Source organism: Phoenix dactylifera, chromosome 1 (assembly GCF_051530095.1).
Source record: "Phoenix dactylifera cultivar Ajwa chromosome 1, Ajwa_hap1_PhDact_Kaust_v1.1, whole genome shotgun sequence".
Lineage (NCBI taxonomy): Eukaryota > Viridiplantae > Streptophyta > Magnoliopsida > Arecales > Arecaceae > Phoenix > Phoenix dactylifera.
The window spans coordinates 49,808,028-49,935,914 of record NC_143190.1 but is presented as its reverse complement, the minus strand read 5'-3'; the positions used below and the strand labels follow the sequence as shown (position 1 = coordinate 49,935,914).

Sequence of the window (127,887 nt, the reverse complement as noted above, 5' to 3'; positions counted from 1 at the left end):
CCATAAGATGGGTACAATAGAAAAAGATGGAAGAGAAAGTGATATATAGTCTAATCTATTTGTCGGTAGAATGTTGAGAGAGAGAGAGAGATGATGGAATATTTTTTTTACACAAAAATGGATAATTTATATAATTTTAATATGAATACATACAATAAAATTAAAATATAATATATTTCGAAGCGCACTAAACAACTCCTTCTTTCCAACCTAAAAAATGTTTTCTGAATAGTTAGCCGTATATGAAGCTACCCAGTCGGCAGTCCGATTAATCTTTTTATAGACATGCTTAGTCTGAAAGACCACCTTATTATTAATATATATTTTTTAATAATAAAAATGGTTTAATGCAATTGCGTATGTAAAAAAGAGATAGAAGAAGCGTCTACCAACACATGATACATGACAAGTGAAGGAAAACCTTTAGTCTAGAGATTGGATTCAGAAAGAGAACATGCCAAGTTTGCAAGCTTGCCAGCGACCTCATTGCTTTATCTGCAGAAGTGAGAGAAAGGGAAACATCTTGAGCGCAATGACCTTGTCCATTGATCCAGCTGATTACTATCGATGAATCTCCTTTGAAAACTAGGTTAGAGATGAGGAGGGAGGAGACGGCCGCATGAACACCTTACCAAGCAGCATGAAGTTCTGATTTTTTTAAATTTCTGCTCATGAATTTTATTATAGCATTTTTCTCCTTTCAGCTTAGCAAAAACGTACTTATCTGGGCCTTTGAGACCAAATATATGGCACTTAAAACTGTTTTTATTTCTGTGAAGAAGCATGAATACCTTTCATAGGAAGTTAAGGACCATCCTTGACCTAACATGATCTTCGTATCTCCCAAGCCAAATGTATCCCATCTTAGTTCTTCAGCTAATTTTTGTTTGGAATAGATTAGTGTTGGGTTGGGCTGGGCTAGGCCATTATAATTGTATCTAATTAGATTGAATAGGAATTTTAAGAAATAGAAGGTCTAGAACATTTTTGATAGATCAAACTATTAGGCTAAGCCCTTAACCATTTACTAGCTGATGCTGCACTTAAAACTATTTTACAGTCTAGCAGAGTTAAAATACATAATCACATGAAATATCTAAGTAAATATCAATTGTTTAATTATTTATTTTCAAATTAGGTTTCAGAATTGAATTAGAGCCAGCTAGGTTTAGGATCAATGCTAACCGAGTCTAGCTCAAGGTTGAGTGGGATTTTGGAATCTAAACCTAACTCTATATGATGAATAGGCTGGGTGGGTACAATCTATGATGAACCCTACCCAAGTTGCACCCCAAGGTAGAGGGGACCCCAAATGTTAATGTTTCGTCCAATAAAAATGGTTGGATATTTGAAGACTTCTAATTGGAGACAACACGAGCAATTGAAAAAATTGGAACTATTTTATTTTTTTCCAAAAAATCTATAAGAGTGATATCAACCATCCTTCAATTAAAAAAATATGCACACGCATTCTACTGTAGAGCAAAATTTTCATCTTCAGCGAGATGATAATTCATATTGAAATTGATATATAAATTATTATGCCTTTTTGTTTTGGCCAATTCAAATCAACACAACCCAACACAAAAACGAGGACAAAATGAAAATATAAATCTGATTTTATTAATACTTTTTTTAAGATCATAATTAGTTTATTAGATAGTTAAATATCAAGATAATTTTTAAAACAGTAGTGAATAATTTTTCATTGTTATTGATTGATGTCTGATAGTCTTGACGATGGCTGTTAGGTTGGTAACTTTTGCTGAGATACATATAAGAATATATATATAAAATGACTTGAACCAATTACAAAAAAAAAAAAAAAAACACACGCCTGAACCTAATGTGGCTCCAAGCCTGCCATTTCCCCAATATCACATGCCGGCTCTCACTTTAATGGCCGGGCCTTTTCAAATCTAATACTTCTCGTCTTCAACGCTAAGTCCCTCCCCTACCTCGCGTTTCCCGGACAAATTTCAATCCTTAAATATCAAGTAGCACACCACGTGGCGATTCCCCACCCTTTTAAATGTACTCCAGTTCTCGTCACCTTTGCTCCGCAATCAAACAGTTTTAGTTACAAAGAATTAATACTTTTAAAAGTTTTGATGATGTATATATATGTGTGACAGATTTAAGATTAGGAAATGCTTCTTCTCCCTTTTTATACAAGAATGCATCTCCTTGCCATTAAAAATATATTTTTTCATAAAAACTTAATTATTTCACTAACTTTTTACCTCACAATTAGTAACCACAGCTGCCTTTTTTTTTTTTTTTTTTGTCAACCTGATCCTTCCATAAAACTACCAAATAAATTGAATTCCATTTCTTTCTATGGTTCTATTTATAGATTAGACTATTTAATTCGACTACTAAATAGATTGAATTCTCTGCGACTTCCTTTTTCTCTTTTTCCTCCAACATACATTCCACTTCCTTGCTTAATTGGTTACTAATATTTTTCATATATACAAGATTTTTATTCCAATATCCTGTTTGTATTAGAATCTCTCGCCCCGTTAACACCATGCATGTAAAACCTCACCTCTTCTTGTTTTGGTAATATACATCAATAGATACTTAAGATATCACTTACATGGCATTGTATGTAGATGAGATTTTCAACATCTTATTTTAATATATAAAAAATAATTATTAAATATTAAATCTATTATCTCATAATTGTCACTATTTTTGAGTTAAATGAATCCTTTAACACTTTGAAATCCTGGTTTTAATAATGTACTAGCATCAATTGTGATCTCAAAATAACTAAATTCTTTCTATAAACTTCATATACATATGTATATATGTTCTTTGCTCATTAGCTTAGCCAATTGGGTTCCCTATTGATTTGCAATAGTTAAAAGTTGGTGTCATTGTATTTTCAGAAAAAAATACTATTTATCTTGTTATATCTAAACCGATAGTATTTAAAAATAAAATAATTATAATCTATCTTTCTTTTCTTTATTTTTCAAGAGGGAGAAAGGGAGGAAACTCATCAAAAGCAGGCAAGAACTAAGACAAATAAACTATTGATATCACAACAATATTTACTTCAATCACTAACGTGCTATGAAAGAATGAAAATCAAATAACATATTACTTTTGCATTTGAGGATGAGAATTGAACTTAAAAAACAAAAACAAAAAAACCTCACTCAAATAGATATAAGAAATAACAATAATAGCTAATATTTTTTATATATAATATCAGAGTAGACCACCAAAATTGTTATAATATAATAAGGTAACTATTTTGGAATTGTTATAATATAATATGGAGGATTTGTTCTTCATTACACTACCATCATGTATCATACCAAGCTCACATGAAATGCAATTTTTTCTTTTTTCTCGGCACCGTGGTTGGGCCCCACCGCCCCGGCATTGCCCTGGCAAATGGCTAATAAACCCAGAAAGGGGCAGGTCCATCTAAATTTAGGTAGAGGACCGCCAAACGGACACATATCGGCACTCACAGGGGATAATGACCGTCCATTTGATGTAATCAGCAGAAAGTGGATATATCCTAGGTGGGAAACTATTTGGTTATGTGATCCTGGTACAAAAAAGACGTGGACGGACGTGGAGAAAAAGCAAGCCATGATACGCGTAGCGCTCGGTTTGTCTGCTGCATGTTGTAAGTATCTATTAATTGCGAGCCCTTCCATGATCCCATGCAGCTGGACCTTGATTTTTTTTTTTTTTTTTTGCTTAAGCAAAAAAGAAAGAGGAAGCATCCGGTCTCCGCATTTAATCGACGCCCGCAAATTTCAAACCTAAGCCACTCCAGTAAAATCAAAACTCCGTTCCCACTGTGCTACGACCTCAGTGGTGATCTTGGTTTTCCCTATGCCTTCTTTCTAGGCATTTTGATTTGCATTTTTTTTTTTATAAATATGAGTGCATGCGATTAACATGAAAAATTAAAGCATGCATGCAAGCAATGGATGCACCGCATGCGATAAAACCATCCTCACATCATAACTCTAACTCAAACTAGGCAATCTAACCACTAAGAATCCAAATTTTAGATGGAAATCTAAGATTTAGACATTTTCGTTGAATTTATACATTGCATGTGATAAAACCATACCAAGAATTAGAATTAAACTTCTAGATGGAAATTTAAGATTTGCAATTTTTTGTTGAATTTATGCATTACACTCGATAAAAAAATCATTGCATCAAATCCAACCAACTTGTTTCAAATTGTGATAAAATTTCCCATGGCAAGCTGCAACATAATAGATTGGGAGGTAGATGGTTTTGTATCCAATATATCAACACAATATATATACACCTGATTTAATTGCATTATGTACGCATTTCTCTCTCCTTTTTTTCCTTAAAAAATACAGTTTAAATGCTTTGATTCATTTTTCAGCCAAGATCTCGTCAATCAAGTGAGCAAAGTCCAATTGGCTAGATCAAGCTAGACAAGTCACGCATGCCGATACCGAACCCAATAAACTTGGCGTTATTGATCAATGCAGCGTAGTAGCTTCATCGATTCATCTTGAATTGCAGCAAACATGCATCACTTGGCATTGAAGTGATGCCGTACTGATTCACATAGGATAGAAATATGATGCATGTTTGGCATCCCTGGCAAGTGATCCACTCCCCAAATGTATGTCGTACAACAACTATCCTGGTCCACACATCAAATGGTCCCTGAGAAGTCAGAAAGCATCAGAGATTGATGGTGAAGTCCCTTAGAGACAGCCTCATGATAGCTGTAGCCGACGAATCAAAGGCCATGAAGACAAACCAAAAGGAGATATCTCAAGTGCATGGCTTTCCCACCAGCAAACAACCCCGGGTCAGCCCACAAAGACTTCTCTTCTTGTAGCTGCCGTTGGCTTCGTACGACTTGAGGTTGGCCCCTGCGATAAGCCCGAGCTGTCACGAGAATTTCGGCTCGAGTGCTGTGGACGTGGGTGGCATGTGACCACGCTTTCTTCTCTCTCCTTCCACTAGGTTGTGGACCATTAAGAAGTAATTGCTTTCCCAGGGAGCTTCATTACAAAATTATGATATATAACCATCTATGACCTATCCTATAATATAATTCCATCGGGTGGGAAGAGAATTTGATTAAAGAAAATAGTAGAGGAGAGGGAAAAGCAAGGAGTTTTCCTCCCGTGCAAGGCATTGCTTCACCATTCATCCTTCGTGGTAGGGGAAAAGGGGAAGAAAGGAGATTGAAGCATCTGACCGAGGTGAAGCTTCTTCGTAAGAATATGGGAATATTAGAGGTGCAGATGGGCGCCATTTCTACTTTGGAACATTCGAATCATGATGAGAGGCGATATCGTGTTTTAGGCCGGGTATGTTTATAAAGAAGTTTGGGCTGCCTCGTATACGGCTTATCACTCCAGAAGTGTATTATGGGTTGAGAAAAAAAAACCATCTAAAGCATCCTATGTTGTTTTTTTTAGAAAACTATCTGCAGAATATGTTTTCTCATAGCATTCAATAACTATACGGGGAGGATAACATGGTAGGGCCCATTGATTTGGACTAACATTCAATACCAACTTCTTGCAATATTAAAGCTATGATCAACAGAAAAGGTTAAGTTTGACTTGGTAGATTAATTGAACTCGTACTCCTAATCCAAACCCACTACCTTATAGAGAGGAAATTTCTAATGAGATGACAATTTGATAATATTGAACACCCAGCGAATGATCTACACCAACGCACACTTTCAATTAACTAAGCTCTGTTCTAAATTTCTTTTGTTCAGACGGATGGCTTGTGTCTTAATGCAAATGGGAAAAAATGCATTGACTTTTTAATCCACATACAACTATAATTCAATTGGCTTGTATATTACAAAAGTATGAATTAAATTATAAAATAAAAGATGACATGTTTGAAGCAATCCAAGAGGCAGAACTAGAATCATGCGTCCAAATGAAACTATAAATCATGTATGATTTTAAGATGAAGCAAATCGGCATATGGCTTTGTAAATGAAAATGAATACATTTTAATATGCATTCATTTCCTGCAAGCCAGCTCTGTAGATCACGATTCATGTCATAATCACAAATTCTGCATCAAAAGCAAAGCACTGAAAATTCATCAAAAAATCAGAAATAGTACGGATTACAAAGAATTAGAGGAAAAATTATAAAACTAAAAAAATGCGAACTTGATAAAAAGATAAGTAATTTTACTTACAAATAAGTATGGGAGAAGTAAAAATAATCAATAATAGTAAAAAAAACATCATCGGTAGTAATAATACACGATATCATTAATTTCTAACACATATGTATTTTTTAAAATTAGTCATGAGTAATTCATAAATAAATCATAAAATTTATGTAACATTCTTTGATTCATTTATGGAGAGTTATTCGAAGATTCGTTCGGTCAAGAAAAGGAATCAAGAATAATTTTAAAAAAATCAATAATTTGGAGAACATTGTAAGTATGAAGTGTATGCCTTGATTTTGAGCACGAAACAACATATAGAATTGTTCATCGCTTGTCTCTTATAGAGGGCTTTTAGTTATAAGAATGTCTTTGGTGCATTTCGATCACAATGGTTTTCCAAGCATACCATATATTGTACATGGTCAACTAGATCGATGACATAGGTGAATTTCATTTTATGGTGTAATTATCATCAATACTACTCCACACCAACCAACCATACATGCTGCGGGTTAGCTACATGCATGTGATTATTACTATTCCAATCATACCCAGAATAGCTGCATATCTAAATGTAAGAAAGCCTCACTAAAAAATAGAACATATTTTATATGATTTATTTCCACTCAGCAATCTCATTAGAAAATTTGTTTGAAGTATTCAATTTAAGTATTTAGATTAAACAATGACATTGATTTGTAGATAATACAACGAATTCTGGCAATTGGTATAGCTACCTGTTTTGTTTCTTTTATCCCAAAGCCCACCGTAATTAGTATTATTATTATTTTTTGCAACTCTCTGATCGTGACCCATAGATTCGGATGTAATTTCTTGCATTGCCACCGCAGACCTGAAGAAATCAACGAGCGGAAACAGCTACTGCAAGGGTATATTGGTCTTTTCATGAAGATTAGAACAGTGACATAGACCGGGAACAGAAGGAGGCAACGGCAAATGGACATGTGACAGCCGGCAAGCTAGATTTGGAGTTTAGTCTTCTGGTCTGGGCTGACATCATCCCTACCACTCCGATCATCCCTCCTATTTATCTTTTCTCTCCTCCTCCCACTAATCCCGTAGTTAATGATTTCCTCTATTTTCTAACCCACCTTTAAATGCTAAAGCGGTATCTCTTCTCTTGCTTACCCTTTACTGCTCTCTCTCTCTCTCTCTCTCTCTCCCCCAGCTCTGGGAAGCCTCCCTCCCTCCCTCCTTCCTTCCTCTCTCTCTCTCTCTCTCTCTCATGGTTTTCATGGTTTTTCTCCCTCTCTCATCAACTCAGAGGGGAAAGGACTCGCCAACCATTTCACCAAACCATCCCTTTCTCTCCCTCCAAACTCTCATAGATTGAAAAAGATTTTTTTTTTTTTCTTATTCTGTCTGTCCTTCTTGGTGCTGAACTGGTGCTTTCTTCGCTATCTTTCCTTTGGGTTTTCTCTTCCTTTTTTTTTTGGTTTTTTATTGATTAGTTTTCTTAGAGACCCTCAGCTGGGCATTTCTCTGCTTTGAAACCACTCTAACTGCGTTTCCTTGGTTGGGGTCCTGTGTTTTGTTGGGGTTTGTTCTATTTGAGGTTCCATGCATTAAGGTTCTGTTTGTGGGAAGAAGCTACTTTGCTTGGTGGAGGGGAGATCATCAGGTTCAAATCACCAAAAGAGGTATTTTTTCCTTGCAAAATTTGTTCTTTTACCCTGTGGGTATACTTATGTTTCAAATGCTATGGTTTCTTCCATGGTGCATCTCAAATGTTGTTATGAAATACACCTTTTTCATTCTCCGGAAATGATGATAGATTCGAGAGAGACGGCGTGGGGAGATTTGCCTCTTTATTTCCCCTTTCGCTTCTTCTCGTCTGTGGGTGTCCAGTATGTTGTCATCAATTTGGGATTTTTAGAAATTATTGCCATACAATGCTAGTACTGTTATTAAATATTTCGGAATCATTGAAATATATGGTAGTAAGTGCCTTCCTTTTGCACATTAAAGATGTCACGCAAACTTTGTGCATTTCATGTTTCTGAACAATTGTCGCTATGAAGTTAAAAGATATGCAGAAATACGGTGTTTCGGTTATTCTTGAAGGGCAAATTGGCAAGTTCGGCATGCATCGAGATCCATGGCAACATATGTTTGGTTTTACAAAAGGAACTAAATTTTAGTTTTTTATTATCAGAGAAGCATTGTCTTAGCACTTTCACAGAATAAGATTTCTGGGTGGGGCATGAAGCCTTTCTAAATTAATTAACATTCATACTGTAATTTAGTTGTTTATTGATCCATTGATGTCAACATTTTGCAAAGCTGCTGCAAATCTGATATTTAGAATCCAATGCCTCATACCATTCCCCTTTTCAAGCCCAGAGGAGAAAATGTCAACCAGTGATTCTCTGAATGCTGATTTGTCGAAGAAGACCCCAGTTTTTGGCCTGAGAGTGTGGGTCCTGATAGGCGCGGGCGTGGGTTTGTTGATAGTGCTGATTCTCCTTGTCCTATCCATATGGGTGACATCTCGGAAGAAGGCAAGGAGGACCATTGCTAAGTTCCCAGTCTCACAAATTCCTAATATCTCCAAGGAAATAACAGTAGACAGAGTTGATGGTCGTAGTCTTGCTCAGAGCTTCCATGAACGCGAAGGGCCTATATATTCCTTAAATGACAAGTTCAGTGATAAAGATTCAGGAAAGACATTGGCACACTTAACTATGGGCAAATTAAGTGATGCTGATAACATGAGTCAGTGCAGCTCAGCTTACCATAATGACAGGGCTGGGAGTTCATATTCTGGAGAGGAAGGCAACTCAGGACCCACCAGAAAAAACTATTCTTCGTATGGACTTGTATCAGCATCTCCTTTAGTTGGTCTGCCTGAATTCTCACATCTGGGATGGGGTCACTGGTTTACTCTAAGGGATCTTGAGTATGCAACAAATCGGTTTTCAAAGGAGAATGTCCTTGGGGAGGGTGGATATGGAGTTGTTTACAAGGGGCGCCTGATAAATGGGACTGAGGTTGCCGTCAAGAAGCTTCTCAACAATCTGTAAGTATTGTTCTGGCCAATGTATATAAGTTTCTAACCCATTCAGCTTCAAAATTTAGGTAACATTTTTTTTTTCTTGGCGGTCACCATTTAATGGCAAAATTTCTGTTTGGGTCTTGTAGGGGGCAAGCAGAGAAGGAATTTAGAGTGGAAGTGGAAGCTATTGGCCATGTTCGACATAAGAACCTGGTGCGGCTGTTGGGATATTGCGTAGAAGGAATCCATAGGTGAATCTTTGTTTTGATCAATTCATTCATTTTATTTTGTTCAATGTCGCATTTTTAGTGGATGAAAGCGTGAAAGAATTCATTAGCATTTTAGATCCTTTACGAGGATTTCTTACGTGTAAGAATTCATTAGCATTTTAGATCCTTTTCTAGGATTTCTTACATAATATAAGATGCCAAAGGATGAAGCAGGAGGGCTACCATGACTCATATTCTAACGATATAAATCTGCAAAATTCTCTGACCAGTAATTCATTGTTATCAATAGAAATTCTGTCGATAAATGGTACCTGTGTGAGCCTAATGCTGTGATACCACAGGTCAGCAAATTTTTTTGGCAAAATCAGCTGAAACAATAACATAAACCTAATTTCCAATGCAGCAGCACAGAAGGAAACTAGTGAAGGTACTGGTTTTGATTCCAGGCAGCATTGAACTCTGAGCATTTGTATGCATAGAGACTGGGTTAGTTTTACTGATTAGGCTCATAATATGAATTTTACCAAAATAGTCTGCTGAGAGAACCCTTGTGAAGAAATCATCTGTACTTAGTTTCATTATGTTTCTTATTTCAGAATAAGATGCTTCACTGTCATCTAATAATAGACTCCTCTAAACCTCTAGACACAGTGAAAAGATTTTAATAAATTTGGCAAATGAGAACCCTAAAGGAATTAGCCAACCCCTTACTAATATTCTAATTTAAGACTTATATTGCTACTAAAGAAGTTTCCATGGCTCTAACATAGAGAAATAGTGCACAGTCATTAAATTTAGATTCCACACTTAGGAATTTTATGAGCGTAAAAAAGCATTATCAAAAAAGAATTGTTTTTTCGCTCCTGCAGCTCTGCACACAATAGTTGATATCAAAAGCGGATTTAGAAATGCGAAATCTAGCACAAGAAAATAAGTTTTTGATCAAATCTGCTACTTCCTAAGAAAATTGCCAGATGATCCTTATAACTCGATTGGTTGAATTTCTTGGAAACTCTAGTTTTCCAGATTAAATAATGTACTTCAAACATTATTTGCGGAAGATATACATAAGAGAGTAATAAGAAAACCTGATGATAATAGACTTTTCCATTCACTACCAATTGTTTAAGCAACCTCACAGGCTGGTGAAACCCAATTGTACTCGAACAATATGGTCATTCTCATACGGAATCAGTTATTCCAACCACATTTGTTCAAATGCTTTGGCACATTATTGTGCTTTTTTCCTCCAACAAAATTTAATTTTCTCATTCAATTTCTACTTATTGCATCTTCAGTTGCGTGATTAATGGTCCATCCCCAGTTGTTGACAATCAGGAAAAAGGTTGATCGCTAGTACTTTTATGAACTAATTTTTGGTACCATCCTCACAGAGCTCTCCGTGCAAATTGAATAATGTATTGTAGGATGCTTGTTTATGAGTATGTGAACAATGGAAACTTAGAGCAGTGGCTTCATGGAGCTTTGCGTCAATGTGGTGTTCTTAGTTGGGAGAATCGCATGAAGGTTATCCTAGGCACGGCAAAGGCGTAAGTTTTGACACCCTAATACAATTCATCCATTTTGTTTTTCCTGGTTTTCTGATTCATTATGACGAACTTAAAATTCAACTTTCTTTTTAGTGTTAGTAATTTGTGATTGATTGTTTACTAAATTGAATAACTAAATGGCCTTCAGACTTGCTTATCTGCATGAAGCAATAGAACCAAAAGTTGTGCACCGAGATATAAAATCGAGCAATATTTTAATTGATGATGAATTCAATGGCAAGCTTTCTGATTTTGGATTGGCTAAGCTCTTGGGTTCAGGCAAGAGCCACATCACAACTAGAGTAATGGGAACATTTGGGTATGCCTACATGTTTGTCTCTGCTATATTTCATGTTCTGTTAATAGAATCTGAGAGAATTTATTTGTGGATGTGCCTGTACTTCGCCTTTTGCCTTTCCAGGTATGTGGCACCTGAGTATGCAAATACTGGATTACTAAATGAGAAGAGTGACGTCTACAGTTTTGGAGTGCTCCTGTTGGAAGCTGTGACAGGAAGGGATCCTGTAGATTATGGTCGGCCTGCAAATGAGGTACGGTTTGCCAACTCAAGCTACAACTGACAACTAGCATTCCTAATGAGAACTTCATTTCACATCTATTTCTTTGTTGGCATTAACATTCTGAGCTTCAATTGTTCATAACATTCGGCAACCAGTTGTACATCTACCAGCAAAATTATGTCTAACTTCTAAGATCAAGTGATGACTCAGATTATGGATTTCTTGGTTTTGGTTTTGGCCTTAGCTAGGTTTGCTTAAGGTGCTTTAGCTGTTTTAAGAAGTGGTATCAATACACCTTTGTGACCAGGTCAATCTTGTGGAGTGGCTTAAAATGATGGTAGGAAATAGGAGAGCCGACGAAGTAGTGGATCCCACCCTGGAGGTGAAGCCATCTACACGGGCTCTTAAACGAACTCTTCTGGTAGCACTGAGATGTGTCGATCCTGATGCCGATAAAAGGCCAAAGATGGGCCAGGTCGTTCGAATGCTCGAAGCAGAGGAAGTCCCGCACCGCGAGGTTGTACTGTCTTTTAGGAATCCCTTTTCCTTCTACCATCTCCTGAATGATTTATACCTTCAAGGTAACTATACTGAGACTCGTTTTATTTTTCACAAAAGGATCGGAGACACCGGAGGAGCCACATGGGTAGCATGGAGATCGAGTCCCTTAAGGAGAGCGCAAATTCTTCCGATATGGAAAACAATGTAGGACCATCAGAGAGTGGGACATGGGGGAGGTCTCAAGCATAAAAGTTGGACGGACATACGGTGGAGATCAGGCACCAGCATTCGCTGTTTGCTGACAAGATTGAAAAGCTTTCATCGACTGCTATCCAGAGGCCACTGGCTGCAAGAAGAAGGTGATATTTGGAGGTAAAACGAGGACTTAACCGTTTGTAGGTTCTTGGGTTATGTTACTGTTTCTGCTACCAGCACCAGGGGAGACCCGAGGAGCAAACTCATCCTCTGGGAGTTTTCGTTGTACAGATTCCTGTGTTCGGCTAAGAACCCTCGGTTAGTTTATACAATTTATCTGTTCTTATTTATTCCCTCTTCCCTCTGCTCTGTCCTTGATGACTGCTGGAAGAATGATCATTTATTAATACCTTACTTTGCCTTTTTAAACTCATGAGGTTTTCTTTATTGGCATGGAAATGGTGCCTTGCTCCATGGTGTCTCTTTCTCTTTTCAGCCCTGTCTCTTCTTCCATGTTTTAGTTTCAAGGTTTCTTTTTTCAGTTTTGTTTAGATAAAAGTTTGTTCGAAAAGATCGGTGGCGTCTGTATCTGCTAACTAATTAATTATTAGGGCGAGAAAGGAGAGATGGTTAGGCATCAACTATTAACTAAGTTTTTAAAACAATTAACCTTTCTGGAATGTTGTACAAAAAGGCCTCAGCATAAAATAAAAATAAAGAAGGTAGAACAGTTTGTCGGCAAAGCTTTAGGTCTTTAAGATAGCTATCAAGATGCATGAGTATGAATTTCTGAGTGACCGCGTGATGTAACATATAAATGCTGAGAAACTGTTCTAAATGAATTCCATAAAATCTGAAGACAGGTTAATCTGGCATTAACTACTCCATGCATGAAGGGCTGGGCTAGTGTTTGGGTCTTGTAGTCGAGTGCTGTTTGCCATAAGAAGTTTGCATCAGCAAGTTCTAGTTTCTTTTATTTCATTCAAGTTAGATGTTTAATCTTAAACCTCCAAACATCTTTTGAGTCATTTTGCAAACTCTTGATTGTAGCTGAAAATAATTTTAGATCAAGATTGGTCCAATGTCTGAAAAGGCATGGATGCTATTTATTTATTTGTTCATTCGTTCGTTCGCTCCTTTGTTTATTTGTTGCTTGGAGTTCTAATATGCATCTAGCATGTCAATTAATAATGCAACAGAGATGTACTTTCATGAATCAAAATGGGAAGCAAGAATTCTTGCATGGGAAATTATTTTATTCACCAAATGTTCCTCCCTTAAACTTCTATTAAACTTAAGTCGATATAAAACATTTAATGAGATATAACTCGATATGTAGTTTATTTGATTTTCTGCAGATATCTTAAACAAAGTGTATTTTTAACCATAAGTATTGACATCTATAATTCCAAATATATGTAACATGAAAATTTTATTTATAATTTATAGTAACTTTGAAAAATACATGGCAATAAGTTAATAAAGGTCTAGTTGATTTTGATGGTAATTGTATATTTGTTGGGATATAATTTGAATATTGATAGTTGAAATTATTAAAACAAGATAAAAATGTTCTCACGTGCAAGGCTTTAGAGCTCAAGTTTTGGTCTTTGAGATCTTCACATTATATTTACTAGAGATTTATATCTTTCAATACTCACTTTCTTGTTCACAAGTGAGGATTAGCGTTGGCGTATAAGAAAAAACCTGCTGCTGATATTATTAGTTCGTTGTGCGATGCCTGTGCAGGTGCTTGCCCTTGGCTTGCAGCACTGCCATCATTGCTTGATGGTGTTGCTTCCACCCATTCCCTAAAGGTGTTAGAATTTTTCTTTCTTTGCAGCAAAAAGGTGGATAAAGGTGTATAGATTAGATAATAACCAATGGACATTAGCATGAGTGCAAGCAAATGTCCCAAGTCCCATTAAGATGTTGCTTGATTGTTACACCTAACCTGCTTTCAACGTGAAGGTAGCAGTCCTAGATGCTTCGAACTAATAATATTTCATCTTTATAGTTATGAAGCATTCTTCTGCTATGATGATTTTATAGCATCGAAGTGAGGCTTCTTTATCTCATGATGTATGCTATTTACAAATGATTCAGTTGAATGATGATCAAGATAACTAATATGTCGATTTCTCAGCAGAAAAGTCTTAGGCAAGAAAAAGTTTTATCATCTTAGCTTACAATGTTGGATGACTGATGGCATCTAAACGTTTCATCTTATCTTCTCTCTCTCTCTCTCTCTCTCTCTCTCTCTCTCGGAGGAAAGCTGGCTGCTTTTCTTGCGAATCCTTCTTCAAGGCGTTTTCTTTTTTGGTAGGTAGACTCTTGGTCGCCTGCCCATTTGGAGTACTGACCCTTGGAACCTTGGTCTTGGCAGGCCGCTCAAATAACAATCCAAGTTGGCACTCTTCTCTCCTTTTACTTTGTAAAAAAAAAAAAAAACATTCTTACTTACATGGCCTAGTATAGAAGTGGTGATAACTCACCCTCAAGCAACCCTACTGCAAATAAAAAAAAAAAAAGCTCACCTTTGAGCAATAGCAAGGATCTTGGATTGCTGGAAGAGCACTGTAAAAGGATAACACGCATGTGAAAACAAATAGATAGATACCTTCTCTCAGCATCCAAACAAAAACCAAACGTAGCCTTTTCTAACTCAACCACGGATGCGATAAAAAGAGAGAGAGAGAGAGAGAGAGAGAGAGAGAGAGAGGGGGAGGGACAAGCTTGCTCAGAAGACCTTGTTTTATGCCAAGAGAAGCCAGCCCAGCTAGCTGCTGAAAAGCTAGCAAACGAATGCTTTGCACTGTATCCATCCATGTGGGTGATAGGAGAGCAAAAGCTCGGAGTCATCACGACGGCAGTGTCGACGCCTCCAAAGTCTTCTGCCAGCACGCTTCTCCAGGCCGGCTCTGCTTCTGCTTGCAAAAATGAGCTCACATGAGACTTTTTTGCTATACTCTCTCTCTCTCTCTCTAGCTGAAATGGTCTTCGCTTTGCGCTCTGAGCCAACGGCCTTTCCACCCTGGCTCCCACGTTTGGGCCTTCGGAGGCCATTATTATTATGACGTGCGAAAGAGATGGAGCTCGAGAGGGTGCAAGAAAAATATTAAATAAAAAAATGATCGACTGAAACAGCTTCTGCTGGAAGCTGTTGGTGTTACTATTTGGCTTCCAGCATTCCATGTGATGTGCATTCCTTTTTCTTGGCGTAAGCCTGTGGAAGGAAGCCCTTTCATCATTCCATGAGCTAGGAGAAGAGGATCTAATGCCCCTATAAAATGAGAAAAAAAAAGGGCAATAGTTAGAGCACATGCCTTATAGTTTAAATTTGGTGGTGAGTGGTTGTTGCTCGAAACAGGAGTCCGTGTGAGCTTGTTAGTTGGTACCCTATGTTTTTATGGAACAAACGCGATCATATGGAACAAATCCATGGCTCCAGGACAGTCTTGTTTTCGTTTGGAATAAACATGATTATATAAAGACAAGTCTTCATCAAAAAGTTCATCCGGTGTTGTTAAGGATCTTGCGAGAATCGCAAGTAATTCGGGGCTTGGATTTACCATATCCAGGGACGTCAAAAACAGTGGTGTTTTCTTTCTTTCCTCATGTCTCTCTGGTTTTTTAGTCATTTACTTATGAGAAATGATAAGCTAACATCATTGTGTGTCTCAGAACTAGGTACTAAATTATAATTATGATTTTTGTAGTTATGTGCTGGCATGCAATATCTACAAGCCTTCTTCAAATGTTGCTCAGGCTAATGACATGTGAAATTAAATGCTCACAAGCAGCAGGCGAATACATCCACGAACTATAATCCAATGAAATTTTACAGTGCTGTCGATTGAGGTAATAGAAGAACAGTATACATGAAGCAACCATCTAATAGATTCCTGCCTCCGGCCAATCAGATTTCCAATCCCAACAATGGAGCTTTATTTATTTATTATTATTATTATTATTATTTTGTACATGAGATAGAGACTTTTCGATGGCTGTCGCATAAACAGAGTTAGGGAAGGTACCAGCGATGCTGTTGAGCAACTCCGATGTCATGAGAGCTTGCATTGAGGGGTAGTCACCCGTATTTAGCTTATGACGTCGAACACTTGAAGCTTATTCTCGTGTTACTTCTTCACGTACTCGGTGGGCCGTCTTGCAACAACCACATCGTCGAGGCCAAGCCTCGGCAACAGGGTATGTTACTGGAGTGATGTCCTCAGCTATGGGGAAAAAATTAGGAGGGAAAACTCGGGGATATGAGATACAAAGAAATGCTTATTTTGGACATTTCAGTAACCTTAGATACCGTATGGCATCACTATCATTTTTTTATTATTTTAAAAAACAAATAAAAATTTTATTATATTTTATTTTTAAATTTTAAAGAGTTAATGTTTTGATCTAGTTAATTATTTTTAAAAATATGAACATGATGATAATATCTAAAATGATAGGAGCAGTGGCAAGATAATAAAGGTTGTAATAAATGACGAAAAAGATGCTAGCAATGTAACAAAGATGATATTGGTGGTGAGGGCATTCATGATATAATGACAATAATGATGGTAATGATGGTGCGAGATGTGGTAGAGTTAGAGGCAATTATGACAATGATAGTTGTGGCGGTGGAGATCGAGACGATGCAAATGGGGATGATGGTGGCAGTGGCGGCAACAATGATAACGATTTACTACAAAGATGATGATAAAAGATATATATATATATTTTATTTTTAAAAATAGTTAAAATAAAATCTTCTACTTTCAATTTTTCTATTATAAGTAGTGAAAATAATTTTAAAATAAAAAATAAAAATCATTGCACCAATCATATTTTTTTGTCTTAATTTCAGCAATCTTCTTTTTTTAAATATAAGTAAAAAAATAAAGATGATGCAGATGGACTCCTAATTTATGAGCTGACTCTTTTGTATATATCAAAACAGTTATACACCACAGTCCATGGTGCGAAGCCAATTACAACCATGAGACCTTTACATCAATAGTTGCAGTTCAGCAAAGAAAATTAGAAGACCAATCAACATTGCACCTCTGTCCTTCCCATATTTACCAGTCGACTAGGTATGATCATATGATATTAATTGCCATGATTCAATGCAAAAGAGAGAACGTATCAAGCACCACCGGCTGATCAACCAAGGGATATTTGTTCGCGACAATTTGTTCAAAGGCGAGAGATAATACCCAGGCTGGTAGCTAAACGCGGAGCCTCGCACGGTCCATGCCTCTCAGCCTGAAATGGGCTTAAAGCTAGAAAACCTCTCGTATGTCCTAGCTGCAAAACCAGGCCCCGCCTTCTTATCCCATGGCCCACAGCATCCATCAGTGTTGAGCCCAATCCACTGAGTTGGGGGGGTAATGCCCAAAAGAATGTAAGTGGGGAGAATGGGTGGTGGAAGACACAGTATTTAGATCATAATGGGTACATTATGGAGTGCCATTGAATTGCTCCCATAAAAGACTGGTATATCTAAGTTCAAATAAAAGGTATTCGGAGCTTATAGAGTAGATGCAGGAGCTGACCCAGGCGTCCACTCCAAATCTTCCACTCACGATCTCCGCTGCATCTAGTTTGGAGAATCCAGCCAAAAAAGAAAAGGCCAACCAAGGCGTCTACTCCAAATCTCCTACCTACAATCTTAGCCACACCTAATTTGGAGAATCCAGCTAAAGCAGGTGTTGAGTCTAGCATATCATCTACTCCCGCATGTCGTTGTGATCTCCTTCCCCAGCTGCAACAGCTTCTGTTACCCAACCAACCGGGTTAACAACTTCTGTTTTTCCATGTTTATCTGAACCGTTTTGTATCACTTATATATTGGTACTGTAGATGACAACGGGAATACAATCGAATATCTTTTCCCTCTCTGAAACATCCTATTCTCTCTTTGAAACTCTTTTCCCTTTGTCTCTTCTTAACCTGGGTTCAAGTCTTTTACCTGGTATCAGAGCTACTATAGACAAACATCAAGATGTCGATCTCTAGGCAATTGTCTTCCCAATTCTCTCCTGATAATATTGTCTCTACCTATCCTATCTTTACGGCGATACCTCAAATGCTCACGGTAAAACTCACCCGTGACAACTTTCTTCTCTGGAAGGCTCAACTGGTCCCATATTTCCGGGGTCAGGATATGTGTTTGGTATTCTTGATGGATCTATCAGAGTTCATCTCCTTGGCTGCTGTCTTCTTCAACTAATGAAGTGGAGAGTACACGAGTGCCCAATCCCGCTTATCATCAGTGGGTTAAACAGGATCATCTCATCCTCAGCACCCTCATGTCTTCTCTTTCTGAGGGTATCCTGGCTCAGATCATTGGCTATACCACTTCCCATGAAGTCTGGCAAGCTTTGGAGAAGTGCTTTGCCTCACATTCCCGTGCACGGGTGGTGTAGTTACGCACTCAATTGGCAAGTCTGAAGAAAGGTAACCTCTCCATCGCTGAGTACTTTCTAAAGTTAAAGAAGCTCTCCGATGAACTTGCCTCTGCCGGCCATTCCTTAAGTAGTGATGATATCCAAAGCTACTTGCTCGCCAGTCTTGGATCCGATTATGATCCTTTTGTTACATTGGTTACTACTCGGCTTGATCCTCTTTCTCTTGAGGAACTTTACTGTCATCTCCTCACCCATGAGTCACGTCTTACACACAACAATCAGCCTTCCTCTCTCGCTGACATTACTGACCCTTCGGCGAATGTGGCCACCCGAAATTCTTCCCCTCTGTTTCGTAGTCATGGATGAGGTAACCGTGACACTACCTCCTCCTATCGTTTTCGGGGGCGCGGCAGCAATCGTGGACATGGTGGTCGCTATCCACAGACCTCCTGTGGGTACCAAGGGTCTCATCCCCCTCCTCCTCCTGTTTGTCAAATATGTAATAAAACATGACATAGTGCCTTGCAATGTTATCGTCGTTTTGATCCTTCCTTGCAAGACACATCTAGCACTCCTAGTAATTTTTAGCAATCAGCCCATGCCATGGTGGCTGCTTCTAATGTCTCTCATCCCCATGACTGGCATCCGGACACTGGTGCAACCCATCATCTAACTGCGGACGTCAACAATCTTACACTTCAGAACGAGGAGTACTCCGGCAATGATCATATTCAAGTCGGCAATGGTGCAGGTTTGCATATCTCACGTGTTGGCTCTTCCACAATTTCCACCTCCCGAACCTCTTTTCTTCTTGACCAACTTCTCTTAGTCCCTGATATTCAAAAGAACCTTTTATCTGTTCAGCGATTTGCTCGTGATAATCATGTTTACTTTGAATTTCATGCTTCCCATTTCGTGATTAAGGATTATTGGGGGAACACCCTGCATCGCGGCCCTCTACGTGATGGTCTCTACTGCCTCTTTCTTCCATCCCGTCGTGCCCCGAAATTGGCATTCACTGGTGTCTGCATCTCCATCTATGGCTGGCATCGCCAACTCGGTCATCCTACCTACCCCATCGTTCGTCAGGTCCTCTCCAAATTTCCCCTTCTAGTGTCTCCGGCCAAACCACCTCTTGTATGCAATGAATGTCAGATGGCCAAGAGCCATTGTTTATCCTTTAAGAAATCAATAAACCACTTCTTGGAACCTTTAGATCTCATCTTCAGTGATGTTTGGGGCCCCTCTTCTACCCGTCTACGAATGGCTCTCGTTACTATGTGAGCTTTGTTGATGACTGCACTAAGTTTATCTGGATTTTTCCTCTAAAACTTCGATCTGAAGTTGAACAGGTTTTTTATCATTTTCAATCGCTTGTTGAGCGCCAGTTCGCTAAAAAAATAAAATCTCTTCAGACCGATTGGGGTGGTGAATACAGGCGCTTACACCAGTATTTTGCTTCTTGTGGCGTCTCTCATCGTCTTACTTGCCCTCACTCCCATCATCAAATGGGATCTGTTGAGTGTTGCCATCGCCAGATTGTTGAAATGGGCTTATCTCTCTTGGCTCATGCCTCTTTACCCATGCACTTCTGGGAGGATGCCTTTCTTACTGCTGTTTCTATCATTAATCGCCTTTCAACCCCTGTCTTGAACAACCGATCTCCTCATGAACTACTGCTATGTAAACCACCGGACTATTCCTTCTTTCATGTCTTTGATTGTGCCTACTGGCCCTACCTCCGACCTTATAAGCGTCGTAAGCTAGCATTCCGTTCCACACCCTGCTTATTCCTAGGTTACAGTCCTCTACATCATGGTTACAAATGTGTTGATCTTCACACTGGACGTACTTATGTTTCTCGTCATGTTATTTTCGATGAGTCTTCCTTTCCTTTTGCTTCATTTAGGCCTTCTTCCGTGTCTGCTACGTCCTCTTCCCATGTCCCACTCCCATCTTAACTTCATCTTCCCTTGCCCCCAACCTCACAGGACATGCAACCTGCTCCGCCAACTATGCATGATGATCTCTCCTACACTCCTTCTCCTACGTTGCGTTCTTTGCCTCCAGAAGCAGCTCCAACAGTCTCTGTGGGTAGCGTGCCACACGTTTCTTCCTCTCTGCCTCCTACCACCAGCTCTTCTGCTTCGTTAGGTTCCGTGCCTCCATCTATCTCCATGCCTCCTTCGGCAACGGCTGGCACACATGGGATGATCACTAGGGCGAAGAATAATGTGTTTCAGCCTTGTCTTCCAATGGATGGCACTGTTCGTTATCCCTTGCCGAAAGCTCTCCTGACTTCTCTCGCTCTCCGTGAACCATCATGTTATTCTGACGCGGCTAAACATCCTCAATGGCGGGAGGCGATGAATTGTGAGTTTGATGCCCTCCTTCCGAATGGAACTTGGTCATTAGTGCCTCCCCAACCTCATCACAATGTGGTCGGCTGTAAATGGGTATTCAAGCTTAAACGCAGGGCTGATGGTGGCATTGACAGATGTAAGGCGTGCCTGGTTGCCAAGGGCTATCACCAACTCGAAGGCATTGATTTATATGAGACGTTTAGTCCGGTAGTTAAGCCCTCCATGATTCGCTTGGTTCTCTCCATTGCTATCAGCTTCAACTGGACCATTCGCCAAATTGATATTCAGAATGCTTTTCTTCATGGCACCCTGGATGAGGAGGTTTATATGGCACAACCCCTGGGTTTCATTCATCCTCAATTCCCTCGTCATGTTTGTCGCTTGCACAAATCTCTGTATGGTCTCAAACAGGCACCTCGTGCCTGGTTCTCTCGATTAAGTGACTGTCTCCTTGCCCTTGGCTTCATTGCCTCACAAGCCGATTCCTCCCTCTTCATTCTTCGAAAAGCTACCGGGCTCCTGTATGTTCTGATCTATGTTGATGATATTCTTATCACTGACTCCGACCAAGTTCTGGTTTCGTCGCTTATCTCTACTCTTCACAAGGATTTTGCTGTCAAGGATCTCGGCTCTCTCATCTACTTTCTCGGCATTGAAGTCATTCGCACTAGCAATGGTCTTCTTCTCTCTCAGCGCAAATACATTGCCAATCTCCTTCGCAAGAGTCACATGGATCTTGCCAAGCCCTGCTTATCTCTAATGGCGTCCACCTGCTCTCTTTCGGCTTCTGATGGCAATCCCTTTGATGATCCCTTTTTGTACCGCAGCATTGTTGGAAGACTCCAATATCTTTCACTTACACGGCCTAACATAGCTTACTCGGTCCATTCCATGTGCCGGTTTATGCATCGTCCCTTACTCATTGGCAGGTTGTCAAGCGCATCCTTCGGTACTTAAAATCCTCCATCTCATGTGGTCTTCTCATTTCCCCATCTTTTTCGACTCGCCTGCAAGCCTTTACCGATGCTGACTGGGCCGGCAACAAGGATGACCGTCGCTTTCTTAGTGCCTACTGTATCTATTTTGGCCCTAACCTGATTTCCTGGAGCTGTAAGAAGCAACCAACTGTGGCTAGGAGTTCTACTGAAGCTGAGTATAAGGCTCTTGCGAATGGCACTGCCGAGCTCCAATGGCTTCGTTATCTCCTTTCTGAGTTAGGCTTTGACAAGCTTCTTCCTCCACTGCTCTGGTGTGACAACATTGGTGCCACCTACCTCTCTTCCAATCCGGTTTACCACGCTCGCACCAGACACATCGAGTTGGATTTTCACTTTGTTCGTGAAAAGGTTGCTCAGCGTCACCTCCTTGTGCGCTTTATCTCCAGCAAAGATCAGATCGTGGATGCTCTTACCAAGCCCCTTTCGATAACACGATTCACTTTCCCGCATTCCAAACTCAACGTTAGATCGCTACCGTTGAGTTTGCGGGGGCGTGTTGAGTCTAGCGTATCATCTACTCCCGCACGTTGTTGTGATCTCCTTCCCCAGCTGCAACAGCCTCTGTTACCCAACCAACCGGGTTAACAACTTCTGTTTTCCCATGTTTATCTGAACCGTTTTGTATCACTTATATATTGGTACTGTAGATGACAACGGGAATACAATCGAATATCTTTTCCCTCTCTGAAACGTCCTATTCTCTCTCTGAAACTCGTCTCTTCTCAACCTGGGTTCAAGTCTTTACAGCAGGAAAGGCCAACCAATGCATCCACTCCAAATCTCCTACTCGCGATCTCAGCCGCACCTTGTTTGGAGAATCCAACCAAAGAACGAAAAGCCAACTAACCCATTGAATCTTTTCAACATCTTTTTTAAAATTATTGATATAAAATTTTGCTTCAGCCAACCTATTGAATCTTTTCAACATCTTTTTTAGAATTATTTGCTCTAAAATTTTGCTTCAGTCAACCCATTGAATCTTTTTAGCGTTTTTAGAATTATTTTTTTAAATTTTTGGTTTATTTTTCTTGTCTTTCTACTTATGTGTGGCTCGCCCTTATTATATAAAGGCCCCACTTCCTTGTATTGGATTCATCAAAGTTTTGAGTAATAAAATTGCTCCACAAATTTTCTTTTAATGTGATCACAAGAAAACAATATGCTTGCTGTTTCTCTTCCATCCTTCATCGAAGGCGGTGTGCTCGACTTGACCCGCTTTCCAGTGTCAGGAACCTATTAGCTTTCCGCTGTTTGAACATGGTGGTGACTAATGGGCCATAGCTGGGTCTTTCATCTTTGGTCCAAGATGACAAGTGAAATCCTCCTTTCTTTTTTTCTTTTTTCGTTCTATTTGGTGAACCAGATTTATTAAACTAATCTTGAGTAAATACATCGGCAGGCATAAAAAATCCTCCTCTTAAAGAGGTGGTCCGAATCGTGCGGTGTTCGGCCGCACGGCGGCGGCGGCATTTCATTGGCAGTGCCATCACTTCAGTCGCCGACACTCGCATGCGCATGAATGCCTGACACGGCCGGCATAGCGGCGCATCGAAGCGGCAATGGGTTTACACCAAGCAACCTAGACTCAAATTCCAAATCATCGCACTCATGCGACCGCCCCTAGAATTTCTTGGGGTACATCCATAACCTTCCAACTATCTATTTGATAAAAATTAGTAGACGCACACGTGGATCCCAAGCCCCTAGAGGCTTGACCTCGAGGGAAGAAAATCTGAGACACCCAATCACAGCCAGAAACGCACCCAAAGTTTCTCAAGCTGTCGTGGCTGATAGCTTGCCAGCTGTTCTGACCATTAACCCCAACCTCAAAGCCCATCGACCAAGGCTATAATCAACAAAAGATCAATAATCCCATCAACCAGCCAATCAAATGAAAGAATTAGATTTTCTTGGATGCGGACTCCACCCGCCCCTCGTCTTTTAAATCCGCTTTAACCCAACCCCCTTCGCTCAGAGCACCAAACCACCATTTCCATTGGGATCGCCATCGCCCCTCCCATCTCGAAGGCATTATCTCTATCTAGTCCTTCCCAATGGCTGCCACCATGGCCCTCTCCTCCCCCTCCCTCGCCGGGAAGGCGGTGAAGCTCGCTCCCTCGACCTCTCCCATCCTCGGCAATGGCAGGGTCACCATGCGGAAGACCGTCACCAAGTCCGGCAGAACGTGGTACGTACGGCCCGGACCGCGTCAAGTACCTCGGCCCCTTCTCTGGTGAGCCCCGTCCTACCTGACAGGCGAATTCCCCGGCGACTATGGGTGGGACACCGCCGGTCTCTTGGCTGACCCCGAGACCTTCGCCAAGAACCGCGAGCTCGAGGTGATCCACTGCAGGTGGGCCATGCTCGGTGCCCTCGGGTGCGTCTTCCCGGAGCTGCTGGCCCGCAACGGGGTCAAGTTCGGCGAGGCTGTCTGGTTCAAGGCCGGAGCTCAGATCTTCAGCGAGGGCGGTCTGGACTACTTGGGCAACCCGAGCTTGATCCATGCTCAGAGCATTCTCGCCATCTGGGCCTGCCAAGTTGTACTGATGGGTGCCGTCGAGGGGTACCGCATCGCCGGCGGGCCGCTCGGCGAGGTCACCGACCCTCTGTACCCCGGCGGGAGCTTCGACCCCTTGGGCCTTGCCGATGACCCGGAGGCGTTCGCCGAGCTTAAAGTGAAGGAGATCAAGAACGGCAGGCTGGCCATGTTCTCCATGTTCGGTTTCTTTGTCCAGGCTATTGTGACCGGCAAGGGCCCGTTGGAGAACCTGGCTGACCACCTTGCGGATCCTGTTAACAACAATGCTTGGGCCTATGCCACTAACTTCGTGCCCGGAAAGTGAGCCTCGCAACATTGGGTGCTTGGCATTGGCAACAGAGAATTAAGGGAGGAGAAATTCTTCATCTGTTATGGTTTTTGTTTGGAACTGAAATTGTTGGTTTCATGTCCATTAATCCTGTGCAATAATATTGTTCTCGCTCTTGAGAGCCACGTACGTCTTCTGTTCCTTTTTTTTTTTGGGTCTCCAAAGAGCTGCAATCTAATAACAGGAATTCTGCACCCAAGTCTTGAAATTTCCTGCGCACGGAGACAAGCAACTGTCGTTTTGTCTGTATTTTGCTATCGATCTCGTACTTGGGTTACATCCTCTTATTTACAAAGTACATGTATATATTTAAATGACATATTACTGTATAATTATTTACAACATGTTTAAATCAAGCAAGAAGACTTGAGTTACATTCCTGAAATGCATGGATCTCCTCATGTGACGTATCAACAAATTGCTCTTATATATTCATGGTTATGATATGCTGGATCACTAGTACCACTGCAGGTGGGCAATGCTCGGAGCCCGTGGGTTCATCTTCTTCTTTAAATGTAATAACACAGGGCATCATCGAAAAAACTAGCCGAAAAATATTTTTTGAATTTTTTAGTCCTGTATAAGTACTCAAGATCTATCCAATGTATAGTTGATATAGCATCGACACACACCGCATGGTCCTCATATAAAATAAATTATATAACCCATGATTCAAACCAATGACTCTAATTTTGATGTGAGGACTATGCAAGTGTGCATTCAGTTTTACATCAGTTACGCACTAGATAGATTGTGAGTACTTATAAAAGTATAAGATGTCCTAATAATACCTTTCGACCAACTTCTTTTGGCGAGGTTTTAGATCATCACAAATGGTATAAGAGTGGACTCGGTCCATAGCTTATGAGAATTTACAGACATTGCAGTATGAGTCCATAGAGACTAACCACGAGCTGATCATAGTATTTGTAATTGGATTCGAATGAATTTAGATTCTTAGTTTGGTGAGGACACCGAAGCTTAAAAAGAGGAAGTATATGAAAACCATGTGGATGCATGTTTAGTCCTATATTGACTATATACTAGATAGATCTTTGATACTCATAGAAGACTAAGAAAACCAAATTATATATTTCAGTTAATCTTTTTAGATGAAGCCCTAGGCCGTTTCGCTAAGCTTTTGGCCTACAGTGGGGTCAAGTTTTGCGAGGCAATGCGGTCCAAGGCCGGAGCTCAGATCTTCAGGGAGGACCGAACTACTAGGGCAGCCCAAGCTTGATTCGCGCCTAGAGCATTCTGGCCATACGGACCTGCCAAGTCATTATGATGTGCGCTGCCGAGGGGTATCGCGACCTAGAGGCCTTTGCCGAGCTAAATGTGAAAAAGATCAAGAACAGTAGGCTAGCCATGCTCTCCATGTTGGCCACCGTGACTGTCGGAGAGACCACCTTGCTGAAACGAGAAGCCTGGGTCTATGCTACCAACTTTGTCTCGGGCGGCGAGTGAGAAACGGAGAGATTTCCTTTACCTGCGGATAAGCACCAAGGAATTGATACTGTCGTTGGCTGTGTAATATGGTGAATCGTGCACCAGTACCGTCTTCAATAATGTTTAGCTCTTCCTATTTTCTTGGCATAAACCATGAGTTTAGCACCGGCACAGTAACATTTGCAAGCTGTCGGAGAGACTCTGTAAATGACCCATAACATCATACCTCTCCTGCAAAAGCACCCATGATATATATCTATGTCTAGCAAATTAAAGTGAAGCAATGATTAAATTACAATATCCCGGTCCCAAGGAAAATAAACAAGACATCTACACATACCATTACAATAACAGTAGCTCAAGCTTTGCACCTTTATTTTGCCCTTACTTAAACTTACCACAAGACGAGTGGCAGATGCTTAGACAAAAAGGGTTTATGTGATCAAAATAAAAACTACCGAATCCCACCTGATAGAGACAGCACGTTCACTGAGAATAATGACAGACACGAATATTTCTGTAAGCATTGTAGAATGGAATCTTGCATGTAGAATTCTACATTTCAACTTCAGTAATTCTTCAATTAAATAAGCATGCCAGCAACCATCAAGAAATACCTATGCTATTAAGTCAGATGCCCAGATCCCTCCCTCTTTCCAACAACTGATATAGTTTCAGTTCTACCGTTGCACCACTAACTAATCAGATGACATTTCTAATGCTTCAGAAATTCTCCCATTTACCTCTTCTGATATTTAAAAGGTGCAGGCAATGTAGTCAAACTATTACCAGCAAGTACATACACGCTCAGCATAATACACGCTCAGCATAATATTTTAATTGCCTAACTGTAAGTGATCCTGAACCAGAATAAAAAAATGAGAAAGTAAAATTGTAATCCTCGATCATGTTAACTTGTGCTTGTTATTCATCAAAGCACTTTGTATTACAAATCAAGAATGCGTAAAAACTGAAGAAAAGATTTTGCTTTTGTAAAGGTTGAAGGCATGTCACCCGTTGTAAAAGGCTGGGCAACAAAAGTTTACAAGAGCAGGAGTGAGAGAAAGCTACATCTACGTCAGAACTAGACCAAGAAAATTCCTTTTTGAGTTCCAAGAGAGTGGAATTCTCACGTATTTTCTGCTCCTCTAGCATGGACGAAATAATGGTGACCTCTTCTACAACAGCGACATCTATTCCATGCATCATCATGAGCAAAAGGCTCACGTATAATTCTGTTAACCATCAGTAAAGTTTGTATTTTGAATCACTGGCAGACTTCTATGTCAAAGCCATTAATCAGAAACCAAAAGCTGCAGCGTGTCACATAAGGTACTCCAACAGTATGAATGTGTCTCCAAGGTGGATTCTGTACGATATAGACTAAAATGAATGAATGAACTTATGCGCGAGCTGCTGCTGCCCTTGCTCTAGCTACAGACTTCACATATAGTTCCTCATACTGTGCAGCTGATGAATCCCAGCTGAAATCCATTCTCATGTCATTCTGAACAAGTTGTTGCCAGCCATCAGGATTTTTCATGTAGTAACTGAATGCCCGTTCCAGGGCACTGCTTAGGCCCTACAAACATGTGCGGTAGTTAATTCAGAAAATGACCAGCAAAACTTTGGCTGATAACAAAATTTTTCAAAGAAGTAAACAGATAAAATTTATGCAATCCTAACAAAGTATGAATTTGTGAACAAATCATGGTAGCTCCTGGCATAATGGGCCAAGCAATGGTGCCTACCTGCTCATCTGGTGTCACAAATGTAAAGCCATTTCGATATTGTACCGGAATTGTATCATCGTCAACATCAAAAACACTGCAAGAAACAGTTGATAGAGAGAGAACCAATGAATTAGTTAAACATTACATTGTAAAATTTACATAAAAATGCTAAATTGACTGCCCACCTATCAGTCAGTCCACCTGTTTTCCTTACAATTGGCACAGCACCATATCTCATAGCTATCATCTGTACACATCAGAGAACTTAAAATTTTAACATCTAATAATAAAAGAACAGTACCCATCTATATATAATAAATTTTGTAGTTTCCACTTGTTCATTAATTTCCTCAAAAATGTATCCATCTTTTTGGTAGTTAAAGATGCATCCATTAATCCACAACAAAAGACTCGTAATATGAATGATTATATGGAATAGCATTCTTCCATGTACAGAAGAATATTTCTACCTTCATACAATGACACTGATGCCATGACTGCATAAATTAATTGTAGTGGTGATGCTTAAATGATTTACATAGTTCAAGTGAATGAGAAGAGAATAAAACCTGAGTAAGGCCACAAGGCTCGAACATTGATGGAATTACAAACATGTCAGATGCTGCAAAGATTGCGTGTGAAAGAGCATTGTCATATTTCAATAGCAACCGAACATGAGGGTGGGTCTGGAAATGGTTTGCAATACCCTCAAACTCCCCCTGCAAAGTACATTCAACTGATCAGATTAATGCTTGCAATGATGCTCTTTTGAAGTGCAAAAAATTTCACTTAAATAACTCGTACCACCAGAAAGTATTGTTGATAAATAGCTGGATATAAATAAAACTAGCATGATATACTCAGATACTCAGAAGTATCTTTTGTTAGCCGGGAATCTACTTTGCAGTATACAAGATATAACTAATCAGGTAAACAAAGAAACAGGTTAATTTATCTGCTCATGTGAACTTCTCGGAAATTGAACTTGCGGGATGGATGCATTGATTTCTACATATATAAATTAGCCTCACTACAAACACATTGGCTCTCAAGATGAGAAAGGGTCTCCCCCAAAGTTCACCATCTCAGTATCAAACCCCATACAGGTACCATTCTATTATCATGTCGGTACGTGGTTCGGCATGATACAGCCTGGTGTACTGAGTGTCGGTATAATACAACATACTGGTTCGGTACTAAATATGGTATGGGGGACACACACACACACACACACACACACAGACACACTGGTCCCCTGCAAAAAAAAGAGGCATAAATGAGTTGGCTCACAGTTGAAGCAATTCATACATGCTAGAGTATCAAAAACTTTAGTCCTTCAAAAAATCTATTAATTTGGAAATAAACAATTTAGTTACAGAAAATGATAAGCAAACTCTTTTTCCTTCAAGCCCTTAAATATCTTAAAATATGTTATGCCTAAAAATGTTTTTAAAAAGTATAAGCATAATTTGCTTCCCAACTATTTGCTATTTAATATCTGGGATCTTCATAAATGTGCATGAATTGCTAAGAGTGATGCAAAACAGCATATACAGATGCTAATAGTGATGCAAAATAAGCATGTACAATGAGCTATACTTGATTTCCAATCCATGGGTGAACTTGCCTAATCACCATTATATTGTATACATGATACCCTGCCTAAGAGCATTTTGTAGGTATCAAAGGATATGAATTGCAGTAGATAAATTATTTATCATGACAAGCAGTTGTTAACTAGACTAAATTGCCAGCACCACATTGTATATATGTAAGATTTATCTATGTTTTAACAATATCCACACAGTCTGCTGTTAAGATTTGTATTGGCATTTATCAAAATGTCATGATTCAAGGAGTTTATTCCGTTTATTCCAAACACTGCAACCTTAATTAGGGGTCAATTTTAGTTAGGGGTGTAACTGGGAGGAGCTTAACCTGGGTCTGGTCGAGTTTGATTTGAAATTAATTCTGAGCTCGGAATTTGAGATCAACTTGATTTTTTTACTGCAATTTCTAGCTCAATTCAAACTTAATTTTGAGCTGAACCGAACATGATCCTAATCCATCAGCTTGAAAATCCTAAATCAAGTCAGAAAGCAGTCCAAGTTTGAACCAAGCTCAGTTTCAAGATCAAACTCAAGCTTCATTTCAGGATAGCATCAAATCTGAATTAACATTTAAAGGATTCAAAAATTAAATAAATATTCAAGCTTGAAATGACCCTAATAAAATGGATCATTGCGTATATGATCCAGTGGGGCATTTTGCTGAACCACTGGTGGCATGCAATTGCGTGCGAATGGTGATTTGGGGGCCTGCACATGATATGTATACCCTGCGTATTGCAGTTGTCCATAAGATGTTTGCACCCTGCGATCATCGTGCATTTGTGGGTGGCAAGCTAATCAAGCCAAGCTTGATCGAGCTGGATAGTTTTGGCTCAGCTTGAAATTAATTTCAAGTCTAGATTGCTGGTTCAACTTGGCTCATTTGGCTTCAAACTGTGCCTTTTTCATGCCGAGCTCAAGCTGTTCAGATCATTTACCCCACCCCTACTTTTAATTAATAATACTATCAGCAGAGAGGCTGTTTCTGTGTTCTGAACCCATGACCTCTAGGTCATTCTGGACCAAGCTTATAGTGGCACCAAGGCTCACCCTCTTAGCAATATCCAAATTAAGGACATAAAATCTGTATAGATTGACAATAAGGAACTTATACTGTTTCTATCTCTTAATGCTAACACTCATAAAAAAGAAAATGACAGCAAAAGAAGACAGATGATAAAAAAGAGAAAAATGAGAATTAGAAAAATCAGCATGAAAACTTAGAAGAAATAGTTCCATCAAAATCATAATAAAACATCATCTTTCCTACACATTTTGCTTAGTTGACCCACTTAATAAAGCAAGCAACAATCTTGGATTTAACCGTAAAAAGCTACACAATTTTTTTATCCAATACCTGTTTTCAACTTTTCACTCCTATAAGAAATAAAAGACAAGGAAAAACTATTTTTGGAATATGGTATTTTATCCAGGCCCGTACTTGAATTGTAAACCAAAGATGCATGCAGATTGATTGTCATATCTATGTATGCATATCTTAACTTAAATTTTGTGGCCTTAAATGTTTTCTTATGAAATGCATTTGCTTTGCTAGCTGGACTTGTCTACATATAAAATGATAGCAATTTTAATATGGTTTTGTATTTGTCATGCTTCTTTCTGATTCTTCCTGAGTTTCCTTTTATTTTATGCTTACCTTTTGCTGGTTCTAATTCCTTTTAAATTTTTCTACTGCAGCTTGACACTTAAAATTGGTTTATGGCATACCACAAAAAGTGCAACACCTTGGTTCAAAGTTTCTGGTTGCAAAGAATGAGAACATAATGCATCATTAGCTAGTAGGAGAAATTACTGAATATATACACTCATACAATCATGTTAGGGACACTACGAAAGTTAGGACATGCTTAGAGAAGATTTCTCATAATTACTTTTCTCCTTGGTTTTTTCTCAATCCATGCTTATCTCCATTCCTTTTCTTTCTTCTTCCTTCTAGAAACCACTCATTTTTATTATAGTCATTTGTCATTTCTTCTTGTGTCTTACTAAAAAATTCTTGCATCCCTTATTAAAAAATGTTATCATTAATATTGCATGCATACCCTTTAAAAAGTTAAAGTGCAATATATATTGACAGACACACCACACACAATTCTAGTAATTTACAAGGTCTATGCAGTATAAACGCAAGATTGCCGAACCGGTACCGGATACCATACCGGTCGGTGCCTGGACTGATTCAGTACCGGTTCAGATCGAACCGAATCAGTTGGCCCGGTTTGGCAATTCTTGGTTCCTATTTTTAAATTTTTTGAGAGTTTTCTCTCTTTTCAAACTTTTTCTATAAATTTAAGTATAATTTGATTTTTTTTTCACGTTTTCTTGATTTTTTTTGATATTTCTATGATCCCGATTTAATCTAGATGATGCATCTTATTTCTTTAAAATAATACAAATCATAAAATAAACAACATAAAATATCTTCAAATCAAGATACAATCAATTATATACTTTTAAAGCACTCTCAAATATCTAAAATCGGATCGAGTCGCCACTCGTAGATATCCGGATCATCAGCATAATAAGAAGGCAGATCAACTCGCCCCTCTAATCAAACGGCATTTTAGTCTTATATGCTCAACCCATGAGAAACACGTGCTAGTTTATAAGTACTCTCGGATCTCTCGTTGAAGCTCTGGCTCTGAGAGATGTTCTCTGGCTGATAATACGGCTGTGGAGGGGCCCATCTAAATATACCAGCAACAAAATCCGACCTGTAAGATGCTCCAAGCTGCGTAGGATAGTAGCCATCGGAAGATGTCTCAAACACACCATATCCATATCCGTATCTGTATGGATCATAGATTGCCTGTGGCTACAGATAATAGGATCCAGTATACGACTAAAAATCTGATACATCTATGGATCCTACACCACGTGCGAGGTCTTCTGCAGCTGCATCGTGTCCTCTTGAATGATCTCGAAGAGCCCGTCTCCTATATGCAATCGTATCCTTGTGGGCTCTACCAGATCGTATACCATGATTTCTATCCTATGTAGCATGTATAAACTGGGACTCATCGGTGTATCGAAAACCAACCTCCGACTGTGTCTCATAAGCAGTGGTCTCCTGTCCTCCACTCCTTCCATGGCTAGCAGATCCATGACCACCAGAACCGTTATTACTGCTGCTCCTAAACTCTTCCTCGACACTCTCCATTGGGGCCTTTTGTTTTTCTTTTTTGGTTTGCCGAGCAGCTGTCTTCTTACCCTTCATGCCCCTCTCTGCCTAGCTATATCGCCCTCTTGACCGAGTCGACCGCGTACCGTAGCATCCTCATCTGAGCATCTTTCGATCATCTCTCTGAGAGAATGTCTCGAATGAGAAAAAAGTAGGTGACTTACTTCCTCGTGGCTACGGTTGATCAGTTGTGGAAAAGCGTGGAATATTGCTCTCAGCCCATTGCTCTGCATCAACTCTAGCCTTGCTGGCTACGAAGCTGATCAGTCGTAAAGGTGTTCCTAGCTCGTCAAGCTCCAGCTTCTGCTTCTGGCCTACAAGCTAGCCAATTATAGGATCATCGTCATCATCGACAAAAGCCTTATAAATCGGATCTGCATATTTGAGCTCTATTTCCTCCTGAATGCACTTTAGCCTCAACCACAGATTGTAGTGAAAATATACAAGGTTGTTGAGGCACTTCTGTGTCAAACAATTCCTCTACTTGCTGTAGATGAGGGCAAAGGTGGACTAGTTGCGCTCACAACCACTTAAGAAGACCGTCTAGGAGAAGATCTGGATAGCTATCCGCTTAAAATTTTTCACGGACAGCCCAAAATGAATCCCCATTTAGCTGCACAAATATTGAAGAAAAATAGATATTAGTACCATATTAGTAACCATCTAACGCCAGATGAATGTCCTGATGTGTAACATACCTGGATTCATAGTTATCTTACTCACGACAGTTGCTCGCTATCCAAAGCTATGGCTGCCCTCTCTAAATAATTTGGTCCGTAAAAAAGAACCATATTGTACTATGTTAATAATAGAAGATACCGGTATACTTACATATGACACTAAAGTTAAGTTATCTCTTTTAGACATAGGGCCGCGACTTCTAGATCAAACACCATCTTGTAAATGACATTACGTAGAGCCGCCAAAAGTTTATCATCCATACCAATTTCAGGTACATTGTATTGAAACCAGAGGTTTAGATACTATGTTGCACATAGAGGAGACCGCCTTAGTAAAATTATACAAGTACAAGAGCAGTCTAATTTTCAATATTTTTGCTTACCTACTAGATGCAGTTTCTGTCTATTTGGTAGTCCCACCGCCGCTCAATGATGTCAATGTACCGAGCATGGGCTGGATCTGCCTCTATGATCTCAGCCTTTGCCCTCTCCATCATGTAATACAGAAAGCTCATCTGGGGGTACCTCTCGCTATCCATGGCTCGCAGCACTTCATATAATGGTTTGATAGCCTTCACTATCGCAGTAGCCCGCTACCAGAATGTCTGCCTCGTCACCAAGTCTTCAATCCTGCTTCCTTCGATGTCGTGCTGGGCATATCTACTTTTCTGCCATTCGGTACTGACAAACATCTGACGTAGGGCTGCTTTCTTCTTGAGAAGATTATCAAGTGCAACGTAGTTAAATTGTTCGTTTGGAAATTTTCCGAAAAGCTAATTATAGGTTCTTCTCTCCATCGGAACAATAGGGCCGTTATGCTTATTACTAAACTTGTAGCAAACCGTATGACTCCTGATCTCAAAATCTCTTTCCCTGCAAACCTCATCAGTGAAAGAACCCATATATGGTTATAAATATACCTGGTGATGCTTTGGGTTGTCTTCACGTATGTTGCACCCTACGAATCTTCGTAATGTCCATCAACATGAGGTCGATACAATGTGCAGCACATGGGGTCTAGAAAATATATGGCTGCCACTCCATCAAGATTCTTCGGCGGCCTTATATTGTAATCCATTATCAGTGACAACCTGCACGACATTCTCCTCTCCTACCTGATCAATCACCTCCTCCATAAGTTTGAGAATGTATGTGGAGTCGTGCACCTAATCCGAAGCATCAACCAACTTGTGGAAGAAAGTCTTTGTATCACAGTATATCAGAAAATTGATGCTCCTTCTGGTAGGACCGGTCTAACCATCACACATCACTATCAGTCTATATGTGAGCTACTTGTTTTTGTATGAGGCAATTCATTTCTCTAGCTTCTTATTATTGTCAAGAAGCTTACCGTAGATGTCTTTCAGGCCTGAAGGATCTACACCGGGACCGGCAACCTGTATAACAGAAATGGCATATCTATAATACGTATTATCTGCTATATTCACTAAGATGTGGCTGAAGTGGAACCAAGATCCAATAGCTCGCCACATATTCTTCTTATTTTTCTTCAGCATTCAGTCAAACCTCTACTGCTTCGATTCTCTATTGAGAGGCATGCGGATCTAAATCATGAATTGCCGCTCTTGGTGGAATTTCTTTGGATGACTTCTTTCGGCTACCATAAGCACCCAGAATAGAGTCAATCCGGCCACTGCCTCTGCTGACGCCCTCCATGATTGAGGAGGTCCTCTGCAACTCTGGATCTGGCCTACTTCTCGCGGAACCAAAGCCCGACTCGTAGAATGAAGGCCCAAATCGAGCCTTATGCCTGGCTACCTCCTCCTGCTGCCACTAATCATCCAGGCTCGCCTGCATGGAAGCCTCCTCGTCATCTGAAGAGGAGGCCTCCTCTGACTCTCTGGAGTGATAAAAAGGTAGCTTTACCGCTCAGTGTTCCACCTCCTCCTTCCTGGCAACCCTTTCCTTCGCTTCTTTGAAATCAGCAAGATTCTTCCTCATTAGCAGCTGAACCTGCATTGGGCATCTAGAGCACGTAGCTACTTCGCCAAAATTACCAGCTAAGTGCTGTTTCAATCTGGTTATCTCTTCTCTCTTGAACTACTGGTGGCACCCAGTTGCACTACCACTAATGCCCGCCCTCCAGCATTTGCCCATGCTTCCAACCAATATCACGCTCTTGAGAGTTTTTTTTTTCTTGATGGCTCCATTCCTACACCGAATCGATCAAGTATGCTAGTTTATCAATTATTTAAATTATAAAAATATTAATACGAGGACGATATAAAAAAATCAAGCCCACCAAAAAATTTGGCACGATCTTCTCTTATTTTGCAATTTTTGAGCTATTTTTTTAAAAAATCCTAAAAAAAAGAAGATAGGAGAAAGAAAGCACACCTTAATTAGCCTTGGCTCTTCCTTTTGATAGCCTAAATCAATATTATTTGTGGATCTTTTTGGAAAGAGAAGAACACTCTTCGGCCTAAATCAATTTTCTGGATAGCCTGAATTAATTTTGGGAAGGCTTTTAGCCATCCCTTGCAATGTTGTTTGGCTTTTATAGCCGAATGGGCAGGCTAAAAAGCCACAGCGGGCACTGTGGCAATAATTGCCACAACGCCTGTTGTGGCTATTTTGGCAGCAGCACGTGCATGCTAGGCAAATTTAACCGGACTCGATGCAAACCGGTCAATTTAACCGGACTCCGTGCGAACCGATCGGTTCGCACCGAGTCCTGGCTGAACGTCCGGTTTCGTCCGGTTTGCTCTTGTACCGGCCGGTTTTATATACCCGAACCGACTCAGTCAGAGACTAGGTTCTTGCGTATTCGCCCATAGTATTAGGTAATATCATCCAAATATAAAGTAATATAATAATAATATGTCAAAAAATAGCACACCTACACTGGCATGAAATTCCAGATATGCCCCTCAAAATTTTCAAAAAATATATAAAAGGAAGGGAAAAAAAATTAACACCAAGTTAAGCTCCTTTTCGACCTTTGCCAAACTAAGCTTAGAATGCATATGTATTACAACAAGACAATAAAATTATAGCATAACCATAATCATCCAGTCTCTTCCTAACTATTTGAGGTCAACTTTATGGATCCTTATTCAAAATTTGGATCCATCTCACAATTATCGACATATTTTGACAACAATCAACCTGAAATCAAGCCTCCACCTTCTCATCCAGGCATGTATTTTAGACTTTTGGAAGGGAATACATGCACTTTCAACCTTTTTGAGAGTAAATATTCAAACGATGGATTTTGAGAGGCACATATCTAAAAAATCCCATAAATCCATAGAAACTTTCTTGCACTAGATCAATTGGCCGTATATAAAATTGCATAATTCACGCGGCTTACAATATTAATTATGATACATGGTATTGAAATAATATACAATCTTATGACTAGATGAATCTGTTCAAAGTTATATACGTTATCTAGATCCATATGTTCAAGCACAGGATTATGATCGATGATTCTTCATTCAGAATTTTTATTTCCATATTCTGGAATCATGTGGTGAAGTAAATAAATTTCCAAAATAATCAAGGAAGAATACTTGCATTGAATTCTGTTCTTTGGTTAACAGGACACAATTTATGATTTATGTAAGCAAGATGAAGCATAAACAAGTAAATAAGAGATTTGTTGATTAACAAATCACATTATCGGCATGTCATGAAACAGTCACCGTGGATATTATGTAGTTGCATCAGGTGCTAGGGCAAACTACAAGTAGAGCCCTCTTTATTCAAAAAGGATTGAAATACTGTTCTATGTGAAAAATGACAAACACTTATTATCTTTCATGACAAAGAGAGTTTTACTTGAATGTGTGGCACTGGACTTGAACCTAGAAGCACAAACTGTCCTCCTAACTCCAATGTTTGGTACATTGCATGCCTGATAAGATATACACCCTTCTGAGGTACCAGTCGTGTAATGCAACCAATCTGTTACATGAAGTATTAAGGAACTTTACTTTCTCTTAGATAGACAACAAAAAATATAAGCAAATATGTACGTTGCTTGAAATAAAGGGAATAATTGATGCAAATCAAATTAAAGAAGTGATCCATAAGTAATCGAATTACAAGACTTTATAGTGAATATAATACAGAATGGTATCTGGAAGAAAATGTGCAATGGGAGTCTAATCCTGCATTAGTTACTCCTCAAAAGGTAAAACCACAATCATGGTTGTTCAGGTTGAATTTTAATACGATCAATCAGGAATGTGGTCAAATTGATCAACAGTCAGAAATTTTTCGAAATTATATTTTTGTTAAAAAAAATAAAGTATCAGATAATCCTGCAACATAGTTATATTTGTTAGGTCTGACTACTTGCCAACTGACCATTTAGGTTTCATGGTGGCCCCCCTCTAACCCAAAATTTCCTTCACCATGCACCCAACACCATTTCAGAGGGTTGACATTACTTTGAGAGCCAGTTATCAATATTTCAAATTTCATTCCGCTGGTCATTAAACCAACCCACTAAATATAGGATTTCCCTTATTCCTCAAGGTTAAGATTGAATAGTACAAAATAACAGAATCATTTCGCATTCAAAATTGTTTTGTTTGCAATTTATTAATATACGCAGATCATAGACTCAATTTAGTTTGGAAAATGCACGCATTTTATTCCATCTAGACAAGCACAATAAACAGCTCTCCATAAACTTCAGTTATTTAAAATTTTGGAATAGCTTGGCTATTGGTATTCCATGAAGAAGAGCATTTCAGGAAAGATAAGATTGAATGAATAGTACAAGTACATATTTAAACCATATATAATTGAAGACATGAGATACCAAGTAGTTATGCGAAGCAGTTGCACCTCAATGGCAGTAAGATAAAAAGCACAGCCTAGAATAAGATATTCTATAAGTGGACTTCACTTGTACATAATGCTTCTGATTCTTTGGGTTTGCTGGTTCAAACCATCTGCTCTCATAAGGAATGGAAGTTTTATAGTGGCGGACCATTTGAAGGTGAGAAGGATATGACAGATGCTTGCGGAAAGGATAAGGAGATCTGCAATGATATTTCTAAAACCATGAAGAGATGGTGTGAATGAACAAGCAAGAGAAAAGCTCCGTTACTAGAGATGCATTTGCCAGAGTTCATTAGGGGTTCAACTTCTAGCAATGTAGGAGAGACTGGTGACGGTATTGAGAATTATGGTGACTTTGCAGCCTCAGAATCTTCAGAATGTGTTGGTTGTTCAAGTGTTTTACAACCATCAGTAGCCATGCTATGTATGTAAAAGTTAATGATCAAGGTGTATTTGGAGCAAGGTTCGCGGTACCAAGCGTACCGACGTACCGGTCGGCTTCGGTAACAGTACGATACCGGTGCCGAACCGATACTGTCCCGATAGGGCACATTCGGCCTGGTTTCGACCCCATCGTCTTTTTTTTTCTTCTTTGGAGTTCTTTCACTTTTGGATTTTTTTTGGTGTTTTTATGTTTAGATTTAAGGTTAAAACTACATGATGCAACTTATTACTTCCAAATGATTCAAATAATGAGATGAAGAACATAAAATATCTTCAAATTAAGATACATTCAATTACATACATTCAAAGCACTCTCGGATATCTAAAATCGGATCGAGTGGCGATGCTTCTCGTCAATATTTGGATCATCAGCATAATATAGAGGCAGATCAACCCATCCCTCTAACCAAGCGACATTGTAGTCTTGTATGCTCAATCCTCGAGGAATGCGCGTCGGGTCATAAGAACTCTCGGATCTCTCGCTGAAGCTCTGGCTCTGAGAGGTGTCTTGATAAGGGGCCCATCCGAATATGCCGGCACCAAAATCCGACCCGTAAGACCCTCCGGGCTGCGCAGGGTAGTAGCCACCGGAAGATGACTCCGATGCACCATATCCATAGGCTGGCTGAGGCCGCGGATAATAGGAAGACTCAGAACTTGATACGGATTCGACTCCACATGGGAGGTCATCTGCAGCTGCATCCTGGCCTCCTGAACGACCTCGAGGAGCTCTTCTTCGATATGCAATGGTATCCGACCGGCCTATATCAGACGGCCTACCATGGTCCGTATCTTGTGTAGCATGTGTAAACTGAGACTCACCGGTGTATCGAAAACCTCCCTCCGACTGTGTCTCATAAGTAGTACCATACTGTCCTCCACTCCCTCCATGGCTAGTAGATCCATCACCACCATCATCGCTGCTGGTCCAAGTCTCCTCCTCGACACTCTCCATTGGGGCCCTTTTCTTTTCTTTTCTCGTTTGCTGGGATTGACGCCCTCCTAATCGAGTCGACTGGATACTAGAGCGTCCTCGTCCTCGCATGAGAGGATCATCTCTCTGAACGGAAGCATCGTACCAGTCATGCGGTGACTGGCTCCCCTCTAGCCACGTCCTATCAGCTGTAGGAGTGCGTGGAATGTTGCGCTCAGCCCATTGCTGTGGATCGACCATAGCCTCAGTAGCTATGATACTGGCTGGTCGTCGAGGCGATCCTGGCTCATCAAGCTCGGGCTCCTGCTGCTGGGCCGCAAGCCAGTCGAGTATAGGATTATCATCATCTGTAAAAGTCCTATAGATGGGATATGCATACTTGAGCTCCACTTCCTCCTAAATGCATTTTAGCCTCAATTGCAGATTATAGTGCACATAAACTAGGTCGTTGAGGCGCTTTTGTGTCAAACGGTTCCTCTGTTTGTTATGGATGAGGGCGAAGGTGAACCAGTTGCACTCACAGCCATCCGAGGAGACCGTTTGGGAGAGGATCCGGATAGCTATCCGCTTAAGATTTTTTGTGGATCCGCCAAAATGAATCCACCATTCAGCTGCAAAAATATTGAAGATAATTACATTTTACATATATGATGGCCTCATAGTTGAAGATAATTTAGATGCAAAAATGTCTTGCAGATTTGTATTGTACCAGGATTCATAGTTGTCTTGCTCACGACAGCTGGTCACTGTCCAAAGTTGTGGCTGCCCTCTCTAAATAATTTGGTCTATGAAAAGAAGCTTATTGTAGTATGTCAATAATATAAGATCCGATATATTTACATATGTTACTAAATCATAGTTACATCTTTTATACATGACGCGGCGATTTCTGGATCAGGCTCCATCTTATAAATAACATTACGCAGAGCATGAAGAAGTTCATCATCCATACCAATTCCACTCTCGTACTGAAACCGGGGATTCAGGTAGTATGCTGCACATAGATGACACCATCTTAGTATAATTATACAAATATATCAATCAGTATAATTATCAATATTATCGCTTACCTGCTAGATGTAATTCCCTACCCATTTGGGCTCCCCACCGCCGCTCAATGATGTCGATGTACTCCTGGGCATAGGCTACATCTGCCTCCATGATCTGAGCCTTTGCCTTCTCCATCATGTGATACAAAAAGCCCATCAGGAGGTACCTCTCGCTATCCACGACCTGCAGCACTTCGTATAATGGTTTGATAGCCTTGACTATCGCATTGGCCCGCTACCAGAATGACTGCATGCTTACCAAGTCTTTCATCCTGCTTCCTTCAGTGCCGGCCTGGGCATATTTACTTTCCTGCCACTCGGGAGTGACAAACATCTAACGTAGGGCTCCTTTCTTCTCGATAAGGCTATCAAGTGCAATGTAATTCGTAGCAAACCGTGTGACTCCTGGTCTAAGAATTTCTCCCCCTGCATACTTTCTCATTAATGAAAGAACCCAAATATAGCTATAAATATACCTGGTGATGCGTTGGGCTATCTCCACCGTATGTTGCACCCTACGGATCTTTCTAATGTCCATCAGGATGAGGTCTATGCAATGTGCAGCACATGGGGTCCAGAAAATTTATGGTCGCCGCTCTATCAAGACCTGCCCAGCCAACTTATATTGCGGCCCGTTATCAGTGACGATCTGCACGATATTCTTCTCTCCAATCTAATCAATCACCTTCTCCATAAGTCTGAGGATGTATGAGACGTTGTGCACCTTATCCGAAGCATCAACTGACTTGTAGAAGAAGGTCTTCGTATCACAGTATGTCAAAAAGTTGATGATGGCCCGCTTTGTCGGACTGGTCCAACCATCACACATCAGAGTGAGCCCATATGTGGGCCACTTGCTCTTATATGAGCCAATCCAATTCTGTAGCTCCTCCTTATTGTTGTCAAGAAGCTCACCATAGATGTTCTTTGGGCCTGGAGGATCGACACCGGGACCGGCAGACTTTATGGCAGAAATGGCAGACTTGTAGTATGTATTGTCTGTAGGGCTGGAAGTGGGCCGGGCCGGGCCGGGCCAAACCCCTACCCAAGCCCGGCCCGAAATTTTTTCCGGGCTTCGGGTCGGGCCGGGCCCCGAATAATTTTAAAGGAATGAGGCCCGAGCCCGGCCCGAGCCCGTTTGGGCCAGCCCGTTTGGGCCAGCCCTTTTGTGCCAGCCCGGCCCGATCCCGAGCCGGGCCCAGTTTACAGGAACAATAACATCAGAATTTGAAGATCAATATTCACATTCCCATAAAAAGATTCAAATGCTGATAGTCTTTATACTAGTTTTCCAAGCCACGACATTAATATAGTAAAATAAAAATTAATCTAATCCATGACAAAAATTTAATGAAACCTCTGCATATTAAACTATAACAAACGATGGAAGTGCAGAACAAACAATGCTCAGTGATGGCACTAATGAAGAGGAAACCATGAATGGAGAAGTTGAAGATGCCAGTTCCTTGTCCAAAGTCCACCTTTCTGATTCTAATGATGGATCCACTGGAAGGGAAAATGATGCTGCAGAGGTTGATCACAACCAAGCAATAGATTATCAAGGAAAGGAGAAACGCTTGGTCGAATGGTCGCTCTGTTTTTTTTTAAATACCCTTCCATCAATAGATTATCAAGGAGAAGGATCGTTGATTCCTATCAAGACTCAAGAGAGAATAGAACAAGGTAAAGCACCAAGAGAGAATAGATTATCCAAAAAACCCTAACCTGAGAGCCGACTAGAGCCGATGCAGCTCAAGTGACGATCAATTTTGGCGGTGAGGGGGTGGAGCCTGGAGGAGAAGGGAGATGAGGGCGACGATCCGAGACGATTGGCACTCGGCGAGTCGGCGACGACGACGATCAGCGCCACAGAGGAAGGAGGAGAACAGCAAAATCGGAAGTAGGGAGCCTAACCTGAGAGCTGACGACAACGAGCCGACGACGACGACGAGCGGAGAAACCCTAGCACAGTAGCACTCGAAAACCACCGCCGACGAGCCTCCCCCGCTTTCGTCTCGCCTCTGCACTCGACGAGCCGATGACGACGAGCCGACGACGACAACGATGACGAGCCTCCACCGAACCGTAGACGACGACGACGATGACGACGGTCTCCTCCGGGCTGGCCCTCTGCAAATCCCCAAATCGGCAACGGCAAATAGGCAAATCGCGATTCGGCAAGGGCTATTGCCTATTTACCGCTTCTGAAATTCGGGCTTGGTTCGGGCTGGCACTGGGCTCGGGCTTGGTCCGGGCCCGGGCCGGGCCAATGGGAAACCCGAGCCCGGCCCGATAAAAATTTGGGTTTAAGTTTCCAGCCCGAGCCCGGCCCGATAAAAATTTGGGTTTAATTTTCTAGCCCATAGCCCGGCCCGCGGGCGGCCCGACCCGATGGGCTTCGGGCCGGCCCGAGCCCACTTCCAGCCCTAATTGTCTGCAACATTCGCTGGAATGTGGCTGAAGTGGAACCAGGATCCAATAGCTCGCCACATATCCTTCTTCTTCTCCTTCTCCTTCTTCCACATTGTGTCTACCTTTTGCTGCTTCGAATCTCTCCTGAGGAAGGCATGCGGATCTACATCATGGATTGACGCACCTGGTGGAATCCCTCCGGAAGACTTCTTTCGGCCACCAAAACCATCCAGGATAGATGCAATCCGGCTACGTCCTCTGCCCTCGCCCTTCCTGACTGAGGTTGTCCTTTGAAACTCTGGATCTTAAGAAAAAATGAAGAAAAAGAATTCTGCATAATTTAATTATTTGTAACTGAAAAGGGAAGATTTTTTTCTCAACTTGTTGAAATTATGCATATGTCTCTGAATGTCATATTTGCTCTGAACTTCATTACAAAATTCTTATAATTGCTTTGAATCTTATTACAAAATTCTTTTAGGCTCAATGGTTTTGTCATCATCAAAAAGGGGAGATTGTCAACCTTAAAGGATGAATTTTGATGATTACAAAATACTTGAGTTAATGTTGTGTACTAATGATGTTAGTTTAATTGTGAAGTTTTATAAGTCAAGAAAAATCAAAAGAAATGAAGCATTACAAAATCCTTATCCTTAACACTTCATAAACACTTTATTGGATATGTTCTAAAAGGAAAATGACCTTAATCCAATCCATGAAGATCAAAGATAAAGTCTAAAGAATTCTGTTTGAGACACTTGAGTTGACCCCTGAACAAAAGGACAAGTTTGAGTTGACTGGCATGTTTTCTTCAAGTAGCACAGTCAATGAGACGACCCCCGCAAGACGTGAGTCGACCCTTGTATAGTTCAAATTAAACAGAGGACTTTTATCGCCTGAGACAAGATTTAAAGAGTCGACCCTTGCTCCTAATGAGTCGACTCCCGACATTGAAGAGTCGACCCTTAAGTTTGAAGAGTCAACCCCAGTGTGAAGAGTAGACCCTTGTTACAAATGAGTCGACCCCCAACATTGAAGATTCGACCCTTATGTTTGAAGAGTCGACCCCAGCTCAGTCTCAACATTGGCTAGAAAAACTATTGGATGAGTCGACCCTTGTGTTTGAAGAGGTGACTCTTGAAGAAGATGAGTCGATCCTTAAGTTTAAAGAGTCGACCCTTTGAAGTTACAACAGCAAGAGCAATCTCAATATTTTGAAGCGCCAGCCTAGGATAAACATGAGTCGACCCCTGAACTGCATAAGTCGACCCCTGTATAGCTGGGACCACAACAGAAACCTTGTAACAACTTTTATCTTTTTTTTATTACAAAAAAGATTCCTATCAGAACGGCAAGAAAGGAATTTGAATACCTTTGAAGAACTGGTCTATAAATTCAAGAAAACCTCAGAAAGGAAAGGAACCCAAGAAGTGAGAGAAACATTCAATCAAGAAAAAAAGTTTCCACAAGAAGTAAAAAAGAGGAGAAAGAAAAAGTTCATCATCCTCACCGGCATTCTTCAGAAACTTGCTTCTGTGAGGAAATCAGTAAAAGCTTCTCATCCATTGCGTTAAGAAGAGTTGGTGCTCAGCATTGGGATTCTCATCAACAGCCAACCACTTCATCTTCTTCAACATTGCTTCTATTGATTCATTCTATATTTTTTTTGAACTTTAGTTTTCTGGTTATAGCAATTATTTATTTGGATTACTTGTTGCTGTAACAGTTTCATTACCAGAACTTATAAAGGTACTTCCAAGCCTTAATTGAAAGTTGCTGAATCGGAAAAATTCAGCAAGGGTAAAATTTTTGGTTGGTTTATCTGAAAACCAACTGGGTTGTTTGTGAGCCCGAAAAACAAACTGTGTAAAGGTTTTTGGTTGGTTGCCTGGAAAAACCGAATTTTTTGCGAGCCCGGAAAAATAAATGGTGATAGGTTTTCGGTTGGTTGCCTGAGAAAACCTACTGGGTTTCTGACTGTGCGCCCAGAAAACAATCAGACTGTAATCTGCTGGATTATAGTGAAGTCTCAAGCTTGGCTTGAGGAGTGGATGTAGATGCTGGGAGTGCACCGAACCACTATAAATTCTTGTGTTTGTGTGTGGCTTGTCTCTCTTTCTCAACCGCATTCTTCTAACTGTTTTCCTCACCTTATTTACTACTTTATTTGTGCTGGTTTAATTCCGCTGCTAGATCTCTGAGTTTGCAAAAGTATTTCAGTGAATCATTCATTTCGTTAAATTTTTAAAGACCCAATTCACCCCCCCCCCTCTTGGGCTGCACCTCTGGGCAACAAAAGGAGCATGAGCTACAAAGGTAAGTCAAGAGCTTTGGCTGAAAGGCTTGATTTACAAGAGCTTAACTGCTTAAGTCCCCATGTCATGCCTGTCTTGCTCCCCGAAGAAAGATACGACCTAGAGAATGTATATGGACAGCTGCACCATCAACAAGATCACAAGGAAGTACCGACTTCCTATCCCTTGGTTGAATGATATGTTAGACCAACTTGTAGAACTTAAATCTTCTTCAAGATTGTCCTTTGCTCAGGCTATCACCAAATTTGAACCCGCTCAAACGATATACAAAATCACATTTAAGAAGCGACATGGGCTTTACAAGTGGCTGGTCATACCATTGGATATCTTCAATGCCCCAAGCACATTCACAAACCAGCTACTTCAACCTTTTATTGGTAGAATTGTGGTTGTGTATTTTGATAATATACTTGTAAACAACCACAAGTCTTGCAAGCATATTGAGCACCTGAGGTAGGTGCTTGGAAATTGGAACCTTGCACCAAGCGAAGCTATATATGAACTTCAAGAAGTTTTCGTGGATCATGCCCAAATTGATCTTTTTGGATATGTTGTATTCGAAGATAGCATCCACATTGACAAGGTCAAAGCCATTAAAGAATGGGCAACTGCTCGAAACATCACGATGTTCGAAGCTTCCATGATGTTGCATCATTTTATCCAGGCTTCATCAAGAACTTTATCATCATCGCCCCTCTCACTGATTGCAAAAAGCAAAAGTTCATCTGGATGCCAAATGCTGAAAAGAGCTTACACAATTTGGAGTTGTTAAAAATGCAAGCAGCCATCTTGGCACTACCTGACTTTAACAAAGGGTTGGGGTGGTGTGATGCATCCAAAATTTGCATTAGCATAGCTCTCTCTCAAGAAGGCCGACCAATGGCCTACTTTAGTGAAAAGCTGAATGGAAGCTGCCATAGCTAGCTACTCTACCTATATGCAGAGTTTTATGTTATTGCACGGACCATGTAAAATAAGTTGTACCCTCCAACAACATAATTTCTTGCTTTTTTTATCACAATCACCACCTTAATAGGCCGATATGGAAGATGGGTTGTATTTCTCCAGTAGTTCAACTTTGTGATCAAGCACAAGACGCGATGAATCGAAGAGAAAACATACTTAGTCACTGGCATATTATATTTGCCAACAATTGACCTACTAAAAGACCTGTGCAAGGACGTTGTAGATTTTGGAGCTATCTAGTCTTCCTTTGAGTGTGGAGGTACTCCTAACTTCTCTCTTACTGATAATTTTCTCTTCTTCAGAACTTGACTTTGCATCCTAACTTTGGTTTATGAGAGAGAAGATTGTCCAAGAAATACACTTTGAAGGACTGGGAGGTCATTTTGGATAAGACAAAACCTATGGTCCTGGTAGAATGAAAGTATTATTGGCCCCGATTATGGCGTGAAGTGATCCAGTTTGTCATGAGATGCTAAAGGTCATACACTGAACAAGTATCTTTATACCACCTTTGCCCATCCCTACAACTACATGGATTGAAGTGCAAATAAATTCCATTCTTGGCTTGCCTAGAACATAGCGTGGATTTGACTCCATATTTGTAATGGATGATAGGTTTACGAAGATGGCTCCATTGTCTGTTGGAAGGATGATAGATGCTTCACATGTGATAGATCTATACTTTAAAGAGATGGTTTCGATTGCATGGAGTTTCCAAGACTATCACTTCACATTGTGACATCAAATTTATCAGCCACTTCTGAAGGACGTTGTAGCAAAAATTGAGGACAAAATTGCAGCTTAGCAGTGCCTACTAACCTGAAATAGATGCCAAATCAAGGTGGCCAGTAGAGCCTTAGGAATTTACTCATATGCCTTCTGCAAGAGAAGCTGGTAGTTTCGAACTTTCCTCTTCCTCAAACCAAGTTTTCCTACAATAGCTCATACAATTGTTCAAGATTGTGTACAGGAGGACACTAAACAACATGCTCGACCTAGTGCCACCATCAAACACCCAGCTAATTAGATATAATGCAGAAAACTTGGTGGACCACATAAAAAATATTTACGACCAAGTTTGGAAGCAGCTAGAGTAGAGGTGCAAATGGGTCGGGTCAGATCGAGTCATGAGTGACCCCGATCCAATCCAGTTTCTTGTTCGGATTCTAATTTTAGACCTAGACCCAATCCAATAGAAGATTGGGTCAGGTTAGGTTGGGTCCACTGCTACAATATTTGACCAATGAATCATTCGGGTCGGGTCGGTTCCATGTATAACCCAAACCCAACCCAAAAAAATTCGGGTCCGGTTTGGATCCGGTTCGGGTCCGGGTTGGGTCATGCTATAATTCATAATAAAGAAACATATTTCACTACTTTAAGGTTGAACTTTTTATCTGAAATTTTTCTTTACCAAGATAAGCAAGTTTAAACACATTTTAGAATATACATCATTGTTCCTTTCCTCCAGAAGGAGCTTGTGGGTATGGAAATCTCTCTGCCAATTTTCCAGCGTATTGCTCAGTACAAGGCAGGCATTGTCCCTATTCAATACAAATGGTAAACACTTCCATCAGAAACTCAACCATCTTATAACTCCGATTATATTATTCCTTTTAATTTCTGGTGGAATAAAACAGGTGGGGGGTTATACTGCACCCTTGGCTCCAAAAAAACATTACAACCAAAAGCTCTGTAAAGTCATCCATATTCCTTATAGCTCTGGCTTCTTGCCTCCAATCTGTAGAAACTCCCACTTCCAACAGGATCCGTTTCCTAAATATTTTAAACTCAATAACACAAAGTTCTGACTCCTTTTGCCTAGAAGCTGTGTTCCCTCTGTTCTTCTTTATCTGCCTTTTTTCCTCTAACCTCTTTTGATATCAGCTTGAATTAAATGCACAAAGATATTTCTCAATATTTTCCTGCATCACCGGGACCCCTAAAACAACTCCTAGTGAACCTTTCTCATCCCAGTAGCACCATCATCCAACAACTTAAGAGAACATTCAAAAGCAGAGACTTCAAATGAAACATTATAATTTTCTTTCTTTCAAAAGAGAACCTTTATTAAAACAGAATCCCCTCTCCCTTACCCTCAAACAAAAAACCTTTATTTCATTATAAGCAAACACACTCTATACAACTCACAAACAACTTTCTATCTCTTTGCCTGGGATCTGAAATATTATAGTTCTGAAATGAATTGCAACCTTTTTTCCTTGCAGGGTACCCTATGTGAAGAAGGGGGGAATCAAGTTCACCATCAATGGCCACTCCTACTTCAACCTAGTGTTGATCACCAACGTAGGTGGCGCTGGGAAAGGAAGGGTTTTGTACTTTTGCTAAGGCTCCAAATGGTCCTTAGGGGAGATCGAGAGAGAGCGATTAGGAAAGCCGAATGACTGAAGCAGTGAAGATTGAATAAGCAATTGGGTCACGAGCCTCACAGAGTCGGAGCGATGAAGTCGTAGTCTCACAGTCACTACACCCCCTATAGCCTGAGACCAGAGAGTCTCAAAATGGATAATCCCCTGCGGCCTACGGGCCCCAAATGGATAATCCAGATTCGGGTCAGGTCAAATCGGGTCGTTGGGTAAACGATCCAAAATTGACCCAAAAAACAACGGGCGGGTCGGTTGAGATTCAGTCAACCCATACCTAAACCGAAAAATGGAATGGGTCCAATTTGAGACCCCGACCTGGCCCCACGAGTTCTTAAAAACGGATCAAATCGGGTCTAAATAGGTCAGGTCGAGTCGGATCACAGGTCAAGCCAACCCATTTGCAGCCTTATAGAGGAGTCTAATGCCAGATACAAAGGAGCTGCAAATGCACATCATAGGCACAAAGTTTTCAAAGAGGGGACTGTGATGGTCTACCTATGCAAGGAGACATTTTCAATTGGAATCTACGGCAAGCTAAAACAACGGAAGATTGGCCCTTCCAAAATTTTATGGAAGATCAACAATAATGTCTTTCATGTGGAGCTTCCCAAGGGGTATGATATATCTGCTATTTTTAATATTGCAGATCTTTTTGACTTCTATGGAGATGATATTGAGAAGCCAGATCCAGCTCAACTACCAGCAAATACCCCAAAAGATCCAATTGAGCAGATACTCAAGGAACAATCTATCACCACTCAGACCACATCCTATACTTGGTCAAATGGAAGGACAAGCCCGCAATCAAAGATTCTTGGATGTCAGACTGAGTTGATGAATCTCTCACCTGCTTTGTTGGAGAAATATAGAACTTTTAACTCGAGTGCGAGTTCTCTCCAAGCTGGGGGAATACTGCACATGTCATGGACTTGGCTGACACATACTTGAATAGTTGAATCAATGTGTGTTGAATCTGACCAAAAGAGCAAGGGGATTCAACACTAGATTCAGACCTAAGTCACTTCTAGAAAGTTGCTAAAGTTTGAAAAGTAATCTTGGAGATATAATTAAGGCAGCTATCAATAAAATCTAAGCAGATATGTAATGAATTGATATCAAGATCAGTCAGAAATCTTATCCAATCAAGAGGCATAGTATGGAAAATATTTTTTTTATTCCCACAACCACTATCCATATTTGCACCAAATCGATTCCTTATACATTATGAAAATATTCTTTTCTTCCTTATTTTTTGAACTTCTTCACTTTTTCATTAAGAAACAAATGCGGATACATTTATGGGTAGGTTAGAGGGACGCTACAACTATAAGGGCCTGCTTGAATAATCTTGCAGGATTGGGTTGGATTTCCTGTTAAATTCATGGATCGAGCAACCCATTTGGGCTGGCCTGTATCTATTCAACACCCACAGCCCGAATCAGTGGGAGGTGAAAAAGCCTTCGCAGGTCTTTTTTTTCTTCCTGTGATTTCCAACATGTTCTCTCCTCTTGGCCGTTGATCCTCTACCTTCTCCTCCCTTCTTCCCTTTTGCACTACATTCCCTCTCTCTCTCTGATTCTTAAAGGATGTTCCTAAATAAATACCAAACAGGCCTAAGTAGAGGTGCCTGGCCATTATAAACTATAAAAGGCATCTTGAATGAAATTTTTAGTTCTCTTCTCCATTGTTTCGTGAGTTTAAGAATTCTATATTGCTTCCTCTTTATCGTTACTTTATTGTTAGATCTTATTCCTCAAGCAGAAAGATCACTGTGTGCATGAGGAAGGCACTTACAAAAAAGACCTCTAGAGTTAGAAAGAATGACCAGGAAAGATAAAATATAAATCATGGTGCTACGTGGCCCAGCTAATTGAGTGTATTCATCATAAATGAACATGCTGTTTGCTAATTTCTTTCAGAAAAGAAAATCTGGATCATTTATAATTGGATGCATGTTACTGAAAAAAAAAAAGAAACAATCCACTAGGTGCAAAGGTTGAGATTCAAAGCTTGGCCAGTTTACAGCTCATAGAAGAAGACAAAATAGAGTAAGACGAAAGGGACACATGACAAATTTAACAAGTCTAAAGAAAGATCATGGCCAGGTCAGAGATGTTACAGGTCAAATAGAAATAAGACATCACGTAAAAGAGGAATCTGTGATAGCAGGAAAATTTAAATGGTCGATGTTATAAAGCGCTCGTGTTCTAACCGTTGACTAATCAGTGCATCTCTGCAAATAACCAACTAGAATAGAGCAATCATGATTCGTATACTGGCAAAGAAAAGGTGAAAAAAAAGGTTTTAAGGAATATTTGCAGATCTGATATCATTATATGGAGTGAGAGTTCCTCGTGGTTAGGTAAGGATAGGGTAGATATGAGATGCAAAATGCAACTAAAGTGGCACCAAAATTATGTGACTTAAAATTCTATAATGGATTGAAGATACTTGAGAATCTTTGCACGGGAGCAGTGGTGACAGTAAGACTGAAGTGTCTTGTAATGGCAGAAGCTAAGCATGCAAGCTTTGAGGCCCACAACAATGGCCACTATGGAGGCATGTGAGGCAGTGAAAGAAGCTGCAGGCATCGGTGAAGTATTGATAAGCCAGAAGCAATAGAATAGGCTGCAGCGAACTTTACAAAATTTTCAAATGATGAAATTACTTAGAATCTCAAAGAATATAGCAGAGCATGCTTCCAAAGCATAGGATGTATTATCCATATGGCAAATAATTATCATACATTATCAGACATTAAATACTAGCATAGAAGTCTAGTTGCTGCAAAATTATATAAATTATCCCCAAAAAATGTATAACCATGTTCTTGATGGTCATGATTAAATATGGCTAATTTTGTAAGGTAGTTATGACATATCATGATAGTAAAGAAGTTACCAGTGGCTGAAAGGCATCTGAAGTAGATAACTTGAGATACTTTCTTATAGCATCTTTATTATTTGCTTTCCCATGAAGATCATCAGCATTGTACTGCACGCTGAGAAAACCATCTGTAGAAGGATTCCATGCATCTGTATCAATTCCATTGAGAATTCCCACAAATTTCTTAGAGTGGAATTTTAATGTTTCATGGAGACCCCGTCCACCCTGTAAACAAGAAGAAAGCTTGATCATAGAAGAAAGATTAGATGAACAAACCTTATGCAGAAAACTTTTCACAAATAAATGCTCCAATGCTAAATAGACTTTTAAAAGACCCTAACCAGAGGACATCAACAAATATATATTACAATTAACAAAGAAGACCTCCTTCCCTCAAGAGTCATGTATGATTGCAAATGGGGAAAAATGATACATCTAATAATATGCAATAGATTAAAGATGAGAATTCCAAGTACTACACAAGGTGTTAACATAAGGCATATAGCAAACTGACACCGCCTGTATCGGACCGGTCCGGTACAGCAGTAGAAAACAGTTCCGACCCCCCCGGAATCGAGCAGTACGGAGGGCATACCAGTGCGAACCAGACCGGTTCGCACTGGTACAAGTTCAGAGTGGCACCGCTTTGTACCGGTGCGAACCAAACCAGTTTTCACCGGTATTTTGGGTAAATGGCAAATGCCACTCTGTGGCATTTTTTTTAAGGCCACGGAGTGGCAGCCACTATGTGGTGTTTTTTTAAGGCCACAGAGTGGCATTAAATGCCACTTTATGGCGTTTTTTTAATCCACAGAGTGGCATTAAGCGTGCATTGTTGCCGGTTCGACCAGTACCGAACCGGTCCAGTAAGCGACCGGTACGCCTACCAGTATCGGTTCGGCATATCCTACTACAGGTACCTTTCCAAACTGATGCTGGAGAATCTAGATGAATAACATGCCAAATAATTATGGTCAAGTTTTTAGAATGAACATGCACTTCTAGCGTAAAATATGACAACATAATGGTTTATATGCAAAAAGTACAATTATCTTTACTCCTTTAACGACAGAAGGTTTTGTGACCAAAATTTTCTTTAATGACTCAAAGACCCTTCTCTGGCCTCCAACTGTAGTGTTAATCTTTTTCCCAAATTATGGTCTTCCAAGCAACTCTAGTGCTTCCATTTCCCACTCCTTTTTTCACTTTACAGAGTCCATTTCCTCCCTTTTTTGTACTATTCCAACTCAGGGATTTTTAAACTCCCCCTAACCACCCTTCCCCTTTTTTTTTTTATTTTTTGTCTCTTTCAGCCCCTCTCCCCTGTTTGACCATGTGCATTGCACATGCAATATGCTAGTAGAAAATAATAAATGACTGAAAGTTGATGTTGATATTACATGATCACATGGTAACAATGGTTGATATTTTCTACAAAATGGGATTAAGCATTTTTATTATTTCAAAGGAGATCTGGCACCCTAAATGGAAAATGTCTGAATGAAGGACCTGGTTGGATGGATGTGCACATTATCCATTGGATAGGATTCTGCTGACTTGAAAGTTTAAGGAGTTAATATATGTAAAGAGAAGAGAGGAATCATGGAGGAGCCCACTAATCATACAATTCAAGGAAAATGGGGAGATTATTCATTCCTTTTAAGAGGTGATTAATAGCATCCATTTTTTTATAGAGCATTCCAGGGTAGGCCGAACTGGACTAAACCGCCCGGTTCGGCTCGTACCGAGCCGACCTGGTGGTAAATCGGGTAGCTTCGCCTATTGGAATCGGTTGCGGCCCTGAACCGACCGGAATGGATTATAAACCGACCAAACCCGACCGACAAAGGCCTAAGCCAGACCAAACCAGACCGAACCGGCTGGAACTGGCCTGGAACCGGCTAGTTCCGTTCAAACTCAGTCGGAACTTTCTGGTTCGGGATCGAGCCTCCTCTACTTCTTTTATTAAAAAACAAGTGTTGCAGTTTGTTTTGGAAGTTCGTTTAGCTGTAAGATGGTTAAGCTATTCGAATCCTCTCAAATGATCTCCTCGAGTGGCTATGAGCGCAACTGGTGCGCCTTCGTCCTCATCTGCAAGTAGAGGAACCGTTTGATATAGGAGTGCCCCGACGACCTTGTATATGTTCACTACAATCTGAGGTTGAGGTTAAAATGCATTCAGAAGAAAATGGAGCTAAAGTATACAAATCCGATCCATAGTGTTTTCGTTGATGATGAGGCTGATCCTATGATCAAATGGCTTGTGGGCCAATAACAGGAGCTAGAGCTTGATGAGCAAGGATCGCCTCCACAACCAGCTAGTTTCATAGCCAGCGAGGATAGGGTCGGTGCAGGGCAATGGGTAGAAAGCAATATTTCATGCATCTTTCCAGTTGATCAGCCACAACTAGGGGTGCAAATGGGTCGGGTCGGGTCGGGTCCTAGGTGACCCCGATCCGACCCGGTTTTTTGTTCGGATCCCAATTTTGGACCCGGACCCGACCCGGTTGAAGATCGGGTTGGGTCGGGTCGGGTCCGAGTCGGGTTCGGGTCGGATCCGGGTCTGATTCGGGTCGGGTCCGGGTCCGATCGGATCCAATTTTTTTGTGCTTTTGGAAAAAAAATTGGGCAAATCTAATTTGGTCATATCATAATTATGAGGTGCTGGGTGACCCATGACTTGAAAGACTTTGCAATTGAGCTCCAGTCAGAACAGATGACCCATGACTTACTAACTAAGTCGGTCTACAAGCCAAATTTCATATCACACTATTTTTTTATCTATATGACTGATTGGACGGAACTCGGTGTCTCCCAGCTCCCCCCTCACGAGGACAAAAAAAATCCCAGACCTTCTTCCAAAATCCAATTCCATTACAGAAAACTGGCACATGACCCATATTCAGTTGCAGTGTTCCCTCACTTTCTCCCTTCAAAAGTTAAAAGAAACAAAAACCAAAAAACAGAAGGAAAAAAAAAAAAAAGGCAGCTACCGAGACACTCAGACACCGGAGGTCTCAACAGTGTAATAGATCGAGAGAGAATCCTGACGGGCCGGCGTTCCTTTGGATTCTGTGAACCTATGCTTGTTGCTAACTTGCTATCCTCCCACACTGACCAACAGTACCACAACCCATGCCAAAAAAAAAAAAGAAAAAGAAAAAGAAAAGACTTTCTTTTGCTTTTCCTCTTTCTCTCTTCGGGTCCATTCGGGTCGGGTCGGGTCCGTTTGGTAAACCCAGACCCGACCCAGAAAATGATTCGGGTCCAATTTTAGGACCCGACCCGGACCCGCGGGTCCTAAAATTCGGGTCGGGTCGGGTCTACGCGGGTCGGGTCGGGTCGGGTCACGGATCGACCCGACCCATTTGCAGCCTTAGCCACAACCACAGGAGGCCGGTCACCACATGACTTCTTGTCCGAGACATCCTCTCAGAGATATAATCGAGAGATGCTTAGATAAGGCCATTACGCTATCCAGTTGACTCGGTCAGGAGGGTGACACACATCTTCCCAACATAGGCAAAGAAGAGCATGAAGGGTAAGCAGGCAGAGAGTGACACGAAGGATAAGCAAGCAGAGAGTGGCATGAAGGATAAGAAGGCAGCTGCCTAGCATTGCAAAAAAGAAAAACAAAAGGCACCTGGAGCCCCAATGGAGAGTGTGGAGGAGAAGCCAATTCACTCAGATTTAGAGACCAAGAGCAATAGCTCTGGTGGTCATGGATCTGCTAGCTAGAGAGGGACTAGAGGACATGAGACCACCATTGATGAGATGGCCATAGAGTAGTCTTCGATTCACCGGCGATTCTCAGTTTACGCATACTATATAGGATAGGAACTATGGTGCACAATCTGGTGAAGCCCGTAAAGATCCGATTGCACATAGAAAACGGCTCCTCGAGGTCATTTAGGAGGACACGATGCAGCTGCAAATGATCTTGCATGTAGAGTAGGATTTATAGACGTATCAGGTTCTGTGTCGTATACTGAATCTTATTATCCAAAGCCACGGGCAGCTTATAACCCATACGGATACGGATATGCATATGGTGCATCTGAAGCATCTTCTGATGGCTACTATTTTACGCAGCTCGGAGCATCTTACAGGTCGGATTTTGCTGCCGACTTATTCGGATGGACCCTTCACAGGCATTTTATCAGTCAGTTTATCAGCTAGAGGACATCTCTCAGAGTCAAAGCTTCAACGAGAAATCCGAAAATACTTATAACCCGGAGCGTGTTCCTTATGGGATGAATATACAAGACTACAACGCTGCTTGGTTAGAAGGATGGACTAATGTGCCTCCCAACTATGCTAATTATCTGAATATTTACGAGGTATCAGCACTCGGCGAGATTTTAGATATCGGTATGTATGTTGTACTTTAAACATATGTAATTGATTGTATTTTATTTTAGATTTTTCACCTCACTACTTGATTTAAGGATATTTCATGTTGCTTCTTGTAGCATGCTACATTTTACTAATCATTTTATGTTTTGTATCATTTTAAAATAATAAGATGCATCATTTAGGTTAAATCGAGATTATAAAAATAGCAAAAAACATCAAAACATCAAAAACATCAAAAAAAATAAAAAATACCAAATTAAACTTAAAATCATTGAAAAAGTTTAAAAATATTGATTACCAATTAAATCAACTTGAAATATAGAACTGATACCGTACCAAGTCGTCTGCCGACCAGCACGGATCTCGGTACCGGTTCGACGAATCTTGGAGGATTCTATGCTCCAAGAGTTCCTCCACATCAATGTTTTCTTCACTCTGCCTCTACTCGACTCCTCACTTTGAGTCCCCATGTGGTCATGTAACAAAACAGGCCCTAACAATGGAGTATGCAATTTTGTGGGTAATTAAACAGCAAGATTCAAGTGCGATAAAGCAATGGAATAACAAAACATAAAAAAAGGCATTAACTTATTACGAAAAACATGGTCCATAATATTCAGATTGGCCCATTCCTTCTATCCTAAAAGGCAAAAAAAAATAAAAAAGAGCCAAACTAACCTTGATGAGCTTTTGTGCATTATCACAAATTTTACAAACTGAAAATCTGAAAGCTTTCATCAAAAAGAAAACTAATACTTTGAAATCCGGACCTCTTGGAACCCATGCAGGCAATGTAGAGATTGCATAGAACCAGAATCAATGCTTACTCCAACGGCAAGCAGAGACCGCTACAACATTGGATATGATTGATGATCATGAATGTTGGTATTACCGGGTAAATTTATGTAGTGATGAACAATTAAACATCTAATTGCAACAGTTGGTCATTTGCAGTAATGTCCTATTAGAATCCCAATGCATAGGTTGATTGTTTGCAGCCTAGACATATACTGAACAGTTTATGTTTGCTTCCAAAGTAGATAAACGGTGACCAACAATTTCTTTTTTTGAATTCTATGTTGGTTCTTTAGCTTTATGCTAGAGATGGATCGAATTTGTGAAAACATAAGAGAGCGCCAATTTGCCACTAGGGGTTGCTCAGGTCAGGCAACCATAAATCATTAAAGCAGAATTTTTGAAGACAGATGTGCAAAAGTGGCATCAACAAATGCTTAATTGACATTATTTCCATGTCAGGAAGATGTGAAATGATTCTTTCATGTCCTTGGTGCCAACCATGTAGGAATGATACTGGCCTTTGTCTCATTGTGATACCATTATGTATGATTCTTTTGATTACATCCATTGACTTTTGTGTCTTTGTATGATTCAGGTGTTTGTTTCTGCATTTACATTGGTAATTTGGTATGCATTTCCGGTGTAACCTTGCCTGCATTGGTCTGCATGCAGATCTTAATGAGATACATTAGCAAATATTTTCAAGCTAAAACTGCAAACAGCATAGTTATACAGATCACAACTGATAATGACTGAGATACAACAAAGTATCAGATATGAAATGATAAAATAGAACATTGGCAGTGTTCCTAATATGGTGTCATGATTCATACCTCTGCAGTGCACACCTCTTGAGCATAAGTTGGTGATACTGTTGTAACAATGTTGGAAAATATGATTGCACCCTGAAAATGATGTTTGTCGAATTGTGACAGAAATACATAAAAGACACATGAAACTTCGGAATATTTTATTCCAAACTAAATTTATAATCTGTTCTATCTCATTACCTTAACAGGATTGACTTTGTCATGGGCTGAATTGTCCTGCATCCTATCTGGCCTATTTAGGTGGTGAACTTCAAGGCCACAGGATCCCAACTCTGAAGCAGGTGTCGTTCCTTGATATTCAAAGTTGTGGCATGTGAAGCAAATTCTAGCGGAATTGAACCCCTGTCTTGCATATATTTCCCAATAAAGTGGTGCCTGTTATGTTGAAAGATGTCAATCAGTATTTTTAACAGAATAATCAAGATTCATGTAGTCTATGATAGCCATGCTTTTTGATGCTAAGTGCCTACAACAAAAGCTGTCTGCCAGTCATGACAATGGATTATATCAGGGCTCTTTCCAGCTTGATAGAGCAGTTCAAGTGCTGCACGGCTAAAAAATGAGAAGCGTTTAAAATCATCATGCTCTCCATAGTACTGTCCTCTCCAGAAAAATTTAGCTGGATGATGAGGCTCTATAAAATAGACTGGAAGACCTGCATATTACAATTCTGATTACCCTCAATTTATTACACCTTATGCCCCCAAAAAGACAAACACTTCTGAGGCAGTCTTAAACCTTCAACAGCTCCAACCCAGATTTTATTTTTGAATAGCTGTCCATCAAAATAAGACTGTACCACCACATCTAGTACCTACAGGAATAGCCAAGATATGAATTCAGTTAATCAGTAACATGGCACAACTTTCAAAAGGTCGTGAAACAGAATGAATCAATGAACAACTAGCAAGTACTAAACCTTCAGATCACTGATATGATCAAGCTGCATGCAGTCATATTTAGGAAGAACAATTTCCACAAGATGTCCCCTTCTCTGTAATGCCTTACCAAGACCAGATACAACATCCCCTAGACCACCAACCTTAGAAAGCAAGAAATTAATTGATTAGGAACTGAGTACAGAACTGAGTTAATTCAATTAAGCATTTCAGATCAATTACAAGTATTAATCAAAGGTAAAGAAATTTAGTAGAGTAAATTGTAAAATGCACCATTTTACATCTATATAAAATGCACACACAAAAAAAAATGTAAAAACTACAAACTGCTGTGTCTATCAACAAATATGTGCAATGCAGATAACAATACAATATAAAAAGTGAGCAATAATGTCTAGTACTCTATAGTTAGCGAAATAGCACGGAGAAAAGAAAGGAATGGTTCAACTACCATTTCAACAAAAAAGGACATTTTAGGAAGTAGGTATGGATACTTAAATGCATGCATACATTGTGCAATCACATGCTACGTTATGAAATGAAGAGATATCCTACTGACCACAAGGAAAACCTACCATACATTATCAATGCTTTGTGATGGCTGGTGATCAAGTTTTGTGAAGATATTTGTCATACTCGAACCTTCAAACACAATTATGATATGCTGCAAAAAGGAAGCACTGTAGGCATGACCAAGAAGTTCCTATAAGGCAATAAAATTCATAGGTACAACCTTAACCATAGTCTGCCGTACCGATCCGTACCGGCCGGTACGGGCCGGTACGTACCAGTCCGGCCTGGGACCGGTACCGGATCAACGTGGAATCCGGTACCGGTAGTTTACTGTTGAAGGACCGGTACGGGACCGGTTCGGACCGGTACGGGACCGGTTCGGACCGGTCCGGGCCGCCACCGGTATGCCGACCGGTACCGGTATGGCGGACCTTGACCTTAACCATCAATCCTTAGCTACCTAGATGGAGCAGGCTTTGTTGATTGAAGTGTTGCCAACAAACATTTGAGAACCTTTTTCTTTAAGGGAAAAAAAAAACTCTCAAGACGACCAAAACCTTAATAAATCAGTCTCAAACTCTTGGCTAAAGCAACTTTAGAGAAAAGATTGTGCAAGTGGGACCTAGAAAACATGATGATAGAAAGGGTTACGTATTTTATCAGTTACACAATCTATGCTCGTGCAATTAGGGGGAAGCCCTCTAACACACACTTCAAATTCTCAGTAAGTGTAATAATTTGATGATTATATCATCCCTATTAAAACCGTCAGATAAATCTCATCTTTGTTATTTCCTGATTTGTTAGTTCGTTTATATACGCAACAATAGGAGGCTCACTGAAGCATCTAGTATACTTATCAGCATTGCTTGTCAATTGTGTCATTGACTTCTATTCAAGTGTGATTGGTAATCTACACCATCTATTAGACAAAAGAAAATTTGTAAGTCCTTTATATCTAGATCAGGCTGCATGCCTGCTGTCCATAGAGCCATATGCTTGTGATATCTCCACTCAGTCATGGGAGAAGAGAAGTTTGGAGGAGAGTGAAGCAAAGAGGATTGGGGATGTTGTTGATTTGAAATCGCAAAATAATCTGAAAATCTTAGGATTGTGGGATTGAGAACCTTCTTGTTCCCTACGACTCCTCCCCTCCTCAACTGCTTCTAGCCCCATGGGCAAAATCACCCAAATATGGTATCAGGCAATCATAATGCTCCTTAATATATGTGGTTAATCAGTTATACTGGATATATGTCTTCTCTTCTTTTAATAAATTATTTTAAAATCTACTTCCTTTTCAAAACTTTGTCTTGTAAAAATGCCTTCATATTTCATGTTCTCTTCAAAAAATGGCAATAAAAATATTATGCTCAAGCAAGGTATGCCGTCTTGATACCGGGCCCCATACCGATGCCACGCTATCATTGTTGGTATGGTACAGAACGAAACTGGTTTGGCATACGGAGTGTCGGTATGCCCTCCGTATCATATACTGGTAGTGGTACCGAACTGGTATGGTATGGTATGCCCTGTACCGTCTGGTTTGGTACGGTTCGGCGTACCATGTTTGCAAGTCATCATAGCTAGTTTATACACCTATTTTATTCTCCATTCTTTAACATGAAATGTTTTCCATTTCTAGAACCCAATATTAGTATTCTTTCCCTTGGGATTGGACTAAAAATTATTTTGCCCTTTCCAGGTAAATATAGCCAAAAGGTTGTTGCCTAACAAAAATGATCAGGTAATCAATCAAATTGATTTTAGATTTCAGCACTAAAGGCCTTCAAAAAGCTGAACTGACTTGGTCTAAATGTGAGCATACAACATCTGTACAAATTTAATTTAAACAATCGAAGAATAGTATTATCTTCAAAATGAAATACAAAGATTCAATCTGAGAAACATTAGAAACATCAGCATGCAGAAAATTCTCAATGAGGAATGGTCACATATGATGACATTGTAATGGGAACTTGGTGTACCTTCGCAACCGGAGCCATCTCTGCTGCAATGTGAACAACATGCAATCCAGGACTGTATCAACGAAAACAACACTATGCAAATCACCTTACATATCCAAAGCATGCAACATGATCATATTTATCCATGAAGGATGGGAAAAACCAATACCTAGTTTGGGACAATGTCAATTTGAGGAATGTAGCCACCATTTCATGGTCATTCTTGCCCTTACAAGCCAAGTATGCATCACGGATTCGAACATCCCTTTTCCATGCCATTTCTCTCAGTAACTTTGCATCATTGGACGATATTTTCTTCTCAAGCAACAAACTATCAATTGTAAGCAATAAACGGCTCCAAAATTCCCAAGGCATATCATCAGCGGGTTGTTCAAGTGATCTTCTCTCACTTTCTTCTTTTAACTTATCCAATGTATCTTGGAATTCTTTGACTGATTCTTGATACAACTGAATCTGTGAATTTATTTCTTGATCAGACATTTCAAGACGCTCATCTAATAGTTCAACTTTTTGTTGCAAAAGTTCATCATAATGTTGAAATATGTCAGATGAAAAGTTATATGCATTTGCTTCTTCCAGAATTGTTTCCAACTTCTCAACCTTCTGTCGCAGCTCCTGATTTTGTTGTAAAACTAATTTAGCCTGGTCTGCTTGTTGGGTGGCATTTTCAAGCACGATTTGCAAATTTTCCACCTTCTCCCTTAACTCCATGCATTCATACGTCACAGAAGTAAGTTTTGAAACGTCATTCTGAGCTACTGAAAATCTAGACTCCAACTCTCCCAGGGAAGCCTCCAAAGAGGATCGTTCTTTCTCCAACACCAGTACACGTTCCTCAGTTTCCTTAACATCAGTAAGTTTTGCCTTCAGAGTTTGTATATCATCCTTCAGTAACATATTCTCCTTCTTTAGGGCATCAAGCTCCTCAACAAGAGGGGAATTATTACCAGCATCCAAGGCAGATAAATCTGCGTTCCAAATTTTACTCCCAATTTCAAACTGTCCCTCGATAGTATTCCTTGAAGATATTTCATTGTTCAGCTTCTCAAGTTGATCTTCAAGAAGTTCAGCATTTATCTTTTCTTGTGCTGCAACTTTAAGTCGTGCATCAGTTTCTGCCAGCTTCATCTCTAGAACATTCATTTCTGCTTGCAAAGCATCCTTTTCAGAAAGAATCTTGTCAAGATCTTCGAGTGCACGAACACGAGCTTCATTGAGAAGCAAGATATCTAACAGAAAATCAATAAAAAAGAAAAGAAGATATAATATATGAATAAAGTGAGAAAATAAGAGTTTCAGAATTAAAAGAAATATTGCGTACTCTTTTCGGCATTCCTCATCATGCCTACCAAATCTTCAAGACGAACACTTGTAAGCTGCTGTCCACCATCCACATGCTCAATCTGTCATATAAAGAAACTTAAAATAACCGAGAATCATTTTTTCTTAGTGAAGTAACTAAGAACATATGGCACTCCATAAGAAGCTCAACAAAAAGAGAATAATATGGCAAAAGCTCCTAAAAATAACATGAACGACAAACTATATGGTGCCAAAAAGACTCAAATATATCTGATATGGCGCAGTATCATGGGATTTCAAAAATATATGAGAAAAAATGATTCCAGTTGGGTATTAAAACTCTCCATCCAAATATCTACATCAATAGATTGTTACAACAGGCCAATAGGTAGGTCCACAACAGGGTTAAAAGGTGAATATGGGGAGAATTCATTATGAATCTCAAACAGAATATATGGTTGGACAGAAATGCTGTTCTGCAGAAATTAATGATAAACAAAGAAACAAGTGCACAGATGACAGAAAGCAAATCACAACTGCCACTGGTTGGAATTAAAAACTGTTCTCAAGGTTAACATTAAAAATTTCAGAAAAACAAGTTAGTTTCAATTTTTCAGTTGAATGTCTGGCTTGTAGTTCAGATATTTTAGAATTTAAAGGTGTGAAACATAAAATAACTAGATCGAACCCCCAGTTTTAAACATCTGATCTTCCATCAGGCAGCTAAATAAATCGATCAGAAGGACATTGATAGTAAAATTTCAAAAGAGGAAGATAAAAAAAAATAAGGAGAAAAGAAGAAGAAGGAATAACATAAGGATTGACTTATTAATAAATGTCGATTTCACATACCCAGGAACAAGTCAACGATTTATTAGGGAAAAATAATTAAAATGCCTCATAAAGTAGCCGAAATAGATAGTGAAAAGCCTTGCAAAAGCCGTGCCATCCCATGTTGCTTTGAAGATGGAAAGCACTAACTTAAGCTCTACAGTACTTGGAAGCATTGAAATGTTTATTTAGTCAAACAAAGTATAAGTTAAATCATTTCCATCTTCCGCAATTATTAGTTACTGAATCCAAGATTTAGGGTTAAAACATATGCTCTACAGATGATCAAACACAGAAACAAAATTAATAAGAATCAAGACTAAACTTGATACAAGTGCTAGGAAGGAATACAATACCGCAATATTTTTCTCCTCAAGGGAAGATGGTAGTCCATCTGTCTTGGTAACAAGATTAGAATCAGCATCAGATTTTGATAGAGTTTCTTGATGAGAATTTACATCATTTTTGGTGCTAGAATTTTGAACTTCATGGCTTTCTTCACTTTGCGGCTGAAGGTTCAAATTTAAATGCGGTTCAGGTGTTACTTTTTTAACCTGTCTCCTATGCTGAGAACTGCACACATAGCAATACATTCATGAGTCATTTCATGTCTCCTAGTCCTCATGATAACACTGAAGACTATAAGGTGTTATGAATTTAGCATGAGTCATGTCAAAGAAATTTGTACTGAAGCATATTAGCTGCTTTTTAGTGTAAACTCGAAACTAAATGTAGTTGCAAACTTAACTTATGCCATGCCAAGAGCTTAGCACTCTCTTCCAAAAGATTCATCGATTGGATGTACCACCCTTTAGATGGCTCTGAAGCTAAAATGTGGTTTTGAAATAGATTAAGGAAAATGAAAATGAAGTATTGGCACCTAAACAACTAGTTTTATGATTATGATATAAATACTGCATTTCTATGTACATAGGTATGTAACTATGTGCATGCATAAAATGGTGGACTTACTCTGACAAAGGCAAGAAACTTTAGTTTTAAGAAAGTGTCATCCTAAAAGAAATCTATATTAAACATAGATATGAACATTAATACAGCATTTTTGCACTTTGTATCATATATTAGATGAATTATTCCCATCATATTGCCCTTGGAAGCAAATCATGGGGGAATTCATTCCCATAAAAGAAAAGATGATACGATAATACCTACAAGTGTGTCAAGCCAAGCAATACAGCTCCCAGATAACATCAATAACTGAGTTCAGCCTACTGTATAAGTACAACATAATTTTCAAAAGTGATGATTTGACATCTCAAAACAATGAGAACCGGCAGGCAATTTTATCCTCTCATGCATATGCATATGCATATCCTGGATTAGTTCAATAAATTGTTCAGTAATTGATCCAATTTGATTCACTGTTCCTGAGATTGTATCTACGCATCTTGGTGCTCAATTCTTAATCAAACTGGTTCATATCTACCTTTCTGAAACAAGAAAAGGAGGTTCGTTTGATCCAATTCTAAGAAAATTTGGATGTTGATGAACAAGATAGATCGACATATAGTCCCTTCTTGAAAATCTAACATGATTTTTTAGACAACACTACAGGTTCAACATGGACTCTTTAAGGCTTGATGTAGTCCATTCAGAAAAGATTTGTCACTACCTAGTTTCGTAGTGCCAGGTGAGCCTGTGCACTTTTTTGCCTCTATTTTCCAGCCAAGTAGACTATAGTCATTCTCACATTTTTGGATGAGCTTAATTCTTGCAATGATGACCAGAGAAACAAGAAATAATGAAAACAAGAACTAAGAAACCTCAGTCAAGAAATCACGTCAATTGTTTCTTGCTTCAAGAGATTTCAAGATAACATCTAATCCATATAAAAAAAACTACAGCGATTAGCATAGAGATACATCAGTGCTCACATAAATCAAGCAAACCATGCCAGTAGATTATGGTTATTCTCACATTTTGGGATGAGATTAATTTTTAGAATGATGACAAGAGAAACCAGAAATACTAAACACAAGAACTAAGACCCCTAATCAAGAAATCAAATAAATTGTTTCTTGCTTCAAAAGATTTTCTTTAAAAAAAAAACAACTAATTCACCCTAGAAAACCAAAGTGATCAGCATAAAGACCAATGCACTAAAGAACAGAGCTCAACTCATCACGTGAAGTAACTATGGCTATCCTCACATTTTGGGTTGAGATTAGTTTTCACAATGATTACAAGAAAAACAAGAAATAACAAAAACCAAGAACTAAAAAAGCCCATTCAAGAAATCAAATAAGTTGTTTCTTGTTTCAAAAGATTTGGAGAAAACAACTAATGCACCCAAGAAAATCCCAGCAATCAGCATGAAGACACATGTTTCTGGGAAGAAGCGAGATCAAATCATTCAAGCAGAGTAAACTAATGCATCAAAAGCCACCGAGAGATAGACATGCGAAACTTTACACCGATTCAATTCGTTTTCTTCACAAATCAAAAGATCACTAGAGAAAATGGAATCAAGAACCAGAGTGTATTACGCAGCAACTGAGAAATAGAGAAACGGTCCAAAGAGGAGCTCAAATCATCCAAGCAACGTACACTACCGCATCAAAAGCCAGCAAGAGATAGACATCCGAAAACCTTGCACCGATTCAATACAAGAAACAAACAAGAAGTCAGTCGACCTAACGTTCTTTTCTCGAATCAAAAGATCGCAATAGAACAATGCAATCAAGGAAACAAAGATTACTTAGCAGCATCTAAGAAAGAGAGAAACGATCAAGGAGAGGCGAAGAGAGAGCGGAGGACCTGAGATTCCGATGCCGCATCTTGCAAGAAACCGAAAGAAAGGGACGAGGGCGAGTGATCGGGAGGCGAGCAAAGGGCTTGCAGTAGCTCAGGCCATGGCCAAGAACCAGAGCCTCCGACGCCATGGGAGCAGAAGTCGGAGGAACGAATCAAGAAGAAGAGCAATAGCGGTAGAAGATAGAGGAGGTCGATGGGAGGAGAGGAGACAGGATGAAAGGGGAGCTTTTTTGCTCTCTTTTATATGAGGAGGAGGGGAGGAGAGAGAAGAGGGAAGCTTCTTCAACGTCCCCGTGGATTCCCCAAAAAAGGCGGAAGCGGCAGGAGAGGGGGGGGGGGGGGGGGGGGGAGCTTTTATTTTTGGTTCTCCGTTGGCCCGGGAGCTTCCACCCGGTGATCAGATCAGAGATCCATCCATCGTGACCGTCGGTTCGATGGACTCCGGGGAAAGCATGGGTCGTGTGATGGCTACATCTAACCATTGGAGCGTTTGGGCCGTTGAAATAGGATAGAGGAACGTTCCCGGGCGGCCACGTATACATAATCCTAATTTGTCATTTAATGACTGCTCGCGCTTGTTTTTGATTGTCTTAATTATGGCTATCAATTGATTTGGCATGCTTAATTTGTTGAACTCGCTTCATAGGTTTGGCATTAATTTCAAGCTGAACTCGGAATTAATTTGTTTCAATTAGACAAAGGTTTTAAATGATAGTGTTACAACCGTTATAAATGCTATTGCAACGGTTCCAGCCGCCCCAAAAAATTAAGCTATTATCCTACATTATTTACTATTATAACATTCTGGTGTAATATAATTAATGGTAATTATTTTTATTTATATTTGTAAAATAATATCCTTTCAAAATTTAGTAAAATTTAAATTTTTTCTTCAGAATGATTTTACAGTCAATAAATTTTTTTTTACTAAACTAAAAGTTAGAAGAAAAATAATATCATTATTTTTTTATTATTGCTCTTTATTTTTCATTGTAATAAATTATTACAATCTTAAATAATTACTATTTAAATACTAAAAACTTGAAATATTTCTTGTACGGTTATAATAGCCAATAATGATTTCGATAAAGATCCATTATAATGGTACAAACCATACAACATATTATTCAAAACTTTTAATTGGACGTCACATAGCTCTAAAATATTATTACATTCCAGCAGCATACTAAAGTATAAGAAAAAATAATCACTTGGATTTTTATATTTCATGGAGCACATTTAATATTTTTAAATTACTTTGGATATATACAAATCTTTCTTTTCTCTTTTTTGCATATGATATTTGTGGTTATTATATTTCCAACTCCATACAAAAATTCTTGACTTAAGATTTTAGGATGGCCTAGTTGATGAATTTTTCTTAAGATTTTGTCGCACTCATGTAGTTGGATCATGTCCTTCAATTGCAAATAGCATGGTGAATATTTCTTGGAAAGTAAGAAAAATGGAATATCAAGTTCTTGAATACATACTAATGGTTGGAATATGCTAAAATGTCATGCATTTGTATGCAAGCTACGCACTCAACAATGACCTAATTCACATCCAACTTAGATTTTTCTTTTTCTTTGTTTGTATGCTCCCCCTAGATTTTTTTTCTTTATTTGTTTACTCCCCCCTCTATGTCCCATGGCTTACACTATAGATGTAGATCCGCTGACCAAGCCTAAGCATGGTAAAATAAGTCACTAATCTATCAACATGTTCATGTAGTCTCGTGATTTTGGAACTAGCATCCAAAGCACTGCACTGAAAATTTTAGAGCTCCGTTGAATCTCCAATAGTAGAAAATGAGATGTTTTATGGTTAAATGTTATCTTCTAATTGCAAAACTCCTCCATTCCATTCCCAAACTTTTGGCCAGATATAAGCTAAAACATAAATTATCACCCGTTAAGATATCGAAGCATCCAAACAGCCTAAATCAAACAGGCTATCGCGGGGGAAATCGAGCAGCAGACTAAACTGCTCATCAAGCATTGGGCAGGAATATTCTCAGCCTCAGTTCCACCGGCCTTGGGCCGGATCTTGATAGCTCATTCAGCTCCGGCAGATTTAAATTTTCTGGACATAGCCTCCTTTTATCTACCCAAAAAAAAAAAAAAATTGCATGAATACCCTTCTACAAATTCAAATTTGTATGAATATCCTTTTAAAATTTATATTTATTTTTGTACCTCATAAAACACTATTTTTGCAAAAATGCTCTTAATATAATGGTTCTTCTAACACCGTCAATAAAAACCATACTTATTTTAATTAGAAGTAAAATAAAATTTTGAAATTACTTTTTGGTCTACCATCGCAAGCGCCTTTTTTTTTTACACATCTACCCATTAAGAGTATTTTAGTTATTTTAATTTGAAATCATTAATTTTTTAACGACATGTATATATATATATATATATGTAAAAATAAGGATAAAAAAGGGTAAAATAGTAAAATAAGTGCTTTATGAAGGTCTACATGTAAATTTCAATTTTAGAAGAGTATTCATGCAAAATTCGATATTTAAAAGAATATTTATAGAATTTTTTTTAAAAAAAAGCATCTAATTTTTTTTTTGCTATATGATCTAAATGTTGATTTCAACTACACTCTGAGGCCGACCCTCCAACTGTCCACCAGGATCAGACGGCATCGGCCGCTATGCTAATGATGTTGGGCCCTCAGTTGCTATTGATGGTGACTGACTCGAACTGGTGACTAGGCCTGTTAACGAGCCGAGCTGCTCGGGCTCGGCCAATTAAAAGCTCGGCTCGTTAGTCCAACGAGCTCGAGCCCGAGCCTAAAATGAGGCTCGTTTAAATGCGAGCTCGAGCCCGAGCTTGAGCCCGAGCAACTCACGAGCCCCAACGGGCTCGAGCTACAACAGTGAGACCAAGGAAATGGGCCTCATTTTAATGACGTAAGGGCCTCATTTGTGGTATTTAATGTGGATTTTTGTTATGGGGCTCGAGCCCGAGCTCGAAACGAGCTTTACGAGCCCAAGCCCGATTTTTTTTTTTACCAAACAAGCCCGAGCTCGAGCTTAATACAGAGCTCGGTACCGAGCCCGAGTTCTGTGAAACGAGCCGAGCCCGAGGCAACTAGCAGTACTAGAAAGTGGCCTCTTTTATCCAATTGGCATTTGTGGATGTAGCAGCACCAGAAAGTGGCCGAGGCAGTGGTGTGGACGCCTGAGGGGAGTGTTGGTGGAGTGTGTCATTGCTATTGAGGAGGTGGCGGGACCAGCAGGGGAGATGCTAGTGTTTGGGCCCATTGGCAATGTAGCACTGTTGGCAACAAAACAGGAGATGCGACTGCGAAGGACAAGATAGGGTCAAGGGGAACTCATCGACAACAGGCTCAGGTCCGAGACGGGGTGGAGCAGCTAGAATTTTCTCATCGAGAGCGAGCGGAGCGGCTAGGGTTTTCTCTCTTTTTCAATGTGGCGAAGCATGCGATGTGGCGAAATATTATTGGTTTGATGTAGAGCTGATATGGTACACGTGGTGTAGGATATAATTTCTCCTCAAATAGCGTTATAACCTCTAATACAATCACAGCTCAATTTGAATGCTCATTGGGTAATGAATTTTCCTATATACTTTCATTCAAGGAACAAATTAGTCGTCCAGAGTGATTTAGCTTTACACTCTTGCTCGCATCCTTAAACACAAGTATCTTATATGATGTATCTACGGGACGTGATCAAACATCAGCGTTTACTTTTATTTAATTTTCCAACTCAAGCTTAAACGTGGCATAAAGTATAAACTGTATTGAACTAAGACACAAGTTTCTATCGGAGACACCAATCGCTTTAAGGCCTATTTGGATATTTTTATAGCATTAAACTGAAAATTTTATAGAATTCGCGAATTGGGTCGTTCCGTTGATGTTTGGTTTTGCATTAATCAAATACCATCTAGCCTAAATTTTGTGGATAGATTTTTTTTTTTTTTTAATGCAGCCCAAAGATTAAAGATTTAAGCTGGGTTTGGCCTGATGGATGGGCCAGTAAGCTAAATTTTTTCGGAATTGTTGGTCCAATTTTATAAGAATATCCAAACATGCCTCTCGGCTAAACGCGCTCCAGGGTACAGTGTAACACCAGTGTTAGGTTTTTATAAGGCCCATGATGGCTTAGGGTTTCTCTCGCCCTTAACCGCTCGCAGTCGCATCTTAGCCTCGACCTCGGCAGCGGCAGCGGCGAGTTCGCAAGCGGAGATGAAGGTGGTGGCCGCGTACCTCCTCGCCGTCCTCGGAGGCAACGCCGATCCGTCCACCGACGATATCAAGACCATCCTTGAATCAGGTATAATCTCTCACCCCACATTGATCTTTTTAATCGTTTCACTTTTGCTCTTAGATTGGCTCTTCGATCTTTCTTCCGATCTAGGGTTCGATCTGACCCTTTTTCTTTGGTTCTTGATTCATAGTGGGAGCGGAGGGGGAAGAGGAGAGGATAGATCTTCTGCTTACCCAGGTCAAGGGGAAGGACATCACGGAGCTGATCGCGGCCGGGAGGGAAAAGTTCGCGTCGGTCCCGTCCGGAGGAGGCGTCGCCTCTGTCGCAGTCGCTGCCGCCGCCCCCGCCGCCGCGGCTGTGGAGACCAAGAAGGAGGAGAAGGTCGAGGAGAAGGAGGAGTCTGATGAGGTAAGAACCGGAGCATTCTTTTTTTAAAAAAAATAATCTTTTTAAAATTAATTTTTTTAATTTAATTTTGTGATGCAGGATATGGGCTTTAGCTTGTTTGATTGAGTAGCTTCATGCGTCTTGCCTTTTTTTGGGATTCGAACGGTAGTTCTTAGATTGATTGTTGGTGTTAAACAGAAGAATGCGATTCTGTTTGTTGGTTTCTTCTTTTTTTTCCTTTTTGCTTGCACTCGAAATGGAAAACTGAAGATTTTATGTTCTTGTTTTGTTGAATATTTTCTGGTATTACTTGTGTTGGATGATTAGTATTTTCGGTTTATCTTGTGATCATAAACTCATTCACGTTAATGGGCGTGGGATACCCGTGCTGCCTCTGCTTGGTAATGCGGAAATCTAAAGCAAAATCTAAAGCATCACATGATCTCTTAGGTAATAATGAGACAGATTTTGTTCGATTGGTACAATTTGCAGGGAGTCGGATTGGCCAACATGAATCACCCAAATCATTGCACGGAAAACAGGCTTAGAAGTACTTGTTTTCCTCCTCAGTGCGTTAGATATATAAGTAGTTATTAGACTGGTGATATAATTATACATTTGATAATTAAGTATGTTTTGATGCAAAATCTCTTTTCTTTTCTTTAAGTATTTGAAAAAGTGTTAAAGAGAGAGAAATGTGTAGGAAAACAAGCCTTTGTATTCAAAGTACAGTTTATAGGCGCTAAGAGTAAAATGCTAGTCTGCATCCTGAATATGAAAATGGCAGTCAAACAAGGAATTGGGTGTTAAAGTTCCCCTTCGCTTATGCTTTGGCCCGGATTGTTGAAACAGCCATTCTGTAAACAGCTAATGCTATAATTCGAGAATGCTGTTCAGAACCTTAGTGGTCGGATTTTTTGTAATATTGAAATCGTTAGTGCAACAGCTTAAAAGTAACTTGATGAGCAATGAGACTTGCACATTAGCTAGCGTGGTCCTGCATAGAAATTTGGAAGTGATACTCTACTATTGGCATTTGTCCGCTGCAGCACCTGGATCCTCAGGAAAGTATCTTCTGAGCCAGGCAACTTTGATCCCAGATGGTGTCACCATTGTTCTCACCAAAAAAAAGACCTTTAGGAGTCTCACCTGTCAAGTTATGAGACCTATCCAGTTATTGAGCCAGATCAAAGAGTCGTATTGTTCTTCCTCAGCAAAATTGCCCCAATTTGGATGTGCCGGACATCGCTATGATCCGTTTATTGATTAGCAAAGCTCGATCAGCTCTTTTTACAGTCGTAATGTTCTTCTTCAGCTCCCTTTATTGATCCCTTTATTGCCCCAGTTTCTAAGGTCGATGCAGTGTTTAAGTTATGCTCAAATCGGTCACCCACTATTACCGTACACGTAAAAGATTAGCCTTCCAAATGTTAGCTGGTGATAAACCAATACTGCTTTTAAATTCACTTTGCTAATTATGTTTTAATTAGTTAATATCAAATTAATATGCTGGCCGATGTTTCTATGCGTCAGTTGTCATGTATTGGGCCATTGAATCTGACTCTCTTGCTCATATTTAAAAGCAAGCCCAGCTACTGAACCGTCTCAGAGCTCATATTCCGGCAACAGAGCCAGAAGGCCTTTCGAACCCTTAACTGAATATAGGAAAGAAAGCATATATACTCGTGGTAAAATCTTTCTGAGCCTGTATGTCAATAGCAGTATTTCTTTTGGTGTAAATATAGTGGCTAGTATCGAAGTATCTTGGTCCAATTAAAAGGCCATCAGCCTTCTATATCAACCCAGCTAATTTTGGTTGACCTCAGTATTGGGTAGGGCAAAAATTTGAATGCAACTGCTAGAAGCCGAATGGCCTCCAACAATACGATTTGAGGGCATTGTGAGTCTGAGCAATAACAACCTCCCTTCGATGAACAGACATCTGTTAAATTTAAATGGAACGCAGGAGTTTCAATTGCAGTCTAAAAAAAAAGAGATGATACCCAACTGCTGCTGTACAGAGTAGAACTACAAAATGATAAGAGGAGCACCCAGATTGGTGTCTGACCGCTTGATGATCTGATAACCTTGGGAGCCATTGCATGACTTTGCATGCGTGCACCCTTAATTGATGGAAGACAGGCATTAGTTGCCCCAGTCTCAAATGTTTTTTCTTGAATTGGACCTGACCAATGCCGGTCTTGCGTCATTCTGACTTGCACCCATCTCATAGCATGTAAAGTTATCCAACGGCTCCCGCAGTCATCGGACCTTGATGGTCCAATGGCCATCGAGCCTAACCCAAACCCTACTTCTTCTAATGCTACTTTCAGGGAATAAGAACGTATCCTGTTTCAGCCATCATGTCTGCAGCTGTTGGAGGTAAATTATGCCTTGAGATGCCCTCTCTAACCTTTGCATGAGTTTCTGCATCGTGCTGGAACATCGACACCAGCTGTTGGAGTTCCAACTTTCTCACCTGAACCTTCTCTTCAGTGATAGGATTTTGCAACCCAAGATACAGCAACCCAAGCCCAATCAGGATAATTCCTATGAAGAAGAGAATTCCTGCAAACGTGCCAAATGCGTATGGAGTATTCTCAGCCCCTGGTATGCCGTCCACATTGATCCCGAAGAGACCGGTAATTATGGAAAGAACGAGGCCACAACCACCAAAAATGGCCAAATTATGGGTAATACGGAGGCTTCTATCCTGAATTCATAAACAGTTACAAAGATTCAGAGATCCAAACTTTTTGGAGTACCTTAATTTAAAGAAATCCTCGCACCAACATATTGCTCTATTTATTGAAAAACATATACTGAAAGATGTATATTAGCTATATACCTGCAACCATGCACGAACTGTGCTCTGCATAACATCCTGAATTGTAAACAACCGTCCACGGACAGCTTCCTGCTCCTCCAACATTTCCCTTGTACTCTTTTTGATTCCCTCCAGCATATTTTTTGCAGCATTTGCCCTCAAGTGCTGCAGAAGCTCAAAAACGATTTCCTCCCTTGCATGCAATGACCATTTAACTCTAATTACCTGCCTCAGAAGTTTTTACAAATACTAGTCATCTTTAAAAAACAGCAAAAATAGAAAATACACAAACACAGGGTAGAACTTTACTATAGTGCTTTATAATAGTACTCTCAAGACCGACACAAGCCAACAGACAATACACTCGATCAGGACACAACTCAAATCTGTATTTCTTCTTCAAGCCATTATTTACTTTGGTGAATTAATTCTAATTATCATCTGAAGTAACATTAAAGGCAGCCCTAAATAGTAAAGCTTGGCACAACAATTAGTTGGGGCATTGCTTAGCAGTTATGTTAAGAATTAACTGTTGCTAGGAAGGACTAATGCTGGTACTAATGATTAATGAATGCGAGCGAGCTGTCCCAACAATAATCTTCAGATTGTCAGTTGGAAAATCAATGAACCCCTTGTACAGTTGTACCTCTTTTCTTGTTTTAAGTTGCACTCAAAATTTTCACCTTGAGCACAAGAAAGTTTAATTTTAAACCGATTATTTATTGCATTCAAACCAAATTTTCTTTCCCTGAATAATGAGAGATTTTCTGGCACATGTAAATGTTACTTCTTTTAGGCTGTACCAAAAATTTGGGGATCAAAGAACCGTTTGAAACAATAAATTTAAGCATGTCATGAGTGCAATTCAGCCACCACCAAGTTCTAATTGATGCTTAGCAACTTTACGATCAGCGGTTGTTATAAAGTCTACCATGCTTATTATGAATCTTGCCTTGATGGGATGGTGGGCATGAATTGACACAGTCATAAGCAGCTGATGGTATGGTTTGCTACTCTCTTAACAGAGGAGAAGCATGTAGATTACCCTATTACCTTCACTTTAACAATGTTTTGCTTCATTTTTTCCTTTTCAAACCCTACAGGGACTTTGCCTACATGGCAACTTCCGACTTTTCAGGACCAGTGTCAACAAAGAAGGATAAAGAGAATGGATCACTTTCTTGGTGGAGCATTATTAAGGACCTACCCATGCATGCTGGTATTAGCTTCCTAGACCAATGATCTGGTTATATAAGAGATCCAGCTTCACAACTCCATCCACTCTATAGCAGCAAAAACCTGGAGTTCGCCACGATCCTAAATCTAAGTAGGAGGACTTCAATATTCTTTCTTGTGCACTTGTAACAATACTCAAGTGCAGGTCCATCAAACCTTTCCATGTATCATAAGTCACCATATCACAAGCTGTCTTGTTTGATATCTTTATCACTTTCAGTAATTTAATAAGTCAGTAACCATAATCTAACATTTTTAATATAGCATCTATAGATTGTTCATTGAAAAAGGGTGTATTATACAGTAATAAGTGAAATCTTGAACAAAGAAAAAAGGCTGACTAGAAAGTGCAGTGTGAATACCTGTGTTGCCAATCTCCTAATTTCTTGGTTTAAAATTATACTGAGTAGATTTAAATCTTCATGATTTCTCCTGGTCAAAATAGCAATATGTTATTGACCTCTATATTACCCAAACATGAAAATACTACAAAAACATATTTCTATCAAGACCAATACGATGAATGTAATCAAAAAATACCTATTTACAAACTCTACAGGCATGATCTAGATTGGGATGGTAGTATGCCTGTAGAGTTGTAACTGAACATTGCTGCCTGCTGACAGCTCTGGGCATGTAACTGAAATGTTGTACTAAGTAGCTGAATAGCCATTTCGATAATCACACGGGGAGAGGGGGAGAGAGAGAGAGAGAGAGTACCTATTGACAAACTTCAACTCGATTTCATCGGCTGCCCCAAAAACATACTTGCGAAACAATCTGAAGCATGTCCAAAGGGCACATGTTAGAAATGTGATTTGTGTATATTATCAAATGGTAATATCAAAACTATGCCATGATAATATCATGATAAAGAGGCAGATCAAGTAACTGGACCAGAGATTCAAATGGATGAGTTGATCATTTAGAACTTGTTCAGATGATAGTAATTCTACCAAGATAGGGCCTGAAATAAAGCTTGGTTGCTAATTCAGGTCTGATCCATACCATTGTAAATCTCTGTTGGATCAGATCAGGTTTAAGTCTAAGACCCAATGGGGTTATCAGTTCAAGTCAGGTCCAACATGATCTAAACCTGATTGCACATGTTTGAATTTGAATTTGAATTTGAGCAGGGACTTTATAAAAGCTATTTGTTGTTTGGTAATTACATTTCTAAAGTGCCGTGGAATTTTAATATGTGTTTGGTAAATAAACTGAAAAAATACTTTTGATATGACAAAAAAGCCATAAAGGACATTGTATAGTATTATCCAACAGAGCATAATAAAATATAATATGTACTAATACATAAATATATGATATAGTATAATATTACTGTAATGTGATATAATATTATTATAATATAGTAATATAATATTATATACTATAGCATAATAATATAACATAATTTGATATTATATAACATAACATATCAATGTATTATAATATAATGTAATATAATATTATATTTATAATATAATACAATAATAAAGGTATAAAATATGATAATTATTATCATTATATATTAAGGGACATTTAGGGTTCTTTGTCTCCTTTGTTGGGACTCCTGCAAATTTCTGTAATATAAAAGCACATTTTTTGTAATTATAATATTTTATCATAGGTATTTTGGTCCAAAAAAGAAAAAAATTTATAAATCAAAACAGCTTTCCGATGCATGCTAAAAGTGCTTTTCCGAAAAAGCTCCAAAATAGAGCATCTTTCAAGAGGTTGTTTTAGCTTTCTGGCAAAGCTAAAACAGCTTTTCAATTTTTTTACCAAACACTTCTATTCCATCCAAAAGTGCTTTTGGAGGGTCAGAAAGTGCTTTCTAGCCCACTAAAAGCTCTGCCAAACATGACCTTAATCTGATTGACTAGAGAAATTTCCTTTTCACATATAGACAGGACAAAAGACCAAGAATGAAAATATGCATTCCTACAGTAATCACATTGAAATAAGCTAGTTGATTATATCACAAATGGATTTTCATAGAATCATCATCTTATAATCTATAGGCAAGAATTCAAGAGCATCAGATATACCAAAACTTAGCTGATTCAAATAATCAACAACAGGAAACAAAAACTATATTTACATCACCTATCATCCCATCGAGAAAGGCGACAAGTTAAATGTGCTATAACTTCATGAACTGATTTGGGAGCAGTGCTTCCACCAGCAAGAAGAAGCTCCTGAGAAGAATTTGATCATCTATGCTCAGTAATGGACAGAACTTGGATAGAAAACAAAATATCCATATTCAACAAAACATGGAGTTCAGTAGCTCAATCAACAAAATAGTTTACCAACATGGATAATCTCTTTAGGTACCTGAACTTCAGTTATACCCAGCACATTTATGTTTGTGGCAGAACCTTTGATATGCAATGCAGTAATTAAAAAGTTTCGAGCTTGCCATGACCGAAGCACAATGGGTACGTCATCTTCATCACGAAATGGATCACCAACAGATTGACCCAAAAGTTCAAATAATAGCCCACCTGCAACCCTAACCGGGACCTGAAAAGCTAGCACCAGCCATATTCAATTAATTTAAGAGGAATGACAGCATCTAGTAACTGTAATGACAAGCCAAACCGCCTCAAGATTATATTAGACAAATGTAAATGCATAGAAACAGGGACTTTTTTTAAACAAAAAAAAGTCATTTACAGATTCAAGTTCTAATCAGTATGCTTTATATCAAGACTACATGACCATACAGAACCCAGTCATCTATGCAAACACAATTTGGTTACTTTGTTGGCCACCACTGCAAGCTTGAAAAGAAAAAGAAAGAAAAAACGTCCTCTTATTTAAAGGCAAATTCTTCATAATAGTTCTTTCTTTGTGTGCCAAATGACAGCTTTCTAATTCCCATTCCATACTCTGAAATTTGAAAATATCTTTTACCAACCCTTGTTTACTTGATCATCCCCATTGTGCCAGGATGTTGTAGCAAGAAATGATTATGTCATGATATATCACTCCAAAGTTGGATCTCCTTTATACACGAAGTATTTTATTGCCTGCATATTACAACCTCATCTCTGCTGATTAAGTGGAATTTTTGGTAGTACTTTGAAAAAATATCATGTTTCATTTGCAGATTTTACCAGAAAATATGCTGAATTTTAGCCTGTTGAGCCTAATATACATTTTTGACCAGTCCCCTAACAGCCTAAGCTTTTGGATTCAAGTGATTAGTTGTCATGGTATCAGCGTTAATGTTGCTGGAGATCAGGAATTCAAACCCTCTAAGTAAATCATTTATGTAGTTAATCCAGTTGTCCTCTTGACTCATTATATCAACTTGATTCTCTGTCCATGCACATGGTCCTGGCCGATCTTGTATGCATGGGATAAAGCTGGTTGGTTTAAGTTGAGGTTTATGACTTTCTTGACAATATAGACATGCTCAACGGTGAGAACAAATGAGCTAGTTAGCTGGTGACAGACCTATTTCATATCATGAAACTTAAGAAGCAACGAACTCGTTGTTCCAGAAGATTATCTGTACAAATTTAAGTATCAAAATTTGCCACCATTGAATTTTAATGAATATTGTGTCAACAGATCTAAGATTCTTCTACGATTGTTATAGGCATTCTTCAAGTTGATTAGTTATTTGTATGAAATAGTATGTTTATGAGCTAAACCTAGGAGAATTTGTAGATTCAGACATTTGGAAAAGAAGGCAAATAATTGTATAATTGTTTCAGGAAACAAAGGAATCTAAATTATATGCATCCGTGTGTGCATACATATCCTCACGTGTTTTTTTCTATAGGTAGATAGGTAGGTAAGTAGCATGCATGCACGCATACACATAAAGAAGTTACAAACTTAAAATACAAGAAGTTCATGAAATGAAATGGAGCAGCTACTAGAAAAATCAGTAATAAGTCACCTCATACAGAAGGTGCTTCATCCGTTCACTAATAAGTCGATTCTCATCTCTCAAGGCAATACTGATGGCGGGATGCAACCATGGAGCATTACTTAACCATGCATCAACAGAAGGATGACCTGCTGTTACATGACACCACCAAGTAGGCCCTGCTGGACGCTCCCAATAAGGAGCTGCAACATCAGCAACAGTAAAATCATCCTCATCATCAGTAAACTCCATCTGCTGTGAAGCCCAGCTAGCATCAGCTTGGACCATCTGGACCAGTTCTGAAACCCTAGCCCAACCAATAGGAACCCAATGGCTGTCTGAAAATTCCCTGATATACTTTGGCTTTTCTTTATCGTCATCAAGTTGAGGAACTTCCTCGGCACCTAAGATGGAGGCAGTGTTGTTTAGATCTATGAGAGGAGGCATTGACTCCAGTAAGCTGTTCTTATTCAAATTCTGCAAAGAAGCATTACCCGTCCCAGATCTAGTTACTTGCATCTTTGGATTCAGACTATCTCTACACTGCAATGACTGGGTCCTTGGACCAGATTTATCTGGACTTATCCACCTACGGCCTCGGACAAATTCAAAAGCACAGATCAGTCCATCTGTCCACAATTCATTCCATGGTGCACCTTCTCTTCCTGCATGGAATTTACTGACCTCTTGCTTCTTATTGTTACTGCCAATGACAGCTGGATTTTGTTCATCAATATCACTCATTTTGATTTTACCTTGAGAAGCAATAAAAAACTTTATCAGTTCATCATTCCTTATGACAGTTTAGATAGAACAGAAAAATATACAATATGAGCAATTCCAGATGATGATCTCACATCCAGAGAGCCTTCCGTTGGCTGAAACATGCAGAACTATTTAATAATCAGTCAGAATTCATGTTAGAAGCTCAACAGTTGTTCTTGCAGGCTTAGAGTGAAAGCTTAAAGTTACCAACTGCATGCTATCAGGGGGAAACGAAAATAAAAAAGCATGATAATGTCAGAATTGCTCTAGAACATGTGAGGTATCAAGATACGCAAGTTGTTTTAACATTAAGCTCATATACAGTGAAAATACTATGACACCCTAAATTACACATACATGAATCATAAAAGAAAAGGTGAATTGGTAATAATCATTTATTGAAAGAGCAGGCAACAAACATAGCAAACTCCACTTATACTTTTAAAGGTCACTTGAAGTATGAGCCAATAAAGTATTAAAATTCACGACACTCTGTTCAAGCATAAATAAAAGGAGGCTTATCTATCAAACATCAGTCGAATGTCTCCATCTAAAAAAAATGCCTCAATCTATGGCAAACATATAGCAGATATAAAATTGAGTGTGTTACAAGAGGAGGGTGGAGATGCACATGGGTTGCAGACACCAATCAGATGAAAAATCTGAATGGTTGCCTTCTCACAACAGTCTAGAAATCAGTTTGTACAATGTTTAGACTACTATCAACATAAAGAGTAAACTAGAATTGATAGAAGGCGATGAAAAGAATGCTGCCAGAAGGCTGCACATCGAATTCTCTTTGTTTTTTTTTTTTTGAATTTTTTGTGGGAGGGGGAGGGGGTGGTGGTGGTGGTGGTGGTGGTGCTGGGTGGGGGGCGATAATCCATTATTTAACAGGATATTTGCATAAATAAGTTGGTTTTGATGGGGGAGAAGGAATTGGCAGATGATCAATAGAGACTGATATCTTGAAATTTTTATTTATGTTTAATGGTAGGTCCGCCCACTTAAGGGTGAGCTGGCATTTAATTAGTGGAAGAGGGTTGGACCACTATCTAGACAAGGAATTGTAAGAAAAATGATTGTGTTCATACATCTTTTCCTAGGACATAGAGATGGGGCCACTAAGAGCAGCAGGGCCATAATGTTCCTCTTCTATTTTCTTCCCTTCTGACAACATTCAATGGTAGATCCATAATAGGCATGGTACTGTAAGTTTCTTTCAGAAAATGAATCACCTCCTTCATTAGCATGCTCAAACCTCCTCTAATCCATCTTTACTCTATCCAATTGCTGCCCTTCTTCTGGGATAAATGTTAGCCACATTTAAAGCCAGTCATATTCTAGTTGTTTTGACCAAGAACATGAATCTAACAATCACTTATGGGTGCTGAAAGTCTCCTTGTTCCATGAGGCCACCTTGTATGTCTCTTTGACTGTTCAAAGCCTAAAATTTTGCTGTCAGCTCAACCTCAAAGTCATGAACACCAACACACACTATTAGTACAAAGAAATTTTTAGAATATTTATCCATGCTCTCATATATTCAATCTAGATATTCAGACTTGGTTAAGGATGGTAATCTGTTGTCCCTGGAAAGATATCACCTGAGTATTCATCTCTTCTCATTCAGCAATCAGTGTATTTCCTTGTAAACCTACTCCCCCACATTTGTGCTTCTTTGGTTTATATTGAATTGCAGAGCTCTTCACCTTTCTTCATTTGAAAACTACAACCCAGAGAATCAATTACATACCATCTAGATATGATTATAACCATCAAGTCTCATCCCAACTAGCAAGAGAACACCTCTAACGCCTGGCATCTCAAAGTCCTTTCACATGAATTCAATTCACTAGCTTTGGTCCTCCTCACCTCTTTCCCAACACTTCGATACACATATAAGCACATATTCAGGTATTCCCCAAAACTCTACTGAAAGTCCACAATACCTTCAAATGGCTTCACACATCGTAAACTGCTTTGCTCTTGATTGATGCATATGCTATGCCTCTCTTGATCCTGTCCTTCCTAGTGCTAGCAGACAACCATCTCAATATCATCATCATCATCTGACCAAGTATTTCATCAGGTCAGCATGGCTCGGTCATATAACACCCCGGAAGCATTCTCCATTCTGTTGGGCAATAAACTAAAACCAATATTTCTTGAGAAAAGGTTAAAAAAAAAAAATCTATACTGATGCAAGATAAAACATTTTATTATCCAGTCCAGATAAACGAGACCATTTATCTTCCCAAAATATATGCAACCTTTAACCTTCAATTTTAGTCGTAAAATTGGACCTATACACGTTTTGGCTTCCTTCATAAACTGTAGAATTCTGAGTAACAATATGCATGATATTCCGCATTCAAAGATTGGGTCTTTGTCTTATTCTTTTCCTAGAAAAAAGAAAGAAAGAAGGAAAGAAGGAAGGAAGGAAAGAAGAGAAAAAATAAATTCCACATTAAAAAAGAACGTGATGCGATGCCATGCCCTCTAATCAACCTATAAATTCCTTCTATATACAAAAAGTTCAGCACAATATGGTTCGCAAACACCTTGGTCATTAAAAATTCTAAACAATTAACCGTTTGGTCTTCTTACCAAAAAAAGATCAACCGTTTAGCTTGAAGGTTCTCTTAGATCAAAATTTTAAACAAATTAAATAAACAAGTCAAAGCGAATAATCTATTGAGAAATAATCCATTGTAAATCAATCAGCTTATGAAGCCAACTATCAACTCCACTATCTAACCTTAAAAAAAGAAAAATCTTAACAAAATAGAGCAACATATAAGATCAAAATTTGGGGGGGGAAAGAATTGATCCAAGAATGCGACATCTAAAATGAAACTTGATTGACTATGGAAAGTAAAGAAAAAGAACTAACAATAAAATAAGAGATCGAGAAAAAGGAAAAATAATACCGAAGATTGAGGCGGCGGCGAAATCCTTCTGGAATCGCTACTTCTTCTCCTCTTCTCCTTCTGGCTTGGAATTTGAAGAGAGGGCGGAGCTCTGTATCCGATCACTCTCGGGAAGCCGACGCTGGAACCGCTGAGTGACGCGGAAGGAGGTTAGCTAAGATCACCGTCGGTGACCCGCATTGTACGGCACTTTTGTGGGTACGTGGCGAGCCAGGAGTGGTGGATTGTCTGAAATTTATGCGAGACGGTAGAGGGAATTAAAGGGCTACCGGGGTTTCCAGAGTACTGTAGGCCCCTGGGAGTGCAGTAAAGGGGACCTGGCTCCGGACCCAGCCCTTCCCGAATTCGAGCGGTATTGTGTTTTTGGGGAAAAAAAAAAAAACCCCATCAGAAGGAATTAGGTCACTCTCATCGCAGTTGAAACACCCAACGCCACACCCTTTGAATTGTATCTCTCGTGGGGCCTACCGGGCTAGTTTAACAAATAAAAGTTTGCCAACGGGCTAGGTCTTGCAGCAATCCGTTAGTTCGAAAGGAATATTTTGGACCCAAGAAAGCATAAGGAACATTTTTACGATCAAAAAGATAATATGGTCTAATTATTCCCCCATATCCAATCTTGCTTTATCATAGTGCGAATATTGGTCAGCTTGCCTCACCAGCATGCGAACTTAGGTGCATGGTTAGTAACTAGATCATGAATTACCGAGAAATTTTTGAATAATTCATGATTTTTAATTGCTGAATGAATCTTAGAGATCTTCTTGATGCCCTTATTGGTGCCCTCAAGAAGGCCTGAATCACCAGAGAAGGGACGGCATTGAGCAGGGGCAACCGCAGCCTCTTTTAGCCATCAAAGTGGAGTTAGAGTAGCTCATCATCTCTATTTTATATGACAGTGCGAGCAGGGTGATGGGAGAGGCTTGTTTTTCCAGCACTAGGGAAGAAGAAAGCTTTGTTTTAGGCCAAATTTGAAAGTGTGCAATCAACTAATATGAGTGTCATTACAACTAAACAAATAGACTTGAACAACGACCTCATCCAGAAAATGATCGCCAAAGTCTGAAAAGTTGCACTGTTGTGGCCCAGCACATACGCTTGTGATTTCTCAGTGTAAAGCAAACTGTGCTTAAAAAATATGCAGGAATGAGAAGGAGCGCATCCACTGCTTGCAACCCTCAAGTGGATTTCCAGTGCTGCTCGAAAATTATGGCTGTAACACATTTGCAGCATCTGATAGCAAACAAGGAGCTGCCACGATGACCACTTTCATCGGTTTGTCAGATTCAAATGTTGCTGAGAAAATTGTAAGTTGTGGCCAACCAGACTAGCTGTATCCAAACAATGCACCAGGATGAGTGGATAAATCCTCACTTCTTTTGCGATGATACTTCATAAGCAAACAAAAAATGAAGAATGAAATCTGATGTTTCATGAACCGCACGACAGAAGCTAATGGAAAGTTAATAACCTCACAATCTCAAATGACTAGTTTTCACTGCCCAATAGATGTGCATATAATTTCCTATAATTGTTTGCATTCAAATAGCATATGCGCCTCACTCGTAAATTTGACTAGTTGAAGAGACATGGAGTCGCATACACGAGTGCGCGGTATAAATATAGTTGAAGACGGCATTAGGGTACAAGGCGGCCAAGGAGATGGACCAGTCGTGAGGCCTCCTGCATGAGTTTGCAACTAAATCACCATGAGCAGGGGCATTAATAAGAGGAACAGTTGGCAGTTGGCATACTTGTAACAGATGTAAGAGTCACGTAGTTTGGTAGAAACCTAACTATAAAGTTTATATGCTGACAGCTTGTGACATTTCCTCATTAATCCTTTCGACATAAAAGAGCATTAGATTTCTACCAGGCCTAATACATATATGTGTGTGTGTGTATCCCGATAACGGTGAACTGATTTCACCAAATTTTTGACAAGAATTAGGAAGAGTAGACCCTTATTTCATTATAACAAACACATCTAAGATTCTCCTCAATTTTCAAAACATTGATGAAAATTTTACCTTCTTATGATTAACTAAATAGAACAAGACATCCAAGACTAGAACTCAGGATCTCATGATGGTGCTACAAGCAAAGCTTCAAAAAGTCTGGATCTTCATACATATTGTTAGGTCAATATGAATGCAGGAAGTCATCACTAAATAAAACAGTATAGTGGATTCAGAAAACAGAAAGCAATTCAAACCTGTATTTATCCCATCCATGGAGTTTGGCAACGCGAAAGATAATTTCTGACTTCACTAAGAGCTGCAATCAGAGATCAATTAGTGCTTGATGCTCATTTTGCTTACATTCAAGTGCGAATATATTGGATACCTGGGAGGCGTGGAAAATCAGGTTCTACTCCATTTCCATTGATGTCCAAGTGATTTGGGGTCGCGTACTTCCCTATAGTGACTACCACACCAGATCCATCATGAAGCTCAAAAACAGATTGTATTAGACCCTGTGAAGGTGTTCATGTAGCATATTGCATATTAAATTACAGATGGAAAAGAGAGGTAACAATTTTCCAAAGATGCACCAAGAAATAAATTAATGCCTATTATCAAGACCTTGCCATAAGTCCTTTCTCCCACCAGAACCGCTTTGCAGTTATCATGAAGTGCTGTAGCAACCTACGAAATGACTCATGTTACAATATGAAATTTTGGTCTAATAATTTTGTAATTACAAGCAGAGTATACCACTCACAATTTCGCTTGCGCTTGCAGTCCTGTTATTCACGAGGACCTGCAATACAAAAAACAAATAATTAGAATAAACAAGGTGAAGCCTTGCAACCATACATATTTTAATGAGAATGAGGAGTACATGAAAGCCAATTTTTGTTACTATATGCACAATCTTATGACAATAACCTTCAGCAAATAAACCCCCTCTAGAGATCCTAAGACAGCTCATGGTAACATTCAGAATAAGCATAGTTTAGACATTAAATCCCTGATATGCCAGAGAATGTGTATAGCTTGGTCAAAGAAAGGACAAACAATATTAAATTACCTGAAAATTTCGATCAAACAACTTGTTGTGAAGTAAAATTTACAAGTGCATTAATAACCATTCGATGCTATCATACTATGAAGAGTATTTTACAGGAAAAGAGACATGTAATAATACATTTTACATGAGAGGCATAACTACCTTATATGAAAGTATGAGCTCTAAGCATGTTGTGGTCAAAGAATCTGAAAATCTTATGGGCTCTCCATGGTACCTCAGACCAAATCTTATCGGAGAAACATCAATTGTTGGTCATGAGACCATCTAGTATATTTCCAAAACTCAAATCCAAGTTATTTCCATGACGGGGGATCGGTTTAAATGATAGCTATATACATCATTTATTAATTCCACAAGACATAGCATACATGAACATGCCACATCCATTTCTCCCATCGACAGGAACTAGCTGAGCATGCATCAATGTGTGCTATATCCATACAGATGTTAAGATTGTCACCCAACTATCCTTAATGCTCATGTTTCATGATCTCATTGGCATGAGACAATATCAGCATGTGATGTATACTCATGGCCACCTCATTCGTATCAACAATAAAGTTGTATGTTGAAAAGAACACCAAATCAACGGCTCAATTACCTCCGGTGTAGATTCACCATAAGCACCCAGTTACACCACAATCACATACCAAACTAGTCAACAACTGACACTGCTTCATTCTTCAATAAGATACTAATGTTGTTGTTATACCATGTAGTGGTTCTTGATCATGATTTCTAATTCACGGTAATGTTCACATGAATAAAATTGATCTACATGTGAATTTGTCCAACATAATCAGTTGTTATGACTGAAAAGAGAACAAAAAGAAATGTCATGTTTGCATACAATGAGAGGAGTGGTAGCAAAAGGTGCAGTGTCCGCAACAATACTTTTCTGAACCTGGGGATCTCTGCCAACAGTATAAGTGATCTGCAAATAGGACGGAAATAAAAAAACACAAATTATAGAGTGGGTGATAATTCTAGGAACAACTAAGATAGGAAAGGCTTCAGAAAAAAAAAACAAGTATAGCTCATAGTGCATAACAATTATAGTTAATCATAGTGAAGGAACTAATTGGGTGCATACTACAAATACAAAATCAAAATAACATACTGTTTCTCCTTTGTCCAAGAAAAGCTTAGCAACTTCAATCCCAGCCTAGGAAAAACAAGAACCATTGTTAGATTCTCGCAGCCACTGTTTTAGTCACAGGATGACTATACTGACAATATGTATCTGAACCATAGTCATAATGTATTACAAAGGATTTGTTTTCAAGTTTATTGGTGTTGAAATATCACATAGAGGGCTGGTCAGGAAATGTTCACAAACTTTTGATGAACCATGTGCTGATCCGTAAAGCCAACCGCATCTAGATGGGATAAAGCTTGTTGACTAATATATAGATGGGACAAAGCTTGTTTACTAATATATACAAAATTGAACATTATGGCGCCAACCCAAGAATAACAACCTCACAAGTTCCTATAAGATATACATCAGTAAAGATTATCTTGATACTTGCATCCATCTTAAACCCAATTATATATGATGAGGCAAAACATATGCCCCCACAATACATTCTCCCAACATTGAGCAACCCTGCTATTTTGTCATGCATTAGATATATCTATTCATGTCAATTTGTGTTAAGAGTTTTTTTTTTCTATGTGAGGAAGCAGTTGCTCCAGTACCAACGTACTTTGTTTGGGCTTCTTTTTGACACCTAATTTCTTTAATTCACCTTAATGAGCAAACAAAGTAAGAAGCTGGAAAATAATTCAAAAACAATAAGTAAAGAACTGAGATACAAATGCATGGTCATAGTTTGATAGGCTTTGGCCTCAATTTTCTGCATTTAAAAACCTGGTACAAAGAAAATATAAATGTAAGCAAAAAAGTGCTGTTAACTAACCTGCACTAGTCCACCAAGATTATCCTTAAGATCCAAAACCATGTAAGAGGCACCAGAATCTAGAAGACGTCTCAGTGCTGCAATAGGCATTCCCTATATCAGCATACACATAAAAGATTGTGAAATTAAAAATTCTAAGACATAGAGTTATCACATGCCAATAACCAAATCTTTCTTTGCCAACGCATTAAACTCTTTTATGTGTACATATCCAACTGAAACATCTCCATTTTCGATTTTCTCCAGACGATAGGATACTGGAGTTCTAGCAACAAGTTGCCTCTGGACCTTTATTGACTGGATTGGGCCACAGTTTCCATGTTTAACCTACACACGTAGATATTAAAGTTCAAGGATCATAAGAACTCAGAAACTGTAAATATTTCCATGTAGTGCATTTATTAGTTGATATATAAACACAACCTCTATAGTCACAAATGTTTCCTTTGGACCTTGTAGCATTGAGGATACATCAAATGCTGATCTTCCTCTTACAATCACACCATTAACTGATAAGAGCTCATCCCCCTAAAAAGAGAGCACAGAAATAGAAGGAAAATGTGATTAGAAAACGGCAGTAAGAACCTTCCTTGATGCTAAAAGTTAATGGCATGATATGCTAATACTTCAGAACAATGCCCCCTGCTCAGAGTTGGAGCTACACAAAGAACTACCTGAAAGGCCCTGCACTTCAAGTAGAAGTCTGAACTAGCTTCCTAGCAACAACCAAATCACTAAGTCAAACTGAACTTTAGCAAATGCTCTTTCCTTACCTCCATATTCATTAAGAACCACTTCCCTACCTATTAAGACTACAGCATCAAATCTTGCATCATAATGTGACAATGCTCCATTCAAAAATCCTTCATTCCTGGAAGCCTATGGCAATCGGTTGACTGTACATCCAACTATACATCCACTACTAACCTCTTTTAGAAAATGAATGAATAGAAATATAAGTATTATGCAGGCATTGAAAGGGCCACAATTCTAGTCTAACTAGACATTGAAACCTCCACCAAAATTGGGTCATCTGGTCCTCTCTGCACTAAACACAGGTGGAAGTTAATTATAAATCAGTTATTTGTTTAAACAAAAAAAAAACTATGGGCATTTATATGCCAAGCCTGTATATATCACAATGACCAAAAAAGATCGGAGAAATTATTAGGTAACACCATGATAACTTGATTTTGGAACCATACCTATCCAGGCTCGCTAGATTGACCTCAAGATCGGTAATATATATGCAGCATATCCTAGCAATAATTAAACGTATATTCTTTTTAAGACAAAAAAACTCAAATGAATTACATTACCTGTCTCACGCCAGCAGAATGAGCAGGACCATCTAATACGATCCCTAGCACCTTCAATTTGACAGCACCATCGCCATCAGGAACTTCCCTCAGATTTATTCCAATCCCAGTAACGTCATACTTGGACATCTTTGAGAACTTTCATCAAAGATGAAAGCATCATATGTCAACAAACATGGAAGGTGCAATTCTCATGAATATAATAGCAATAAAGAAGAGGAGAGTTGTCAAAAGTCATAAATAAGAAATTAATTAGCATATTTTAGAGCATATATTTGAATGGTAGTGACAAACATCAGACCCTCATTTCCTTGTTTACACTTACCCATTCACAAGAAGGAGAAGCTGGAAGGTTTCTAATATGAAAAGTGGAATTAAACGAAGATGCAGAACAATTGCACAAATAAGAACAAGAGAATATTAGATGTATTCTAAAAGGAAAAGGATTTGCAAGCTCCTTGAGGAAGAAGTTACATCATTAGCAAATTTAAAGAGAGAGAGAGGAGCAGCCCTGGACTATTTTTCAGTTGCTCTGAATATTTTCATTGTTTTGAGGGGTATGATACCAGCAATCACATATGTAGGAAAAATATTGTTGAAGGTTCAGCAATAATTATTCTATTTTCCGTAATTGTTTCATTAGCCAACATACTTACCCCTTATTAAAAATAAATTTCAGCAAGAACAAAATTATCAAGTACAAACAGTTTACTTCTTGTTATTATCATAAGATCAGCACATTTCTCAATATGCATTGCTTATATGAAAGTTAATATTAATCAATTCAGACCACTATACTTATTAGGCGTACATATTCAGTGGGTTATTCTCATTGATGCATGATGTGGTGCATGCTTGTTCCACCTGCACATGCTCTCACTAACAGATGGCTTCAAAGACCTCCCGGCCATTGAGATCACTTGAAAGCCTCAATGTCATTGATATTGAAAATGAGAACCAAATGATAGTTATGCTCATGAGATCAGTCATCACAGAGACACAAAAGACATAGCATAAGGGTTTCATTGACTTCAAATACCAAACTACCAGAAGATATTGTAGGTTAAAGCTTTCATTCTCAATCGGCTTCCCATTGAATTACTCATTGGATCTAAAACGAGAATCAGCTGCCATGCATAACTTGAATATTGGGAAGGGAAAAAACATGCTCTTCCTTTTTCTCCTCAGGTTATAATGTCTGATGCTCAAATTCCATCAGGATTTCTTTACTGGGTGCAGCTCTCCAGCATAAATCTGAGGGCTAAGTGTTCATGGCTCGAGACATTGCTATTGAATGGAGATTGGGCATGAGCCCTGAGCCTTTGTCTCTACATTTCTTTGTCATTTTATTTTTTCCGGCTTTATCTATTATATATACATCATCCTATGCCAGTAGAGATGGAAGCTCACCCTCAAATGAATCCCACGAAATCTCACAATCCACACTTTCTTTAACCCAAAGTTGACTCCACAGTCCCTTCTTTCTCATCAGCTTGCAGATGTAAAATCCTTAGTTCATTATAGGTTGCACTAGTCCAACTCATTTTTATATTTTTAAAGTATTATCAGTAAGCTCGCATGTTAGGTTTTCAATTATGGCATTGTCCTTGTTTTAATATTATTATAAGCCTTTTCTCTATGTCACTTGTTCTTTAAAAGTGCTAGTGTGAGATCTCCATAAAAACTTTGTGTTGAAGATTAAGGTTCATATCTAAATAAACAGATGGGTATATGAATTTTCTTTATAAAGATGCAGAAAATTATGCACATGGAAAAGATTTCATAGTCCAGAGGTGACTCCTTAAGGCTCGCACTGAAAATAATCAAGCAAGTTAAAGCAAAAGAGAAAGACATGTAAGAAAAGAAGAAAGAAGCAAAATTGTTCCTTAATTTCCAAGAAACCCACTTTTTTCTTCTTTAAGGAGATGGTAAAGAAATAAGGTAAAAACCAGTGCTTTCCTTAATGTCGCACAAAAACTTGAGCATTTCATTCTCCTTTAAATCCAAAGAAAGACTCAAAATTGATCTCCTGGACCTTATAACTCCTGACCTTAACCAAATCCAATGTTCAAATAAAGAATTAAAGAATTAACATATCATTTGCAAGACCGGTCAAGAGAAAAGGAGAAGTCAGCTGGATTAGATGGCCGGCCCCTTTTATCCCTTCATTTTCTTTTTATATATTTCTATTATCTTTCTTTTCTTTTCATATTTCTATTATCTTTCTTTTCTTCCCTTTTTTTCTTTTGTTTCCTTCTTCACTTTCTTTTTACTCTCCTTTCTCCCCACTGCTCTCCATCTCTCCTTTCTGTTAAAAAAATGCCACATTATTCTACTCCTGGCCATGGTTGCAGAGAGGAGTTTATACAGCCCAAATAAGATTAGAGTGTCCCAACATCAGCGAGCTAACATTATTGCTAATGTGTATAAGTTGTGGATACCCATCTATAAACTCATTGATTTCACCGAAGACATTCAATCACAGTTATATTCGTATAATATCAGAAGTTGTCAGCGACAACACATGAAAATAGCCTGTAGAAGACACAAACCTATGGAAAATAAAGATCCACATCCATCACGTAACAAGAATTTGCAAACAAAGTGTAGGAAAAGGATTGGATCGCTGGAGACCAATATACATAACAGCCTCATACCATCTCTCACGATTTCCCCTGGTCATGTAAATTGATGAGTGATAAACTGTACCCAAAACCCAATTCTCCTTGGACTTTACGACAATTGTTCACATCATTTATCTTGGATCGACACTAGATACGATTCATATTTGACTACAAAAATGATCATTTCATAAACCAAGGGCTAACTAGATTTCAGATCAAAATCGTTTTCCTTCTAAAAAATCAAGCACAAAATCAACCATCAGAAGATAAAAACACATGCTTTAAACACAACAATAAATTCATAGCATAAAGAAAAGTTAAGCTAAATCAACTATTGGAAGGAAAGAAATTACTTCTGAAGGAGAAAGGAACCGTGTATATGGGTCACCTAGGCTGGCCAGCATCTTTTGAATGGCATCATGAGCTCTAGATCTTGTTTGGATACTTTTGTGAAGAAAATCTTGCTTCTTTTTCTACAGCATGAAAAGAGAAGATAATATGACAATGCTGGAGACTGGAGTTTATAGAAAACAATTGTGAAAATCATAGCCCCAACATTGCAAGATATAGGAAGTGATTGCAAAATTCAGATATCAAAGATCCAAAGAACCATAATAAGCTGTGAGTCTCATAGCATTGTAACATCTCAAATAAAAAAGAGTGGCATATCGGATGCTTGCACATACTTTTGATGCATGCAATCATCAGGATTCAAAATTATTGCAATTTTGCCCAAATAATAGTCATCTTTTCTTGTAGGCCAAATGTTCCTGCATATTAATACCTTTGTATTTAATTATCTGTTCAATTAGTCTTGCCAGTTCCCAACATAAAAACAATCTGATATCAGGTATTTATTGATCCTCCAACACTCAAAACTACTTTCTCTGCGTTCTTTTTCTTCTTTTTCAACGGTACCAGACTAAACTTTAGTTAGAACTTTCCATGGTATTGTTCGAGTAGTCTCATCAGTACTTGGAGGACGATGAGCAACTACAAAATCAATCTGGGTCCATAAATGCATGATTTTCTTTCGCATGGAATTCAACTGCAGCTGTCTGTTTATTCGGCTCCAAGAAACTGAAAAGCACCATTAGATAGTCTATAAAAAGAAGAATATTCGATTCAATCTACCAGCCACTTCTCGGGAGACCAGGAACGACTGACGGCGTCGCCGAGGAAGCTCTCGTTGACAACCTCCCAGGCCTCCTCCACCAGGCCCTCGTTCGTGATCGACTCCGGCGGCACCTCCGCCTCCTCCTCCTCCTCCGCCCAGTCCTGGCAGAGCTCCGACGGAGGCGGTCGCGACAGCTGGACGGCAGGCCGGCCCGCCGCCTCCGCGAGGGAAGGGAAAGGAGAAGCGAGGAGAGAGAAGGAGAGGGCTCCGGCCGTCGCTCGGAGTAGAAGCTTGTGGAGGCATCGCCAGGATGTATCGGAGAGGGAGGAGGAGACGGAGGTGACCGCCTTTGGGCGGTGGAATGGAGAAGTCGGCGTTCGTTTAGTTGTTATCGGCGGCGGTGGCAGGGGCGAGAGGGGCCGTGGGTAGTGGTGGCCGCAAGCCAAGGGGAGTCTCATTTTCTCCACCCCAGCTTGCTTGCTTGATTGCTTGGTCCCCTACGCTCCTAGCTTTATTTTCGCTCATCCACCGCCGTAGCACTTGATACACAACGAACTGTAGGCGACCTGGGCCTGGTACTCCTAACTAGGTTACGGCTAGGCTCGTCAATGGATCCCGTTTTGGCTCAAAATTGACCTAATTAGTAGGGTTTGAAATTAACCTGACTCGATCAAAAAATATTTGTATTTCATGATAAAAAAGGAAAAAAAACTTGAAGTATCTGTAAGGTAATTGGATCAGATTTGTATTGACCTTGCTCCATTATTAACAAACAAGGAAGTCTCTGAGGACAGACTCACTTAGTTATGTTTATAATGGAATTGACATCAAGCAGCTTGAGCATGCTTAAAGTCTCCCAACCAAATGAGTTTCAATGACTCTGGCACGAAAGTAACTTCAATCATTTAAGAAGTCTGAGAATCAAACAGACTGTCTGATATAAACATTGGTTAGGTTGGATATTGTAATGATTTAGGTTCTGGTCAAGCTATATTGAAAGACTGGAACAATTCAACTTGGAAGTAGGAAATCTTGCCTGAGCCAGTAACCTGTAGGTACTTAACCAAACAAAATCATACTGGCGCTTGATATCGAAAACGATTCAAGTTCATTAGGTGGTAAGTAGTAACCGTCTTACTGAACGATACTCCTGTAATTTTGGATGGTCTTTGACTGTAGTCGCTCTGTCACCATTACCATACAAACCACCGTTGACCCATGCGTCAATCAAAGAACTGAAGAGGGAATAAAACCTCCAGTATTACAGGCAGGTACGCTAACTTGTCCTTCCAATCACCGTCCATTTTGATGATAGAAAATTTTCTTTTGGGGACAAATATCCAAGATAATCCCAATTCAGTAATCTTGAACTGAAATTTGAGAACAAAAACACCCCTCAATCCAACAAAAAACAATTAGTATATTAACAATATATCAATATTATATGTTATATTATATTATATTATATTGATATTATATATATAATATTCATAATATATATATATATATTATTTTATTATAATGTTATAATTATAATAAATATATTATTGTACTTTAATTCAAGATTCGCCGAATCGATACCGAACTCCGTACTAGTACCACTAACATAGTATCGATACGATACGATATGAAGTTTTCTTGACGTATTGAAAATCAGTACGCCACCGTACCGATACTAAAACGTTATGATACGCTTAGTGCCATCCGATATGGTACAGCATATTATGCTTCAATTTATATTATAAAATTATTTAATATACTACTTCTATTTACCTTATTTTTCTAATCAAAATAAATATTAATATTAAATAAACAATATATTATAAATATAAATAAAAATTATTAATTATATAATAATAATTAATATATTTTTATAAAAAATAATAAATATGTTTTTATTAAATATATTAGAAATAACTTAGATATTATATAACCAGTGATTTTAGATTTCCATAGTATACCAAACAAATTACTCCTAGATATCCACAAATGTTCCATCACAAGAACATAATAACGTAAATGCGATAGTCCAAGATTATTGGAGACCAGAAATAAGGATCACCAATAATATAAGATCACATTTGTGTCACCAAAGGCCACCTAAGAGGCAATAATCAACTCCGGGCAGAGTGATACTTTCTGCTGGGCAAGAGCTCAAATTTTGCAGGGTTATCAAACATCTAGGTTTCCAGAGAAATAGAGTACGCCTCTTGTCAGATATCTTGAGTTCATTGTTACATTAAGTTTGCAGACAATGAGTTTTATCAGAATGAAGAGGACACCGCTCAAATTAGTTCCACGTGGCTATAAGTTAAAACGCACTCAACCTTTCAAGGCTCCAGACAGCAGCCAATTGGGTGATTCTTCGCAGCTACGTACATTGGATCAGACCCCAACGCTCAACATGAATACATGAGATCAAACTGTATAGAGCCCTGTGAAGGCATGTCTTCCAGAGACTCCGACAGACCAAGAGAGATGAGCGATGGCTCAGTAACTGTGCTGCCAGATCTGGTGTGATGGCTGGGATGGTGTGGCCTGGGATCCATTCAGATTTCCTTCGCCTGGATTTTGCTGATGTTCTTGGGAGACTCCTGCTTGTGAATGATAGAAATTTGGGTAACCCGGAGCTCCAAACTGTGACGGCTGCTGACCCTGTCGAAACCCGCTATGCTGACTTTGCCCCTGAAAGTTGTAGAAAGTGCTGGCTGGAAGAGCTGACATTGTTCTGGAACCAGCTCCGTGAACCCACATGGCAGGGTTATCAGTCTTCCAATAGAAACCAATTAACAGTCAGATTTTTTTTTCACAAAATAAGGTTCACCGACCGCTTAGAATTCTGAGCTAAAGTTATTACCTGCTGAAGTGGCATGTAATGATTCGCTTCTTTGTACTGAGAGCTTAGAGATTCATCAAATCCGATGGTTGTGCTGGCCGAGGCACTGGTAGGATTACGAGTGAAGCTTCCAGGAATGTTAGTTGAGCTTCCAAAGCCTCCATAACCGGAGACAACAGCAGCAGACTGGGGTAAGCTGGTCATAGAAACGCTGCTTTTGTATTGCGGTAGTGTATACTTTATGCCTGCACCAGGTACTGCAGCTGGAGATTGATGGAAGGGACCATTGCCCGTGTAAGGTTGTTGGAATGCAGCAGAAGGCAGGTATGTATAGCTCTGAGGCAGAAATTGGTAGCTGATCATGTTGGCAAAATGACCTAAAGGAAGAGTTGGTTGAGCGTAATGGTGGACAGGTAAATGTTGAGGGAGTACAGGTCCCGTAGGGACAGTGCTGCTTGACAAGGTTTGCGGGGTTGACTGGGGGTTGGAGAGAACGCCTTGCTTAACAGCCTGCACAAGGTAAGCTGAAGTTAGAAAAGTGAAACATGACTGAAACTTTTATGGGACAGCTTAATCTCCGACAAGGTTAACAAGTCAACACTGGGGGGACCAACTGCTTTGATGCTAAGATAGGAAAAGACAGCAAGCACAAGTTGTAAGTCCAGCATGGTCAGTTGGGTGATCATGCCACCAACTCAGTCCAGTCTAATCAATTGATGCATGATGCCTCCATGGCCTCCAGCCCGCTCTTTGTCAAAGGCACAGAATTTTAAAACAGACCAACCCAAATAATCGAGACAGTTCAGATTACAAGAGAATGAGCAAAGCCAACCCAACTCCCTCGCTTGGCTTCGGAGCTGTGCAAGATCAGATTTTAAGTTTGGGGATTGAGGCTGGGTTAAATGACGGGCACAGAGTCATTTGCTGGCTTAATGTATAGGATTGGGATCCTCTCCAGACCCGAATTGGACAGGAATTGACCTGTCTTCGAATCACAGCCATTCTTGATTGGCATGACGGCCATGATTAGATGGGGCCCAACACATTTGATGAGGAGGGTGGCCCATGTGCTGTGATGGGCCACATCCAATCACAGCCACCGTGCCAATCAGGAATGGTCATGATTGGAAGACAGGCACTCTTCAGTCCATGTCAGGACAGGAGAGGATCTGAATCCTAATTTATAAGCAAAGATATTCATGCAGATTCTAAAAGTATTGACATGTGGCTTAACCATGTGGATCATATAGCTTTAGCATTGGATAGGCTCATATATCAAGCCAGTGCAAGTGAAGCTTTAACTAAGTTTTCTGAAGACAATTCCTCAGAGCCTAAGGCAAGCAAGTCAACTTGTTACCAAGATTGTTAGGGACCTAATCCTAAATGCTTCCGGTGGTGCATTACATTTGAAGGACATGAAGGCATCATGTGGCAGTAGACAATCAGCTGCCGTTGTTGGAAGGTGTACGCACGTATTAAATACACAGAGTGGCAAGAACAAATATAAAACATGTCATAAGCCCAATTACTAAATGTACTTAAAATTTAACTAGTTCATAATGTAGATGAGTACCTCCGGCATGGAAACAGTCGGCCCACTGATAGAAGACACTGCTGTACTGTATTTCGTAGGCATTGATTGGGTGGCGAGCAAGGGAGAGAATGGAAGGTCAAAATCTCGGAGGGGCGGACCGCTTGGTGCCAATATACTGCTTGGTAGAGAATTTGGTTGCTGCAGTGAATTATACAATTTCCAATGTAAGATCTGATACAGAAACCTAAATCTTGCACAAGAAGATCAGCTAAACCAGAGCAACATTTCATGACAACATATTTTAAAAGAATAGCAAAAGATTTTTTTCAAAAATATACAACCTCAACATGAACATAGCATGAAACTATACATCAGAACCACACACCATTGACAGTTTATTAACACAACTCCATGCCACAGATCTTATTTTCTCACATGAGTGCCTGTATATGTTCTACGTTATGGTCACTCAGAAGCTTCTCACAAGAACAATGAAATAAGATCTAGTAGTTGTCAACTATATGAGAGCTCAGGCAATATGAAATAATATTTTTCAAAAAAGAAAATATTGAGAATGATGACAATAGCAGCCACAGGCCAAACAGCAAAGAAATCTGAAACTTAACCCACACAGTTGGAACAACACCTCTCCATAATACCTGTTTACATTTCAAGCAGAGAGGCATTCCCTACATTATATCATACTATACGAAGAAGTCATATTATGCTATCACATGACAAATATTCTAGGTGCCATCATGCTCAAGGTTCAACAAGACCAAATTGCTGCATTTGACGAATGCTTAAGTTTTTATTTTCTCCGTAATTTATGAATATTTCACAGAACTTGAGAACAACTTGACATGTAGAATCAGTTCTATCAAAAGGATAGTGATATTTCTCTTTATAAATATTTATCAAAAACACTTCAGAAAAATCTACATTGAAGGTTATGATATTCACCATAAAAATTTCGTACCATCCTATATCTCTAACTACTACACCAACCTAATTTTTAACTGGTCCACAAAATGAAATTGGCAGGTAACAGTCATCACAGAAGCGCGTTTACTTCAGCATTATTTCTAATTTAAACCCTAAACATCCTTCACAAGCATCCCCTTGCCCAAGCAGGGGCATAAGTCGAACCAACCTAAAATTTAACAGGTCCACAAAATGGAATTGGCAGGCAAGAGTCATCACAGAAGCACATTTAATTCAGCATTATTTCTAATTTAATCCCTAAACATCCTTCACAAGCAACCCCTTGCCCAAACAGGGGCATAAGTTGAAGTCTTCCACAAGCATTTCTCAAGACCTGATCAGTCTCACCATAACCACAAGAATGTTGTATCTGATGCCAGATGAAGAACTCATTAAAAAACATGGGATTTATTGCTAGAACGCAAATGGGTCAAGTTCAGGTTGGATCCAGCAGGAAACAAATCAAACCTCAATATGATAACCTGGTTTAGTTTGGGGTTTTCCTTATCAGGTTTGATCTGGGTTCAGACCATAATTGGATATTCAAAGGCACTGCAATAGATTGTAAACTTGTCTTTTGCCCTCCATTGTTTTTTTTGTGGTAAACATCCTTATAATGGTTTAATTGTTAATTAAAAGTTAAAATGTGCATAAGTGCAATATCATTTTATAATGATTTTTAGCAGTTTTCACCGAGTAGGAACCAACAATCATGGCCCTTTATAACAATTCAACATTTAAAATGGGAATATGAAGTGCATATATTGAAATATAGGAACTTTATTGCAAATCATGTATATTTATATACTTATGCATATAAATTATAAATAGATTGTCTATCATATGGCATATTCAAGTCTCATGCATATAAGCTTATTGGTTCTGGTTTTCGGATCAAAACACGATTATCAACAGTCAGGTCAGATTACATGGCTGTCAGGTACCATTTACAGCCATATATCTTCTGACCCTTGATTTGACTATAACGTTTTCCTTTGATAACAAAAAAAATGCCGAAGTGGAGTTGGTGTACGGTTCTCTGTGAGTGAGGATACGTATCGTATGGGGAATTCGCATGGAGCGAATTTTGCTTATAATGCTGGCTCGCTAGTCGTGCGCTCTGTGTTAGAAGAGATGTAAGTCAAATGATCATAAAAATAAGCATCAAGTGATTAATGTTTGTACTTGTCAACCTTCATACTGCTTTAGTAAGGTGGACAACAACATTTTGGAGGATGCCACTTTCACCAGTTGTTTCAAGTCATTAAGTTCTAGCTCAGAAATGCCAGCAACATATCATGTCAGGTATAGGTATTTGTTGTTTACCATCCAATATTAATTAGATTTTTATATAGATCCACCGGATGTTTTGTATAGCATAAATATAGATCTTCGTCATGGCTGCTGTTTATGCTTTGTATAGCATAAACTTCGTTACCAACCTCTTCCCCAATGTTGTAAGCCACAAGCCTCCTAATCCTCTCCTAATATCTTCGGTGTTCTTGGTTAGAAAATATGCTCAAACTTCCCTCTCGACGACAACAGATTTATTTCCTTCCTAACCATGTCACCCTTCACCCAGTGATCTGCAGCATTCCAAGGAGAGATTTTCGAGGTAAGAAAGCATCAAAACCATTTCTCCAATTGGAGAACAAATACCTCCCAATCTGCAAGAGATTGCTGTTATACAAATATGAATTTTCGCATGACTCTAGAGACATTCACATAATTACAATCTGTGGCGAGCAATTTCTGTTATCACTGCCAGAGAGACTAGTATATCTCTCCATCATGGAAAACACTCTCAGCTAAGAGACACTTCAACCCACTAAAAACCAAAGAATATATCAAATTAAGCAGGATGGATTTATCCATCTCCTGCTTTGAAGGGACAAATCTTGAACCACAAGATCAATATCAAATTAAAGCAATTTTATATGCACTATTGAAACCCAGAAACATCTCCTGGAGATTAGGAATATGAAAACCAATCTAGCATACATTGATATCATGACCCTGGAAGCCATGTAGACAGGCATAAAAATATGAGCTCCCACATATAAAAACAGAAAAATCATTTAAGGTCCATAGCAACGATTGTCATGCCTGGGCACGAAAATTGTCATCTTGTTCTTGGAGGAAGTCTAAATCACAAGAAGAACAACCAACATTTCCAGCGTTGATGAAATTTCTCAAATATAAGCATAACCATACATTAGTTACAGCATCTAATTAACCAACTTAAGATTTTTTGGGAATCTCACAGGAAACCCCAAATGAACCAGAAAATTCAAAAGATATCAGCAAGTGCAAATAATCATCTATAATGATCATCATGCCGACAAGTTCTGAATCAACAACATCATCAATTTGCAATTCTTGTATTCTCAAAAGGTTGAAAGTAAGGAATTAGAAGCCACAAACCACATAGCATATAGAGGGAAGCAAAAAAATTGAATCCCCACAAACCTCTGGATGTAAATAGTTGTCTACTAAAATCATTCTTAAGCAACTGGATTCATAAATTGAAGATACTTTGAGTTAAATATATTCAATCATGGGTTAATCCAATTTGAATTCTAGGTCGTTTCGTTAAATAAGTTATAATAATGACCAGAATTAGCTACTCCATGTGAGCTTTTAGTTAGCTTCTTGCACCCTTTTAAGCTTCACTAAATCGCACGCTACGGTGATATCATAGTTTCATCCGGAGCATCTAACTCTATTATTGTTCATCTATAGTCCAAAAAGCGTACTTTCATTATCCTTCATAAAACACTAGGGAATCTAACACACAAGTTTCTAAAAGAATTTGTCGACACTGCTGTATATTAATGTTTTTAAAACAGGTCAAGCATGACAGCATTTTCACCCAAAATATTCCGGCTAAGGATTAAATATAATCCCAACTGCATCATGTTTGATTTTTTCATGGACTAGCATATGCTTCCTTGGCTATGCCAAAGCATGCCAAATACTTGATAAAAGACAGGGAAAATCCATGTTCCGCAACTATGCAATGACGACTTTACACATATGATTGAGATATTGCCCTTATTTCAATATTAAATCAACTCAAAGGATGATAACCACTCAATTCATGAACTTGGGCAAAAACGTCCAAAATCAGCCATTCTTTCTGTATCCTCCAGCCATTACACGGACTAGTAGAAGTGAACTAATGGATTTTTGAGGGAAGATATAATAGTTTATTTTGCATATAATATACTCTTCCAAATCTTGAAAGCTGTTATAATCTTATATGAACTTGATAAAAAACTATTGCAACTGATAAAATTGGTAATGAACTAGCTCATGGTGAAGTCTTAATAAGGCAAAAGTTCAGTTTTATACACTCTGGTGTGCAAGAGAGCATCTATCGATGTCAAAGTGTTACATGAAATACTGCATCATTTTGTTAAACAAGATAATAAGATTTCAAGTTAAACATTGTAAGAAGAGTGCAGCAAAGATGACAATGTTCATGTGATTTTGTGGTAATGCTATTAAGAATAGCCTTAGAAATAAAAAAACAACTCTAGGAGTCAAAATCGGAGGATGAAAGCGAAAGTACTTTGATGGTTTTGACCCAAGCAACATAGGCCAAAAATATCTCCAATATGGAGAGGGACTTGGATTTGAGTTGAGAAGTTGGAAAAGGTGAGGAAAGACAACAAAGCATGCACACCAAGGAGAGGTATGAAGAAACTAAAGATTTCAAAAAAATATTCTTGGGTAAGAACCAATAGCAAAGTAAACTCCGTAATGCTGATTGCAAATGGATGGAATCAGAATCCTTGTTTATAATTTTCTTTATAACACCATAAAATAGCATCTCTAAAGATGAACTTTTATCCTTTTATCAACACTCACCCAAAATGCACACCATACAAAAATGGACGGGTCAAAGCAATTACATGCAAGGACATTAGAAACCAAGCGCAAGCCTAACCCTATATTGTTGAAGTTCTATCAGCATTCAATAAAGTTATCATGTTAGAAGCCTAACCCTATATTGTTGAAGTTTTATCAACATTCAATAAAATTATCATGTTAGAAGCACCACTACGATCAATTCAAGATGGGATACACAATGTAAATTAGACATATTTAGCAATTCTTCATAAAACACCATAAAACTGACTTTTTTTTGGTTTGGCTGGAAAGCAAAGAATCGGGATAGTAATTTACCATTAGACTTGAGAAAGGCGAAAGATTCTGCATTTGCGTATTTAGATTCTGCATTTGCGTATTTCCTTGTGGATAGGTATAAGCTGCAGCATTTGGCTGCGTGGTGCTAGAGAGTGCGTAACTCGAGACAGATGGAAAGTTGTATTGGAGCCCATGTGTAGCATCTAATGCATCATTTGTGATGACCTCAGGTTGTGAAGCTGAAGGCATATCAAGATTACCTGTGTTTGTGCCACTTCTAGAAGCTACATCTTCATTTGATGGAGGCTTTAGCTGCTCATTGTTGTAGTACTCATGATTTCTGCCATCACAAGTATGCATTGTCATATATTGCAATTTTCATTAAGAAACAACAAAACACCAAAAATACCTAGCATCCAGTTGATCAATTGAAGTAGCAGCATCTGCAACTGGGGCCACCTCCAAGTTACTTTTCAGGGTCTTCGATGCAAAAGATCCAGAAAATGCACCGGATCCAAAACTACCAAAGCTCAAATGCACGCAATCTGAATTTGTAACCTGTAGATGATCAGGAATAATTACAGCAGGGTTGTCCTCAGCAGATTTTGTGCCTCGCTCCTCCATGTGTAGACCTAGCTGCTGTAGGTTTGCAGCAGTTGATGCAATTTCTGCACTGACATCCTCAACTGAACAAGGGCAAAGACAAAGATGCCAACAAGAAGATGTCATGATCGGGTTAAATATTATACACCAGCCAACCCATTTTAACACCAAAGGAAAACCTGTAATGCACTCACAAATGCAAATAACATTTCCATGGAATGAAGCATATTTCTAACCATGATGATTTCAAGGTGCAAATAACCAAGGGGAAAAAATTCAAAATGGTTCATACATGCTAAAGGATACCAACTGAAATTGTATGAAGGCATACTTTCTAGACTTTTTGGCACTTCTGCACCTATTGCGATATAGTTCTTAGGTATCAATCAACACTTCTAGTAGTAGAAAGCATACAACAAGCTTGAGCAAAAGCAGGAGAAAAACTTTCACAAACGTGTGATGCAATACAGTTAGGTATCAACCAACACTATTAAAAGCACATGGCATTAAACAAGCTTGGGCCAAAGTGGAATTCAAGAAGCAAATTTTTACCAACCTAATACATAGCTTAGAAATTGCCCATGTAGCCTAGATCCTTTCAAATTGCTGACAATTTTTGCAATGCCATTTGTGATAAGAAGTTTTCTAAGATTGTCACAGATTAGAGGGGTGGATATACGAAAAATTACACCACAAGGATCTTGGTTTATCGATTGTATGGATTACTCCGCTTCAAATATATGCAATCTCAGCTAGAGAAACCCTTTGCTCTACTCTTTCCTAGTCTAAACTATGCCTCTTCTGAAAAAAATAATAAATTTGAACAGGTGTCATGAGAAAAATATTTCACGAATTAATTATTAGTGGGGAGTCTTCAAGATCAAAGCTTAAATACACTACCACTCGCTGGTCTAGTATCTTATTACACCTAATAAAGAATTATATTCCAAGTTGGCTTTTCAGATTATAAATTGTGCCTCGTCCATCAAACAGATATGCCAAACCTTCCTTCTTCCCTCTTTTTAGGTCTCTGTTTAGGACTAGAGTAACCTTGGCAGATTGCTCCTCAATGGTATGAGGTTAAACCGTGTAACCAGCAGAATAGGTCACCATATACACCCACAAGCATCCAGCCTGAAAGGTCGGACTGTTTACTGTCCAAAAGTGCCTTGGCTAGGACTTCAGCACAAATTTACTGGTAATTGAATCTCAGTGTATCATATCTTGATCCACAAAACCGGTCCCATATAAATGGGCAACAATAAGGAGGCTGGTCCAGAATATTTCATAAGGTGTGCTCTGCTAAAAAGTTATCTAAGGAAAAAGTTATTAGGATTTAATATGTATTATTGTAAAATGAATCTTATTTATTAAGGTTTAATGGACTTGACCTCCCTATCAATCTCAAATCTAACATTCAAATCAATAACTATGCAACATAATAGGGAACCGCAAAGGGAAGCAGTAAGCATTACCTTAAAAAAAATATTTGCTGAATGAACTAAATTTGGTTGACAATTGTGATTCCATGGAAGAAAAATTGCTTCATATAAAATTCAGGTTCATGAAGATGTGACATTACTACTATTACCATGAAGTATCCAAATTGGCAATATTTCATACCTGTGAATAATAAAAATACCAGCTATTTTTAAAATATATGCCTGTAAAGTAACTTTGCCCAATTAAAAAATCTGCAATAATTCAAGAATCACTCCCAGAAATTATGACCAATAGTGCATTACTAATAACAGCAATAATATATGACAAAAAGGAAAAAGAAAGCTAAAAATTAGATATCCAACAGTACCTTCATCATGCTCACATGCATGCCTCTGAGACTGGAAGGAATTCATGTTCTTCAATAAGCCATCATTCAACTGTGAACTCTCTCCAGAATTATCCAGTTGTACATGTCTGTCAGAGACACCTGTTGATCTAATGGATTCTGCTGGCAGACCCCCACTGTTAACATTTCCCTCTAATACTTCAATCTCATCTAAATGAGGATTTATGTGCGCATTAATTCCATCATCAAGCAATGCCGATGAGGGTGATGACCCAGTATAAACAGCAGAGGTTTCAGATGTTTCTGGCACGGTTGACCCGCTTCCTGCAGGTGGCTCATCAACTAGAGTCCAATCCTCATGAGAAGTATGCTGGTCATCAGCAATACCAACATCATGACTAGTCTCTGCAACCTGTGAAACAGTATTTTGAGAAGAGTGTACTTTCTGATGTGATTCTGATGGCAGAACTGTGGTTGGAGATTGCTTCACAATGTAGTGGGAAATGTGTGACACAGCATCATTTTGGGATGTGGAGGACTTGTCACTTGCTGCAATAGGTGCACTAGAAGGTTTGCCTAATGGTCTGCCCATCTTCACAATATCAGCCATTGAAACATGACCTGGCTTCCCCAACCAATTATGTTGGAATCCAGATGAAGTTTGTGAGGGTGTAGGAATTCCATCAGATAGACCTGTTGCTTGCATTGTATTTTCCATTGAAGCAGAATCACTGCAACAAAAGAGGAAAAATCTTTAGTTGGAAGAGGTAAAAAGTTCCACTAAACGATCATCATAACTGATTGCCAACATGTTAGTAAGCCATCAGATTAAGTATTGATGATCTCAATGAAAGTCATTCTGAATATGGAGAATAATGTATAACGTATGCTAGTAAACAAACACTCCTGAGTCATCACATACAAGAAAATGATAAGAAAGAGATAAATATCGGTTTTGAATGTAAATGGCATGGTGGAAATATACCGACAGCATAGAGCTAAAACTCATCTTCTTAGCAACTAAACCAATGCAGGAGGTATAATTGCATAATTGGCGCTTGATGAAAAGCTGATAAAAGCTTGACTAATATAGACACAAAGAAATAGCGGTGGAACAGCAATATCTGCCCTTAAATTCTCTATTATGATAACAGAAATGGCTGTATTCACCATCTTGAGTAAATGAACATGATGACAAAGTTGGACACTCTAGCAGTATGTCCAATTCTTGCATTTTGGGTCATCTAAGGTAGTATGAAGCATAAACAAATTTAGTCCCAAGCATGTAATCTGGAGGTATTTTGTTTAAACATCATTCTACAAACACTAGAATTGCATATTGCCTTTCAAGTACAGATCATATTGCAAGTCTTTAGACAGTGTTCTCTGAAGCTTTGTTAAAATTTCCATGCATCAGAATATCTCAAATCGACCAAATTGCCTGACATGGTCTTCTAACAGGTATAAAATATCTCATATGTCAACATTCATAATAGAGTTGCATAGAAACAGAAAACCAAGCTAAAATCATTGGAACATTATGTAACTTAAAACTCACATAAATTAAACTATAGCCATCCAAACAAGGCCTTATCAATAGCATCAGCTCAAGAGCAACAAACTTGCACAAAATTTGAGTTTAAGTCTGGTCTAGAGTTTGCATAACCTCTTTGCCGAAGTATGTAGGAACAAATCATGGTTTAACGTTTTGAACAAACTCCAAAACCAATACCAGGACATTCCCATTTCAACCATAACCAATCCAAAAGCAGTTTGGGGGTTTGGCTGGCATCAGTTCATGAATGGCAATTTTCGCAGCTCTCTACTTACTTTTTTCATTTCTCTGACTTCCGAGATGAGCTTGAACTTTGCAAGTATTATGAAGATATTGGGTTTAAAAAAATTTAGAGAAATTAATTCTTTGACAGACTTGGTTATCCTAAAGCTCAAAACTCATGGATCGCAATGTAGTGGGTTGTCATCAAGTTTAATTTATTCTCCAATATGATGTCAAATATGATGTTTATCTTCTCTTTTTTTATAAGTTAAAAAACTTTCTACTCTCAGCATGAAACCACTGAAAATGATACCGATGAAGTACACAAACAAAATAGCATATCTTAAAATGAAGCCAGTTCTATTTTCATATCTTGTTAATTTTTATTCAGTTTTATGATACTTCATCTGTTTTTGATATGTTTGGAACTTTTTTGGGGTAAGACAATCATGATCGAGGTTAAGAACTTCCAATATAGCCAAAACTTTTGAAACTGAAATTCATTTGGTTGCCCAGCCAAGACCAAAACCGAGCTTTTGAATCTTGTGATCAATTATGTTGTATTCCATCTCATTTTATTTATCTATCAACTTGCTCCAAATGTAAACTAAGAGGAGCTCAAATGAATGTCATTGAGATTAACCCAGACCACATAACAAACTTAGGAGGAATAAAAAAAATGAAGCTGTATCTATAGAACAGAGTAAATAAAAGCATTACGCAAAGATGTGTACATGCCGATGAGATGGCATGTTAAGTTACACAAATAGGCAATCAGCAAGTATCTAAACATCAATCAAAAGTTTTATAGCCGTAGGACTTGACTAGGATAGTGCAATACTCCATCAACAAAATCTACATATAGCTTTTGGAAGAAAGCGAATACTATCCAATAATGTTGAGGAAGTACTGACCTTGGAATCGTTGGCCTTCGATTAGGATTACTTGCTACTGTGCCAGATCCCAAGATTGATGAGGTAGGAACACTAGGAGTCCCATTTTCTTTCTTGTTTGCAGGTTTGCCGCGAGCAGCTCCATAATCTAACGGAATGCAGCCAAAAAGAAAAGGTAGAACAAAGAAAAATATAAGTTTTGAATTGTGCTCTTTGGTGTACAAGACAAAGTGACGCATCCACATACCACTTGAACTGGATTGGATAGAACTATTACGTCCCGCGCGGTCAGTTCCACCCCTAGCTCCACGGCCTGAATTATTCACTGCTCGAGACCTGGATTCTGGAGTTTCTTTGATCTAAACCAGCAAAGGGTAAATTATAAAGGCATTTAAGAAATGTTAAAGTTCACTTATGCCTTAATAGCTATAGCATTCAAATAAGAAAATTAATCAGGTTAACAATTGCTACCTCAAATAACTATTAGCAACAAGAGAAAACTCATTAATAGTGATTAGCTGCACTGATATAGATAAATTGTCAAAGCATCAATGCTTTGATAACAAAGATACTGGAGTTTATAGCCAATAAAAAGATTGAATGGTGGAAAAGAATCTACTAAGCCAATTTATAGAACTTTATCGAATTAAAAAAATCATTGTTCAAGTGATGACAGGTCAGCAAATAGTTGTCTAACATACAAGATGTGCAAAACTATAAACCAACCGCAGAACTTTAAACTGAAAACGAAAAAGAAAACAAGAATAATCAATCATTCTTAATGAGTGGAGCATGATTTGCAGCATCTATGATTAAACAATATTAGCACTGACCTCTTTTTTCTTGTCACGTTTGCTCTTCACCTCATGAAAAGTATCTACACAATTCATAAGCATTAATTAGATATAAATTATTACTAGCATGAAAAGCTGTATGCACATAGCTCTGAATTATATGCCACAGAAAATGCTGAGTTTAGATCTTGAAATACATCACCCGCTTATTTGATAGCAGCAGCAAATATTCTTAAAATATATGAAAATATATATGCATCTGATGAGTATTATAACTATGTTGTCAACACATAACCCGCAACAAAAGACACTCAACTACAGAATAACCAACAGAAAAAAGACAACACATCTACAACTAAATATTTTCCTAAACCAAAGACAACAAGCTTAACAGGAAAAAAAACGCTGAGATCTCCAAAAGCATGAAGAGATTATGAGCATTTCTCCTTTAACTAAAATGCATATCTATTGTCCTTTGGAAGCAAGTGATTGAGATAGTCATGGACTAACATTGAATAATAATAGTTGACTTGCTTGTATAAACACAAACTAAAGGAAAAAATAATGGATGAAACCTACATGTTTAAAGAGCGTCATCTTAAATAGACTATCCAAAGATTTTCAGACCCGGTACTAGACCCCATACCGATAGCTTATTGGTACATGGCATGTTGCTAGAGGCAAGACAACAACTATAATATGTCAAAGTTCAGTAACATACTTAGTCCCATGCCATATCGATACCTTATCAGGTGGGTATAGTTTATGCCCGGCAATGTATGGTGTGGGTCGGTATAAAAAACTTCGCACTCTCCAACTATGTGCATATTTTTTTTGACAATATAAATGATCACTAAGGGAAAATTGGACCAAGCCAAACATCTAGAACTAGTAAAACCTATATCAGCTCCTGGAAATTTCAGTCTAATTACATATTAGCTGAACATTCAGATTATAACAAACCACTGATTAATAATACTACTTCCTGAAAGGCCTTCACGATTTCACTTTCCACTACCTTTTGCATCTCATGGAAAACAAAAAAGAAAAAGGAATTCACGGAAAAGAGCAATAGTTGGATAAATTTTTTGAATTAGAAATCAGAAGGAAAATTATCATTTATGATGCATGAAAATCTTTGTTAAAATGATCTAGAGAATCACCAAACTATAATCAAAGTGTGCATAAGATTTTCTCAGCCTTTCTGTAATATAATCATTGGCAGTCTGCAAGATACCCCTTCTCAAATTTTGCATCCTGAGGTTGAGAATTTAGCATGAAAAATAGACAGAAAATACTTTGACCAATATCTTAAAAATTAGACTAAAACCCCAGCTTTGACACATCAGTTGGTCTCAAACGAAATGTAAGTGTATCGGCAAGTAAAAGAGATGCAGCAAAGAGAGAGATTGTGATATCAGGCGCACTAAGCAAAATTAGTTTTGATGAAAATAATGCAATTAAGAATAATAGAAGTGAAGACATTGTATATGAAGTACAGTGAAGGGGCAGAAATAGGAGGCTTAGACATCAAGGGAAAGATTAATATGCCCCAACGACATCCTATCAGCATTATCACCATCTTAAATTATCAAAGAGATGACCAAACAGACGAAGATATCTCCAGCAGAAAAAGAGCTACATGGATAAAGTGGATACATACATGAATGCATATATAGGTACCAATAAGTATGCATGTGATTGCATTGTCTGCATGTACATATGCTACTTAGACTTTGATAGGAAAATTTTCGATGTCAATCATGGAAACTTTTTATTCATGTATAATATTAATGGAAATAGCTCCGCAATAAGAAATGATCCTCCATCAAAGAAAAATATACCTAGAAGACCAAGTCTACTAAATGTCAAACAAAACAAAGGATCCTCTTTTCTTTCATTCTCCCTCCGTCATTTGTATAAGAAAATAAGATAAGAAGCAAGGCAGTAACTAAACTCAATCATGGGAACCACAAAGAAAGAAACAACTAAAACAAAAGAAGAAGAAAAAGGAGTCTCGTAGTCCATACAAGTAGAATTCTTCCAAGAAAATAGACACGCCACAGACTGAAACGCACCCACCAAACTACATTTTTCACCGGATCAAAGCGGAATATTGCCAAAAAGCGTCGCACCGCCCATTATCTCATTCCATCCGAAAAAAACCCCTAGAAAACCGCCAATAAACCAGAAAGGAGGCTCTTTTCCCCTGGAAGATGCCCTCTTTTCTTGGAAGTTCTTATGGTTGTAATTGTTCTACAGACATATTCGAGGAAACAAGACCAAAGAAAAGAGTAAATTGTAGCACACTCACGAACATTAAAGCAACCAAAACTCAAGGGGAAAGAACAATTGCAGTCCACCCTAGTTAGGACTATCTACAGAAACCAAATTGTTTTTTGTTTTTTTAGATCAAAGAAGGAAGCGAGCCAAACATGGAGGATTCATCTACCCATTATCTCTTTTCTATCAGACTAAACCTACAACCGCCTAAAACCCCCAAAAGAACTGCTTCCTCTCCTCCAAGATGCCCCTTTTCTCGCTATTCCCTCTATTCCCAATCGTTCTACGTACATACACATCAAAAAGAAGAGCGAGAGAGAGAGAGAGAGAGAGAGAAAGAGTAGATGCGGAGTCGAGACCTTGGGAGAGGAGTCTGTGGACGGCCTCGTTGGGGTCCATGTTGCACTCCTTGAGCATCGAGTAGATCTCCGGATCCGGGCAGTTCACGATCTCCTTCACGCTCTGCACCAGCTTCCTCGACATCGCCGGGATCAAGCCGGCTGCCGCCCCGTTAACCCTACTCCCCCCTCCGCCCCCGCTCATCTTTCCTCCTCCTCCTCTTCCTCCGCACCCTCTCCCACTGAATAAAAACTCCCCCCTATTTCCCGTTCTCACTCTCCCTCTCACGCGCGCACACAATCGTGCGCCGTCTCTCTTCTCACCAGAAGCAGACGTTGCGATATATCTCTCCTCCCTCTCGGCGGCCAAAAACCCCCTCCCTTCCGTCTCCCCTTATATACCCCTCGCTCTAAAATAATAATAATATATTTATGGTGGAGGCAAGGGGCAGAAGCACTACTCCGACTCCGAGTAAACAAGGCTTTTTACTGAGGTAGGGTTGCTACTTGTCCATAGATTTGCCACCCCATCAACAGTAACAATTAGGCCTATTTAGGATAACTCCTTTATTGCCCATCATTCTAAAAATATTCTATAAATCCGTTGTGTATCTATTTTTCTACCTTTATATAGTATTTTATCTTATGATTTAGATGGCAGTACCCGCACGAGACTAATGTAAACTATTAATCATAAATAATAATATGCTAAGATTTAGAAACATAATAACACCTTATTCAAATGAAAGAAATATATCTGCGGAAGACATATTGAATACGATTCTTCAATCACCTAAAATAATAGCAGCTGAATCTTCTCTTCCTTATTCCTCACAAAAGATAATCATCAATGAGGCAAGCTATGAATCATATGGAGAGTAGAGGGGACTTAGCATTTATATAGAAAACATACTCTAATTGAGTTTTTTGGCCTACATACCAAAATTACCAAAATAAATAGGACTCAATCCTACACATTTAAGATGCACAAAAGCCCATAAAACAAAATGATTACACACCATATTGGGCTTAACCATAGTACCATTGTGAGTCATACATCTAACATGTTTTATAAAACAAAATACGCAATTAGTGGAAATCCATATTTTGAAATTATTATAATATAAATTGCTGATATACCAAAAAAAAAATTAGCAACGATTAGGATTATACTTATTGTTACCTGCATACACGCGCTTGACTTTAAGACAATGTGACAAATTAGCTATGACAATTAGATGGTTCTTACACTTATGTGATCTTATTTTATTCTCATTAATTGATGATCTAGCCGCGTATGCAGCTTATGTAACTTATGTTTTGGTATGTTATTGCTTTGGTCAGTCCTATATCTAAATTGTTTATTGAACTGGAGCTACATTAGGTCGTGTACAAAAGACTCGACATGATACCTGTGGATAAGTCCAGCTTTGTCAGTGTGATGCTTTAAAAAGATCCAAGTTAGAGTTTGACGCAAATGTTGCGGCTTCGATGCTTCTAGTGCAAGTTATGTGGTTGGTGACTGCTCATATCTATTGATGATATTGATATATATAATATATATATATATATTATCAGAAAAGGTTGTATGGTTTCAAATTGGTGGGTGGTTGGCTTACCATGATAAAAGGAAAGAGAACAACTTTTCCTCTTCAAGTGGTAGTTTTTGAAGCATATTTATTTTAGACATTTTAATACTCATTTGTAAGATTGGTGATTTTCATTTTCAGCTGATCTTTTTATGAGAAAGAAATATTTTCTGATGCTATAGTTAGCTAAGTCCGGGTACGTGAAAACGTACCATCAAATATTCAAATCTAAAATATGTAAAAAAGAATGACCCTTGGGACACATCCAGGTTCAAATTTTTGATTAAATATCACATTGTCGCATTCTTACTTTTTTAGTTTTAAGATAATATTTTTATTGTGGATTTTAGTTTTCGAATCAAAACCTGCAATAGAATAGAACTAAATTGATGTTCCTACATGTCATTCAACTCAAAAAAAACTAATACTAATGTCCAAGTTCATTCATGAAAAGAGCAATCATGCCCCATCTGGAGAAAATAATCTAAGATTAAATAAAGCATATTTCAATTAACTCCTCCAGACATATATAGTTTCACTCGCCATCAATAACAAGGTTAAGACTGTTCATGGAATAGCCCTAATCCACCTTTCAATGTTATGTGATTAGACACTTCACTTCTCGTACAGCATCTAGGATGTTATAAGAATATTTACCACCCTTGTCACCTTTCCTTGTCTTTCGAATGAGATCGATGTTTCACTAAATAAAAAAAACAATAAAAAGAAAAATTGTCTATTTATATCATTCTCAATGGTAGATTTCTTGTGATCTCGATGACATGGAGGGACAATCTTTAGTCGATTGTGTGCACAGTCCCACTTAGGACAGAAGTCTACAATGGAAGAGCAAAGCATAATTGCTCTTGAAGGTGCAAAAAGTTTAATTCCATTCATATACTCATTTTGTTATTTAGACTTGTTTTATTTTTAAAGAGCATATGTCAAGTCCTTGGCTCGTCTCTTCCTATTTCGAATGGGGCCAAATCGCATGGCATTGTTACTGTGCACAACGCCGAACAAAGAAAACAAAAGATTTCTTGTGCTTTGGATGCTCTGTCCTGCTGCACTCGTAGAAACTGCGTTTACCGAAAGAGGGAGTCTACCAACAAAACTATAGTTTTTTTATTTGATTACCCATTGAGCAACTATGTTTGCGCTTCACTTAGCCACAAAACATTTGAGGTTAGCATTTGAGGAGTCTGTCCGATAAAATTCCCATATCCCACAAGAAAAAAAAAAAGTAAGATATAGAAAAATTATTTTTTTATCGGCTAGGTTATTTTGTTTCCTCAAAGTATTCTTAAGCTTTTAGATAAAATAAGATAAAATATTTTTTAGATAAAAAAATTATGCTTAAACAAACATAAATTATTTTGAAATGTGCTATTTTTCTATAGTCAACCAATCATGCAAAAACTGATTTTTTATATATCAGTGAGAAAAAATTCTTTCCGCAAACCAAATGAATCTATTTCTAGTTTCACAGTGCAGCAACCTATCAGCATACCATGTTACAAGAGAGGGATCTTCATTAATTTCTTTCATCAAAGAAAAAATAAAAAAGCACAACTTGTTGTCATGCTCGAAAAGAAGTTTTCTGAGCAGAAAACAGTACAGCATGCAGCCAAAGAGAGTAGCTTCAAATTCCTCGTATCGTATGACCACTTGCAAGTGTAGCTTCCTTCCATGGAGATGCTTGCATGCGCCATCTTACAAGTTTCTGGGTCTCAGGCTGCACTCGCATGTCAAGAAGTGAGAACCGATCAGTACATTTTCAAATAAAAAACATTTGATCTGCTCTTTGCGCAAGATAATCCGCATAAGTAACGCTTCATGAATGGAAATGACAAAATAATTCGTCACAGCCTTCCGCAAGCAGCTGAGAGCTCGTGATTTGGACTTATCTGCTGTCAGCTTGAACGGCCTGTAAATCTTACGTTGATGAATGAAAATTTCTTTCATGCTACGTTAATGAAATTGATAAATTGCAGTAAATTCCAGAGACTTTCTTAAGCTCCTAATTTTGCGAGACTACGTAATAGCTGAAAATGGTCCATGGTCCGACTCTACAATAGTTGTTGAATGGCTTCCTCCTCATCCACCTCTTCTAGATGATAGTCCGCATCTACTATTACAGAATTATTAGAGAATGATGCACCCATTGCTCTCCATCAATGTTTCAAATATTCACAGAGAGGCTAATAACATTGTTGACTAGATAGTATCTTATGAGATCAATATTATGGTTTTCTTCTGCTGATTTTTCTATTCAATTTTTAAATATTTCATTTTCCAACTCAAATAAATATATCTATTCATATTTAGTTTAATTTAATTCATCTGATTTATTAGAAAAACATACAGCAATTCCAAGAAACATAACATGAGCTACTTCTTCTTCTTCTTCCTTCTTTTTTTTTTTTTTTTTTTTTTTTTTTTTTTTTTGCTGCTAAAACTAACATGAGCTACTTATCAAGTGCGTGCAAAGCACAACAGAATTCATCAGGAATGTTCAAGCCACTCCCCAAGCAAAATTCATAAACCACTCCATTCACTTGGATCAAACTACAACCAGGGACCTTCTCCACCTCATTCTCTCTCCTCGCTTTTCGGAGCTCAACTACATCATCCCACCTGCCACTTATCGAGGACATGCTCTGACAAGGCCATAAGCGAATCTCACGGGGATAAAGCTAAAGGAGATGTCATGTGCTTCAATAAACACTCAAGATCGGCCATGCATGCAGCGTGCTTAGCTTTTGGCTCCAAATTGTATATTGTGCTCAAAATTGTATGTTGTGCTCATTAGGTGAAAGCACCCATGGCCCTCCTCCACCATCTCTGAATGAGTACTGTTACTCAGAGCTAACGTACGCCACTTTTATACCGAATCTATTACTGTATCAATACGTCCAATATAAAAGCTGATTCAAATGTACTGAATGTTGATGGAACCAATACGATATAATATATTTCATATCTTCCGATTCGATATGATATGGTACATCATGCCAGAATCACTTAAAAAAATGTTATTAAATGCAAGAAGAACCCTGTCCATTCTTATGCACTCTGCATAAATGCCCACTCGCTCTGCATAAATGCACAGCATCCAATCTAACTGTCTTCCTGTCAACATAATTATGGATCAAATGTGTCAGGCTTTCTCACCGGCATCTCGTTAAAGAGCTGCAAAACCTGGATACGGCAGTCCCAGCATAGGACAGCATAATTCAATAGTACAACTCAGTTATAATTCATCAAATTGTTTCCCATTTGTTTTTCTAATAATGCACATTATGATTTGGTTTTCTTATGCACAGTTTCAGTTTTTGAAATCTTTTGTTGAGGTGTAGATGTTTTTATGTTGTTATATGTGATGCTTTCGTGCTTGTGTGGAGTGGTTGAGCGTCCAACCATTTTATTGTTTTCTTGAGCTACATGTTATGATTGCTTATTAAATATCCTTGTAGGAGAAGCAAATTTTACATTGCTTGTTGGATTTTCTTTTCAAATTCCTTGCGTCTACCCTGTAACACTTTTTTTGAGGGGTCACCAAAGATCAGATTTCATTTAATTTTCCTGAGTAATTAAATTCACCAATTCGATTTTCTAACTCTTATCGCGTTTAACACTTGGCAGACACCAATAGGATGGTCAGTTCTGGATATCGTTTCTGGACATGGTCAGTTCTGGCAGAACTCCGAGATACTAAGAATTTTTCTCTCTCTGTTGCATAAATATTCTGGCCTTTTTCTTATGACAAAAACCATTTCAGTGTGACTGTTTAAACTCTTATAGTATCTATTATGTTTAAACTCTCATAGTCTCAAACCAGTTCTTTTCCTGTCTTAGCTTTTACACATGGGAGCATAACAGCAAGCGAAACATTTACATAATATTCACAAATCTGTTGAACTATAGTAGAATTTCGTGGCTTAAAGCAATAGGCTCATCTGATGATTCATAACATAGCTATTGCCTAGAACAGAAGCAAGTAATGTATGACAAGGTCTGGCTTATGCGATGATCTCATCCCCCATAATAGGCTATGCTAAATGCAACAAACTACCCTCCAGAAGTAGAGCACAGGTAATACTAAATATCGAATCACCACACGAATTCCATATGCATATTCGTAAGCAGCAGCTTTCCTTCTTAGAAGATGTTCCAGGTGGAGAGAATTGATCTTGGCTGCAAGTATGAAGTCGTTTTCATTCAATCCTCCTGCATGCAACAAAAAGCAATACAATTTTAAGAGATTGAAAGGAGGGAGATGGCAATGCAAAAGAACATGTTTTTACTATAATTTCATTGTAACTGCATTACATCATTCTTCAACTAATTTCAGATAATGGATAAGCTATATGATATGATGAATATTTCTTGGTATCTATTATCAAGTTCGCAGGCCCGTTCAAATTACTAGGAAAACAAGAAAGAATTTACTAATGATATAAACGCAACTTCCAGTTTTTCTATATCAAGAAAGTAAAAAAAGGCATCAATTACTCCATAAGTGACAGAAAATGATAGTTGTCTTGCATTGATAAATTTACCAGTGAAGACCTAAAGATGTATGAACATGTATTGATGCAAGCACTGGTGCAAAAGTTTCAGCATATGTGAATTTGTTGTGGCTACTTTTTTCCATCGATTCAGCATTTTAGCACGAATATAAGTAAGTTTTAATGCTCTAATGTTAAGTTCTACTACAGGTAAATATCTACAGACTATCATCTCATCCTTACAGGCCATAGCAAAAGAAAATCAGTGTGAATTTCAGTATGACCAGAAAGGTAATTGATTGGCTTATGCACCACCATTTCCTATCTAAAAACTTGAAAGTAAATATGTCTCCAATGTAAACTAAGGCAAAACCATTTTCCTAAGATTTGCAATGGTATACAAAGTTTCAAATACAAATTACCCGAAATAAATTTATATTTCATAAAAATAATTCACGGTGTGTGCATCAATAGTCCCAGAACGACAAAAGTTGATGCCATAAACAAAGATTTGGGACCTGAAAGTTCCGTTTGGTCTGCATATCACAAAAGAACAATCTCAGCCAAAAGTAATGATTAGATAATCTCTAGCATGAATATACACAGCGTTCAGGTGGCTTGAGAAGCATGATCTTCAGAGTAAGCAAATCCTCGAGGAAAAAAAAAAAATCAAATAATGAAGTAGCATCAATTTATATTTAGAATTGATGATGCTGAGTAATTGATGCTTCAGAAGTCAGAGACAGCACTAGCCGCCCATATAATATTATATGATGAACTGGATCTTAAGCTAAACCAGCCTACAATGACAATGATCAACAAGCAGCTTGAATTGTTGCAAATGAGCAAAGCCAAAAGACCTACGAAGAACAAAGATACAGATCATTCTAACAGGTCTGATGGATCAAGGCTCCCATAAAAGCGCATAATTTTCCACTTTTCCACCAAAATGGAGGACAAAGGGAAGGAGTTGGCCTAATTGGAGGAGTATTTGGGTTCCAATTCACTTGCTATATTTGGTGTACCACTAATGTGCAGCTCTCTCTTTGTAATGGACTTTATGGAAAGCTCAAAAATGTTATGTGATACTCATTAATCAATCATTAGTTCTATAATGATAAAACAATGAGAAAGCCTAGAATCAATGATCACCATGGCATAACTGGATGATGGAAAATGAGGGGAAACAAAAAAAAAAAAAAACTCAAAAGTGTTCATCATCTAATCACGTCAATAAACCAATTATGAATAATTCACCAAGTCATTGATATGGATAATATCCAAATACCAAATACGTTCTATATGTGATTCATGTAAAGAAAAAGAAGTTGTTTTTGGGAAGATCAAATAAACAACTTCTTCTTCTTCCATAAAAAATTCTTCTAATAATCCCGAACCTAATCTTTGCAAAAAAGTGTGTCCGTACTTTTATGTTTACGAGCCAAAGTTCTACACACGAAAATCGAAGTATATACTTTATTCAATACATACTCTGTTTTTTTGAGGATCCACTGTAATAATGAGAAAGATTTCTACATATCCGACCAAATCGATCAATAATATCGCAATCTCTGCCTAGACCTTTATTGGTGAGATCGGATACTCAGAAAGCCAAATTTTAGTTGAAAAAATCTGCAGGACACAAATAGTGCCTTGAAGTATCATCGATTTTACACTTTTACCCTTCAGGTTGGTTTCAAAGACGGATAATAAATGCAGAAATACAGCTGTCGAAACCTGTTCCCATAGAATAATGTTACTTAGTTTCAGAAATGCACAAATTGAGGAGATATTCTTAGCAAACACCAAAACGGGCTACAAAATAGGGGCATATACCATGTGGGGTTATAAGTGGGCCCACACGTTATAAGTCTATTCCACCAAAATGGTGGAATAGACTTAAACTGCAGAATAGTCAAAACTAAGTGAATTAACATCATCTTACCAACTGAATGAATCCATATATCAATTTTGGCATTGTTCCAGCCAACCAGATGAAGGTCCAGATAATGACCTGAAAAAAGGACGTGTTGCCGGCATGTATGTTACATACATTGGTAACCACATTTAAAAATTAAATTTGAAAATCATTTCCTTATATAGATCAGTTACAAATACAAAACTCTAAGCATATCTTAAAAAATTCAATCCAAATATCAAAAGAAGACCATCCAAGATGTCATTTATGAACCATCTTTTTTCGGCTTATAGCCCCTTGAATTTAGGTCAACGTTAAAGAATACAATATGCTACACCACAAATTTATTGGCAAGGATAATATTTGATTAGAAGTGCACATAAAAAGTAATTTAGTTTTTCATCTGCTTAAGATTCATACACTCATGGCATTTCAAAATCGTAACCCCATGCTTTTCTTGGTGTCAGATCAAAGAATAAGTTAAACAATAATTACACGACAACACCAAATAGTTTTCTTAATAACCTTTTTTAACATAATGTCATTTCATAATAATAATCCCACGGTTTTCTTGGTCTCTGATGAACAAAATGAGTTAAACAATAATGATAATAGGTGAAATCATGAAAGCAATTAAGAAAATTGAGATATTGAAATATTTAGAAAAAAAATGGGAAATTGCATGCATGCATATATTCTGTATAAGGTTAAATCAACCACATGACTGTTACAAGACTAGATCTTAGGTGTTACATGGATGGAAACCATCAATTACCTTTGGATCTTAGGTGTGTTTTGATGTCAGAAGCTTATGGTGCAACTTATATAAGACATTAGTTGCTTTCAGGTTATGCCTCCTACTTGTAAAAAAACAGTTTTTTTCACCAATGGTAGATTCCAGCACTCTGGAACTGTTGATCACTGTTTTGGTCCGGCAAGGATTGATGTGATGATCTGCTGCATTTCTCGGTTATATCTAAAATTCAGATTTGGTACAGATCAAATCTGATCTTAGTTTTATCTAAAGAGATTTTTTTTTGAGAAAAATTTTCTTTAAGAGAATTGAAATGCAATTTGGTGGGTCGCAAACTGCTATTACTGTTAGTACTATTGTCACCATGACTTATTTTTTATTCTTTTGCTATTCAAGACTTTTATTTTTCTTTTGCAACGTCATTCTTCACATGTCAACTAGTTGGAGAAAAACCAATTGTTGCCCAGATGACAACCCAAGAAGGGGGGGGGGGGGGTGAATTGGGTTCTAATTAAAATTAGATTCTTAAATTTATCTATTGAGGATTATGAAAGCTTTCTTGATTTTAAACAAATGTAATTAAGTAATCTATAAGAAAGCAGTAAAGAAGTAAAGCAAGATAAACCACAATACAAACACAAAATTTTTATAGTGGTTCAGAGCCAACCTTGCTCCTACGTCCACTCCCCAAGCTTCCCTTGGGAGTTCACTATAATCCTAAGATTACAGCCCGGTTATTTTACAAGCTCACAACGCAACTTGTTGTTTTCACAGGATCACAACGAACCTGGTCGGTTTTTCATGGCTCACCGACTAAAACCACTCTGTTTGTTTTCTCGGGCTCACAAACAACCCAGTTGGTTTTACGGGCTCACCAACAAACCTTAACCCCTTGATTCAATCTCCTGATTGAATCAGGTATCAAATATCAGAGAAATAGAGTTTAAAGGTTACAAGCTTCTAAATAAACAGATATAGCAGTGTAAACTAAATGTAAAGGAAGAAGCCCTCAAACAGAATTTGCTGATGCAAGACTTGGCTTCTTCTTTATTGGATCCTCTCTTGAATACGCTGGTAGTTGAGGATCACTTCAATGAGCCTTTAATGGGAGAAGTGCTCTAAAATCACTTGAAATGCAATAACTCCTCTTTTCCGCTTTGAAAGGCTCTAACTTTTCTTTGATGGTTGATTTACTTGAATGCTCTTTCTGGAATGTGGATTCTTCTCTTCTTTTCACTTAGAACCACTTTTCATAACTTAACTCCTCGAAAACTAGCCGTTAGAGAGGAGAAAAGAGCCGTTCTGACAAAATTGCGTGTCCTGACAAAGTATCCGTTGGATTGGAGTCGACTCGTCCATCTTGGAGTCGGCTCAGCTGAAGCAAGAGACACCTCGAGAAAGTCTGGAGTCGACTCGAAATTGGGCTCTTACAAATAGGCTCTCTGTCGATCCTGTAAGAGTCGGCTCGAAGGAGTCGGGAGTCGACTCCCTCACGGCATCTTCAGGAGTGAAATGCTTGCTCTTTTCCAGAAGACGGCTCGAGTAATTCCGGAGTATGCTCGCATTCTGGTTTGTGAAAAAAATGCTCTCCGCCATTTTCTGTAAGAGCCGACTCGTGAACAGTTCGAGTCGACTCAGCCACTGTGTCGACGAAATTACCTTGCGGCTTCAATTTGTGGGAGACGGCTCGAAACTTTTGGAAGTCAACTCGCGCACTGTGGCTTGAAAACTCGTTCCTTGTCTTCCTCTGTACGAGTCGGCTCGTGAACAGTTGGAGTCGACTCGCGCTCTGCAACTTGAAAATCAGCTCTCTGTCTTTTCTATACGAGTTGGCTCGTGAACAGTTGGAGTCGACTCGCGCTCTACGACTTGAAAATTAGCTCTTTGTCTTTTCAGTACGAGTCGGCTCATGAACAGTTCGAGTCGACTCGTGCTCTGCACTCTGAAAAAAACTGCTCTCTGTCATTCCTGTAAGAGTCGACTCGTCTCATTTGGAAGTCGGCTCGAGAAAGTGCTAGACAGTAAGCATGTGCCAGAGTCGACTCGAAAATTCTGGAAGTCGACTCGAGCGCAGTGTAAAGACTTGAATGGTTCCAAACATGAGTAAAACTCAACTTAAAATCTTTGCACCATTTTCTAAGGCATTCTTTCAAGTTTAAAAGTATTTTACCTGAAACACTCACTTGACTTCATTAGTACAATATGAAATATACTCAAGTATTTTGGGCTCATCAAAATCAAACAGGGGATCAACAATCACTCAACAATCTCTCCCTTTTTGATGATGACAAGACATTGTGTATATGCAAGTGAATTTAGATATACTAAGTATTGAGTCAAAAAGATCAAAAAGAATATAATGTCTGAGTTTAGTTTATCTAAGATATGAAAGGTATGAACAATAAACTCATAACCTTAAGGCTTCCCCCTTTCATTTGGAATTGTATAAGCATTCATAAAATGCACTCAATTGTTTTGCTTATACTTACTTAATTATTCTTTTACTTTGTGTATTGCTTTTAGTCATATACTTGCAATCTATTCTTCAATTCTACTTGTTATCTTCTTTGCTTTTACAATAATTCTTCTCATGCTTTTACATTCTTCTCCCCCTTAATTAATACATTCTTATACTAATTCTTCTCCTTCTTATACCAATTCTTCTCCCCCTTTTTGTCATCAGCAAAAAATTAGTTATTAAGCAGGAAGGGAGTGATTTTTATTCAAGTCAAGTATAAGTAAGATAGATATACACAATTGTCAGGAAAAGAGAAATGCTATCATTTCATTTCATCAAAAAGTTGATTACATTTGTGATGTAAGAGTGAGTACAAAAGTGAGTATAGAAGTGACTACAAAAAGTGAGTACAATATCAGTGAAAGTCTTAGAGATCCATACATAAGATTTTAAACAAGATCAAGGAGCAGTGAATCTTGATGAGGAGGATCCCGACTGACTCTCCAGGAGCACCCGAACTGCATCACAGATGTCACCAAGATTCTGAAGGATTTCAGAGGAGGACTCTTGATAGGACTTGCTCAATTGATTTATACTTTGACTGTTTTTGTGAAGTCCTTCAAGTAGCTTGTTTGCCAGTCCTTTTGCATTCTCATTTAGCTTCTCCAGATCCCTTCTTATAGACTCTTGCAGCTTTCTTGTGTCCTCTTCGATGTTCACAAATCTTCTATACTGTCCTTGAAGAAGACACCGAAGACTGACCAGCTCTGCTCTCATGTCAGCTACCATTTGAGTGAGAGCTGCATTGGAAGGTGGGATCTTTGTAGAAGATGCTCCACTGAACTTGCCTTGGGAGGCTATCTCATCAACTATGGATGATGCAATCCTTTGTAGCTGATCCTCACTTAGTGCAGGTGGAGAGGGCTGAGTGGTAGACTGGGTAAGTCTGGAAGATGGTAAAGAAGATGGCTCTGGAGGTAATGTAGTGGGTGCAAGGGTAGGAGGAGAAGAAGGTGGGGCTCTGGTGAGTGAGGTCTCCTCTCCATAAGCAGGTCTCCTAACCCAAATTTATTGGCAAGGATAATATTTGATTAGAAGTGCACATAAAAAGTAATTAAGTTTTTCATCTGCTTAAGATTCATACACTCATGGCATTTCAAAATCGTAATCCCATGCTTTTCTTGGTGTCAGATCAAAGAATAAGTTAAACAATAATTACACGACAACACCAAATAATTTTCTTAATAATCTTTTTTAACATAATGTCATTTCATAATAATAATCCCACAATTTTGTTGGTCTCTGATGAACAAATGAGTTAAACAATAATGATAATAGGTGAAATCATGAAAGAAATTAAGAAAATTGAGATATTGAAAAATTATGAAAAAAATTTGAAATTGTATAAATGCATATATTCTGTAGCGGATTGGATGGCCTGGTACAGGGATCCGTTATCTTTTGATTTTTTTGGTTGTATTCGTACCCGTAATGCATGATACATCTGTTTTAGCAAAAAAAAAGGAAAAAAAAAAAGCCATATGCCTGTCAAAATTTCCAGCATCCTCAGTTTTAAGACGTGTATGCGATATTGATCCACCTCGAACTGGATCCCATCAATCATACTCTCCCTTTCTCTACCACGTCCTAAGGCGGAAAGGTTATACGCCCTTTTTATCGAACATTTCCAGACAACAAATAGACAGCATCAAGTCCTAATTCTTTAGAAGACATGATCAGATAAATAAGCTAGATGATGAAATCGCCTAGCGTCTAAGAAATAAGAAACATATTTGAACAACAAAATATAGGAAAGGATAGAGAAGATCGCATACCGGTCCATGACCTAGGAATGGGCTCGGAGGGACGCTTGCCAAGGGAACGAAGGAAAGGAATTAGAGCCTTTTTCTTCTTTGTGATAGAGGGTTCTTGGAAATACCGGAGAGGGTATTGAGGGAAACCAACCGACTTTAGCGAGAAACCGAGGAGCCGCACTCGATTCATCGTCGCCACCTTTGGCTTTGATTTCTGATTGGCGTAGCGGCCTCGAAGGTACGGCTGGTACGGGGAAGAAACTTGCTCACGTGATGCGTGGGCGTGGGACTGTGGGAGCTGGATAAGACCTAGTGGGCTTTGTCGTCTGGCTTCTTATCCTCGCCCTTGGGATTTTTCCGGAAATCTTATGCCATGACGAACGAACAACCTGATTTTTTCTCATAATTTTTTTAGAATTTATTTGGTTCTCAGGAGAAAAAAAATCTCTCACTCTTATATTTTTTTCTGGGCAGTTGATGCTAGATATATAATGCATAAAAAAATGGTTGTTCATATTTGATTTATCATGAAAAAAATGATGCATTCTACAGTGATTTATGTTTGGTTGAGTATCTATTTTTTGTGAAAAGTTATTTTGCCTTTAATAAAGAAAAAATCTTACTCCATTGTGTCTAAAAGTGAAAGATATTTTTCCATATCTTATGTGATTTTTTTTTCATGAAATGTGGAAATTTTATGTCCATGAAAAAGCTAAATTCCTCTCTTTTCTGAAAACTCCAACCAACTACGAAACATTTCTCTATTTTTCTGTTAATCATACTTTTTCTCCTCCTTTAAGCAAGTCTTTAGATCCATGCAAGCCATGCTATGTGTAGTCATGTACGATCGTAGACACAAAACCAAATCAAAAACAATAATACATATGATACATAAAAAAGTGGTTGTTGTATATTTAATTGATCATAAAAAAAATGATGTATTTCGTAGTGACTTATTTTTGATTGAGCATCTTTTTTTTTTTTTTTTTTTGAAAAGTTATGTACAATACCTATTATGTCTTTAATAAAAAAAAAAGATTTTAGTCGATTGTGTCTAAAAGCTAAAGAATATTTTTCTATATCATATTTTTCTATATCCCTAGCTTTTTTTTGCGGAAAACTCCAACCAACTACGACACATTTCTCTATTTTTTTCTTTAATCATACTTTTTCTCCTCCTTTAAGCTAAACGAGTCCTGAGATCCGTGCAAGCCATGTGCAGTCATATGTACAGTCGTAGACACAAAACCAAATCTAAAACAATAGTGCATATGTTTCAACTGGTAATAAACTTATAGGTGGCAATGATGGGTGGGAACTGTGATTTTGTTCACTTTCTAAATCACTACCTACTATCACAAGGTATCATTCATAAATGTTTAATCTTAAATTTATAAATAGAACTATCGGTTCTTATATAACTCGAGATAAACTTTTAAGAACCATTTACTCTTAAAAATTTTATCATATGCCCCCATATTGATAAAACTATTGCAAATTCCAACCAACAATCTCGAGAATGAAAAATAATTCAATAAAGAGAGATAATTCCAATCCTAGACTCTATGATACTCCTAGGAGTTGTTTGTCATGCAAGCATATAATATATATATATATATATATATAAACATATAAACAGATAAATAAATAAATAAATAGATTTATAGAAAACTCAAACTAAATAAGATCTACAAAAGGACATGTATGATTGCTTTCTATGAATCATGTTTTCTAAGAATTGGCAAGTTATAAAACTTGAAAAACAAAATTTATAGAAAACAAGTCTTTTCTTTTTATTTCAAAAAATTATTTATGTATATATAAAAAATGTTGCATGAGTATATATTTCAAGAAACCTCGCAAATGAACATATATGGGTAAAATATTTAGCTTCCCAAGACAATCAATATGCATTGATGTTCACAATTTATACAATTGTTTCTCACGTTTTACGTGCTGTATAGTTCAATAAATCTCGCTATTTCAGGTACAACAAAATCGGAACAGACTATGATCTGGTAGAAACTGAATTGACTTTGTCATCTTCAGATCTTTGCCTGTGATCAGCTGAGATGTGGTCAGTACCACTAACACCCCTCCGCAAGCTTATGGGGGGCAAGAGTACCATGAGCTTGTCACGTAGAATAGCAAAGCGGTGAGAACCAAGGCCTTTGGTGAAGATGTCGCCAAGTTGATCATGAGTACTGATAAACTTAACACAAACATCTTTGTTTAGTACCTTCTCGCGAATAAAGTGATAGTCCACCTCTATATATTTTGTACGGGCATGGAAAACAGGGTTGGACGCTAATGCAGTAGCGCTAATGTTGTCACACCATATCGTAGGAGGAGAAGGAAGTGAAATCTGTAAGTCACGCAAAAGCATTCGCAACCAGTAAAGTTCTGCAGTGGTGACAGAGAGGGACCTGTATTCAGCCTCAGTGCTGGACTTGGAGACAACTGATTGTTTCTTTGCTGACCACGAAATCAAACAATTGCCCAAAAAAATGCCATACCCCGATGTAGAACGACGGTCATTTGGTGAGCCTGTCCAGTCGGCGTCACAAAATGCTAGTAATGAAATAGATCCATTAGAATACTAGAGACCAAAAATCAATCGTTCCTTTAAGATAGCGGAGGACCCGCTTAGCAGCTGTTAGATGTGTAGAAGTGGGCTTGTGCATGAACTGACAGAGTTGGTTCACTGCAAAGGAGATATCGGGGCGCGTAAGGGTGCAATATTGCAACGCACCAACAAGTTGGCGAAACTCAGTGACCTGACCACTTGGCAGAGGATCAGCATCAAGAGCTGAAAGTTTGGAACCACTAGAGCAAGGAGAGTTCACAGGTTTGGCACCATCCATTTTTGACCGAAGGAGAAGATCGTAGATGTACTTTGTTTGGCGCAGATGTAAACCAGAGTAGTCACGGGAGGCTTGTACTCCCAGGAAATAATTCAGATCACCAAGTTCCTTCATTTTAAATTCACCTTTCAGCTTAGCAATGAGGAGAGCAATAACATGTGGATGAGTACCTGTAACAAGTATGTCATCCACGTAAACAAGCATGAAGATGTGAATTCTATCCCTGTGAAACAAAAACAAGGAAGTGTCGACAGATGAGGTAGTAAACCCGAGACCGAGCAGTGATTCTGAAAGTTTAGTGTACCAGGCACGAGGAGCCTGTTTTAATCCGTAGAGAGATTTCCGAAGTCTGCAGACATAGTCAGGATAATCAGGATTAATAAAACCCCCGAGTTGTTCCATGTATACCTCATCGGTGAGAAAACCATTCAAGAAGGCGTTAGACACATCTAATTGTTTAATAGGCCAATTGAATTGTACTGCTAAGGCCAAAACCACTCGGACAGTGCTCTGTTTGATAACAGGACTGAAGGTCTCTGTAAAGTCAACTCTAACTTCCTGATCGAAATCATTGGCAACGAGCCGTGCTTTATAGCGATCAAGGGAGCCATCTTCCTTCTGCTTAATCCTGTACACCCATTTATTCCATAAAATATTATGCTTAGCAGGTCTAGGACAAAGCATCCAGGTACCGTTAGCAATAAGAGCGTCGAATTCCTCACCCATTGCAGCCCTCCACTTTGGCGATAACACTGCCTTTGAATAACAGTTAGGTTCGGATGGCAAGGTTGTTACTGTTAAGGCACGAAGAGGATGTTTTGTGGCGAGAAAAAGTTTGTGATCAGGAAAGGTTTTTGGTTTTAGAGTCCCAATTTTAGAACGGGTCATCATATAGTGTCGGGAAGTATTTGGTACAGGATCAACTGCAGCAAGGTTGGGGGTGATATTGGGTTGAGTGAGAGTAGAATGATGTGAAGGAATAGGACTAGAGCCACCTAGTATGGGAGGAGTAGCATCTGGCATAAGACTATGGCTTGGTGAAGAAGGCTCAGGATTCGTAGGAGTTGGCAAGGGCAAAGAGACTATAGGAGAAGGATCAGGCAAAGTGAAGTGTGTATGAGTTTGATTTTTGTGATGATAACTGAATTAGCGATCTCACCTGATGTGTCGCCAAGAGATGCAGTAGAACATGGCAATGTCGAGTGTTGAGGAGAAGGAGTTATCGCAGGAAACCTACACTCATCAAACACAACATTCCTAGATATATAAACTCGACGAGAGACAGGGTCAAAGCAACGGTAGCCTTTCTGTTGAAAACCATATCCCAGAAAAATACACAACTTACTACGAAACATTAATTTGTGGTTATTATAGGAAGTTAGCAAAGGATAACAAGCACAACCAAATGTGCGTAACAATCTGTAATCTGGGGCAGTACCAAAGAGTTTCGTGTATGGTGAGACATGATCAAGAACTGGAGTTGGTAATCTGTTTATTAGGTAGGTTGAAGTTAGGAAAGCATCTGCCCAAAAAGTCATGGGTAGATGAGATTGTGCGAGAAGAGACAACCCCATTTCAACGACATGTCTATGTTTTCTTTCGGCGAGGCCATTCGTTGAGCGGTATATGGGCAGCTTAATCGATGATAGATCCCATGCTGAGCTAAAAATTTTTG

At 38.7% G+C, this 127,887-nt stretch overlaps 7 protein-coding genes, 2 long non-coding RNA genes and 1 pseudogene across 34 annotated transcripts; 3 read left to right on the top strand and 7 right to left on the bottom strand.

Annotated features, from left to right (window-relative positions):
• The first annotated feature begins 7,141 nt into the window (after nucleotides 1–7,141).
• On the top strand, nucleotides 7,142–12,628 carry LOC103712698 (putative receptor-like protein kinase At2g42960). Of its 6 annotated transcripts, none has more exons than XM_008799289.6 (8): nucleotides 7,142–7,847; nucleotides 8,551–9,226; nucleotides 9,349–9,453; nucleotides 10,860–10,982; nucleotides 11,131–11,301; nucleotides 11,404–11,533; nucleotides 11,811–12,020; nucleotides 12,122–12,628. In XM_008799289.6, the coding sequence occupies exons 2-8, from the start codon at nucleotides 8,559–8,561 to the stop codon at nucleotides 12,251–12,253; spliced, it is 1,539 nt and encodes a 512-aa protein (XP_008797511.1). In that variant the 5' UTR covers nucleotides 7,142–7,847; nucleotides 8,551–8,558; the 3' UTR covers nucleotides 12,254–12,628. The 6 variants fall into 6 exon arrangements, with proteins under 6 accessions (XP_008797511.1, XP_088561391.1, XP_088561392.1 ...); XM_088705265.2 differs by having other exon boundaries at nucleotides 7,266–7,847; nucleotides 8,546–9,226; XM_088705266.2 differs by having other exon boundaries at nucleotides 7,266–7,847; nucleotides 8,491–9,226.
• A 1,880-nt stretch (nucleotides 12,629–14,508) lies between these two features.
• Nucleotides 14,509–15,052, bottom strand: LOC148715365 (uncharacterized). The gene is made up of 3 exons (XR_015969213.1): nucleotides 14,949–15,052; nucleotides 14,737–14,776; nucleotides 14,509–14,629 (listed from the first exon to the last, which is right to left on the bottom strand). It is a non-coding gene; the product is annotated as an uncharacterized LOC148715365 (long non-coding RNA).
• Nucleotides 15,053–23,952: 8,900 nt separating this feature from the next.
• LOC103712699 (chlorophyll a-b binding protein of LHCII type 1) lies at nucleotides 23,953–25,089 on the top strand. Its single transcript, XM_088705247.1, has one exon. The coding sequence runs from the start codon at nucleotides 24,334–24,336 to the stop codon at nucleotides 24,814–24,816; it is 483 nt and encodes a 160-aa protein (XP_088561373.1). The 5' UTR covers nucleotides 23,953–24,333; the 3' UTR covers nucleotides 24,817–25,089.
• Nucleotides 25,090–26,996: 1,907 nt separating this feature from the next.
• On the bottom strand, nucleotides 26,997–66,339 carry SS4 (starch synthase 4). 7 transcript variants are annotated; one of them, XR_015969201.2, is made up of 17 exons: nucleotides 66,021–66,339; nucleotides 63,599–63,815; nucleotides 62,431–62,512; nucleotides 61,258–62,338; nucleotides 61,110–61,161; nucleotides 58,629–58,751; nucleotides 58,448–58,523; nucleotides 58,180–58,364; nucleotides 57,890–58,084; nucleotides 57,713–57,784; nucleotides 51,741–51,950; nucleotides 51,291–51,420; nucleotides 37,319–37,444; nucleotides 28,592–28,741; nucleotides 28,208–28,269; nucleotides 28,041–28,116; nucleotides 26,997–27,871 (listed from the first exon to the last, which is right to left on the bottom strand). XR_015969201.2 is itself a non-coding variant. In XM_008799327.6 (16 exons), exons 1-16 carry the CDS (start codon nucleotides 66,143–66,145, stop codon nucleotides 27,692–27,694), a joined length of 3,012 nt encoding a protein of 1,003 aa, XP_008797549.4. In that variant the 5' UTR covers nucleotides 66,146–66,339; the 3' UTR covers nucleotides 26,997–27,691. The 7 variants fall into 7 exon arrangements, 5 of the variants coding, with proteins under 5 accessions (XP_008797549.4, XP_088561360.2, XP_088561369.1 ...); XR_015969200.2 differs by lacking the exon at nucleotides 51,291–51,420 and adding an exon at nucleotides 49,687–49,812; XM_008799327.6 differs by lacking the exon at nucleotides 51,291–51,420.
• Nucleotides 39,968–41,434, bottom strand: LOC149768723 (uncharacterized; annotated as a pseudogene).
• Nucleotides 66,340–70,154: 3,815 nt separating the features above from the next.
• LOC103712701 (large ribosomal subunit protein P2B-like) lies at nucleotides 70,155–70,955 on the top strand. The gene is made up of 3 exons (XM_088705226.2): nucleotides 70,155–70,338; nucleotides 70,463–70,680; nucleotides 70,759–70,955. The coding sequence occupies exons 1-3, from the start codon at nucleotides 70,251–70,253 to the stop codon at nucleotides 70,783–70,785; spliced, it is 333 nt and encodes a 110-aa protein (XP_088561352.1). The 5' UTR covers nucleotides 70,155–70,250; the 3' UTR covers nucleotides 70,786–70,955.
• Nucleotides 70,956–72,585: 1,630 nt separating this feature from the next.
• On the bottom strand, nucleotides 72,586–82,585 carry LOC103712702 (uncharacterized). Of its 8 annotated transcripts, XM_088705212.1 has the most exons (10): nucleotides 82,307–82,441; nucleotides 79,293–79,363; nucleotides 79,103–79,197; nucleotides 78,639–79,012; nucleotides 77,060–77,248; nucleotides 76,829–76,920; nucleotides 75,443–75,502; nucleotides 75,085–75,154; nucleotides 73,508–73,711; nucleotides 72,586–73,372 (listed from the first exon to the last, which is right to left on the bottom strand). In XM_088705212.1, exons 2-10 carry the CDS (start codon nucleotides 79,337–79,339, stop codon nucleotides 72,989–72,991), a joined length of 1,515 nt encoding a protein of 504 aa, XP_088561338.1. In that variant the 5' UTR covers nucleotides 79,340–79,363; nucleotides 82,307–82,441; the 3' UTR covers nucleotides 72,586–72,988. The 8 variants fall into 8 exon arrangements, with proteins under 8 accessions (XP_088561338.1, XP_088561327.1, XP_088561329.1 ...); XM_088705201.1 differs by having other exon boundaries at nucleotides 79,103–79,363; nucleotides 82,307–82,585; XM_088705203.1 differs by having other exon boundaries at nucleotides 78,639–79,197.
• A 675-nt stretch (nucleotides 82,586–83,260) lies between these two features.
• LOC103712703 (Peptidase S41 family protein) lies at nucleotides 83,261–92,880 on the bottom strand. Of its 7 annotated transcripts, none has more exons than XR_604973.5 (14): nucleotides 92,339–92,880; nucleotides 91,558–91,677; nucleotides 88,581–88,718; nucleotides 87,685–87,789; nucleotides 87,420–87,588; nucleotides 87,262–87,338; nucleotides 86,460–86,504; nucleotides 86,190–86,273; nucleotides 85,031–85,069; nucleotides 84,892–84,954; nucleotides 84,653–84,782; nucleotides 84,522–84,583; nucleotides 83,778–83,989; nucleotides 83,261–83,637 (listed from the first exon to the last, which is right to left on the bottom strand). XR_604973.5 is itself a non-coding variant. In XM_088705219.2 (14 exons), exons 1-13 carry the CDS (start codon nucleotides 92,777–92,779, stop codon nucleotides 84,528–84,530), a joined length of 1,257 nt encoding a protein of 418 aa, XP_088561345.1. In that variant the 5' UTR covers nucleotides 92,780–92,863; the 3' UTR covers nucleotides 83,261–83,989; nucleotides 84,522–84,527. The 7 variants fall into 7 exon arrangements, 5 of the variants coding, with proteins under 5 accessions (XP_088561345.1, XP_088561347.1, XP_017699674.3 ...); XR_003386694.4 differs by having other exon boundaries at nucleotides 83,910–83,989; XM_088705219.2 differs by having other exon boundaries at nucleotides 83,261–83,989; nucleotides 92,339–92,458; nucleotides 92,669–92,863.
• A 1,626-nt stretch (nucleotides 92,881–94,506) lies between these two features.
• On the bottom strand, nucleotides 94,507–110,747 carry LOC103712704 (uncharacterized). Its single transcript, XM_008799294.6, has 10 exons — nucleotides 110,326–110,747; nucleotides 107,723–107,766; nucleotides 107,137–107,248; nucleotides 106,911–107,037; nucleotides 104,241–104,950; nucleotides 102,237–102,513; nucleotides 101,867–102,167; nucleotides 96,731–96,889; nucleotides 95,179–95,667; nucleotides 94,507–95,090 (listed from the first exon to the last, which is right to left on the bottom strand). Exons 1-10 carry the CDS (start codon nucleotides 110,507–110,509, stop codon nucleotides 94,812–94,814), a joined length of 2,682 nt encoding a protein of 893 aa, XP_008797516.4. The 5' UTR covers nucleotides 110,510–110,747; the 3' UTR covers nucleotides 94,507–94,811.
• A 4,929-nt stretch (nucleotides 110,748–115,676) lies between these two features.
• LOC120110489 (uncharacterized) lies at nucleotides 115,677–123,638 on the bottom strand. Of its 2 annotated transcripts, XR_015969182.2 has the most exons (4): nucleotides 123,370–123,638; nucleotides 121,976–122,591; nucleotides 118,350–118,418; nucleotides 115,677–116,123 (listed from the first exon to the last, which is right to left on the bottom strand). It is a non-coding gene; the product is annotated as an uncharacterized LOC120110489 (long non-coding RNA). The 2 variants fall into 2 exon arrangements; XR_016396291.1 differs by lacking the exon at nucleotides 121,976–122,591.
• Nucleotides 123,639–127,887: the final 4,249 nt, after the last annotated feature.

What these genes read in the sequence shown, in the direction of transcription:
- LOC103712702 (XM_088705194.1), bottom strand. Translation starts at nt 79,352, where the DNA reads ATGAGTGATATTGATGAACAAAATCCAGCTGTCATTGGCAGTAACAAT. An exon ending in TGGGTATAACTGAAGTTCAG is followed by an intron (nt 76,921 to 77,059) that starts GTACCTAAAGAG and finishes AATTCTTCTCAG; the next exon opens with GAGCTTCTTCTTGCTGGTGG. An exon ending in CTTTCTCGATGGGATGATAG is followed by an intron (nt 75,503 to 76,828) that starts GTGATGTAAATA and finishes GACATGCTTCAG; the next exon opens with ATTGTTTCGCAAGTATGTTT.
- SS4 (XM_008799327.6), bottom strand. Translation starts at nt 66,145, where the DNA reads ATGGCGTCGGAGGCTCTGGTTCTTGGCCATGGCCTGAGCTACTGCAAG. An exon ending in ACAAAGTCAATCCTGTTAAG is followed by an intron (nt 57,785 to 57,889) that starts GTAATGAGATAG and finishes CATCATTTTCAG; the next exon opens with GGTGCAATCATATTTTCCAA. An exon ending in AGCCTTGTGGCCTTACTCAG is followed by an intron (nt 28,270 to 28,591) that starts GTTTTATTCTCT and finishes TGATGTGTACAG; the next exon opens with ATGATAGCTATGAGATATGG.
- LOC103712703 (XM_017844185.5), bottom strand. Translation starts at nt 92,779, where the DNA reads ATGAGACTCCCCTTGGCTTGCGGCCACCACTACCCACGGCCCCTCTCG. An exon ending in GGTCTCCCGAGAAGTGGCTG is followed by an intron (nt 91,678 to 92,338) that starts GTAGATTGAATC and finishes TTCATGCTGTAG; the next exon opens with AAAAAGAAGCAAGATTTTCT. An exon ending in ATCTTGGTGGACTAGTGCAG is followed by an intron (nt 86,505 to 87,261) that starts GTTAGTTAACAG and finishes TGTTTTTCCTAG; the next exon opens with GCTGGGATTGAAGTTGCTAA.
- LOC103712699 (XM_088705247.1), top strand. Translation starts at nt 24,334, where the DNA reads ATGCTCGGTGCCCTCGGGTGCGTCTTCCCGGAGCTGCTGGCCCGCAAC.
- LOC103712698 (XM_026806772.4), top strand. Translation starts at nt 8,559, where the DNA reads ATGTCAACCAGTGATTCTCTGAATGCTGATTTGTCGAAGAAGACCCCA. An exon ending in AAGAAGCTTCTCAACAATCT is followed by an intron (nt 9,227 to 9,348) that starts GTAAGTATTGTT and finishes TGGGTCTTGTAG; the next exon opens with GGGGCAAGCAGAGAAGGAAT. An exon ending in TGCGTAGAAGGAATCCATAG is followed by an intron (nt 9,454 to 10,859) that starts GTGAATCTTTGT and finishes AATGTATTGTAG; the next exon opens with GATGCTTGTTTATGAGTATG.
- LOC103712704 (XM_008799294.6), bottom strand. Translation starts at nt 110,509, where the DNA reads ATGAGCGGGGGCGGAGGGGGGAGTAGGGTTAACGGGGCGGCAGCCGGC. An exon ending in CCACAGACTCCTCTCCCAAG is followed by an intron (nt 107,767 to 110,325) that starts GTCTCGACTCCG and finishes TGAATTGTGTAG; the next exon opens with ATACTTTTCATGAGGTGAAG. An exon ending in TATCCAATCCAGTTCAAGTG is followed by an intron (nt 107,038 to 107,136) that starts GTATGTGGATGC and finishes GCATTCCGTTAG; the next exon opens with ATTATGGAGCTGCTCGCGGC.
- LOC103712701 (XM_088705226.2), top strand. Translation starts at nt 70,251, where the DNA reads ATGAAGGTGGTGGCCGCGTACCTCCTCGCCGTCCTCGGAGGCAACGCC. An exon ending in CAAGACCATCCTTGAATCAG is followed by an intron (nt 70,339 to 70,462) that starts GTATAATCTCTC and finishes CTTGATTCATAG; the next exon opens with TGGGAGCGGAGGGGGAAGAG. An exon ending in AGAAGGAGGAGTCTGATGAG is followed by an intron (nt 70,681 to 70,758) that starts GTAAGAACCGGA and finishes TTTGTGATGCAG; the next exon opens with GATATGGGCTTTAGCTTGTT.